Below are 144179 nucleotides of genomic sequence, written 5' to 3' on the forward strand. Positions count from 1 at the left end.
ATAGACAGCATGATAGGTTGCTAAGGATATTTATAATGTGAAAAGTGTTGATCAAATATTGATCTCACACGTGTTCGTTACATTTGCTATTTAATTGAGACTAGTTTTAGTGCTCACAAAAACTTTTTTATTGTGTTTATGTTTAAGCATAATATTTATATCGTGAGTATATGACTTAAACAATACAATTTTAAAACTGATTTGATCTTGTGTTTTCTTTTCTATGACCTCACAAAAACCAAAAGACATCACACATGTTTGTATTATCGTCTTGTAAATACATTCGAAAAATAAATGTTCCGAAATCATGAAAAATTACGTTATAATATATACCATTGATTTTGTCATTCATGAAGGTGGTTCTCACCTAAGTATAGTTCGACATAAAAATAAAACAAGTTTTAAGGACTAACCCGCTAATTACCAATCGTGTTTATTGGAATGACACTATCATCTGTTTATCTTTATTGCTTCAGGATATGTTTGATCACGTCCCTGGTGTTTTGTGTAAACTCATCGAACTTGCAAATCAATCGAATAATTAAATATTATTAATTGCTAAACATTTTATACACTCCTTATTTCATATAAACTATATCAACTTTCAATGTTAATTAAGTGGTATTTTTAAATAGAATTTCGTACATTTAAGGATTCGTGACATTTTAAAAAACTTTATTTATTTCAAATTTGTATGTCAATAGCTTGTGGAACTTAACAACAAATTGATTTATATAATACATACGTTAACTTTAGTTTTGTCGTTAAAAATAGAAGCATAAAAACACAAATAAAATGGAAATCATTCTTTGTGTTTAGTTCATTTTAAAAAAGACAATACAGAACTTAAATGTTTCAAATCTTTCCTTTACATATGTTAAACATAATGTATATTCATATCAGAAAAAAATCCTGCTTGAAGATATCAATGATTCTGCATTTAAACTCACATACAAATGCAAGAATATTAGTTAAATTCAAAGTTTGAATATCAATATTTGTTTGACAAGCGTTGAACATTTCCAACCCAAGTTTTGCATCCTTTATAAAAAATAATGTTTTGTTTGACTACTAAGAGCTTGTATAATGGTATTTTTTATTAATATGTTATACCAATATTTAAAACATTCGTTCATATATACTCACATATAACGGTTATTGGCCTAACTCTACATATATTGTAGTATTACATTTAATTATTTTTACATTTAACAATAATTTGCCAAAAATTGAATAAATGCGTTTGATATTTTGTTATTATTAAAACTCCAATATGTTCGAGGCATAACATAAAAAAGACTTAACAAACGAACAAAAACAACTGAAAAAACTAGTTACGGCTTCAGATCATAATGCTGACATTCGTAAAGTAAACTAAATATAGCCTTTAGGGTTTTTCAGAACAATTGTTCTTGGTTTAAAGTGAAAGTAACAGGGTCATTAATGGCAGTGTAACGATAATTTAACTTATGAACAATTTCGATGTTGTGACAATAATATTGATCGGATTTTTCGGTATTTGCGAAAAACATGATCTTTGTGTTCAAAGTGTTCACATTTAGCCCACACTAATTATAATAAAGGTAATGTTTATCTAAATGGTTCTGTACCGGTGATGGTGATTTACCATCATGGCCCTGCCATCTGAAAATAACAATAAAATTAGTATTATGGAATCTATATTTATTCCAGAAAGTGTATTTTCTTTTACACAAAATTCAAAATTGTCTCCAAAATGTGAGAAATGTAATCAATGACATTACCATCCTCTTTTGAGACCAATATCATTAATTTCGTATTCAGATAGAGTGTACAGACTTAACACATGATTTACAATTATTATGCATAATCTTGATTGTTCTAAATAATTTAATTTGCAAACCAGATTAGTCATGCTAAGCCATAATTCTCTACGACATATACGCCTTATATCAAAACATGTAAGCAGATTAACAAAAATAACATGCAAACGTGCGTTTTCATTTAAATAATGCAGCATTATGGACATCACTATATAAAAAGAATCACCACTTAAACATGTTTATCTAAATCTCAAAACCAAAAATATTATTACAGGCAGCAAAATCGACGAGTAAAATAGGAATAGTTTCAATAAAATATTAATGTGAAAAATCGCTGCCTATCGCTTTATTGTGTTGTTTTAAACGTTTCACTGAATACATAACTTCATCTGCCGTTATTGGTTGATCTAGTTCAATGTTAAATTTTCATCGTTAAAATTATTATAGGAACCGATTTCTTCAAGTTCAGCGTTACTCAAGCTTTCAAAAATAATCATGGATTGAATTATAAAATGTTATTGCCATTTTTTTTCTAATTTTAAATATTTCCAAAGTTCATGTGGCTTTTTACTTTTTACTTTTCAACGTTCCGTATTTTTTCGTTGGAATTTAATTTGTCTTTATTTTTATTTGTTGTTTATCATGTCGAAAAAACGACATTGAAATCAGGCTAACTAAAATTAAAACACTGTTTAGCGTGATGGTATTGATTTCAAGCAATTATACACTCCTTATCGAACCAATCAACCTGTTTTATCTGACAGTAAACATTGAACAATGCTTTTGAAAACAACGGGTCCATGAAGTTTTGGATTGTAGTTGTAAAACCTTTTACAGCAAAGTTTATTGACAATTAACTCGAACATTTTCTATTGATATTTAAATAAGTGTGAGTATCGTAACTCGGCTTCTAAATATTACAATAGAATGTAAATAGCATTGGGAATGATCGCTCTTCAAATACATTAAAAACGATATCGGGTTCGCACGAAAAAAGCGCCAATAGTTCAAATCGTTTTTACGCCGATAATGTGGAACCGCTTTACAATCTAACATCAATTAGGAAGGCATGCACAAATGATAGGTGAATTACATGCTCATTATACCGAAAACAATGAACATCGATTTATAACCATACAGCTTAAGCTAAATACCTACGTAACACCGGGTGAAAACCAATAACTCACACCTTTGCACCCGGGCTATCTATCGATTTGATCCCCACCAAAAAGGCACCTAAAAGGCACCTAACAAGATGGTCGCGAGTTTCTTACTTTATCGCTACTGACATCCGATCTACATAAAACGACACTCAAAGCGATGCTATTCATATGCAGCATGACTCTAAGGTAAAGCCGAATTTACCTGAAATTTACGCATTTGGAGTGTCTTTATTTCAATAGATGCTGATTAGCAATACAATAACAATCTTAAATACAAAGCAGCGGGATACGATGCAAAATGTATCATAAAACCCACATTAAAAAAAATGGTAATCATACTTTCTAACCAGTAGAGCGAGCAACGAGCGAAAGACCATCCACATGCCCGAAGATTATTTTCGCCGTATCGTTTTTTCTTTAAGCAAGGCAGTCAAAGAACTATGCACTTTAATCCAAATGAATAATAATAGCAATGTTTCATGTGCCGCAAAATATAATATAATTTTAATAAAATAGTCTCACTCAAAGTTGTATATTAAGCTTTATTGAAGAGCTTCGTACGTGAATATAATGATATCGAATTCAACAACGTGGAATTTAAATGTTATATATCAGTTTAAAGTGAAATAACATGAATAGTATAAAACACTTGTATTGGAAATGTTTAACTTCCCTCTACCGTGAAGAAGAACTGAATATAAAGAATCACCAGTTCAACGAACTAAAACGGGTAATACTATAACTACAATATAAAACGTTTTAAGTTTAAATTTGAAATGAAACTTAATGTATAGTTCTTCCTCGGGCTCTACTGTGATCAACGTCTGCACGTAAACATGCATTATTAAATACATCGGCGCAGGGCAATGGGAAATAGTTGAATGCAATTATGTATGTGACTTCAAATAACAGCATACAACATTTTTTTTTTTGATTTACCGAAAAGTCAACACTTCTGGAGTTTTATATCAATATGAACTACTTTAATTCAACAAAACATGAAATCAAATCATTATACTTTTAAATCGAACTATTCTACATAAATGTAGTTTGCATTTTTAAGAGTAATCTAATTTAAGATCCTAAAAATAATATGCTTACAACATAAAGATGGGATATGCTAAGGCCGACAAAGGGTATTAACTCATTAATGTTTATGTTTCTGTGGGACACTACCTTGAGCACAATTTAAATGGTAGGCATGCTATAGTAGGATAGATGCAAAAAAAATGTGTACATTGACATTTTACAAAAACGATTATGTCATTAGGTCAACATCTATCTGAAGAAATGTACATGTATATTTGTGATCAGTGTGGCTATCATTCATTCTAAACATCTTCTACATTTTCTAGACAAACAATGCGCATTTTTGTATAGTCATTGCCAATTGAAATGTCTACATTATAAAAATGTCATGTTTCGACGTGATTATGTTCTTGTTTTCATGTTATTAATGCTGTATGTTTGTTTATATTTAAACGTACGGCCTATAGTGACGGACATGTGGCAAAATCGTAAAATGTGAATGGCATACCGTCACTTGTATCATTGTGTGTTTAAAAAACAAGTGTGGAAAAACAAAAGCATTTAACCGCATTTACAAATGAAAAATAAGGCACAGCAATACAAGTATGTAATACAATGCCAAGAAAGGTTCGAAAGTATCAGAATGCATTAATTTGAATTGTATGTCAAAATAACAAGTACAGCGTTGTCACTACGCCGGTAAATTACAACATGCTCCAGGGAACCGAACACATGCAAATAAAGTACAAGTCTTGCTTCCATATGTGTTGGTATAGAGGATGTCTTTTAAAACAATATTTACCCTGCACTACACAAACATATAAAGGAAGATAGCAAACAAGAGTTAGAAGATGACTTAATCGTATTTCAATCGAATCGGGTTTTTTTCCAAACGAGAACATATCTTTACTATCCATGATTTTCTAAGTGAGTGCTCGCTTTGTTGTAAATGGTGTCTTGTGTTTTCAATTTCAGAGATTCCAACAATGAAATAAGGCCATGGAACATGATTATATATGCTGCGTTTGTTGCTATAGTCGGAGCAGCTATTGTAATTATTGCAGTACAGAACAGGTTTGCATTAGCGCCATGTGTCCACTTCTATTCACGCATTAAGTAGATGGGATAACCCAGATAAACGTTAATATCCAATAATCAGCTCGATCGTAATATATATTGCTCAGTGTTGAATATTACGACGAATGAATGCCATTTTTTTCTGATTATGACAGTAGATGTTACGTCAAATACACATATTTGTAGTACTTACATTAATATTTGTCATCCGGTTCAAGTCGTATTCAAAATTATATATCTGATTTAAATTATATATTTCAATATTTCTCTTAAACAATCTCGACTCAGTACATTGAAGAGATGTTTGTGATCACTACTTCTTATTAACTGCCATTTTAATATAATATAATATAAACCATTTTCCAATATGCATACAATGCAAACAAGAAGTTGATATTTGACGTAAGTTCATATATGGGTTGCTGCACGATTTATTATTTCATACTTAATTCATTTCTGTATTCAATTAAATATTAACTATTTTAAGTTAGCTAGCTTTTTGCGACCTTAAGTAAGAAAACGTGCTATTGACACATTTATTGACAGTTACTATAAACCAGCAACAAATGACATATATTAATCACAGTTTTGTAATACATAATAAGATTTTTTACCAACACCTGGTGATAAAGAGTATAAGCTTTTATTTACATGACGTAATATGCTATAAATTATGTCATTGTCCCCAAAACACATATTGCGATAGGTATGGTTAGGATTTTACGTTTCGTAATAAATGTATGCCAAAGCAACAATGTGTGGCATGCAAACAATGTGTTTTTGAAACCGTCAGTTTGTACACAGTACAAATTTAAGTTTTAACACTGTTTCTAGTTTACATTTTAATAAAGTGTTAAAAATAAAATTTATATGTTGGATATACAATTATACATACAAAAACATGTGATGTATCAATGGTACAAAATTATATATGAATGAGTAGTATCATATATATTATCTTCCTATTTATTGGTATAAAATCCCAATCGGAAATAACGTTCGACAAAGCACTTAAATGCATGGGCGAATATGTATAGTCAGTTAACATCCGTCCAAGCATAGCTTCTTTCGATCCTAATAAACATTGTCAATATAAAAATTAATATAATGTTTCAACAGTCACCGATAGACATAGTCATGAATCGTTAATTTTATTGTGCTTTAATTCCACAAATTGCATTCGGGTTTCTATAGGATCCATGGATAAAAATCTATGTGTTAAAATATCAGATGTGCCCTACGTTTGGCTTATATAATATTGTATAATCGCAGCTAAACCGATGAAAACAAAAGCGGATCTGCGCTTAAAAACTACAATGTTAGGTTACCGAACAATTGGAAATTTAGTTTCTTTATTGCTGGGAATTAGAGTCGAAGGTAAATAATGTTATTAAGAAGTTTAAGGTCACAAGAAATCCTGAATGTACATTAAGTTACGCATTTTCAATGTAATTCATCCGTATATTTCATATACTTTATTACCTTAATACTTAGATAAAAAAAACAATCAGACATTTTTTTTGAAGAAGTGTTATTTGTAATTCGAATAGAAGTGTTATACAATTGAAATGTTTGTATTATTTAAATGCAATTTTACGAGAAGAGCTTCAGGTTAAACCTGTCTATAAAGCATGCGTAACTGACCGTGTAACTTCGAGGTTGCGACTGAGTTTATTTCCTCATTCAGTCCGTTAGAATATTTAGGAAATAAGTCTGTATATTTCATAACTCGTGTACATTTTTACCTCGGATGATTTTTTGATATAAAACCATACAGTTTTAACAATCATCTGTTCTAAGCGTACTGAATGTTATAGGAAATAAACGTAGGCTCACGTGTTTGAACGTATTCTGTTAGACTAAAGCATATCCGAGAACTCGGTTACAACATTCAGCAGGGCAAAATAAAATAAGTAACAGCGTTTTGAAATGTCTGCCGTGTTAAAAGTATCATTGTAACTTGTTTTGACAGGTATTGTGTATCTGGGGTGTTATAAGGATAGCACAATAGAACGTGTCCTCTCGAGTACGCAGTCAGTCTCTGCCTCAAACACACCAGTGCAGTGTGCTCGTCGTTGCAGTGACTACAGATATGCTGGCGTGGAGGTAAGATTTGTTTTGTATATTCTTTTTGTAGCATTTGGTTCTGTCAACTTGTCGGGGATATTATTCTTGAACGTTTCATTTAAGTATTGCTAGCAATACTATAACATGTACGCGTAATGTGTATAAGTCCAATAATTGCAAAAGCTAATAGCTTTTTGCAACATTCTTTTTGGCCTGAGGTATTTTAAAATAGAATTTTCGACCGCTACGGATTAAACCTTGAATAGGAGGCTTATGCTTTATTAATTACAATATGATTTAGTAATAAGGATAAGGTTTTAAGCATTTTAATAACTTTCATGCAAGACCGTATTACAATTCAATGAGTTGAGATATGCGCATATATTTAAACGTGTGGCGATAGGATTGGTTAAAATAGCGGTTCATGTTTGTAATATTAACATTTAATGATGACTGACATGATATGCTTGATAATTACTGATATAATTTACTAATACATAGCATAACAAAAAATCTTTTAATTTGAAAAAAAATATATAATTACACAAAGTTTTATCCAACATATAATAGTGATAACATAACGTTTTGTCGTGCAACAATCCGTGTCATGTTAAGTTGTTATGTAGGTTTTGTAAAGCAACATGTCTATTTCTAGGTTATGAACGCACAGTTCAAACCAAATAGCCGGTGAACAAACTTATGACTTAGTTATTTCATTTCACACAGTCCGCTTTTGTATGTTTTCAAATAGCATAAATATGTACCTTAAATAACGTGTGCATTTAGTTTGTGACTGAATGCTTCTGTGGAAATACGCTCAACGCAATTGCAATGCCGGAATACAACTGTATGCTACATTGTCCTGGAGACAAATTAAAGAGATGTGGTGGTTATTCGATGATTAGCATCTATACCAATTGGGGTAAGTCTTATTAAGTATAACAATTAATACACGTGATACAAGTACATTAAGCGCGTGTGTACATTGTTATCAATGTATACCATTTTAAACGCAAAATATGGAAGACATAAGCTATATACGCTATAACTAGATACATGTTATATAACGTTCAATAGCAGAAACTTTAAAGATTTCGTGCATATGTCATGTCAAATACAATGTTTGACAATGCAGCGGGTCCTTGGTTGTTCTTTGTGAATGAATGTGGAACCATGTGCACAAATAGTCAACATCAACGTGCTCATGAAGACATAATCGAAATCCCCATAATCGAATATCTCAGTTCATAATCAATTATATATGTGTCATAAGTGTCATAAGTGTCCGCAGTCCGTTTTCTCTTCACAGCATGCGGACCACCTCCTACAATTGCAAACGGAAATGCAACGTTACGCAAGGGCGACAATGTAACATACGGTTCAATCGCTGATTTTTACTGTGGCTCGGGTTTGATCAGAAAAGCCACAATCACTTGCCTTTCAAACTCATCATGGGAACAAGCGACCTGCGAACCACCAGGTCAGACTCTAGACATTTGTGTAACGTTTATAGCCGACATAGTGTTGTACGCATGGAATGATATTTGAATGATGCATAGTCGCATTTGTATTTATGTATTAAATATCACACATTTAAGTCTGACTAAGGATTAAATTATGTCTAATAATTTGACAGTTGAGCGTTTGGCGAGTGGGCGAGTACATTAAATTGCTTCATTAATTTCATATTCCTTAATACATCGATGTAAATTTCCCAATCATTTATTCACTATTTAATACTTTGCTATTTTTTTATAATAAATGTAAAGAACGATTCTTTAAAAGCAGAACCTATATTACATCAATCGGGACACCTCGGACAATTCCGCCATATCGGCGATCGTCTCTCGGGTGTATTTGGTGGAAGGATATGTCTAATGCCTCTAGGCGGAAGATATTACACCGAAAATATAGTTCGGGTTACACACCATTAAATTTGCACTAAATTAACTGATAATATAGATATAGAAGACCAATGTTATTGTTAAACATAAGTCATTACATACAAAATATTTAAATGTTAATTAAATGTTTAGAAAGCCAATTAGTTGTTTCTTGAAGTATAAACAATACCATTATTCAAACTTAAAGAACCAGTATTTCTTATTATTGCATTAATTACCGGTACAACATTGCGGATGTTCTGCAGGGCGACAAACTTTGAGATTTAATCCATATGTTTAGGTTCTATACCATAAACAATCGTACAACACTGTACAGTGGTACAGGGAAAACTCTTCGGTGTAATATAAGAAATAGAAAACTCCACTTAGATCCCCCCCCAAAAAAAACAACATTATAGTGACAAGCCAGGCAGTCACAAACTGTATACAGACAAAAGCCATATGGCCCTCAGTGGGGTTTACTATTACCAGTATTGAGACACCTAAAGGGTTTCGCAGGATGGAAAAAGTGGAGAGCTTGATTGAATTTGAGAAACAATTCTTTCTGTGCATTTGATGATGGCAACCATACAGTACTTCTGGCAGATATTTTTTTATATTTTAGCCTTGGCAACTTAATTCCAGATGTTGTTATTCTGGCCAGACCGATACTCTTTAGCTGGGCAACCAAAAAACTAAATATGGTCAACTGTGCAGGCAACAATTGTAACTAGAAGTGGCGCGGCAGAGGCCGACGCGTATCCCCACGCCGCATGTTTGACCCAGTAAGCATTTAAATGAACCTGGTGGTGAATATAATGGATCAGCCCTGTTTTAGCCTTAAGTGTAAATTGGTTGTTCCAGTACTGTGGAGACACCAATAACACCTATAAACAAATTAAGAATACAGTTTTTATGCCCACAGTAGGGTGGCATATAGTTTTTGAATTGTCCGTCAGTCTGTCTGTCTGTACTTCCGTCTAAAAACTTTAACATTGCCCTAACTTTTGCAATATTGAAGATAGCAACTTGATATTTGGCATGCATGTGCATCTCATGTAGCTGCACATTTTAAGTGGTGAAAGGTCAAGGTCATCCTTCAAGGTCAAATATATGGCTTCAAAGCGGCGCAATAGGGGGTATTGTGTTTCTGACAAACACATCTCTTGTTTTTAAATTAAAAACCTAAGATTTTGTTGGAATTTAATAAGGCATCGTGTATACATTTTAAAACTCAATTTTCCACAATATGAAACAACTTTTTTAAAAGGCACCAATAAATGCTCCTCCATCCCCTATGCACGCTAAACCAAGAATCAGTTTTTTATAAGATTATCCTTCAAAATGGGCAAAAGTCAGGGGCAATAATGTCAAAATGCCCTTTAACAACTCTTGTGACATGCAGCTGTAGTCTATTTTCTCTGTATTTTTTTTGCAGCGAAACACATAATGTCATCATCATAGATGTATATCTCAGAATTCATTTTATACTATATAAATATGTGATGTGGTCTTATTTATACAAAAAAACCTGGATATTTATGAAAAAACACAATCTCCCTGTAAAGAGAGATGGCATTTGTTCACCATTAACATTTATATATTCAGTAAATTGTAAGCAACAAACATGAAAAATGTAGTCCCCCAGTCATCGAGTTTTTAAAGAGTTCAACTTTGCTTAAGTAATATAATGCATCAATGTTGATTCTAACAAAAAAAAGAGTAGTCATTTATGCCTAAACAGTTCTGCTTTCCAGAAGAAAGGACGTCAAACACAAGCTTTAAACCATTTTTAGTTTGAATTATTAAACAAGAGGGCCATGATGGCCCTGTATCGCTCCACTGCTGAAAAAAAGGCTGAAACAAATATTCTCGGCATGTGCAAATACTTAAATATAGGCCCTATTTAAGCACATTTACACTTTTGTGACCCCCTGGGCTGGGTCAAATTTAACCCCATGGACATAATTTGAGCAAACTTTGTAGAGGACTACTATATCTCACTACATACAAAATGTGGTAGCCCTAGGTCCTAGAGTTAAGGACAAGAATATTTTAAAAGTTTTCACAAAATAAGCAAGATATAAGCGTATATAATGTTCAATTTTGTGACCCGCGGGTCATGGTCAAATTTGACCCAAAGGGCATAATTTGAACAAACTTGGTAGAGGACTATAAGATGCTACTGCATACCAAATTTGGTAGCCATAGTCCGAATGGTTTTTGACAAGAAGATTTTTTAAGATTTCACAAAATAGGCGCTTTTTAAGCGTTTATTCAATTTTGTGACCCCCCGGGGCAGGGTCCAAGTTAACCCAGAGGCATTATTTGAACAAATTTGGTAGAGGTTTATTTTAGATGTCACTATATACCAAATTTGGTAGCCCTAAGCCCAATGGTTATGGACAAGAATTTTTGAAGTTTTCACAAAATAGGACTTATATAAGCATATGTTCAATTTTGTGACCCCGGGGCAGAGTCAAATTTGACCCCAGGGGCATAATTTGAAAAAAAATTGTAGAGGACTATAAGATGTCTCTACATACCAAATTTGATAGCCCTAGGCCCAATGATTATTGACGATAAGATTTTGAAAGTTTTCACAAAATAGGCCTTATATAAGCAAATTTTCAATTTTGAGACACCTGGGGCATGTCAAATTTGACCCCAGGGGCATAATTTGGACAAATTTGAAAGAGGTTCACCCCAGGAACATTCCTGAGAAACTTCATCAGAATTGGACCAGTAGTTTAGGAGAAGAAGATGTTTAAAGGAAAAGTTAACGCACGCACGCACGACGAACACAGGACCATGACATAAGCCCTGCTGGTTTTTGGCCAGTGGAGCTCAAAGATATTCGGCGTATATCCTGATTTTGTAATATAGTACAAAACACGTTTTTATTTGATTCTGTAGTAGAAACAAAGAAGAACCCTTTTCTTTTCAAAGTAAAAGTTTTATAATTATGATTAATTGCCAGGACATAATTATGGGCCTTTGTTTTTGACATCTGATATCTTGTGAAGCTAATAATGGTGCCCTAATACGAATGATACATGACATGAAGTAAAACAAAACAAAATTACTGGATAAGTGTGTGTGAGATAGAGAAAATTATCAAAAAACAATGAAAATTTTATTTGCGTATTAAATACAACACACTTTGACAACAAAAAGTATTGTTTGTATAATCAATATGAACATAATCTAAGTTGCTGTTAATATGGGATCCCCACCAGGATTTGAACCTGGATTTCCTCTCCATATAGAAAGGTGTGTTTGCTTAGACTATAAGGGTGTTCCAATTAACAGCAATAATATTGGTTATAATTATTTCTGTCAACTATATTAATTGTTTGATTAAGTCTTGACACAAAATGTGTAAATACACGTTTTAAGCTTTTTAAAAACAATTTATTCACCATCAATTATTTAAGGCAACTGTCAGATTGATAATGACATGTATCATAAGGGCTCGCCTTTAAAGCTGCTCTGGATCAGGAACTCATGTTTTTCCACCAGCACTGAACCTGAAATCAGAAAAAGATTATTTAAAACCACTTTTTTTGTTATAGAAACAATTATATGCCTTTTTTATTTCAATAGATTATTGATCCCCATAAAAATCTGGACACATAACCCAACAACTCGTTGAAAATGTGTTTGCTTATTCACATCTGTGAGTACATTGTGTTGGTACATGTGACAGTGAGGCGGTAAGAAACTGCAACAACTAAATCGAAACAAATATTCAAATAACTACAATGGTATGTTTCTTATGCTAGCAATTAAGTAGCAAAGTAATGAGAATAACTAAATATGACATTTTGGGCTGTACAAACTATAAAGATCTACATAATGTTCAATGAACTTTATATACAAACAGGGCCGAGTTGCAACATTTTACAAGATAAAACGTTTGATTACTTGTACGGTAAAAAATAACACTTTTTAATTGATGTAACATGCATCAAAATAATCCCAAATAGTTTAAACAAAAAACACAGAAATATTAATTGACTAGATAGTAGATTGACATGAACAGACAGTAAAATAGAGTTTTGGAATGGTCATGTTCATCAGATCATGTACAAAACAAAATTGGGACAATCATAGCTCTACACAGTTTCCAACTAGTATTTTCAATGTAAAAGAAACAGATTAAGAAAATAAGATGTACACAGAACATATGCTTGGAAAGTTCTGGGATTATTTCATCAAAATTTCTTCAAGAAAGTATAATGTGCTGAAAAGTTTAGCTTAATAAAAAAAAACACTTAACAATATATATATAATGTTACAGATATCCAGATATAAACATTGGGGACGATTGAACTTTACCGGTACGCAACACTTAACATCAAACAGCGTACCCTAACCCTAACCCTTAACACCTAACACATACTAACTAACGTAACACCTTATAATCCTTTTATCGTATATATTTCCTTAGTATCGGGGGCTACCTCCCCAATACCCCCGCTTTGTCGAAAGTGGTAAACAACTGCGTACCGGTAAAGTTCAATCTAGCCAAACATTGTTACTGAACTCAACAGAAAACACTTTAAAAGTTTCAATGACTTAACATATCGTTGTTGAAAACAAGGGGCGCTTGCTGCACTGGTAACAACACAATTATATAAGGCGATAATTTGCTCATAAAATGTCCATAATCAAGAATTAGGTAAACATTGTGGGCAGTCAATCGTTTGGCATATGGGTGTTTCAACTAAATTGCATCCGATAAACAAAATGGCAGCAAAAGCTATTGATTTAATGTACATTGAAAACCCGCAGAACTAGATATAATAAGCGCTTGGTGAAATCTACAATTAATTATGCTCACCATCTTGAAATAAAAAGTTCTTCAGCAAGCGTCGATTCTTTCTTGTGTCTGATGCGCAATACACAACTGATTGCTTATTATGCCACTTGAAGTGATTAATAGTAATAACACATTTAATTAATATATCAGCGAACTAAATCTTGCAATAGAATAACACTAGTATAAAGTATTACATTTTTTGACTTGATACATTGACATGTATAACTATGCTGTTTACAAATTTAGATAAGAGTGGGTCTCACTAAACACTGCAAAGACACACACAGTCTAGCAAAGGCTACAAAGACAAGTAAAGTCAGATCAAAACACAAATAAGTTAACCAGTGTATCCTTTATTCAATTAATTTAAGACTATTATGGGAATATATTTAGGAGGAACAAATATTTTAACATAAATAATTGTTTTTATTTGGTCTACAGTAGTTTTGATATAATTCCAGGCAAGTTATAACAAAGGCAATCCAAAGTTACAGTGGGTTTATTGACCTTATCGCGATGACGTCACAAAAGGGGCAGTCCCTTAGCGACGGTGAAAACAATGCCCTAGATACGGTCGATTTACTACGCTGATTGAGAACTGCCCCCCGGAGAACTGCCCCCTTATTTTAAAGGTGGCGCAGAGGTGCCCCGCCCCATCAAATCGGTAGGGGCGGAGAACTGCCCCCCTGTCAAAATTTAGTAGGCGGATATCTGCCCCCCCCCATCAAATCTGTAGGGGCGGGGAACTGCCCCCCCCCCCGGTGTCATATTAGTTATTAGTTACGTAGTGAAAACAATACTTACGGGTAATTTTACGTTATCGTCGTACACATTTTATCCGGTAACAATTTAATTTCAGTACAAGTATATTACCATTTATCGAACTGAATAACACAAATTGTCTAGAGGCATGTGATAATACTGTTTAAGGCCCTTGGTACGCATCTGCACCACTCACTATACATGAATGCCATGTAAAAGTCGTGTTTTAATAAGAGCGCGAAACATAGTCGAGATCCACACAGGAAACGCGTGCGTGTTAATACTGGCCATGTGTCGCAACTAAATATAGACGTGCAACTCAGTACTTATGGAGGAAAAGTTACATCGGAATTAATTTACATTATAAATATAGTATTGACCCATGGAAAAAAACGTAAATTTACATATAAAAAAGGTAAATTAATAGGCAAAGCAAAGGCAATAATTTAGCTAACTTGAAGAAAAAAGTGAAGTGAAGTCGAATTTATAATCAATTTATTTATGTTGTTTAGTTAATTCATGTGACATACAAAATAACATACATAAAAACACACATTACATGCATACATACAGTTACAATCATACATACATACATTCAGACATACATTAAAAATATATTCATGCTTACATAACCGTTCAAAACATACATTCATACATACATACATACATACATACATACATTCATACATACATACATTCATACATTCATACATATATACATTCACAGTTACAATCATACATACATCCAAACATATATGCATTCTTACATAAACAAGACATTCAAACATTACTTCAATCGCACAAGTCCGCCGACAACGTTCAAAAACTGACTCACACTTACGGCAACAGTTTGCATTTTGAGCAGATCATGTCGACATGCCAAACAAACAAAATCGGTAACAGTTGCTTTAATTAGCAGCTAATAAGGCAGGCAGAGAACTTGTTACCGTTAACGATAAGAACCGCGATCTTTTAATCTTTTAATTGGTAGACCGGACCGACCTTAATTGTTAAGAACTTGTTTGCTTTGAATAAAGCCGCATACGGATTTATTATTTTGAACCGCCCAAATCCGTTATTGGCGAAAACAAATAAATTATTGTTTTCAGCTTGCATAAGGATGGATTAAATTGCATGCTAATTGTTTGTTTTAATTACGGGGAAAATATCAAATAATTCAGCCGCGAAAACTTTATATTAGCAAAAAGTGATTTGTTTTTCTTTGTTCACATAGACGAAAATCACGTGATTATCAAGATGGCGACGTCCATGCCGAGGCAGGTATTTTTTTGCCGTTTTATAACTTTTATTACTTGTACAACTTTATATTACTTTTGAAATTTCACTCAATTTCCAGACATAATAGCAAGAAAGTTACTGGCGTTATTGTCATTATAATACTCGCTGTATATATCGCCGCGAAATTTCTTTAATTAGGGGGCACTTCTCCGGGTCATTAATTCTGACAGGGGGGCAGTTCTCCGCCCCTTATTAATCAGCAGGGGGGCAGTTCTCCGCCCTGTAAAAAAAACAGTGAGGGGGCAGTTCTCCGCCCGGTGAAAAATCTTTGGGGGGCAGTTCTCCGGGGGGGGAGCACCTCTGCTGATATTTCGTCAATTGCATTCCTATTGGGAAGTCGATAGGTAATTAAATGTCCTGTAATTGGTGTTTAAAATGTATTTTGACTATTATGAAGGGTTAGATTGCACTTCGAAAGCCCGATATGATCAGAAAATAAAACTAATTGGACTTAATGAATGTCCGTTCACATTGCAAGCTGGATGTTGGAAAAATGACCCGACCAAGTGGCCGATGATCGAGTACGGCGACATTCATGATTAACACTCTCACTGAGACATCGGGTAAATTCGTTTATTCTGTAATAATGGGAGTATCCTTGTAGATGTTGATGTAATGAGTATTGTCGTTCTTTTCAGGGTTCATTCATCTTCGAACATTATAATTATATTTCTACTATGTCAATTTATCATGCTAATGTGAAGCTGTAAAATACGTAGGGACATCTGGTACATGACTTACTGAATGCCTTAGTTGTGTTCATTGTAATGAGTACGAGTGACAAATATTAAAATTAACACACATATATCTGTATGAATATTTGTTTTTCAAACATTATTTACCCCCGTTGCTGTCAAACGTAATTTCCTTTTTATGATGTCGATCGTTTATTGTCGTAATATTAAATCTTAATACGGAATGACTTCTTTTTAATTAACTGATACACGCTAAATACGTTACTTGTTTTTTACGTAAATTTTATAATTATTAAATACTTTAATAAATTAATCGGGCTTGTATCTTTACGGTGTAAATTTCTGATAATCTAAATTGGACATGACTTTATATTTGACCATATGTCACATATCTAATTTAAGCAATTTTAAGTACATCGGCGTGAATTATTCATCCAAATGACTGCTTAATACTACCAGAAAGAGGAAACATGGTGGCATCTATCGTGTTAAATGACACTGTCTGGACCACCCAGTGTGGTTTATGACACCTTTTTGTCAGTTAAGTTTGGACAATATTTGATCAAAACGAGATAATCGGATTATGCAAAACAAAGGGGCAATTAAACACAAGAATGCAAAAGCTTACACGATTTTAAGACTGATGCAAACAATCAAATGAAAAATATTGCATTTAATTTAATTAAATGTTTATTTAAGGTGTCAACGTGTTTTATAAAGCAACTGTATATTCAATTATTTCGGCATAAAAAATTTGGCTTAAATGACTGCTCAGTATGACAAGAGATGACATAGAGGTATCATATATTGTGTTCAATGACCACATGTGGTTTATGCAGAGCCCCAAGTATAGGTCCCCAGCTGGCTTTATGACACCGTGTTTTCTTTGTCTGGACAGTATCCGATCATAACGAGATAATCGGTTTGTGATGAAGAAAGGGGCATTCAAATACCTAACATGCGGAAACAAAAAGTGTCGAAATTGGTGTGAATTAAATAAAAACGATAACATTTATCATGAGAATTTATTGAATACGTAACAAGGTAATAAGGTAACATATATAGAGGTTAAAATCAGCTAGTATATGTTGCATATATTTAAAATTTATTGGCTGTTTGTTTTCATCCTTATTTGTGTTCGTTCATTAAATTAAATTAATTATGAAATAATTTCTATTTCTAGGTATTTTTATTCTAAAAAATGGTCGCGAAGATGTGCCTTAACTTAAGAAAATTGCGAGCAGTGTTAAATATTTCAATGCAAATAAAATGGCGACAGCGCTTTTGTTTTCACCGTCGTCGAGGGGCATGTTACTCTAACTGACGCAAGTGCCCGGATGTTGCGATAAAGTCAATTGGACTTTGCAGCATGTGTTTGACTTTGTGTACCTTTGCTACACTTTGTGTGTGTGTTTTTGTAGTGTTTAGTGTGAGCGTTACGGCAAGTAAACGATAGCTTCTTTTAATTTTAGAGACATGTGATTAATGCTATAATGCTTCTTAACCTATGGAAAAACGTTTCGGTGTAATGTTTAGAGAATGTTTTTAATCATGTTTTTAATTTATTGTAATTAACATGTACATGTTCTTTACAATATATTCATATTTCTGCTAAAATGATATGCATCCATTGTTCACAGTGATTTTTGTATTATTAGCTACCGGTAATGTACAATTCAGATGTGATCATTTGGGACCTACTGGCGGGAATTTTTATGTGAATTTTACTGGTCATGATTAAAGGTAAACTAAGGTCAAAAGTGAGGTTAAACAGCTACGCTGAAAAAAAGAAAGGAAGTCTTCCTTAACTGAGCTCAATCTACTGATCCTTGGAGTATAAGTCAAGCGCTTAAACCAATGGGCCATCAGTGCTTCCATAGTCAGTGGTTTATTTTATACTTTATATAAGCATTCCTTGAAATATCACATAATCAAACAATAAAAAAAGAACTCTCCCAAATTATTTGTGTCATTAAATGCAATATTGATAAATGTAAACATTCGATCTAAAAAGCTCCAATAAAAAACAAGAATAAAATTAAATAAAATAAAATAAAAAAGTAACCCTCAACTTTGCTAGAACCATTGACCCCTGGAGTAAAAGTCTACCGCTTAGACCACTCGGCCTTCCATGCGTATACAATTAGTGATGTATTTTATACTTTATGTAAGCAATCCTTGTAGTGTCACAAATTATAACGAAAACAGTCAATTTAAAGGTGCCAGTTAAAAATCAAGAATAGAATTAAAATAAGGAAAAAAGTAGCCCTCATCAGGGCTAGAACCACTGACCCCTAGAGTCCTGGATTTAAAGTCTACCATTTAGACTACTCAAACATCCGTGCTTATTGAATGAAGGATGTATTTTATACTATATATAAGCAATCTTCATAGCTTCACAAAATATAAGGACAACAACAGATTTCTCCATATTATTCAATCGCTTTGCGTTGCAACGCTTTATAATTTTCAGGCTTTTAAATCGTCAAAAGATGCATATAATGGCTATTTTAGAGCATGGTAAATGTTCAGTATTACTGTTTCCTTGCAAATATTATAACTTACTAAAATCAAAATATGCGAATCTGAAACATTGTTTTTAAATTTTCTCAATTTACCAAAACGTGAAAAATTAAAATAAACTTAATGTCATAGTCCAAATAATTAGACGTAATCTACCGATGTATACATGTATCGACCTCATATTTATAGGATAGCTGAAATTATTCGCGTTCAGAATAAATCTGAGCCAAGAGTCTGCCAAAGCAGAAATCATCAAAAGACTCTAATGCGGCAATTTATATTGCCTACATGAAGTCATTATTGATAATTAATACTATAGGAGTACTCAATGTCAATACTGGAAACTTTACATTTAAATCAGTGTAATTTTGTTGTGGGAATTCACAGATTTACACTTAATATTATTTAAAGAATGTAATCTTGAAACAGACGAGCTACAAACAACACATTTTAATGTTTCTTCTTTACGTCAGGTTTGAAACCGTGGGGCCACCATCTTGTTTTCAAAAGTAGTTTCAAATCCAATATGACGGCCGCCTTCGTACATCAGAGAGACGGTGTGGTGTAGCCCACTGTCCGATGCGTTCAGATTGATATTACATATAATCATATACCACAATTACACAAAGTTTTCGGACACTCTTAGTTTTTTGTTAACCAAACTAATAAATGTTCGCGACTTTAAATTTTCGGACCACCATTGACCTTTTCGACATTATTTTAAGGGAGACAACTCTGAGTGGATTTAGTGAGGTCGGGGGGGTACTCGATAATCTACTGCAGTGCGTCTGCATACAGTTCTATGTTGAAGCAATTATAATTTCCCAATAATTTGCAGATATAACTTATATGGTATGATATTTTTTTGTATTTTTTTATAAGCTAAGTATCTTTGATATAATTGTCGTTCATGTTTATGCTTTATTTCGATTTTATTGTGTTTAAAATAGGTAAAAACGAAACATGCTAAAGCGGGTGGGGTATGGAAAAATATCTTATTTGTTAAGTTTGGGCAAATTAGAAGTTTGATGGCATTTTGTAAAATTCTTTTCTTTAAAAAGAACAATTATTTTAAAACAGATAACTTTGCTGTATTTAAATGTTATTGAATGGTTTATTGTTATAACTTCTAGAAACTTTTTTTCAGGAATATCACACTTCACAGTGTCAACAGAAACTGGGATACTGTACTGAGTATCTAATGCTGCATGAAGCTCAAGATTTCTTCACCTGGAATTTTATTAACTCTTGCAATAAATATTATACATCACCACAGTTACATAACTATGTTCTTTGAAAAAATAAAATAAAGATACTTCAGATGTGTGTCTACTTCATACCCTTACATTAAAAAATATCCTACACATTCAGAAATATAATAAAATGGATGGTGGTTTAAGTTGCTACACATCCAATGTTGTCATGCAATCATTTAACATAACATGTGATGTGTTGACATGACTATTAACACTGCTAAGAAAACATTTACTTTGAATTAAAATAAGTGTCCCTGGTCAAATGTCCATTGGCTTAATATCTATATGGGTGAAACGTTCACCTGCATCACAGTCATCCTTAATTGGTTGCGTGTTAAGCTATCCCAATTAACTACCAGTCATGGCAGATTTGTTCAAAAGAAGACAAGTATCAATGTTTGAAGAATTGTTATTGCTTTTACAGTCTTGACGCTAACCCCTAGCCCGACAGCCCGGGGCTAGTGATATGTATTAAATTTGGGCTATTAAAGTTTCCAGATTCATATAGTCGGGCTAGTGGGTATTTTAATCTGTTCTATTAACGCATAAAGATTCAGGCTGCAGTTAGTTGTTCAAAAATGCTAAAGTGAAGACTGCTTGTGTATGCTGGTTAGTCTGAGACATTCCAACAAGTAATAACTGTGACAGTTCAAATATTTGCTCATTAAAGTGTGTGTATGTGCAGGAGCTTGTGTGTGTGTTTGGTACAAACTCATCTCAAAAACTGATTCACAATTTAGTTTTTAACCTAATAGAAGTAAAACCGGACTGTAAAATGAATACTATCATTGTAAAGATTTTGTTGTTGGGATGAAATATTATAAATTGTAATCCCTATGATTAACACAGAAAACATTAACCGAACGCTTATTCCTGTTGGTGTAGCAGAGCCAAAAGACCTGGAAGTATAGATGGTTAAATGGTTAATGGATGATGTTCCTTATGATAGTACTAGTAGGTACCAGTTGGTTTGTCTTCTTGAATACATCTGATAGTATATTTAAAGTTTTTCATTAATAAAATGGGTTTAACTTAGTAATCCTGCTCAGTGGTTGAATCTTCAGGAAATGTTAACATAAGCACATAGTTACAATGTATTTGATACATGTATGCCGGTGACCCTCAACTGCAATTTTTGGTTACAGACAGGGTAGCCTAAAGTGTAATTATTTCTAAGAGATGAACCCGAGTTGAGGCTTAAACTTACCAACCCATGAGTGAGTCAGAGATCAGCACTCTACCGGTTTAACTAGCCGGGGCAAGCTTGGAATTGGGGACTTACTTTTGCTTAATTATGATCTTAAATAATATTATAGTTGTCAACAATAGATTTTTATGTATTTTAAAAGCACAACAAGTTGTGCTTGCACAAGAAGTAATAAAAATATATAGATTATTATACAGTTTACAAATTTAACAATAAAGTAGTCTTGTGTTTACTGAAATGTGCAAATACCAATTGGTTTTTATTTCTGAAAATTTAGAAAAATGAGCTAATATAATAAAAATGTTTATTTTTAATTAGTGGGTGGGTTTAAATTAACTTGCACTCAAAAATTATAATAGTCTGTGGTTGTTTTAATTTCTGACATTTCAGCGCACAGTACAGTAACATGAGTAAGGTATGATCTTGTTATTTTTGTCAGTACCGGTAGTTAATTACGGAGCCGTTAATTACAATGATACTGAACTATTAATGAGCAGATGGTCGTTGAACGTTATAATAAAAATAATGATTGTTTTTATTAGTAATAAATCGGCAATTTATCGCTTTTATTCTAGTTATAAAGTCAAAATATCGGATAAGTAAGGTGTCTACTGTAGAGCGAATACTGTCAGAACCCCCCCCCCCCCCCGAACCATTGATCTCGCGTTATCTCGGCAGTCTCGTTACGCGTGATTTAACAATGTCGAAATTGTGAATATTGCACCAAATAACAAATCTCTTGCAGAAGAATGCGATAATTAAGTCAACCATAATAATTGCGTTAGTTTTGGTAAATTGCCATGTGTACCGATTATAGTAAATGATTTCATCCGATAGCTTAAATTATGATCATTTGAGTGCTTTTTAATTCGCTTAACAATTAAAATATTAAATGTGAAATGCCTTGTTTAAAACGTGTGTGACAAAAAAGGCTACAAATGTCCAGTGCCATATTTGCCCAAAATAAAAAAAAAGTTTGAAGAACAAACAACTTTATCATAATAACCATAATTATTTTAAGTGTAATAATATTAAATCCATACTACAGTTAAGTATATGCTACCCATCAGGCAGGTTTCGTTAGACACAAGAATATCCTTAAATAATGCAATGGGTATAATAATAAGTGTCTCTTAAATTTCGGACACTGTAAGTTGGGCGTATGTTTATGTGTCAAATTTTCAGACACAAAATTCGTAACTTTATTTTTTCAAAAACGTATTGTAATTACGGTAACAGCTTTATTATGTGTATATATGTCAAATAAAACATGACTGATCGGCATGAAAGCTTTAATTTTATTGATGCTGTCCATATGGTAGTTATATTGCATACTTCTTAGCAAAACGATCCAAATAAAAAACCTAGTAATATAATATTGCCTTGCATATTCCTTAACATTGTGTTTTAATTTGCAATTAATCGATTAATCCTAACTTAAATGTAAATAACGTTTGCTAAATAATATTAACACATAGCATTTACTAAGTTTGTAAAGTACATGTGTTTCATTGACATGAATATTATATTATTATAAAGGTTTCGGTTCATATATGAATACAGTAATAAACAATCAATTGTTGTCACTATTAGATATGGCAAAAAGGCGAAACTGTGTTAACTAAAATGAACAAAACAGCCAGACACTTACTAACCTCTGACTTACCTTAACAATGTGTAGACTACATTCGCCAAGTTATAAAAGGAATCACCAGATAAATAATGTCTCTGAAATCGATATGCCGCTTTTCGATGTGCGTGTTCTACTCATCTGTAATAAATGATCTAATAAAAACATAGAAGCATGTTCGCTGAGAATAATAAAATAAAACGACATTAATTACAGTATACGTAGCCTGATGCAAACCTCATCCCAGCCAGTTAAATTTGAGATCAGTCTACTTGAAAACACCCAACGCATTTCTTATGTTTTATACTTGACATGTTTTGCATTTTGTTAACCCAGTTACGTCACTGCTTTTTTGTAGTTTGTACCTTTCTTTTTTCTTAGCAGGATGAATAGTTGTCATAAATTTGGGTTTGTGATAATTGTAATAATTAAGTTTAATATGCGTGTGCGTGTTGATAAAAGGGCTTAATATGGACAGACAATCAACTTATGTATAAGATGTTAGAGAAACATCTACCCCGACATATCCAATAACTTCCGTTATACTTACAGGAACTGAAACTGTTTCTACTGCGAGCACAGCAAGTGTAGTTACAACGAATTTGTCAATCCATGCAGGATCCACTATTGGTAATTATACTACTAAAATTCCTTCCTTCTCCTGATGGTACTACTCTAGGGAATACAAACTAACTAAGTATTCACCGGGACACTTCTATCCAAAACAGTTTACCAACTGCACATCTCGACGGCTGTACGACAATATATTCCACATAAATCCCTGTTCCAGTTAAAAGTGAAATGATAGCACGGCATATATTAAACATATACATTGTCCCAATATTGGTCTGATACTATAAGCTTGTACTGTTATCGGCAAAAAATACGCGCTGAAAACTTAACTGTGTTCATATTTATGAATGTGCGCGCATCATGCGTCTACCTGTAATGATGGCTATGACACATATTATCATTCATACATTTTCAGCCAATTTGCATGAATCCAATGCGATAACTAATGTATATTTATCGTAATGGTATTTTACAATATTCATGAAGATCAATATCAAGTTTGTATTTGCAAGTAATACAAGTTGCCAATCTGGGATTGACGTGTATGACAATACATTAGAAGCATCGCGTTTGATTAAGAGAGATATGCATGATTGAAAAATATAAATATTAGATACACATATCGACTTCACAGAAATGATTTTATATTAACATTTGTTTCAGCTATATATATAGGTATCGGTGTTGCAGTTGGATTAGTGTGCGCAATCGGAGCAGTGGTTGGCATTATTGTACTACGAATAAGGTATTGCGTTATATGTGTAATAAGTTAAGGTAATATCCATGTCAAATAGCTTAATCATACATTTTTTATGTCGCTTTATTAGAAATAATTTATAACTGTGCGACGCATGGTAATGGTATCACGACAAATATATCAATACAGATAAAGATTTTTGTTTCAACTTGTACTATGAATATTCAAAATACCGTTTCAAAAATCGTTTAATATCAATATAATTTTTGCTAGAACGTACATGTTCTCTTAATTTTGAAGATTATTTGTATTCATTTTACATTTTTTTTTTATACATGAACAATCAAACATTTTCGGACGAAACTATTTCAGAGGTACATTTGCGTGCAAAAATAGGAAGAATACTAATACAAATGACACTTCAACCGCCGGATCACTCACGTTAGCAATCATATCGCATGGCAATACCGGTGAAAATCATAAAGATTGCGTGCAATCATTTGATGGCAGTGTCGATCATTATACCACAGCTGTTGAACCAAATGAGAGCAACTGTGATACTGATCATTATTATTCAACCGAGGTCACTGAACAAACATATGAACGAATGAAAGATTGCAACGATGAGTATGACCACACAACGAATAACTTATCATCTGAATCCGATAGGAAGACACGGGACAATATCTACAATAAACTCAAGGCAGACCAGCACGGAGACTATGACCACTTTGCAAGACCCGAGCATAACCTGTCCCGCCCGGGCAACGACTACAATACAGCTTATTTGGCAAGCATGAATGACGGCATCGGAGACTATAATCATATTGTTAGTACAACCACTGAACGAGTAAATGGCAAAACATATCGTGAACAAGGGGGCTATGCTTTTTTGCATGGGATAAAGACAAAACTGCCACCATGCGACGATACGGATTTTGCTCACGCCAAAATTTAGACAGGAATATAGTAAGGTAATGATGGAATAGTTTTGTGTATGTAAATATTATGTGACTCAAACGCTGAAACATATATGTATAAAACGTATTGATCTTGCATTTTTTAAACGTTCAATACCTATTTAGCTATAGTTTTACCTTACTTGGCGTTGTGATACATACTTGCCCCGTGAAGAAAACACAACTCTTAACACTAACACCGTTGCAACGACATGCATGACAAACGTGCAATTGTTTAAAAGTTTATTTAAATATCGTTCTACCGAACAATAGAACAACTTTGAACGGGAACCACAGCTCGAACGTGCCATTAGCACACATCAAATTGTTTCGAAAGTATTCACTCGTCTGTATTTACGGTATCGCGCATATAATCTTTATTCGAAATATGTTAATTAAATAGATGTAAATTTACTCTTACGGAATCCTTGGTATATTAAAAATTATACCATTTAATTAAAACATTATATATGGTGTAACACCTGCAATAATTGAAACATGTTCATAGCATCGAACGAGTAGTGACGTGACGTTTATGCGTACGTTGTTTTATGTGTACTTTATGCATGATTTTATATACGTACATGTTGCTGTTATAACAAATAATTGTAAATGCTGATAGAGAAATATTATGTTTATAGCTCCTTCGGCCACACAATTGCTGACATTTTGTTCATTATATTAAGATTTGAGATGCTTGCTTACTGCATATTGCATTACACAGAAATCTCAAGTAACAGGAAACTTTATTTGGACATGTATCTATAATTTATTTTTAAACTTTTACAAATTAATGAAAGGTTACGTGCTTAAATGTGTACGTCGCAAATTTAATATAAACGGCCGATGGATAACAAATTGTCAAAATCAAATTTTCGAAAACTTAAATACATTTTTTCTTTAAGGTTTGCCTCTTTTAGATACTGTATGCGATAAATACTTATTTTTGAATAATAATCGATTATGTTTTCCAAAAAAAAATTTTTTATCACTATGAAATGTATGTACTATATATATTACAAAAACCATTTTTACTTTGCTGCTTATGGGGTAAAGGGTTAATCCTCAGCGATCAAATGGACCAATGAATATATAGTACTTACCATTATTCATACGTTTGCAATGATTCATTGGCAGTATATCCTTCTATGTACGCCCATGAATATTATGCATAGTACATAGACTTGGTTGGAAACCGTTAGTTGACCTATAAAATGTCGGTTATAAATGCGCCGTGCAACAATTTATTTACATTACATATTTTCCGTTGTTGGTTGACACATTTAGTAACTGTGGTTGAAACCTCATGGTTTGGTGAAATCTTTTCAATAGTACTATAGGGAAAAATGTTCAAACATTAGAGAATACTTATTTAACCTTTTACACTTTAACTTAAATTTAAAATATTGTTAATTATGCTTGTGTGTTTGACACGTTTAATAAAAAATCGAGACTTATACAATTTTAGATATATGCGGAAACAGATTCGAAGCTTCATATTGCAAATGATAGCTACCGAAAGTGTTTAATATTACGTTGAAGAACGTTATTGTTCGGAATCAATTTTACAACCCATGGCATTGCTAAAGTGCTGTCAGAATATGTGTGTTCATGTCCAAACTGTAATCGAATACTTTGAAACGTAGCTTGTCATAATATACCACATATTTATTGCGTATCCGATTTGTGTTTTAATCTGTAATTAATGTTTAAATAATTAATGCACACTATTTTATATCAAGTGTCTGTGATGTGAGTATGACATTATGATACGATAGCGTCATAGACAATTTGTTAACTTCTGTATGAACCATCAGTCATCTTAATGGTCGGTGCGACTAGTTCAAATGTTTGTCAGGATACAGTTGACATATTACTTAATCTGATAATCTAGCAAGACTACTAATTACTGAAGCCATTTATCTGCGTATCCGTGTTTCTGTTGTTTGTTTTGTCACGTATTCACTTAACGCGAGATAAAAAAAACAACACTTTGTACATGCCTACCTTAAACCAGCTCACTTAGTATGAACTGCTTTTCTCTTAAAGGTTTGACTATACACTTGTCAACACAGTGCTTTATAACGATACTACATTCTCCTTCAAGTGATTGAATAATCGCCCTTGCTACATTTCTAATTAAGAATAGCTGATGAGGTAAGGCCTAGTAACTCCTACTGTAGAGTCAGGCAATTATGTAATCAATTGGTCATGATTCTCAACAAAATGTATTTACCAAATCTATTTTCTTTTCAATAAAGATTGTTTATTATGTTTGTCGTTAGTTTTCACTAGGACTAATTTGTTTGCGGAATGTATCACTTGTCATACTCACATGCCCTCTTAGTGATATGAAGATGTATGTCCTGTTCCTGTAATTCAAGTTCAGATTTAGATATATTCAAATGAAGACGGATAAAGTAATGATAACTATATTCACCACAATCTCAAGAGGTAAGAACACAAAATTATATGAGTAATTGTTGTGGACTTTGTATTTTGTTATATATGTTCATCAGTATATTTTCAATCAAAAGTTATAAAAGTTAAAACATGCAATATGTAAGTGCACATAAATATGAAGATCAAACTGAATATATTTACCGTTTAACTTCAACTGTAAACGTCCCCAGTATATAAATACACGAAAGTTTGTTACGCCACATGCTTTTTTGTGCTTAACGCTTCTAAAGATTTAAACCAGATGAATGAGGAATGAAATTCGCGTAGATGCACGGTCATTTAAGCGAAGATTACCATTCGATCGGCAGTTTAACAATGTATTTGTCTCTAGAAAAAAATATGTTATGTTTCACACTATTGCATGTGTTTAAGCAGGACTTATTCAAATATGTTGTTAGAGTCTATTATTCAGCCACGGTAACTCACCGAATAATAGTTCGTCTTATGTTACATGTTTGTTTGGTAGTATGAATAAAAGCATTCCTAGATCATTTGTTATCTTACGATTAATGTAGCGATATGGATATTTGTTGACTCATCGAGCACTATTTGAACACCATTATTGAGTATCCACTCTTTACTCTATCACGGGGACTTTTAACATTTTTAAAAAATGCATTGTTTTACGTACAAGTATGTGTATATATTTGCGATATTAATGCTCTGTGCATACACATACACGTGTTTATTTCATTAGCAATAGTCAACATCACTGTTCGTGTCGCTACCTACAGGTACCTACACCAACATGCTGATTTATAAATACCTTTTTGCATCGGCTTTCTGGGGACAATTATTACTAGCTGCTTAACTTTGGATTCATCCAACAGCACTATTGCAAGGACTTACTGATATCATGGGTAAATTCGAAACAAACATATACTGTTTTGCTTTCATGATTTTCCAAACGTTTACTGATTGCACAAAACACATATATATACAATCTTGGTTTGACTTCGATCGTATTGTGCCAGAGATTAATGTGTAAGACAGCTTGCGCACACTGATAAAAGCTTTTGATTCAGTGACGTTTGATGGTGTTAACGAATTATTGCTACAACAACAGTTATTCGAGTCATGAAATTACATTGCCGATACTTGACAACGTGCACTTAAGTATATCCATAATTGTATCACTGATGTAATGGCACTGAACGACATGTTTATATAAGCCTTTCTTAACCTGCTTAAATTACTTACTGCGTTACATAGAAATAAACGAATTTAAGAAATTGTTAGAGACAATATTTAACAAGCTCATAATGTCAGAATGAAATAGAAAGTTCACAGTGATCATACTCTGAAAACAAAACACACACTGAACAGATACCTTTATAAATTGCAATAAACACTTAGTATTAAATTAGATATCTTAAAATGAGAACTAACGTAACGGTAATGTAGTGTCAATAAGGCACGAAATATCAGTATTAACACGGATATTCAATAGACATTATTATAACGTGTCCACGTGAAGAGGCGATTACCTTTTAACATTAACATAATTGTTGCCTACCTAAACAATCGCTATACCTTAATCACTAATTCTATAAGACATAAAAAAATAGGCCATAATAATTTTTGTTTCAATAGATATAGAGCGATGATGTACGCGTACATTTACATTTACGGAAATAAACGGAACATAACGTGCATGCACGTACGCTTAAGATTTTGACTTTTTCTTGTAGAAATGTAAATAAGAGTTCCTTCACAAATGTTGCCCAATTTTTTCTTCCAATATCGTCTAATGACTTCAGCATTCTGTAACAATTTACTGGATATCTATGGTTAGGCATTTGTAGTAACTGACACCAGTATTTTATGCATTTCAGATAATACACACAACAAAGTGATAATCGACCACATTCCCCTAAGACAATGCTGTTATTAACCGTCGAGCCGACGCCTAAACATATTTGCAAAATTAGATTTGCGATCTTTCAATTATATCACAGTACGTATTCATGACCCCATAGTTCAGCCCCAAATGTGAGTATGGGCATAACCATAGTGTCAAAATGTTTAAAATGTCACTATGTGTTAAATAACCAAAGGGAACTTAAAACTGTTTGATAGAGAAAAATGCTTTGCGTGCTTGTGCCACCAACTTGGATTTAGCAGCTGTCCACGATAGCTTTGGATTAAATAACATACCCATATATTTATAGACTGAAACAACTTTAACCTTTTGACCATTTAGAAACCACGCTTCATAATTGCGTAAAGGACCACCATTACGGAAGACTATGATTTCGGTTTTATTCAGGTTAATCTGCATACCAGTATCTTAACAAAATTTTGTAACAGCGTTTAAATGTTATTGAAGGTTATATGCTGTGTCCGCGCAATTAGCTACGTCATCGGCGTACATCAAACAATAAATATCTGGTATATCATTTGTTATGAATATTCCATGTCTACATTGTTCCCGTAGGTAGCTTACTAAATTATTAATACTAGTATATAATGAAAATATTATCGGTGAGCTTAAATCAACCTGCCTGGTATCGATGTTACAGCAGAATGGTTGCGTGATGATATTTCCAGACACTTTGATATGTGCGCGTAAATTTACGTACACCGATTGCTAGACAATTATGATCTTGCCGTTCATACCTGTGGCATATAAGCTGGTAAAAAAGCTTGAAATGAACCAATGAATCAAAGGCCTTTTTCAAGTCCACGTATAGTACGTAGAAACGACTACCAAGTTTCGACGTATACTTTTGAATCATGCTCTGGAGACAAAAAAGGTTATCTACAACCGAGTACCCAGATCTAAACCCGGCTTGTGACTCTTCTATGATGGTGTTTTTCTCTGCCCACTCATTTATACGGTCAGTTATTATACTTGAGAAATCTTTATACATGACATTAATCAGTGAAATTCCTCTGTAATTAGCCGGTTCTTCCATACTGCCCGATTTAAATATTGGAACTATAATACTTTCGCACCACGATTCCGGAAATATACCTGTATCCAAAAATTTGATTAAAAAGACTATTTAAGATCGGGATTATAATATGTTGTGTGTTTTTTTATAAAAGTCCGCTTCTTTCCCATCCTTACCATGTGATTTACCAGTTTTCAGCTTAGATATACTGATCCTTATTTCTTCATCTCTAATTGGTCTATTAAAAGGGCTATTTACATCATAATCGTCACTGTTATCAAAGCGGACATTATGGTTTGGAATCTGGTCATCACTGTAAAGTAAATATTGAAAATAATCTCGCCATTTTCCAGGTGAGACAGAATTGCTTTTCGTTTCCGGCTTTGTGTGTCCTCTTTACTAGTTTCCAGAACGTTTTTGGATTCTTGCTTGATTTTAGAAGTGAAAATCGTTTTTTACGTTAATACGTGCATAGTTTCGCCTTGCGCATGTTTTTGAAAGATGATCTAGCTACCTTATATTTTAAGAAATCGACGTTATTATTAGTCGAACGAAAGCGTCTAAGAAGAGAGTATTTCTTTCGTTTTGCTAACAAGCATTGCCTGTCCCACACAGGCTCTTGTTTTTTACGTAATGGGTTATTGTGCCTAAAAATCATATGTTCGGCAGACATCTTATAAACATGTATTATTTTTAAAGCTGCATCGTTGACATTTGTTTGGATAGTACTTGAAATATTTTCTTTCAAAGACGCGTACAATTTTCTATGAACGTTTCATGATCATATTTGCGCCAGATATAACGATCATAACTTATCGTGTCGGATAACTCGACTTGCTCCTCCTGCAATTTCTCGGTAGTTTGGAACTTTAACTGAGCGTACAAGGGGAAATGATCAGAGCATTCAAAATTTTGTACATTAAAGTGTGCGATACATTTAAACAATTCACTTGCTACGATATGATCGTCTACCACACTATGACCTCCATTGGCAACACATGTAAAATTACCAATACAATCATCTACAAATTTGCCATTTACAATATGCACATTATAAGTACAGCATAGATCAATCAAAGACAATCCATATCTATTAACTTTTCTATCTCTTTTTTGCCTAGGGAGGTCAAACAAATCTTCATCATAATCAACTTCGCAATTATATAAATATTTCAAACTATCTGATAAAATAAAATCATTTAAATCTTTCGTTCTTGCATTAAAATCACCGGCAAGGTATAGGTAACAATTTGGATAATGTTCTTTTATCAGTAATAAATTGCTTTCAAGTAACAAGATACCATTCTTTTCACATAACGTATTGTAAATTTTAGAGCCTTCCGGTGCTACGTACGCAAAGTACATGATTAAATCCTTCATATTATTATAGATACTTGATTTTATAAAAAGGACAATACAATCTTTAAAATCATTAAAAATCCGTTTAACAAAACCTGATGTTATCAAGTGGTCTCTTATAAAAACACTGACTCCTCCAATGTTGCGTATAGCATTGTAATGTCTTAAGCGTACATTATCAAAGTGTGTATATTGCTCGAGAAAATTATTGAATTCGGAGTTAAAATTACTCCATGTTTCAATTAATCATATTACATCAAATTTATTTAAATATTGTTTTACGTATACATTAATTCTAAACTTACCAAGTCCATTTACGTTCCAACTTAAAACGTTCAACAGTTCATAAACATCAGCACGTGTATTCGTTGGACCTCGACCACGCCCCCCTAGTCGACGATTTCGTCTGCCGACGTTTCGCTGTCTGCGCTGTCTTCGGCTAGCACTTGTATGTAAGAAACACTAGCTCGGCCTTCTCCGGTTTCCCGCCTACCAGGACGCATCGTACCCTCGCTTGAGATCGGCCTTGGACGTCTACGTGCTGTTCCAATTTCGATAATTGTCTGGTTGTTTTCATCGTATGCATATATCGTATTGTTTACGATCAGTTTGTCATAGTTCATAACCGCGTAGTTTCCCCTTGCTCTCTCGTCAACCAATCGCTTGCCGAGTTCACGCCTGTGTGACTTAACACGTTCAGTGAAATCCTCGTGGACTGAAAACTGTGTATTTTTAAGCCTTCGTCTGGCCATTGAGAGAACGGATTCTCTGTCCTAGTATTTACAAAATTTAACAATAATCGTTCACTGTTGAGCATCCCTAGATTTAAGCCTGTGTGCTCGTTCAATCTCCGCATTCGCATAGTCTGGTATATTAAGTTCGTCACTGATAAAAGATTGTACTTTCTGCTCAGTGTCGCTCCACTTTTCATCAAAAGTTCCATTAATACCATTAAACCTCAGGTTATTTCGTCGTGACTGTGATTCTAATTTATCCATTTTAGATTTCATTGATGATATTTCATTCCATAGCATTTTATTTTCCGATTTAAGTTGTTCATTTTCATGTTTTAGATTATTAAGGGTAGTGTTGACGTCGTCAATTTTTACATTTATAGAAGCCAAATATTGCCTGATCTCTGACCTCATGTCTTGTAAATATGCCAGAATGTTCGAATAGCCCGTAATGTCCGATGTCCTGTCTTGTCTACCTCTGGAGTTCGCTACGGGAAAGGGTGAAGCAACCGCCTGAGCAAATGATAGCTGTCTCTGTCTGGTTGCTGGTCGCTTTGGGGCCGCACCGGCTGCATTTTGCCTTGGTCCAGGATTGACCTCCACGTCACCACTGAGCACCACGAGGGCACATAACAACGCCAGCAGCCTCAAACTCACACTTACAGCCTTTGCATTAAGAACAAGACCATGCATAGTACTCCTTACTTTATGTGGCATTGAAAACACTCCGATTCGCCATCTGAATGTTGCAATATCAACGCCCATGTTGTGTTTTACAAATAATCCCGTGCACAATAAAAATACGCGACCGCCATTACAAGGGGCATAACCTTTTTCTACTGTCCATGGACTCCTTCCTTGAAAAAAGTTGGAGTCCAAAAGCAAAAAGTAGGAGTCCAAAAGGAAAAGTAGGAGTCCAAAAGGAAAAAGTAGGAGTCCAAAAGGAAAAAGTAGGAGTCCAGTTGTATTTTGCACACATCTTCAAATTTTCAGCAAAGTATACATAATTTTCTTATTGGTTTTATTATTTAAAACCCACATTACACTCGTCCTTACTTGAATGTCTAGTTTTAATCTGTGGTCATGATACAATTAACATTACACTTTTTTATCAAATGTCATTAACCCCAGGGATCATATTTCCCGCAACATCAATCGGTCTGGATATAAATGGGGGAAAATATCCGAAAATTTATTTCCGAAATCATGACAAATTACGTAAAAATATATACATGTACCATTGATTGTGCCATGCATGAAGGTGGTATAATTAATGTACAAGTAAAATTCCATTAGGCCTTTTTTTTTAAAACGGAACGAGTTTTCTCAACTGGTTTTATCATTTGCTATTTCATTGTTGTTTCGTGTGCTGTTTTATCAGACTTTTCCATCGTTGACAATATTATTAATCTGTGTAAGTCTATACCGATGTTTTAAATTGTCGACTCTATAATAGCTTACAAACATGCACTGAATCAAACAATTGTCTGTGCGTAGGTGGGCTACTGACAATAACACACCAAATAATTAAGAAATAATTCGTGTACATGATAGTTTGTTGTCAAATAACGCACGGCCGATAGTTTATAGGCGTAGGGATTTAATCACGAGAGCGAAACATTTGAAATCACGCATCTAATTTTCCGGTCGAGAGTTATTCAACAACAAAGTATGAAGTACACGAATTATTTTGATTCTAACACTGTTTTACTAAAGATTTTTATCATACCGCCGCATTGATATCTGGCTAATGTAACGTTGCCTGATATATTTTTTATATCATGGTCAACAGGAAGTTTATATCAGTATGTGTGGAGGATGTCATATTACTCGGAATCAACTGTAAAGTAAACATTTTTAGTTAAATCGAATCAGATTCAACAAAACAAACAATTTGATAGCAAGATGTAATATATTTTAAACACAAAATGCAACACAATATAAAGAAGTGAAACTCCAGCTGCTGGAGCAGTATTGAATTTTCATTAAAAACAATTAGTTGGTCCTTTATTTAAGGCAAGTGACCGATTGCCCAAACAGTACAAAACAGCACAATACAGCACAATACAAACCAACATAAACACAAAATATGAATAAAGCTGGGGTCACCGCCTTGGAACGGTCAATGCAAAGCATTGGGGGTTTAAACCTGGTTATAGAGCGCTCAACCTCACACTTGGCCCAGCAATATTCATAATACATTCAAGTGTAAATAAAATTTAACGTCATAGCATTGTAACTCAAATTAAACAATAATAAAAGGGAATTAAAACGCATTCAATTTGATTACTATTTAATTACTCAATTGCATTGAAGATACAAGAGTAACAGAATTACAACTTTTTGACGAACGATCAAATAAAACTATTAACAATTGTCAACTACATTCCTTCTTTATAGAAAAGATTTGAGAATGTAGAATCATAGAGTTAATATCTCAGATAATCATCGCGCAAATACAGGAAGAAGCAGCAATAATGGGTGTAAAAATTCCATATTACATAGCTTGGTTGTTTATGTGACTGCTAAACAAATTAAAAATAATTAAATCAAACAAGAAACGCCTATCAGAGAGAAAATATAAATAAAATGGAACGTTATAAACCCAATGACCTATGCATGTAGATTACAACTGGGAAAGTCGGTCGTATGACGTCACAAAAATCCATAATGACGTGAACAAATTCCAAGGGCAGTACTAAATAAAAATATTAATCGGGCTGTGCTACTAATAAAACAAGTTTACGTGATTTAATATTAAGAAGCAAATAAATACAAATGGTAATTCCATTAAAGCGACATTATTGGAATCAAACAGTATATAGGTGTTTTGACAACTGAAGACAGAAATGATTTGATGTACGATTTGAGTCCAAATGTAGTTTACATGCAGATTTGTTCATACGACACAATGACACAATTTTATTCAACAGTGACAAATGCCTATAATGTAGTATTCATGCAGATTTGTTCATACGACACAATGACACAATTTTATTCAACAGTGAAAAATGCCTATAATATCACTAATGATTCCAAATTTTAAGGGAAGAAAGATATAGTGAATCGAAAACCATCAAACACGTGTTTTTAAGTACATAAGCATCGTATCCTTTTGATAAAAACAAGTTAATTAAATTGAAAAGTTTAATATGAACATTTGGTTTAACATATTTTAATTTGCGGACACGCTTCAAAACATCTCCGTAAAATGATGGATGGGAGATTCCATTATTTAAATGCCATTTTAAAGAAACATTATATTTTGAAATTAAATCACCATACTTAGAGTAAAATCTAGCAAATTTATTTCTTAAGTTATGATACAAAAAGCCTTGTTTTAGCAATTTTTTAGTTAATATTAGATTACGATCATTAAAATCTTTAATACACGAACATGCTCTGGCATAACGTACCAACTGCGAAATGTAAATACCATAGGAAGGTCCTTTAGGGATGTTGCCATCTAGAAACGGAAAATTCACAATTTCAAAGTTAAAATCGTCCCGTTTGTCGTATAAACTAGTTTTGATCAAATTATTATTAATAGTTAAATGTAAGTCTAAATACGCAGCGTCTGTATTGGATATACACGATCTATTTAAGACTAGTTCTTTTGGGTAGATTTTGTGAATATATTGTTCAAATAATGGATTATCTAAATTAAGTATGTCATCAATGTACCTACTAGTAAGGTTAAAACAATTAATCAAATCTACTTGCTTAGTTTTAGATAATTCTAACATAAATTCGCTTTCATAACAATATAAAAAAAGGTCAGCTATAAGTGGCGCACAATTAGTACCCATAGGAACGCCAATAATTTGTTTAAATATTTTACCATTAAATTCAACAAACAAGTTATCCAAAAGAAAAGTAAGTGCTGCACAAAAGTCAAGACCAGTCCAAATGATGTAATTATCTAATATCTGATTAGTAAAAAAAGCTGTTTTAGTGTTTAAAGCTAGATACAAACATTTCTCTCTAGCAAAAGTTTTTTCAATCAAAGAAACAAGTTTGGATTTTATTAAAGCGTGAGGAAGCGTTGTATATAGTGTCGAAAAATCATAAGTACTTACCTGCGACACCTTATATTTTTTATTTTCAATTTTATCAATAACTTCTAAGGTGTTTTTTATTGACCAAAATAGGTTAATATTACTATTTTCATAAACTTTATTACAAAATTTAGCTATATGATATCTAATAGCACTCAATGCAGATGTAAGATACACTGATAATTGTTTGGTGGTACAAGACACTGAATTAGCGATAAAACGACTTTTATATGGCGTCTTATGTAATTTAGGTATCCAGTAAAGTGATGGCAATTTCTTGTCAGTAATATTGACTATTACATTTAACTTTATGCATTGGGCAATATGGTCGGTTATAATTTCATTAGGTAGCTTATTGTACTCACAATATGATGTAGTTTGTGAAAGTTCTTGTGAAATAGTTTGAACATAAAACACTCGTCATATTATGATAACATTATTAGCAGCCTTATCAGCAGGAACTAAGACGAATTTAGATTTTAAGTCTTCAAGCAATTTACAGAGATTTTGTTTATTAAATTTAGGTGAATGTGGTAGGGCCAAAGGATGTGTATCATAAAAACATATTTTATTCATGGCCATACTAAATATTTTTGTTTTCCAATCATTGAGTGCAAAAATTTCAGCATTTTCCTTCCTGCACCATTTAGTGCAATAATCATGTAAGGAAGTTACGATATTCTTAATGCAGTCATCAAAATCAACAGGAATAGGCAGTCTGTACTTAGGGCCTCTGCGTAGCAAATTTCTAAGGTTTTTATTTTGAATGAAATTAAGGTCCCCAGTAATAACATGTCCAACTGGACCATATATATATTTAGAACTAGTACAGTCACATAATGTAGGACAATTTCTTATTACATTTAAATCTGTGGAAATAGAATTATAATTAAAAACGATACTTCTTACAGGTTTACTATATTTGTAGCAAATAAGTGGTGATTCAGTATTGCGGAAATAAGGGGGAATCAACCGACGTACATTTTTATCATTGAATATTTTAGGAAGGTCAATTAAATCAAGACCTTTGTTACAAAACTCAATTTTGATACGATTTCTAGTTTTGTTAAGTACATTTTCAATAAAAGGTTTAAGATAGTAGTCAGTGAAAGATTCAATAATACAAGCACATTCATATAGAGGGTCAGATTGAAGTAAAATAAGTTTACATTCCTTATCAATATGCGCCAACGAAGAAACAGAAAGAGAGCAAAGTGCACTTAGTAATTTATGTTTACCCCCATTTTGTAATACTGTGTAGCAATCATTTAAAGAAAGCAGACGTTTAAATTTACGCCTTAAGTTACCATTTTTCCTAATGCCATGTGAACGTTTATTTCTTAGACGTTTACTAAACAGAGAAAATGAATTAATCGATTTATTTTTAGAAATTGTTCCAACATTTAGAATATTATCATTTAATCCAAGTGGGTAAGCTGATTGCAAACGTTTAATCCATTCAAATTCTGACATGCACCTTGCTTTTAATTGGCACTGACTTGAAGTACTATTATTAAAAATAAGTTGCTCCACAGGTTGAATTGAAATATTAGTTACGCTATGACCTGTTTTATTAAAGTGCTGATAAATGAAGTTATAAAATTTATTGTTATTTTTAATTTTAAAAAAATGTTCCCTAAAACGTGTTTTAAGTGATCTACCCGTCTGCCCAACGTATTGCGCACCACAACAGGGTACATTTCAAGTAATAACATAAACCACATGCATAGAATTTCATGAGACATCGGATTTAATATTAACTGAAAATTTGCGGTTATTAACCGATGAAAGAATAAAAGAGGACATATTTAAAAACTTGCAACATAAACACTTCCTGGAGTTGCACTTATTTATTGTAGGATACCGATTACACGGAGCTAAATTACGCTGCGAACTAGAACCCAGCCGCATTGTACCTCCAATGAAAGATGTTCGAAGTAAACTTAATTTGACTGTAGGTTTATAAAAAAGTAATTGTCTATAATTTAACGGCAAATGAATACTACGTGTAATCGGAATTCTCAATGGTAAAACACATTTTTACAAATATTAAGCGCGCGTGCTCATGACGTCATTATTAACACGTCAAACGACAAAAGTCATATTCTTTCCCGGTGAAACTGCAGCTTGTTAGCGAGTGTTTCATTATTTCTTTAAAATCGGGGACGTATAGGTCACGGCCGTTAATCACGCGCGCCACCTCTTTTTGAGATGCATTAATATATGAGCCAATGCAACTTCCGAGGTGGCGCTCAGGCCCGGATGTTTTGAAATTTAACGGATAATTTAACAGGGTGATTAGTATTAATATGTTTTTCAACACATTTCGCAATTTTTAAATTTTTAAAAAATCGCCCAATGTAGTGCGATTCAGCGATTAAAAATTCATCTAAAACTGTACAGAAACATACAATCACAACGCATTTGGAAACGTGAGAACCTTTATAAGTTGTGGCATGGTAGAATTTGTAAAAGCAAATCGATGTATTTTGCCTGTGTGACGAGCAAATTCCCTGCCAATTAAATCGCTCATTACATAAAACGATTGCTTTGAACCTGTGCAAGTTAATGCGTGCACAAAAACATCGGCTTCTAGCCGATCTAATAAATAAATTTGCATTTTTCAAAAAGAGATGGAGCCAATGCCAAGGAGGTGGCGCTCAGATTAGGAGGTGGCACCAATGCACATTTATAGCTACATGTATTTTAAAGTGAAATATTTTATGTTATGGTTTCTATTATGTTTACAGGACTCACATTATTTTTTGTCAGTTGACTACTTCAGCACATTTTAGTCCCGTGCGTTTATACTTAGAAAAAAGGTAGTTTGCTAATAATATATTGATGGATTTAACGTTCGTCTTTGTAAGATAACAACATTAAACACGTATTATACAAAATGTTAACGGAAAAAGACCGAGCTATCTTCATTTTGTGGAGTTGACAGTGGGAAAAACAACATCAATGAGCCCAATTAAGATTCGTTGATTTTGGCCTTTTAGTAAATTAAGCATTTGGATAAACGACCACAAATCATAGTTTCAAGAAGAAGTGTTATCTTATACTTATTTCGTGAATTATCATACAGTATACAAATATTGATTTCGATGAATTATTTTGATAATGATGAACATTAAGATATTGGTTAGATTATTTATTACACATTTTTGGTATACATCGTACACTATGTTTTATTCATGTTGGTGACTTCTTAATTGAGTTGATCACGTATATACCTGTATTTAGAAAAGTACATCTTATTTATTTTAGAATATTATATATAATATAACAAATAACGTTCTCTGTAAAAGCTTCGTCATTTGATAATGTCATTGCGATACGACTGTTAATTTATATTTCCTGCATTGGCGCCACCTCCTATCATTAGCGCCACCTCATTAGCAGTGGCTCCATCTCTTTTGGAAGTGCAAGATTATCCTCTACGTCAACAAGAAGCCAATACTTTGGTCATGTAGCATCTAGTGTATATTGTACGCAATCGTTTGATGCCGTTAGCGATTTAATTAGGTGGACATTTTCTCGTCACACAGGAAAAACTCATCGAAATGCTTTTTAAAACTCCACCATGCCACAACTTATAAAGGTTCTCACGTTTTTAAATGGGTTGAGAATGTACGTGTCTGTACATTTTGAGACGAATCAATCTTTGCTGAATCGCACTTCATTGCCCAATTTTTAAAATAATGCGAATTATGTTGGACAAAACATATACAATCTAATCACCCTGTAAAATTGTCCATGAAATTTCAAAACATTCGGGCCTGAGCGCCACCTCGGAAGTTGCATTGGCTCATTTATTTATGCATCGCAAAAAAGAGGTGGCGCGCGTGATTAACGGCCGTGAGGTATGATAAACAGAAAAACAGGTTACTGTCTGATCTTTTTGCAATATATCAGGCACTGCACGAATAAAATAACGGCTCGGCAAGCCTCGCCGTTATATTATTCTAAGCCTTGCCTGATATATTACAACAAGATCAGGCAGTAACCTGTTATTCTCAATATATATTATTTTTCTTGTGTACTATTTTATGTGAAGTTCCGCCCATAAAAATAACTTTCGGCTGTTCTGTCGATCAGATCCGCGACTTTCATTCATAATTATTTTATCGGATTATTACGCTGGTGGAAAATACATAGTGCCAGTTACGCGGTCTCGGTTGTTTTCAGACTGCACTTACGAGGTCATCATAAACGAGAGCGCCGATGGCGTTAAAAGCATAGGTGCAAGATACAGGGAAGTTGCTGCTTAAGTAAATAGACGCTACCCTATTCGTCTGCGTCAAGAATTTGACGTAAAAATTGTGGTAAGCGTTAGATGCAGACTTGCACAACAGATTTAGTTCTGAATACAGATTTCTGAATGCAGATTTTTATAGAAACTCCTCACAGCAGTTACTTCCCTTGCTTCGCCCGGTCAGTAACTTCTAGTATAAGGGAGACCACTGCGTAGGAGGTTGAGATTTATAGTGCAGATAGAATTGTTTTACGAACGAAATTAGTTTTAGGTTATAAGAAGATTTTTTGACATAAAACGGTCTTAGAAAAATTCACTAAAAACGGGGTCAGCAATATTCTTGGAAGAAAACTTAGAAAAATGTTTCCAAATAATTTTTTTTAGAATTACCATATACTATATTAAATAGAAATTTCGTCTGATTTTTGATCAGGTAAGGCTTCATAATGGTCAACCGTATCATGTGCATTTTCGAAATGTAGTATATACCTTAAGCATAGGTGCGTTGCGCCTATGCTAAAAACGGGGTCTGTATACAACCCCGCGTTCTAGGCACCTTTAATTACTATGAGGGGGTGTAGGGGAGGTAATGCAATCAAATGTCACAATAAGGTCTTAAATCGAAAACCACAATCACGTCTGAAATAGAAATTTTATATACGTCGCAATTAATAGCTCTATATATTTCCTTGTATTAGACGTTAAATAAATGACGTATTTATATATAATAATATATTAGGTACCCCTATATACCTTAATTCGTGCTTATATCGGATAAAAAAGGGTATGGAGATACATGTGTTTAAAGTGTGAACTCACATTATTTGCCCAATCATCATGGTGAAAATTATGGTTTTATATATATCTCAGATGTGTTCAAATGGTCCCGATCTGTAAAAAAAACATGGCCGCCAGGGGGGTGGGGCAGTTTTCCTTATGTGACTAGAGAGAAACCTTGTGATCGAACACTTTAGAAGTCACATATTTTGCCTAATAATCGTGAAACTTAGTCAAAACAATTGTTTTATCGATTTCTCGGACAAGTTGGAAAATGGCTCAGATCGGTGAAACACACTTTTTAGCTCACCTGATTGCTCAGGTGAGGTTATAGGATTGGTCTATGTCCGCCGTTCGTAAACACTCTAGCATTCATATTTCTTAAGCATTCTTTATCAAAGTTGCTGAAAGATCACCGACAAGCTTGATAATGAGCAAAATCAATTAATTAATGCCATAATTATTGCCCTTAGATTGTTCAAATTTTCATTATATTATACAAAATCCTTGTAAACACTCTAGAGGTCACAATTTTGTTTCAGATTTTATGAATCTTGGTTATAATATTTATTTTTGTAAGCAAATTTTGATGTTTGGTAATGGGGGTCAACTCAAAATAAAGGTAACCAGGTCAAATCTTACAAAAACAAAAACACTCCATACGCCAGTGTTTTGGTTCAATAATGATGAAACTTGACCATGATGTTTGTCTGGACAATATCTAGGTAAAGTTTGACATTTGGTAAAGATTGAATAAACCGACTTCTCTCAGGTGAGCGAACTAGGGCCTTCTTGGCCCTCTTGTTAACTATATATCATCATCCAATATTAAATACGTATATGTTTACTGTCATTCAAAATTAACGCATGCTAGTATGTATCGTTGTTATTTGTTGGTTTTCTGTGTCATTGTATTGCCAATAGTCTTTCTGATCCGTCGCATCAAACTTTGAATTGTTCATTGAAACAGTCTACCTGATATAACGTTGCAAACGTACGAGTGTTTATTGAAACGATCTCCAGCTTTCATCGTGCATGTGGTTTATGAAAAGTTTAAACAACGCTGTTGAAATATCGTTTGCAGCATCAATATCAAAGCATGAAAAGATTTTGTTGAAAATAATTATTACATTTACTTTCGCCAAGTCGCTGTACTTTTTTCTAGTTAAAACACTTTAAGGGGCCTTTTCACGATTTCGTAAATTGACATAATTAAAAAAAAGTTTCAGATTTGCAAATTTTCGTTGTAGTTATGATATTTTGGAGGAATCACGGTGTTACTAAGGTGACATCACCGACCCCCCCCCCCCCCCCCAAAAAAAAAAGACGGGAAAACAGAACTTGTGTTTTCCGCTTCAAAAAAATTAAATCGGGGGAAATACAAAAAAAGTCTGTTTTCACGTCTTTTTTCGGAGACGTGAAAACACAATCGCTATATTGTGCGCACGAGAATATCGGTCAATCACAGACGCGGATTATATGGAGGGAACAAGATACTATCTTGTTCCCTCAAATTAATCGGCTTATCAGAATCCTTGCATTAGATACTCCATTAAATTCACTGTTGTTTATAATTTCGTGAAAATGACAGATCGAGATGAACTCATATTTTAAGAATTGGAGCTGACTTTGAAATTTAGAAGTAGTGTTGTCCTTGGTAGAGTTGTCTTTGACCGCTGCTAAAACTTCTGTTACTAGGGACGTTTTCATTGGCTGATTATTTTGAGGGAACAAGATGGTATCTTGTTCCCTCAATATAATCCGCGTCTGTGATTGGCCGATTATCTTGTGCGCTTGTTCCCTCAATATAATCCGCGTCTGTGCTTGGCCGATTATCTTGTGCGCACAATACAGCGATTTTGTTTTCCCGTCTCCAAACAAAGACGGGAAAACAGACTTATTTTGTGTTTCCCCCGAGTTATTTATTTTTGGAGCGGAAACACAAGTTCTGTTTTCCCGTCTTTTTTTGAAGCGGAAAACACAAGTTATGTTTTCCCGTCTTTATTTTTTTGGAGCGGTGATGTCACCTTAGTTCCACCGTAGGTAACCGAAACAATGAACATTTACCATGCTGTAAAATATCCATTATATGCATCTTTTGACGATTTAAAAACCTGAAATTTATAAAGCGTTGCAACGCGAAACGATTGAATAATTTGGAGAGTTCTGTTGTTGTCGTTGTATTTTGTAATACTACAAGGATTGCTTATATAAAGTATTAAATACATTTCTCATTGTATGAGCATGGATGGCCGAGTGGTCTAAACGATCGACCTTTACTCCAGGGGTCAGTGCTTCGAGCCCTTTTGAGGGTTACTTTTTTCTCTTTCTTTAATTTTTTTTTGTATTTTAGCTGGAGCTTTTTAGATCCAATGTTTACATTTATCAGTATAAAGCATTTTATAACAAACTTCAATACATGCCAAAATCTGTGAAAAGGCCCCTTTAATACGACGAACATATCAAAGGGAAACGGTCTGCCATTTGTTCACTCTACTACGAAAAAACAAACACACAAACATATTCTATGCGATACAAAATTTACCCAGTATTCACTTTTTGGAGTTCTTTTATAAAAATCATCAACATACATGTTTGTGGTTTACAATTAACACGATATCATTATATCCAGCTTTCATTATCCATCAGAGTTGTAGTACCAGACACTGATCCAGTTTCTGGATACTAGTAGCTCTTTCACCTTGCGTGTCCGCACACTGGATCAGCAGGTGATTAAGTGCATCAATCAATCTTACGGAGGAATCCGGAGATAGCCGATGTATCACGGTTGTCACCTCGCGTGTCCGCACTCTGGATCAGCAGGCGATTTAGTGCATCAATCAATCTTATGGAGGATTCTGGACATAGTTATAAGCGTAGTGATTAGCAGTAACGTAACACCCTTAAGGGCAAGGTCAACAACAGAGGTGTTAACATGCGTGTCATTGATGATATTTACCTGCGAAATAACTACTTTTGAGCGAAATAACGAGAACAAGAAACTATAGTTCTCTGGTTAACTGTTTAACGAAAGATTGGTTCCTGTACATATATTCAAACATGGCGAGTAAAAATAGATTCTCAACATTTGTGTTGTAAGTACAGCAGACATAGAAATCGACCCAGGTTAAAACTTATATAAATAACAGTGATAAATATATAATACATAAATGATTAGTACATGTCTTTTTCTGAAGCAATATTTAGTGCAATAAGAAATGTTAAATGCTCTGTAGCAAATTGTATAAATACGGATATATTTTGCCAATCCAAAAGATAACTATTATTCGAATAAAGATAACCGAAGTCAAATACCTTTGCTACATCTTATCCAAAGCTTTTCCAAAACGCACACCTGTTCGGATAAATATTTTTTTTACAAACAGAAAAACGACATCCTTAAATTGAAAGTTATCCGCTGGATAAGAGTTATCCAGATTTATACATTTGTCAACAGATAGCTTTTGTACGAACATTTTTCAGTAAGCATTTGCCTCAAATTTGTCTGTCTGTCTGACTGTCTGTCTTTTAACAACGCATTGTAACGACTTTAGGCGTAGTGAGACTTTTTTTACAAGAACATTCATCCTTTGCCTATAATTAAATAATTTAGTTATTAACACTTCAGATTTATGTATAATTTCATTTGTACAAAATTATTGAAAAATGCATATCTACTTTTGCATAAAACTTTTATTTTTGTATGTAAAGTATCCGTTTAAAGGTAATATAACTATATATAGATAGAATAAACGTGTTGATATTAATTTAATTAGTACCGTCGAGATTCCTTTACATTTCCTTAACTGATTTATTCACTTGATTAAATTCAAAATAGTCAAAAGTTAAGATAAAAATTTGTAACGTGAAACAGGCATAGTGATTTTACAATCACTAATTACGGTAATATGACATAACGTGTAATATGAAAAGAAAGACCGACTTCATGTTGAGTTGTATTACACTTAGATCGATGTAGATAAAACATGTTTAATCAATAACCAATTAACGGATAAAATATTTTTAAAAACTAACTTACATTTGATGATATCTTTAAGTGTTATTTTATATTAATTGTATGTGCTTAAAAGTCAACCAACGACTGCTCAAAAGAAAAAATGTAAATATTGACCGCCGTCATTAATTGACCGTGGAGCAGGTTGATCACCTGACTAGAAATTCGGCGCCATTAGAATCAACAGGAGATCGGGAAAACAAAGGTCAGTTAACAAATTCCAGTTCCCATATGGGCCCATTATAAAACGGTCAAAGTTCAATGCAGTTTTCTGGCCTCTCCTTTATTTAAGATTGTGCAAGCCTGGTATCAATATAAATACAATTACATGTATGTCTTTTCCGAAAATTTCAATACAGCAGATATTTAATGAAAATTCTCAGAAAATGCACCCTCCTAAATGAAGAGACTCGCAAAAACGGTTTTGGCATTGTGTACACACCGGTCTTACTGACAATAACGTAGTGATGTCACCATCTATGTATAGAATGCGGTTTTGGCGGAGAAATTGCGTAACTACATGTATATTAAACGCGCCACAAATCTTTACCTCTCGACTTATTCTCCAATGGAATGAAATGTTACCTTGATAGATAATTGGTTCAACGCCCGGAGCACTGCTGATCTTTGTTCACAGGATCTTCTGTAAACAAACGCAACTCAACAGAGAGAATACTTGAAGGGATCGTTTTCTGGGACAATCTAGAAATCTGCTTGTTAAATAAAATCGAAAGACGTGTGTACTTAAGTCGGAAACAAGTTTACTTATTCGAAGATACGTGTGAGGAAATAAAAAGCGCGATTCTTTGAAGACCAAAATTAATTACGTACAACGGACATGATGAAAGTTTTATTTCTAGTGCTGGTTGGTAAGTGTCCTTTCATGTGTTTTATAATGATGAACGTGTGCGAATGATGCTTAAAATATCAGTTATATTTCCACACAATGTTACTTTGAACTAAAGTATGTTGTGCATCGGCGAACGATGCACTATTAGCGCAGTAAAAGCAAAACTTTAGTCAACGTAAGAAGAAATGTATAGAATAATTAAATTTTATCATTATATAAGGAAGAATTTTAACATTAATCAGTTACTATCTAAATGGTCATTGGCAGGTAGGCAGAGTCGCGTATGAGAATACTCCTATAAATATGAGGTCGATTTACATCGACTGTTATCGGTAGATTACGTCTAATTATTTGGACTAGTATGAGAACTGTTGTTCATAAAGTACTTATAGACTATAGAGAGCATTATAACATCAAACATAACAAGCGACAATTACCGGGGGTATGTCAGTTTTTCGATTGCGAAATGTAACTCAAAATTATGGCATAAGCTTTAAAGACCTACCGGTAACCAAATCACACGAAAATCGAGGATTTAGAGTGAACTCTTGTATCTGCGTCATTTTTAGATGGTCGCTATAGCGACCGTCTAAAGTGCTTAGTGTAAAATTCAGGTCGGTACGGCCTAGGTATGATTTACCCAATTCCCGCTTACTACGCGCAAGAAAGAGTTGTATAATTTATGCAAGAGGTTTGAGTTCTCCAATTATGTTTATTCACAAATGGAAACATTATATTAATATCGTATAAATGCAATAGTTTCGAATGGTGTTTTATAGAAAAGAATAAAAAACAATGATCGTATTGTACGTGTCGCGGAGGAGATTGTTTATGAATGATTAAAATAGTCCTCTTTCTGCTTCGTCTGCTTGACGTAGTATTTTCGCTCATCTCATTCATAACTCTGAGGCTGGCGATAAACAAAGGGGAGTCCGGGCGAGAATAACGCACTAGTATAAGGTTACGCTTGTTTATATTCACAGGTCTCAATTAATAATACGTTGACCACGAGTTCAACAATTATTACAGGGATACGATAGACAACATAAAAAATGTTTCATTATCGCTGAAACTGTTAAAAAACATTTAAATATAACAAGAATATTCTCTAAAAAATGTAGTCTTGCTGTTTTGAAATAAGGTTTGGAATTTTGGTTTCTAAATAACTTAATTCAAAACAAAAGTTTAATTATAGTGTTTTTTACTTGTAAGTCGCATATTTACCGCATTATAATGTGTGTTATAATAGGCAAACCATACATTAGTAAAATTCAATCTGCCTTCGCACATAGAAGGAATGGGTCAATAAGGTGCTGCGTTTCCTTTGCTTACTTCAGTTAGAGGTCAATTGTTTACGTACATGTAATAGCAATCACAAGGCTCCGGCTTCAAAGGAATTGCGGAGCGTTCTTACATAATAAAAGTCGTAGTCGCATGGTATTTGCGTTTTGCGTCCTATTTGGTCACGTGGTTCTTTTTCGCGGGTGTTATGGCATTCATGATATGAGGCTATTAATAGATACGCATGTCGATTAACAAAGGAAAGTTTACGAGTTATAACAACGCAATAGGTTACGCTCTCGCATACAACTCAATGACGTAGTACAGGTCGTAAATTGAGAGATTCGGGAAAAAGTTGACGCTTATTTATATTCTCAATTTATAAAACGTTGAACATAAGTTCAACAATAACTTCAGCGATACGATAGACAAAAAAAAGTTTCATAATCGCTAAACCCGAATATAACAAACAATTTATAATAATAATACGAATGCAATAGTAGAAGGTTAGTAGAAGGTTAAGCTTGTGTATATTTACAGTTCTCAATACATAGACAGTTGGATATGAGTTCATAAATTACTACAGGCATACTATAGGCAACCTCGAAAATGCTTTATTTAATACAATACAATGTATGGAAATAAAGCATTTGGTTTCTTGTATGCGTGATATTCTATTAGTATTAAACTATTTATTAAATTCAATTAAAAATGACTTTGTAAATGGAAATAATATTAAGAAAGTGGTGACATATTATAATGTTAAAGTCGTAAGACAAAATTAAACATCTTAACTGCGATAATTTCCATTTATTAACTTGACAGCTTACGCACAAAGTGGTGCTTGGGCAACAATCAATTACTGACACCCGCCTTCGATTGTCAATAAATAAACAAATCAGTTTTCTTTTAAAGTGCTCCCTTAATGGATATTTGATTAACAGTCTGAACAGGTGTTATAAACATGCCATTCAATGCGGACAGCTTATCTGTTAGAACATTGCCGCTAATCCGATGTTGTTGCGTAATGTTATTTTAACTATCAGATAAAGATCGTCGTGTATTCGCTGCACAGTAAAAATTATTTTATAAAATGTCGTTTTTTTAGGGTTATTATTATTATTTATTTATTAATAATGAAATGATAACTCAACTTGTTCTATTATGTACTTGATTTACTAATAAATCGATATACATTTACTTATTATAAAAAAGTTATTATATAATCCATCACTACCTGCGTGCTTGCGGAAAACTATACGGACCGCCAGACATGGAGTAATGTACGCTGTCGAACTCACCTACCTGCGTGCCTGCGGACAACTACTGAAATATCAAGACAAGACAAGACAAGACAAATATTTATTCAGACTTGCACAGTGTACATCGTCTAAACACTAGATATTTCACATACAATTATGTCACAGAGATAAACATAGTAATAATATAAACATAAGGAGCATCGTATACGTTTAGGAAAAATTACAGAGATAAACATAGTAGTAACAATAACATAATCAGCATCGTATACGGTTACGAAAAGGCAAGGTAATATATGGAGGATTGCTATATAAATTAATTAACAGCATTAGTAATATTATTTCTTAAAATCAGAGCTTCTTTTACAAATTTGGCTAACTTAATAAGTTCAAATTTATTCGTTGTATTCAGCAACTGGTGGAATTTGTAAACAGAAGGCCTATTGTAATAACATTTCTTTAAATAGTTTTTTCTAATATCAACGTATAATGGACATTTACAGACAAAATGGTACTCATCTTCAACATCTAATTCGTTACAACAAAGGCAAAAACGTTCATTTCGTGGTATATTTTGACCAGCATATCTTCCAGTTTGAATTCTCATTGGTAGGCTGGAAGATCGAAGCTTTGCGACATAGTGTCTTAGTGATTTAGGTAATAATCTAAATAATTTTCGTATACAAATGTTGACTTAAACACACGGTACATATCTAAAACAGAGCTATTTTCAATGGATCGAAACCACTCTTGTTTATAAGTATCAATGACAACAGTTTTAAACTGTGGTATAACTATTTTAACATCGACGGAGCTTGGATTATTAAACACGTATGAAAAACCGTAAGTGTCTAACAATAGTTTAACATTAGATACCCAATTAGAACGATCATTTTGACAATCATTTAATGCTTGTATATAAATCGATTTTAAAATTATGTTATCAGTTTCAATAAGTTTAAACCAATATTTAACCATTTTAACATATCTATGGATAAATAGTGGGTATCTTCCTAACTCGCCATACACTACAGCATTACATACAGTTTGCTTAACGTTTAACAATCTTTTACAAAACTTTAAGTGTATCCTCTCCAATTCCATGGATTTTGCTTTACCCCATATCTCACATGCGTAATTCAGTATGGATCCAACAAAGGCATCGAATAGCTGGAATTGTGTTTTTGGTTTTAAGTCAAACTCTTTACATTTGTTAAATAAAATATTCATAGCTTTAAGTGCTTTTACACATAGATATTCCTGATTTAAATTAAAATTTCCAGTGTAATTAAAAACAGTTCCCAAATAATTAAAATCATTTACTACTTCTATTTGCTGACCTTCAAATGTCCATGTTTCAGATGGCAATAATCTACCCCGTTTGCGAAACACCATTATTTTAGTTTTATCGGTATTAACCTTTAATCCCCAGCATTTACATTAATTTGAAACAAGATCCAAGTGTTTCTGCACTTCCGCGGGCGATTTACCAATTATAGCCATATCATCTGCGAAAAGTAACAAAATCAATACAATGTCATCAATACTTAGGCCGGAAGAGACGTCATTCTGTAAAAACAATTCTAAGTCTTCTACAAATAAGGAAAACAACAAAGGGGACATAACTTCACCTTGCCGTAATCCTACAGCGTAGTTAAAATAGTCTGAGTATGATGAACAATGCTTAACACATGATTTAACATTTTCATACATACTTTTTATTATTCTAAGCAATTTACCTTCTATGCCGGCCTTGTATATTTTCAGCCATAATGCATTACGGTAAACAGAATCAAAACATTTCATCATGTCAACGTATATTACATAAAGTCTTTTATTTTCATTTATATATTTTTGAACCAGGGACATGAGAATGTATATAGCGTCAATTGTTGAGCGCCCTTTTCTGAATCCGAATTGGGCGTCCGAAATTATATTAAAGTCACTACAAAAAGTTTCTAATCTATTGTTAACAACTGAGGTAAATAGCTTAGATAAACAACTTAGAAGAGTAATCCCTCTATAATTGTTCACATCAGATTTATCACCTTTTTTATGTAGAGGGATTATAATACCTTCCGTCCATTTCTCGGGGAAATGACCAGAGTTCAACACAGCATTAAACAAATCACATATATGCAACGCTAAAATATCAATACATTCAATCAAATATTCGTTTAAAATATAGTCACTTCCATATGCTTTGTTGCGTTTCAATCGTTTTACAGACAATTTAATCTCATCAACGGTAAATGGCTGATCTAGTTCGGGGAAACGTGAATTTGGCAAATTGAAATTATGAGTACTACAAAAATGTTCAGCCTCATCATTAACACAATCAAACAAACCATGACTAATATCAGAGAAAAAATGTTGAAAGTCTTCCAAAGGGATATTGTGATTTTTAGTTTGATTATTTGATTTAAAGTATTTCCAAAATTTTTTTGGTCTACGATTTTTTAAACGTTCTATCTCATTGGCCTTATTTCTCAAATAGCATTTTTTCTTTCTATTGATAATTTGTTTGTACTCCTTTTTACATTGCAACAATTGAAGTCTATTGTCTTCCGACTTATTACAGTTAAATTGTTTTAACAGGGAAACATAGTGACCGTGTGCAATTTTACATTCCACATCGAACCAATCAGCATGCCTTACAGCGCTACACTGTTCAAATTTTGATGTATTGGTTATTACATAATCTTTGCAAAATAAAGGATCAGCAACATTACGTATAACATCAGTGAATTTATTTAACGCACTATTTATAGAGTCACAGCTTGTACAATCTAAATCCTCTACAATTGTGTTAAACATAGGTAAGTTGCTAATAATACCCGATCTAAATTGGTTACGCAATGAATCGTTCCATTTAAACTTTGTTTCAGCGTATGACAATTGTTCAACCGTTTTATTGTTACAATACAATGTAAACGATAACGGTGTGTGGTCACTGAATTCATTAAAAAAGTGTACTACAAATTCTTTAATAAGTGCGAAATTTCGTTCATGGCAAACCAAATAATCAATTGTAGATAGACCGTTATGAAAAAAGTATGTAGACTGACTCGTATTACCTATTCTGCAATTGACAACACGATAATTAGAGGATTTACATAGATCAAGCAGTTTAATATCGAATGTGTTCATCGCTTTGTTTTAAAATGTTATTTTATGCCAAATAAATAAACAAATAGACTCTACGGACATTTCTTCGTGTTGTCATACGCTGTTATGTTTATGTACTTCATAAAATATATAAATAAAGAATGCTTTCATTGTCGTTTTAGGTAACTAAACTACTGAATTATCGTATGTGTTCATCGCGATGTTTTACACTATTATTCTACGTTATTTTATGCCAAATAAATAAACAAATAGACTCTACGGACTTTTCTTTGTGTTGCTTATACGCTGTTGTGTTTATGTACTTCATAAAATATATAAATAAAGAATGCTTTCATTGTCGTTTTAGGTAACTAAACTACTGAAATATCGTATGTGTTCATCACGTTGTTTTACACTGTTATTCTACGTAAGTAGTATGTCAAAAGAATAAATAGGTCAGAAAAATTATTTCTTTTTAGTTTTTTGTTACTACTCTAGAGTCTAGATTATAAGTTTAATCATTGACGTGATAAATAGCCTCTTATTAAAAATTATATAATGGTCACCAATTAAACTACTCAACAGCTAGTGTTCCGCTAGTATGGGGGCGAAACGACCAGGTGCGAAACGACCAGGGCGGAAACGTCTTGGGGGCGAAATAACTAGGGTGCGAAAAAACTTGGGCGCGAAACGTCTGTAAATCCCCGTGCGCTATGACACACACTTCATAAAGTTGAATGGCGTGTGTTCATTTCAAACTTGCGATTGATTTTCAAAAATGAATTGCGTGTTAAATTATGCAATAGCGAACATCTTCAGTGCCTTTAGCGCTTTGATTATTATCGGGAGTCAATAGTTTTCCTCTAAAGACGCAACCGTGCGGAAAAAGGAGTATTCTTTGAAGGGATTAAAGATTGTCAACTGTTAACATCTCGCTGTTAAATAAAGAAGCTGAGGAGAACTTATTTGTTAACGAGTCTTATGCCCTAAGATTACAAAACACTCAACACAAACAGCAACAAGTAGCCAACAACTTAGTATTATGCGTTATCACGCAGGGGTAAATGTATGCAAAATCACAGCCGTGTGGAACATGTTTCCCAAAAGTTCAAGCGTTTACCTCAAAGACTATAAACAATCTAGGTCTTTGTTTACGTTAAATCGCTCCTTAATTATGCATTCATCGAATTTGTGTGGACCGAATTTTTCGCAGAAGTTCACAGCGATATATCATTTAGACCCAACAGCTTTGTGGAAGACGTTCCATAGATCTGTATAGCTGTTTGTTAAAATTGTGTATGTGTTGATTTAGAAGTTTATGAAGTCCTTTGATCCGCGCCTAAGGCTGCATTGTGTTTGGACCAGCAGTGTGTCCCTAGCTACATAATCAACTTACTAGACCCACCGATGATATATCGATCAGCATTATTTACCGTATTGACAGATCTTTGGACTATGCGTTTGGGCGAATTTAGAATTATAGCTGCAATTTCCCGCTATTAAGTTGTTACTTAAAAATTTTCAAGTTTGGTGTGGTCTTGTCTATTGGAGGCAGCCCGAATACCCGGAGAACCCCCCCCCCCCCCCCCTCTGTCGGGTATGGTGACCACCAACCAAACACTCATGTGTCCGGGTACGTTGACTTAAACCGGGTCGCAGGTGAGAATCGCGTGTATGCTAGCATTCACTGCGCTGACCGGACACCCGCAATAGCATATATGAGTCGCGTTCTTAGAAAACTGGGCATAATGCATGTGCGTAAAGAGTTGTCCCAGATTAGCTAATCAGGGACGACACTTTTCGCCTTAATTGGATTTTTGCTAAGAAGAACGAAAAATGTCATAAAAACGGAAAGTGTCGTCCCTGATTAGCCTGTGCGGACTGCACAGGCAAATCTGGGATGACACTTTACGCACATGCATTATGCCCAGTTTTCTCAGAACAAGACTCATATTAGATTACCCCCTTCTTATGTTTTGTTTGAAGCAATAAAGCTAGAAAGTTCTCTATCCATATGGCTTCGATTGCAGATAAAAATCGGTCTTATCGCATATGGCCATCGTTGCTGGACATTTTGTTCTGGTCATCAAGCGTGCACAGAGTGCATGATAAGATAAAATATCCTCAGTCATGTCACACATTCCCTTACATTTCTGCATATGCTTAAGTAATTAAATGCACATGGTGTACAAATAACACCAGTTCGAAAATAACATAAGCGTCTAAGGCAAGAACAGTAAAACATCTGGGGATTCGTTGAACGGTGCATTTGAAAAAAAAGTGCAGAAACTGGAATTAGGCTGACGATTAATTGTTTATTTTTATTTTAGCAACGTATGAAACACGGGCACGAGATGTGCTTTCACTTAATGTTATTTCTGTAATACAGATACGTGTGGATGCGTTTAAGGACTGGTTCCATTAGAAACATACGAAAGCAGGTCGTCGGATGTGCGATTACAAAAAACTTGACTAAGGACAAGTATACAATACTTTTCTAACTGATTGGAAATTCGTGGGCATGGCGAAAATAATATTCATGGCGCTGTTTGGTAAGTTTCCTTTTATAAGTCGATTCGAGTGAGAGAAAATTTTAAAGCAGTGAATATCGTTGAATATAAAGAAACATTAACAGTGACATTTACTTATCTTGACAAATCAAAATGTCACAACATTTAACATATATAGCCACTCACTGAATAAAATTCGATCATACACAAAATATTACTTAGTATAAAGATTTATTTAATAAATATTTGGATTCTTACTTAAATAATTGGGTTGTATCAGTTTATTAATTATTGAATATATACATAGCCGTTTTTCACTTAATGTTATTATTGTAATACAGATACGTGTGGATGCGTTTAAGGACTGGTTCCATTAGAAACATACGAAAGAATTAAAGGTCGTCGGATGTACAATTACAAATTACTTGACTAAGAACACGTATACAATAATTTTCTAACTGATTTGAAATTCGCGAGCATGGCAAAAATAATCCTCCTGGCGCTGTTTGGTAAGTTCCCTTTTATAAATGGATTTGGGTGAGAGAAAAATCAGATAACTTTAAAGCAGTGAATATCGTCGAATATAAAGAAACATTAACAGTGCCATGCATTTACTTATCTTGACAAATGATAAATGCGCGTAGAATATTCACAGCATTAAACATATAATAGCCACTCGCTTAATAAGATTCGCTCATACACCAAATATTATAGGGTATTAAGATTTATGTAAAAAAATTATTTGGATTCTTACTTAAATAATTGGGTTTTATTATTATACAATAAAAGCTTCTCTTATTCAACGGGTGCGTAATCGAACTTCCTTTACGTGTTAATGAATATTCGTTGCCGTACAGATCCGAGCGATATTTTGAAAAACCTGTTCTATTTGTTTGACACGCTCAATATTGTGCATGTCATTATAGTTGCTATGCGCGTCTTTGTACAGCATGTTATTTCTTTTGTGTACTTTTTTAAAATAGTTTTTTTATTTGGATTTATCGTAAGGATTTATGTAGTTAATTGATTATTAGTAACAATGCTGTGGTGTTTCTGTGAGTCGTATCGCATTCATTGAATGTGAGACATCGTATTCGAATCGCCATTTGGGCATTCATATTTTGCCAAATAATCAACACACTTGTTGAGAATATTGAATGTTTGATTACCTATTCAGAATTTAGTTCCCCAATTTTATAAAGGCTCGAATGCGTTCATTTCAAAGAAGCTATATCTTCGAGATACATCTAAACTGTAGATTCTAAATATTAATCAGTTAAAGCAATACAAAAGCTGAATTGATAATACTAAGGCAACATGTAATTTAGTATAGTATTGAAATATGTGAGGATTACTGTCATATGTTTACCGGAAATATCGTATACCTAATGAAAACGTAATATATATTAAGTGAAAAAATGACGAACAAAATAATGAAAATCGTATTCAAATATATTTAATTTCTTTTTCTCCTTTTCTAAGATACATATAAGATACTATTTATAATGATATTTGTGGACCTCAGGAGCAATACATTTTTCGGACAGTTTATAAAGTCGGGCATTTGAATCAAAGGTTTTAATATCGAATATTCGAATATATGCGAGTAAAAACCTTATATAAGAATATCGGTTAAGTATTAGTCTCCGTCTTTATTTAGAACAATTTATACATAGCATTTATACAAACTTATATGTATGGTTGTGCACACCTTGTAATATCGTTTGTTTCCATATGCTATATACACTATTTCAGGTTTATCGCACGCGACCGTGTTCGATGATTTGTTAAGTGAATTCTGGGAATGGCGTCTCCGTGACAACCCCGAGTTCGCATCGAACGTCGGCGACAGTCGCTACACGGAACTCGTTGAAGATTACAGTCTGGAAGCGATCGACGCTCGAAAAGTTAGTTTTCATCTTTGCCTGAAATATTGATTTACACTCATTCAATCCAATTCCTTCTTTTTTATTACCATAAATTCTAAACGTATGCCAACAGTTTTCAATAATTGAATGTTTATATAGAGCGTCATTCGTTAAAAAAAATTCACGATGTATTAATTGATTCGTTGATTTATGTTTACATGATAAGAGTGTATTGATGCGAGTTATATATACGCCTAGATTGAGAACTGCGATATACAAATGAACCTAGTTGTGGAAAAGTGAGCTTAATGCATGTGCGTAAAGTGTCATACCGGATTTGCCTGTGTAGTCCGCACAGTTTAACCAGGGACGGCACTTTCCCCATAAACTGGATTTTCGCTAAGAAGAGACTTCCTTTAAACGAAAAATACCACACACGCGGAGAGTGTCGTCGCCTTTACCTTGTATGCATATGCATTAAGCCCAGTTTTCCCGAACGGAGCTCAAAGAAACAGTGATTAAAGCGAACATTACTTGAGAAAACTGGGCATAATGCATGTGCGTAAAGTGTCGTCCCAGATTAACATGTGGTTTCCGCACAGGCTAATAAGGGACGACACTTCCCGCTTGTATGACATTTTTCGATTAAAGCAAGTCTCTTCTTAGCAAAAACCCAATTCAGGCGGAAATTGTCGATCCTGATTAGCCTGTGCGGACTGCACAGGCTAATCTGGGACGACACTTTACGCACATGCATTATGCCCAGTTTTCTCAGAACGTGACTCAGTTATTCAAATATATTTCTTTCAGGACTGGCTGGAGAGGTTCCTAGCAAAGGTTAAGTCAAGCATCATACGAAAGGACCTCTCGAAGGCAGATCAAATCACTTACGATGTGCTTGATGATACGATACAGGCGTGGCTCGATGGATACGAGTGGAAAAAGTAAGGGGTTTGATATACTTCCATGTTTTAAAACATCTTTATACAAATTATCGTTACGATTCAATTTTGAGCTCACTACAAATACATGCATACCTCTAAAGTCTCATCGGTATTTCTATAATTATGTATGTCAGAAAAGTGATACACACAGCGTTCATCGCCCGTATGATAACTATGATTCTTCATACTTGGCAGGCGATATTGCATCATTTGTTTGTCGTACGATGTTTTCTTAGACGTAATCTCGCGTGTTTAAAACGGGGCTTTACTCATGTGCGTATAGTAACGTTCCATCAGTCCGCACGGGCTTAGTAAAAGAAGTCCCTTCTTGACGAAAATCCATTTCTGGCAGAAAGTGTCATCTCTGATTAGCCTATGCGGACTGCACAGAGTAATCGGGGACGACACTTTACGCACATGCATTAAACCCCATTTTCCCAGAGTGCGGTTCATCTCTGCGAGTACGAGGATCCGCGCATGCGCAGTATATTTGCGAATTGTTAGTTCTGCGAGTACGAGGATCCGCGGCATGCGCAGTATATTTGCGAATTGTTAGTTCCATCAATCGAACACTGTATTATGAACACTGCATATTTTACTAGTTATAATTGCAACGATTTCACAATGCTAATGGTATGTTGATAGCGAATTATCAGTGTTGAAAAGGTGATTAAAGCTGCTAAAAAGGAGAATAATTGCAAGCCGATGGTTTTGTTTTTTCTCTCATTATTTATGGATTCATGGTTTCACTTGAGATATTAGTTTCTTATAACGTTGTGTGCACATACAATTAACTTTAAAGTTAAATGATATATTTTGCACTCCTGTGTTGACCAAGCCATATGGGGCAGAAGAGGGGGGGGGGGGAGCTGGTGGCAAATAACGCTGGTGCAACAGCTTCTATGTTGTATTTGTCACTCCAGATTGGCAGCAAGGGTAGACCAAGCTGGGAGACAGCACCCGCACAATCGCTATACAGATTCCACTATGTTATTAGCATATGTTGCATGTATTGATAATATTATCACGAGAACAAATAATTCCAATTCCAGTTACGGTCCTATGAACCCCGTAAGCAGAATAGACGGATTTCACTATCAGTACGACAGGTTTGCAGGCCAGGTGAAGTTCCATGACGTCAGTTCGTTTAAGAACTTTGCAGCCAGAATTCGTGCGTTCGGCGACCAGGTACTCTTGGTGTTGTTTTTATGCCCCCGAAGGAGGGCATATAGTGATCGCACAGTCCGTCTGACGTTCCGCCAAACTTTTGCGTTTATATCTCGAAAACTGCTCATAACTTCTATGTTGCTTCAGATGTATCCTTCATATTTGGAAAGTATGTGTATATGGGCAAGGTATTTTTATACGCACACAAATTTTGACCCCTTTGACCATGTCCTTGAACTTAGGGTCCGCGTTTAGGTTTCGAAATCTGCGTTTTTCGGCAGCATATGTCTTCCGATGGAGACAGCTCTTGTTTTTATATTGGAACACCACGTATGGAAAGCCCATATTTATTTCAACACGATCTGATTAATCAAAAGTATTGGTTTTATTTATTTTAGAGAATAGCATGGTTACTTTGGAATAAGGGTAAGGTGAATGCCTTCTATTTCCGAGAACCTTTCGATGTATATGTGTTCCATATTTCATGAAGTAAGACAAATGAAGCTGAGATAATTAACAAAATGTGGATTTTATAAGTGCAATGTGTATAGATGTTTGGCGAAAAGTAACTAGCGACTTGGTATTTGAAGAATTGTATATTCACACCTTCTTTCGTGTTTATCATTTTTGTTGGCAACAGAGGTTTGTTATATATATTTATGTGATTGCAAACGAACGCTAAGTACAATAATAAATGACATTTTTCTTGATTTAGGGAAAAATGCAATATATAATCTGTAGCGAGTAAGTCAGTCTATCGCAAGTTTGGGTAAGAAAGTGATAATGTTATGTAGAAAAGCAACAGTGCGCACCACATTCCGCAAACCAAGAAAATTTTGTTTTAGTTCACTTAATCACAGTTCGAAAATTATTTTTCTTGTTTTAAATCATGAAAGCCAGGTTTTTGTGAAGTTTTTCTCATAAGTCTGTGGGGATACCTTGTGAATACTGCTTGCTCAGAACAGTGACGCTTCTCGGGGTCTTAGAACTGCTCCGCTTTGACTATACGGTGCAATGGTGTTTCTAAAACTCCAATATTATTTGGCTTATTGTAACAACGGCAATGTTTAAGTTAAGTGTTTTGAAAACAAACAAAAATCGCAATTCTTGAATTAAATTGACTTGTCCAAACAAGGCATTCTAATCTTTTATATGACAAATATTTTTTTGAGCTTTGTTCTGTGAAAACCAGGCTTAATGCATTTGCGTAAGGAATCGTCCCAGATTAGCGTGCGCAGTCTGCACAGGCTTATTATAACGACCTTTTCCGCATGTTGGGTATTTTTTTGAAGATGTCTCTTCTAAACAAAAATCCGGATAAGACAGAAAGTGTCGTCGCTGATCAGCCTGTGCGGACTGCACAGGCTAATCTGGGACAACACTTAACGCACATGCATTAAGTCCGGTTTTCCCTTAGCGATGCTCATTTATCAAATTGCCAAAATTTGCCAACACGGTTTTCGCAATAAAGAAACACAGCTGTATGTATTGTCTTCTTTTCAGATTGACCAGGTCATTGTTCGCATGAACGTCTCTATTCACAGCAAAACGACCCTCAATAACGTCAGCATTGTAAGTGCACTAAATTATATTTTAGCCTAGTGCTGGGGAAACAGTGTCAACCCATGTGCGTAAAAGGTCATACCAGATAAGCCTGTGCAGTCGACACGGGCAAATCAGTGACGACACTTTCCGCCTAAACTTAAATTTTCGTTAACAAGAAACACTTCCTTTGAATAAAAAAAAACAAACGCGGAAAGTGTCGTCCCTGTTTAGCCTGTGCGGCCTTCACAGTCTTATCTTAGAGACCACTTAACGCACGTGTCATAAGCCCTATTGTTTCAGAGCAGGGCTCAATTATTAGGGTTATATTAACGTTATTAACAAAGGCATTCTTTAACTCCATGTATTAATCTTAGCGTCATTACAATTTACACAAATTATATAAACAAACTGTTAATATATGGAACACGTTTAAATCCGAATTATGTTCGCATTACATTTGTTTTTTAAATGCCAGTAAGCAACACAAGTTATGTGAGCTGTTTTCTTGAAAAAAATCAAAGATTCGCCTAAGAAGTCCGCTCAGGCTAATCATGCATAACACTCTCATTCTTTATTTATTTGTTCATTTGAATGAAGTTTCTCATAATCGAAAATTAAGTCTATGTGGAAGTGTCGTCGAAGATCAGCCTGTGCGGGCTGAACGGGCTAATTTAAAAATAAATTAATGTTTACGCACGTGCATTAAGCCCAATTTTCCCACAACGAGTTTAATTGAGTCGTGTTCTGAGAAAACTGGGCATAATGCATGTACGTAAAGTGTCGTTCCAGATTAGCCTGTGCAGTCCGCACAGGCTTATCAGGGACGAAACTTTCCGCTCTAATGGTATTTTTCGTTTAAAGGAAGTATCTTTTTACCGAAAGTCTAGTTTAAGAGGAAAGTGTCGTCCCTGACTTGCCTGTGCTTGTTTACCTTTAGAGCGAAGTCCCAGCAGCTTTGGACAAGATTCTGCAATTCAAGACCAATGTTACAGCTTTCCCAATGTTCGAGCCGTTCCTCATCCGCCTAGATGCAAAGACAAGTAATACAACTGAGTAAGAACAGTATTTAACTATCTCACCGTCTTCTAGCTGCACAAACCGTTTTCCAGATGCAAAAACCATTATATTTAGGAACACATCTAGCATCACAAAGCATGTTTAGTCTTGTCTTGTCCCGATATTTTATCAACTCCTCTAAATTACGTGTATACAGGTTAAACGATGAGTGATCATTTTATCCACTTGATGTTATTTTCATCCACATTTTTGGCATAATCTGCGATCCTGTGGTAACTGTTACAGAAAGGCGCTTATTCGAGCCCTGGCCAAGACTAATATAGAATATCTGCTACAGAAAATTGAGAGGCTGAAACAATTTATCACTGAAGTAAGTTTAAATCAGTTTTGTAATTATTCAATTTCTTTTGATTAAATGCTGTATATCCGACATTGTTATCTCTGAAAGCTTATAAGAAAATATAATATACATGTACGTAGTATATCATTAACGTTTCCTTAATATGCATTTTTTTTTAAATTTAATGCAGTAGGTTTGGACCTTCTTTACAATACCAAATGTAGGTCAAATCTTGTACAAACGGCGTTGTGAAAGAGTATATGTAATATTTTGTTCGATTTTGTAAGCAAAACGGTCAATGCTAATAATCATTTTTTTGTAGCATACTAAATGTAGGGGACTTTAGAAGGACTTTTCCACATATTGTAGAAACAATAATTTCCAACTTTTTGTCAGGGATACTGAAAAAAGTTTGAAAGAACACCTAAAATCAGGGAGAGTTTTTCGTTTATGACCAATCATCAGTAAAAAGTAATAAAATTATTAAGCGTTGCAAACCCAAAATGATTTAAAATAAGTGGCTCTGTTGCTTTTGCTTTATATTTTGACAATACGTGTTAGTCTGTCTGTCTGTCTGTCTGTCTGTCTGTCTGTCTGTCTGTCTGTCTGTCTGTCTGTCTGTCTGTCTGTCTGTCTGTCTGTCTGTCTGTCTTCTGTCTGTCTGTCTGTCTGTCTGTCTGTCTGTCTGTCTGTCTGTCTGTCTGTCTGTCTGTCTGTCTGTCTGTCTGTCTGTCTGTCCTGTCTGTCTGTCTGTCTGTCTGTCTGTCTGTCTGTCTGTCTGTCTGTCTGTCTGTCTGTCTGTCTGTCTGTCTGTCTGTCTGTCTGTCTGTCTGTCTGTCTGGTCTGTCTGTCTGTCTGTCTGTCTGTCTGTCTGTCTGTCTGTCTGTCTGTCCTGTCTGTCTGTCTGTCTGTCTGTCTGTCTGTCTGTCTGTCTGTCTGTCTGTCTGTCTGTCTGTCTGTCTGTCTGTCTGTCTGTCTGTCTGTCTGTCTGTCTGTCTGTCTGTCTGTCTGTCTGTCTGTCTGTCTGTCTGTCTGTCTGTCTGTCTGTCCTGTCTGTCTGTCTGTCTGTCTGTCTGTCTGTCTTGTCTGTCTGTCTGTCTGTCTGTCTGTCTGTCTGTCTGTCTGTCTGTCCTGTCGGTCGGTCGGGTCGGTCGGTCGTCGGTCGGTCGGTCGGTCGGGTCGGTCGGTCGGTCGGTCGGTCGGTCGGGTCGGTCGGTCGGTCTGTCTGTCTGTCTGTCTGTCTGTCTGTCTGTCGGTCGGTCTGTCGGTCTGTCGGTCTGTCTGTCACAAACTTTAACCTTGGTTAAACTTTTGCAATAACTTTTGTAATATTGAAGATAGCAACTTGATATTTGGCATGCATGTGTATCTCATGGAGCTGCACATATTGATTGGTAATAGGTCAGGGAGCAGGTCATCCATCTAGGTCAAAGGTAAAAACAATTATCAAAGCGATGCATAAGGGGGCATTGTGTTTCTGATAAACACATCTCTTTCTTGAAGAGTTCATTTCCTCTTTGATTTAAAAAAAACAATTTATCAATCGCATTCTCACAATTTGTTGTTATTTTCTTTATCCTGTGTGTGTTGGCAACATATTGAAGCATATCCTTTTAATCCTAATTGAAAGGAAATTGTTTAGATGCGTTTACTATGGTAAGTGGCGTTTGTTGGGATTGCACAGACGAAACCCTGCTTTATTCAGGTCTGTGCACTCCTGCGATGTGCATTAGTCTTAGAAGTAATATTACGTATATGTATATTGCAATGTTCGGAAGAGGGCACATTCATCTTTAAAAAGAAATCACAATCGATTGAACATTTTGAAGAATGAAAGCAAGGAAAATGACTGAAAAGTTGACCGTTTGTTAATAAAATCTTATTTGGATAGGATTTACAGGACACTTAATTGTAGATGTGTCAACGTACACATGCACAGTTCATATAACCTAATTTAAATCACAATGCAGTCGGTGCTGTTTGATAAACGGGTCCATGTAGACAGAAAGTCGGCATTTTTCGGTAAAACAATTCGTATCGATGATGGCCTGGTGGTTTTTCATATTATATTCTCCCAACGTGTATTGCCAATGGTAACATAAGAAACCTGACATGAATGATTAGATAAAATCAGACGTCTTTAATCACTCATATACGTTGACTATGCGCGTTTCTTTCCCATGCTACTCCTCAGGACTATCTGCGCCATACGCGGACCAGCGATGGGGTCTGGGGTCTACCCCGGGGTTTGGAGTATTACAGGGCAAGCCTCAAGTGGCAGCTGTCCGAGGAACTGGATCCCGAGTACATCCACAAGACCGGCCTTGCGGAGGTCGAACGCATAATTGGAGAAATGGAAATGGTAAGCAAGTTTGCAGCGAACTTTAATGTTTAGTGTCATTTTGTCAAAGCTACAATTATGTTTACAACTCAAGCAATCACGTGGTTTAATTGTCAGATAAACCATTATTAGTCACTCATTTAGTTAAGTTTAAACTGAAAATTGTGTTTTCTTGATTACATCGGAAGCCTTAGGCTTACAAATACATCTTCATGGCCGTATCTTGGTAAGTAATTTTAGTGTTAGGAAAAATATCAAGGAAGTTTATAGAATCGAGCAAATAGACTGCACATGTTAATCTGGAACGACACTTTACGTACATGTATTATGCTCTCTCTTATTCTAATGAGTGTATGCTTTTATAATATACTTTGAAAATCATATCTGTTGTACTATAATCTTATTATTCATTTTTTATTGTTAATTTCATTTATTGTAGAGAATCGTCAATGTTACATCTAGTCGCCAATGCTTGTTGTCAGTGTTAGTCGTAAATGCTTGTGATCATTGTCGTCAATGTTAGTCGTCAATCCTTATCGTCATTATACATGAAGGAAATAAAAGCAGAAACAGAGACATATTCTTGATTACTTGCTTATTCCTACAGCGTCCTCTCAACACTCATACTAAAAAGCATGTTGATGCAGATTTTTTAAAAGAGAAGTTTGTTTAAGGTAAACAATATTGTTTTACTTTAATCGGTAGCATGTTTAAGTAAGCAAATAGACTACCAGCCGTTTATAGCTCAAACTTATGTTAGTAGGCCAAATAAAGTACACGCACCATAAACATATCCAGACAATTGTTTTAAATTAAAATGCATTTCTTTTAAAAGACGTTTGTTGTTTATGAGTTATATGACCATGTGCTATTCATGCTTTTCCTTGATGATGCAGATCATGAGGAGAGACGGGTTCAACGGATCCCTACATGAATACTTCGCGGTGTTGAGGCAAAACCAGTCCAATTTCGAGTCTGATCCGGTAAGTATCTGTTTAAGACTCTTTAAGTCATTTCGGTCAAATTTCATAAATATCAAAATATCACATAATTATTTGTTTGTGTTGCTCTTACTTTGCTTCTTCTGTGTAACTCTTGGCATTTGTATTTGTTTCCTGGAAAATTCACCCCCCCCCCCAAAAAAAAAATAAATAAACGTATCTTAGTATAATGATATAGTTTAATATTACATTTTACTCACAGTTTACAAAAGTTTTATTTTTATGAACTAAAATGTGTCTATATATCGCTAGAAATTCTGAAAACAAAATAATCCGCAGTGTCCTCATTGTTTAAAAGAGGACGATGTGTACAGGCATGTACACATTCGACACGTGAGAATGCCAACGTATCCAATAGCTACCATGATGTTAAGGGAAACTCAAAATCCTTCGTAGATTCTCCATGTAATAGTATACATACTATTGGTGTTTTCAGGACAAAGCGTTACAGGCGTTCATGCTATTGGTGTTTTCAGGACAAAGCTTAACAGGCGTCCATGCTATTGGTGTTTTCAGGGCAAAGCGTTACAGGCGTTGTATACTTGGTATTGGTGTTTTCAGGACAAAGCGTTACAGGCGTTCAAGGATATGCACAGAGAACGAATTTTGCCAGTGCTCGACCAGTTTTTTGAGGATATACCTGACGTCCCATTAGAGTGCGCTTGCATTTGTATATTTCTCTCTCAATTATATTTGTTTCGTGTTTACACGTTGTCAGTTATGAGTATGATAAGCACTAAAAACTAAAAATGTATTTAAGCTTTCTCCGAAGACATTTACCAAAAAATGACTTTTGATTTTACTGTGACAAAGCTATGTTTATATCCCATTTCTATTTTGATTTACGACGAATTTGTACACAACACGTCATTGTTTGATTTGTAAATATTAAATACCATAAAAATAATTGTTGACTAATATGTATTTAATTGACTTAAGACACTTATGTATGAAAGAACTTACACCAACTTGTATGTAGTGATGCTGGAAATTAAAGGGACCTTTTCACAGAATTTGGCATGTATTGAAGTTTGTCATTTAATGCATTATATTGATAAATGTAAACATTGAATCTAAAAAGCTCCAGTATAAAAACAAGAATAAAATTAAAGAAAGAAAAAAAGTAACCCTCAACTGTGCTCGATCCTTTTACCCCTGGTGTAAAAGTCTATCGCTTAGACCACTCGGGCATCCGTGCTTATACAATTCATGATGTATTTTATACTTTATATAAGCAATCCGATTCACGATGCTGACTATACTAATATTATTGATCTAATGAAATCTAACGTTGCAGAATAAAAAGAATGACCAATAATGGGCCTCTCGGAATCTACAAGAATGCAGCCCCTGATGGCTCCAGACCAGGCGTGTTCTATGCCAACGTTGACTATGGTCCAGTGTAAGTTGTTAATCAGGTATTCGCGAAGCTCCAACGAACACTCATTGCGTGTGTTAATTTGAGAAATATTTGAATCATCTGATTCTCGATCTGGGAAAACTGGGCTAAATGCACGTTCGTAAAGCTCTGTTCCAAATTAGCCTGCGCTGTTCGCACAGGCTTATCGGTGACGGCACTTTCCGCCTAGACTTTTTTTTTCGTTTAGAAGAGACTTCATTTAAACGAAGAAATACATTACAGCGGTAAGTATCGTCCCTGATTAGTTTGTACGGACGGCACAGTTTTATTTAGGACGATACTGCATTAAGCAAGTTATCTCAAATAATCAATGAGGAGACATAAACACGTTATTATGAATAGTTTGTTTAACAATAAGTTCGACCGATTGGTAAGTTGTAAAAAAAATCAAAATGTTAATCCAGACAAGCGCCGACAATGGCGGCCTGTAACACGTTTCGTTAATTGAATATTTAGCGCATATTGAATGCGCACGTGAAATGCAGAGTTTTATATGCGTATACTTCCTATACAATCTAGCTTTATATCGGCGAACCCATAATAAAAGAAATTATTATACCGGAATACAAATCGTGTAACCCATCGCAAGTTTGGAATTGATATGAGTCGCTTTCTGAGAACACTGGGCTTAATGCATGTGCGTAAAGTGTCGTCCCAGATTAGCCTGTGCAATCCGCACAGGCTAATCAGGGACGACACTTTCCGCCTTAATTGGATTTTTGCTAAGAAGATACCTCATTGAAACGAAAAATGTCATAAAAGCGGAAAGTGTCGTTCCTGTCCGCACAGGCTAATCAGGGACGACACTTTACGCACATGCATTATGCCTATTTTTCTCAGAACACGACTCTTGTAATAACCTGCAATTATTTAAGTTACCGTACGCATACTACGGCGAAATTCTCCACTGCGTTGGCATTTGCACATAGACAATGATTAAACATGAGATATGTCACTCATTTATTGAACTCGAAATATTTTTAACATAGATGAGATGACCTTTTATTATAAATGCATGCACGTATGACTCGCCTAAAATTGTAGCGGCGATTTCAACATGGATAATATAATGTCCTGAAGTGTAGTTTACCACACGTATATTGCGTCCCCAATTTCAGCGCCAAGTACACCATGGCCTCGCTTCTGGTGCATGAGACGGACCCCGGTCATCACCTGCAGGACGCCTACGCCCTCACCAATCCAGCCATCCCCATGTTCAGGAGAGCCGTCGACTACTCCAAGTACTTCGCCGCCCCCATGCACTTCCCGTTCTATACAGCTTACTGTGAGGTAATTTTCATAGAAGTACAAAGAGAATAATAGGTTGGTGACGTGGATGGAGAATGGTTATCTGGCAAGTCGGAGGAATTCGGCTCACCCGACAAGATCCTCTGACGAGCCAGATAACCATTCTCCATCTACGTCACCAACCTATTATTCTATTTATCCTGTCACATTTACAAAATTCGTTGAAATGTTTCTAAAATATCTAGTTTTCGGGTATTTTGTGTCTAAATATGTAATTTGGTAAACATCACGCGCGAAAAAACATTGTGACGTCACGTCAGGCAAAGCGCTTAGGCTAGCTTCCATCTTGTTAAAACACGCAGAAATCGAGTTACTCGTAATTAATTCAATACACAAAGGCGCAATTATGCTTTTTATATAATAATGTTTTTTTACATGCATTTGGTATTTTATTAATAGAAAAAAGTATATTTTATTAATAGAAAATAGTAAATGCATGCGCATGCGCGGATAGCAACTGACGGATATTCGAGGTCACGTGGTCATCTAGCCTAATATCTTTTGGTATATTAGGTTACCTGGTTATCAGACTGATTTAAAGGCATGTGACATGATAATTGTAGTTAAACAACTTGTTGTGCGCCGGATTGGCAATAGTTGATGAAAGGGGATTATTGTCTTGCAGTTATATAAGTAGAATTCATTTTGATTTAAGATTGTTGCAATGCGCCTCATATATGGGCGTATTAAATGTGTGCACATGCCTATACATCAAACAAAGATACAGTGTCAAACGAGCACATGCGTACGTGTTTTCGTGTATTATTCTTATTTTTAAGTTTATAAACAGTTACTGTTTTCACTTTATTGAGATTGGTGTTGGTTTGTAGGGATGGGGCCTGTATTCGGAAGAACTGGGGGACGAATTAGGAGTGTATCAGAATGACTACGACAGGTAAATATAACGCGTTATGTTTAACATGTCCCTTATTTTCGCCATTCATTTGACGACGTCAAATTAGAAATGCCTTTGCTTTCGTCGAATCATTTCGGAAAAATGCAGTTCATGATTGTCTATGCACTGAAATGTAGGACCCATATAAATATAATATTAAAGGCTCAATGACAGCTTTTTTTCCGCTCGAAATGTCGTGTGTTTCTCTTGTTGACTCTTGTATAATGATTACAATTAATAATATATACGTACTTAAAACAAGATGAAACACAATCATGTGTAGATTTTAACTCGTCTATATGAATTTCGCTGTGTTTATTTCATATTTGAAAAGTAGCAATTTACTAGTTGATTTTTCAAAAGGATTTCAAAAGGGACTTTTAACTTATGTTGTTTTTCAGACTTGGAAAGTTTAATCAGCAGATTTTCCGCGCAGCTAGATTAGTAGTGGACACGGGACTGCACGCACTACAGTGAGTTATATTATAATAAGCCGTGCTCTGTATAATGGGATTTAATGAATGTGCGTATAGTGTCGTCTCAGATTAGCCTGTACAGTCCGCACAGGCTAATCAGGGGCATCACTTTCCACTTTTATATTTTTCGTTTCAATAAAGTCTCAGATTAGAACAAATGAAGTGTTTTGCGGAAAATGTCGTTCCTGAATAGCCTGTGCGGACTGCACAGGCTAATCTGCACAGGCTAATCTGATACGACACTTTCTGCACATGCATTTAATGAATCTGCGTTAAGTGTCGTCTCAGATTCGCCTGTACAGTCCGCACAGGCTCATCAGGGATGACACTTTCCGCTTTTATGATATTTCCTGTTTAAACAAAGTTATTTCTTAGCAAAAATCTAGTTTAGGTGGAAAGTGTCATCTCTGATTAGCCTGTGCGGACTGCACAGGCTAATCTGGGATGACAATTTACGCACATAAGTCCGCTAAGTTCTCCCAGAACGATGCTCAAATATGACAAGCTTGTTTTATATCAGATGGAGCCGCGCTGACGCCATAGGCTACATGCTGGACAACACCGCCTTAGCCAGGGCAAGCATTGAGCGGGAGATTGACCGGTACATCACGTGGCCTGGCCAGGCAACGGCCTACACGATTGGAAACTTGAAAGTTATCGAGCTGAGGCGTAGGGCAACCATTAGAACATGTAAGTGTAAACCGGCTGATAGAGTTTGTAGTTTTAGAGTTTCTTAAAGTGACAGTTTATATTTTTTTCATCATAATTACTTTGGTAAACATGTATTGTTACTTTCAACGTGTCGTGTCAAAAATATAACAATCACACGGGTTGTCTGTTTCTGTGCATTATCAGTTATACCTTTCGTAATTTATCATTTTGTTAAGGTTGGAGGTATGTTGTTGATTACTATTTGTTACTGAAAATTCCATGGTATCTTTTATTAATAACTATAAGTGCATAGCGCGATATATTCATTGAGTCGCGCTATATGAAAACCGGACTAAATGCATATGCGTGAAGTGTCAACCCAGATTAGCCTGTGCGGTCCGCGTAGACTAATTTTATTCAGAAAAATGTTTTCATAGAAAGGCGCCCTGTGCGGTATGCAATTCCTAATCTGGGACAACACTTTACGTACTTGCATTAAGCCCGGTTTTCCCAGAGCGCCGCTCAATTACAATTATAATGATTCATCGCAGGTGGGTTCTTTGACGTCAAGAAGTTTCACAGTGTATTATTGAAGAACGGCGCTCTGCCTATGAGCGTCTTGGATACGCTTGTAGACGACTGGGTGGCGGAAGTCCGCCAAAAGCACGGAATTTCCGGTTCCGATTGTCCGTCCACAGTTTCATCGGCCGCAACAACAACAGCCGCTGCAACATTAACTTTACACTACTTCATGTTATTATTTTACTTTGTTACAAACACGTGATGAAAACCTTAATGATGTTTTTAACATTTTTCATAATATCAGAGTTCTTTAAAACTTAAAATTGGCTCAATAACAGAACAACGAAATGTCGACCCTACAATCGCCCTAGATTCAAGAAATAAGAAAATTAAACATCAGCGAGGATAACCTAAAGGACGTTCACACATTTAGAAAGTTATTATAGTTTTGGGTTATTTTCATCTGAAGTGGATAATATTATTTCAAACGCGAATCGATTGAACTACATGTATTTCCATTTGATTACTTTTGTATAGTTTTGTTATTACACTTCGATAACTTATTAAACGGTAACTTGAAATGCGAGACATAAAGTAACAGCCCGTATGGTCGATATGATTAGGAGAAAACCAAATACGAAGAACCCCTATTAAAAACCCGGTCGACCTAGGTTTTGTTGTCTAATAATGTTTTCCGTTTTTATACTTTATCTTTTTTATAAATACGTGGCGTTTAATGACGTACTTAAAATCAATAAAAATCCTTGAACATGTCCCTTTAAAAGTATCAGGTGATTCCCACTGCTTAGTGTTAAGTGTTATTTAAGTGAAGCACAACTACTATCAACATTAAGTAGCACCATACCACATTCGTATAAAAAATATTAACATTTATCACTGCATCTCAGTATGTCATGTACTATTTTAGATGTACATTGATTTTTTATTTTACGGTATACCATCTGGTAATAATAAAATATATGACACGTGTTTAAATTTAATACAACGTTATTGCATTTAGTACTATTTGATTATGTGTAGCACGTGTCAATGGTGTTCAAATATTATTACCTCCTTCTTTGTAAAAAAAAACCACACGATTTATTAATGGTTTGTGTTGTAAATATGCGTTTTGATACCAATTAAAACAATTTGTAGCATGACTTTGTTGTCCTACAAAAAGAAAAACCTACCAACACTGTTTGGAAAAGTCACATGGCCAATACTGCCATTCATGTTATTGTCGAGCCCGCTTGTTGTTAGGTCGATAGAAATGTCACAATGGTCTAGCGAACGTGACGCGTACGCCCGAGCTTGTCCGGATTATACCTGCGTCAATTACGTTGCTATTTAAACTAACATGCCTCAAATGTTCGCCATGTAGATACGACTAGACGTGTGAAAGATCCAGATCACTGGCTCATAGATCAATGTCAGTTTAAAGTTCGCCGTGGCGTAATGGATAAGGTGTCCGCCTAGCGATCGGGTGGGCACGGGTTCGATCCCCACTCGGGGAGCGCTCTCTATAACTACACCAAAGATACCACGTACTGGCTATAAGCCCAGGAAAAAGACTCGAGAGCGTTTCTATAAGCCTGAGGCTTTCGATGCAATCGAGCTTAAATAAATAGTATACTTGACCAGTATTCGGATAACCGGATAATCGTTACCATCCCTAGTTTAAACTTGGTCAGCTCGCACCGGCTTATCCAGAACGACACTCTCCGAATTCTAGCATTGTTGGCATTTTTTGTTTTAAGGAGGTTTCTTTTAACGAAAAATCATATGAAGTGTAGAAGGATATTCTGTTACTGCTTTTCACGCGCATGTATTAAGCCCGGTGCACACAGATCGCGGCTCAAGTTATGGCTAACCATATGGATAAATTCCTCCAATGTTTGGTCTTGTATTACGAACAGCATTTTAATAAGATCATTCATATCATTGACCAAAAACCCTCTTTAAACCATGAATATAATGGGAAATTCACCAGTGCGGCCGTGATTTGAGATGTTTCATTGCATGATATTTTGCCCTTCTATGTAATGGTTGCCAAGTTATATTGGCATGGCGCGTGCCTTCAGGTCTGGTTGTATCTCGACTCAATTATGTATTATTCGTAATAAGACATTTCGGCTATCGTAACCGGGCACTCGTCCAGGTTAGTTTTATATTCTGAAAGAATAATCTGTAAATATGTGTTATGTTGATAATTACTGCCAAATGTACAATCATGTGTTATCAGTTTAACCCATTTATGCCTAGTGGACTCTCCCATCCTTCTAAATTGGATCATTATATTTCCAAAATTAGGGATGTCTAGTATATTTATTTCTATATTTAGAATATTTTTACAGAAATTCTTGTAAGCAAACAGCGCAGACCCTGATGAGACGCCGCATGATGCGGCGTCTCATCTGGGTCTACGCTGTTTGCCAAGGCCTTTTTTCTAGACGCTAGGCATAAACGGGTTAAATGAATTACTGATTGTCGTAGAATGATCACAACCATTTCATTAATTGTTGGAATGTTCATTTTGCTGTATTTGTAGAAGTGCATCCAAAACCTATACGCCCAAATAGCCCTCAATTAAAACATTACACAACTTATTACCATAACAGTAAACTTCATACTATATGCTTCAACCTTGCATTTGAAATTATATTATTGAGACATCTACTCAAGACGTTCAAGAATCATTCAAAACAGAATATTATGTTCCGAATATGCTTTATTTTACATTTCTAAACGAATATAATGACACTGAAGTGGTTATATCAATAACACATTATAATTTGAATATTTTAATGTACAAAGTGCACAACTTTTTCATATGGAGTAAGAAGCGTCCAATCCTTTCTGTAAATACTTAAGCATGAATAAATATGAGAATAGAAACTTTTGTAAAAGTATGCATTATTCGGATGAGAAACTTTTGATGCACCCTGTTTACGGTCTACCCCCAATTTAACGTTATCAAACCGTTTCGATGAATAGAACTTGCCAACATTGGTTGTTCTGCACATTCGCTTACACTGTTTACATAGAGTGAATTTATTTAATTTATTCGTTTAATTAATAATTCCATTCGTTGTTACATGGCTAGATATTTGATATATGAAGCTGAAATTTAACAATGCTGTAATGTTTAGCATTGCATGTAATACATTTTATAGGAATTAAAATTAAGAACGTTTTTAAAAATTGTTAATTTTTTTAGATGATAAAAGTATTTTAAAACTGCACAAACCTGAAACAGTAAGATAATCTGCGTATTATCAAATATTAAATAGTGTGCTTTATCTCCGTTAAATTCTTAGTATAAATTGTGAAAATGTGCATACTTTTCTTTTGCATGGATAAGACCTGAAACCAATACATACCTAATACATCGAATATAAAGCGGTTAATGCAGTTTTGTATTCGGGGTCTTATATGTTCGACACTCCATGGTTGATTACACTTCGTTTACGATTTTCAGCTGTTTCTGCTTTAAACAACCCGAAGTCGGGCGATTTACCAGTTACTTGTATTTTGTTTAAAAACAATATGGACCGTGTGTGAAAAGGGGGTTAAATGCATGTGCGTAAAGTGTCGTCCCAGATTAGCCTTTGCAGTCCGAACAGGCTTATCAGGCTTTCACATAGCACGGTCCATACAGGGCCGTCGTGTGCCGTCGGCCGGTCAGGCTAAAGCCCGACCACTTTTTGACAAAAAAAGAGAGAGAAAAGAAAAATGAGCTAGGAGATGAATTGCTTAATCTCCTTTTAATTGCCTCTGGATCAGACATATTTTTCATGCTTCCTTATTTACAAAGAAAGCCTATTTTCAATACAAAACTGCGAAAGACATCGTGAGGAAAACGACAACAATCGCTATGTTGCAATAATAAAAATACACAAAAATGCTATATGCCATTCGTTTACATATTGAAGGCTTTCAATCAGTTCTTCGATGATGTGAACCAAAAGGCAGAGCAATCTGGATGTCGTTGAACCATCGATGCCAAGAAAACGAAATGTACCAAACGGTTTTAGTTGAGAGATGCCAAACTGTTTTTTCCCAAGATGCCGTGGCTGACCACTACAGACACACCTACTTTGAAGCCTTTGATCTGGTTATACATTGAGTCCAGGACAGGTTTGATCAGTCAGGTCTAAAATTACTCAGAAATGTAGGAGGCCTTATTGTTTAGGCTGCATCGTATAGCTACGAGCATTACAGTGAAGAGTTTCTCTGTTTGACTGAATTTTATTCAGATGACGTGAACAATGACAAGCTGAAAGTTCAATTGGAAACCTTGAAAACACACTCTCATAAACAACACAAAAATGACCATATCCGACTGTCACACCTACTTGACAATATGCACAAGCTGCCACCTTCATTGCGGTTGATTTATTCAGATGTTGCGGCACTTATACGACTCTAACTGACAATGTCAGCTACAAATGACACAAGCGAGAGAACGTTCTCTGCGCTTCGGGGAATATAGACATATCTGAGAAGCACAATATCCCAAACTGGACTCAACAGCCTTATGACTTTGCACGTTCATAAGCAAATAACGGACGCTCTTGACTTAACTAAAATTGCAGAGGAGTTCGTTGCTCGAGTAGAAAGGCACAGCTGTGTATTTGGAAAAATTTAAAGGTGTTACAACACTGCAACTTATCAAATTAACAACTGGAGTGGAAAGAAATGGATTCCTTCAAACTATTTTTCCTAGTTTATCGCATTTGCAAATAATATGAAGCCTGGTGCGGTGCCGTGTAACTTAGTATTATCGCGCGTTTTGGCCCCAAAAACTCCCAGATGTCACGATTAATCGTTTATGTTTCATAAAAAAAATTCCGGCCGGTGGGCATGCCCCGGACCCCCCTAGTAGCCTCCGGCACTTAGAGCCTGGCCACTTTGAAAAGTCCGACGACGGCCCTGCCATATGTAATACATTGTAACTCAACTAAGGATAGGCACATATTAAAATACCAAATATAAATATGCCCCCTTCTTGTTTGAACAACTCTGATGTCTGCAAGAGCTGATGAGGTTACGAAAGATTTCTCACATAAAACAGTTTCATTTATTTAATTTGGAAAAAAGCTATTTCCCCGCGCTTTTAGCAATATCCTGTACTCTTTGTTAGTCTTGATAATTTCCTGATTTACGATTACCAACTACTCAAGGTAAGTAACTGTCTATAGCTGACTGCATAACTTACAATACGCTACCTTGTAACAAGTACCTAAAGAAAGACGATTGACGCCTTTGTGATATCCAGGGATTTGATTGAATTTAAGAAACACGTGCTATAATTTACCTCTTAAATCAGAACTAACAACTTTATATCCCTCGAAATGTTATCAAGTGAGACATATTTTTTTGTGTTTAAGGTAACATGAAGTGTCATAAAAACACCGAAGTATTTCGTTTGATTTTGTTTTGATTAATTAATTTTCGTTTAATCAATACTGAATTGTCATTTCATCTTTCTAAAAAATATTGCGAGACATTAAACAATATTTACTGAATGAGCGTTCATGAAATATGACGGTTTAAGTTTGACATAACTACCCTGAAAGTTACGAATTAAAATATAAATGAGCCGTGCTCTGTGAAAAGGGGGTCGAATGCATGTGTGTAAAGTGCCATCCAAGATAAGCCTGTGCAGTCCGCACAGGCTAATCAGGGACGACACTTTCCGCCTAAACTGGATTCTCGCTAAAAAGGGACTTTCTTTAAACAGAAAAAGCGGAAAGTGTCGTCCCTGATTAGCCTGTGCGGACTGCACAGGCTAATCTGGGACTTTTTATGCACATGCATTAAACCCCACTTTCACAAAACCGCAAATACACACACGCATAAAGGCAGTTCGTTCTGTATGAAAAGTATATTTTACGTGAATGTATCCACTAAATAATTGCATAGTGATATTCGATATAAGGATTGAGGATGCATAATGTTTTCTTTCTGTGATTCGTATGTCTGTCAATTCAAACATTTGGCTGTCAATTTATGCGTTTCTCCATATTATTATGTATAATTCCTAATACAGTTATCAACAGGAAATGCTAGTGTATAAGAGGCTGGTATGTTTATTTGATTTGTATGTCTTGTTTCATGTTCATGCTATAAACATAACAATTTTATCATGCATAAAACCGAATCATCTATAGAATATTCGCAATAATGTATTGTGTTGTCAAAAACTGATATATAGAGTAATACTTAAAACATAAAAATATCAAATAAACAAACATAAATACTTACGGAGTTTTCGTTAATAATGAATAGTGATAACAAGGCACTGACCGAAACTTGTTTAGTATTTAAATAATAAAGATAAGCGAAAAGTTGCTTTACGATTTTTTTAACATTAATATTTACAAGAAAATGTATTAATACAATAGTCTAAGATAATGTAAGGTATAATTACGCAGTAAAAATAGGTATGTGAAGTTGGCTGTTAGATGTAAGCTGTTCATCAGATGTTTAAAATAGAAATGCACAGCTGTGCATTGGGTGTTCATCAGATGTTTAAAATAAAAATGCATAGCTGTGCATTGGGTGTTCGTCAGATGCTTAAAATAGAAATGCACAGCTGTGCTCTGGGTGTTCATCAGATGTTAAAAATAGAAATGCATAACTGTGAATTCGGTGTTCGTCATATGTTTAAAGTAGAAATGCATAGCTGTGCATTGGGTGCTCGTCTGATTCTTAAAATAGAAATCCATAGCACTGGGAGTTCATCAGATGTTTTAAATGGAAATGCATAGCTGTGCATTTGGTGTTCGTCAGATGTTTTAAAAATAGAAATGTTCTGGCAGGTGTTACAATGTTCACCGAAAGACATTTGTGTGCTCTGGTTTTTCTCGATGGACAATGTATTTGGTATGACGGTTTGGTGGGGCACTTGAAATTACCACCTCCTGATTATGCAATGAATTACTTCCCGACACATGCTTTATATTATAGAGAGTGAGTTGAATATTTGTGTGATTATAACAGGTATTTGGAAGGAACAATCGATGTTTGAGGAGGAAAATATCACACTGCATTTTGTCTGAAATATGCCAATCATATGTTAGTTGACAGACTTTGCAATTTTAGCTCACCTGAACACAGTGTGTTGTGCACATTTGGAGCTGCTGTGCAATTTTGTGCGTCATTTATCGTTAATATTGTCTCACCTTCTAGCATTTAATGAGTGTTTTTTGTTGTATTTTTTTAGCTTTGAAGACTTAATTATAGTCTTTGAACATGCGGAAAGCTGATCAATAGTTGTTCATTGTAATGGGAAAACCTAGTCAATACTAAATGCATATTCCTATTATGTTATATATAGTTAGTGAACTAAGTCATGGTTATAACCAAGTGGCAAAAGCGTTTGTATTTTAACATCACGCGGAAGCGTGGACATCTGTTCAGTGTAAATTGTAAACATGTCCAAAACGTTATACTAATGTTTGTACTTTGGTTGCAATTTCGGCAACAACACCTAAAAACATTTGGTTTTGTACTTCAAAAACTCACCTTATAGTAAGGTACAACTGCTTCTGTATGTTGAAGCAACCAATCGATGCTGCAATGAATACAATGTAGGTATATATATATACTTCTGATTTCTTAAAAATATTATGATAATCGTTTGTCAAGAAACATGTTTGTGTCAGAACATGTACTTTAAACCTGACGCACATCTGTACAAAGTTATTTAAAAACCAAATGTTTAGTTTTGCTGTTGTATGTGTTAAGTAATTATTTTTAATTCAATTATGAAGGTTGAGATTAATATTTATTTTAGCTTTAGATGTGGATTTTCTATCAATGGCTGTGTTTATTTCATTTAAATCACCACCTATTACTTTGATGCCCTGAGAGTTTTGTTCAAGTATTTCTGAAATATTTTTTAGAAATGTATTTCGTAGTGTTTTATTATTATTTGGCGCAAATACATTCAGCAATGAATATGCATTGTTTTTTATTTCAATATTCATACAGTTGTATCTGCCATTATTAGTGTGTGAATAGTTAATGACATCGAAATTCAATGGCTTTTTATTCAAAATAGACACTCCTTTTCTGTTACTGTTCCCAAAGGAGTTAAAATATATAAGCCAATTTGAAAAAATCTTCATTGAGTAAAGCATTTATATAATCAGAAAAATTGGTCTCTGGCAATAAAATGATATGTGTTTTTTATTTAATAAATACTGATTTACCCTGGCTCGCTTTAACGGGTCCCTTCAACATAGAGCATTAAGGGAAACAATATGTAAAACCTCTTACATACTTAAAATTACAATCTGAAAAACAGAAATTAGATCACGAATGTGTTGTTTTGGTTTTCAACAAAAAGTATTTTACCAAGCGCGATCTAGCTACGCATTTCTATTTAAAACATCAAAAGAACACCCAATGCATAGCTATGCATTTCTATTTAAAACATCTGACGAACACCCAATCCATAGCTATGCATTTCTATTTTAAACATCTGACGAACACCCAATGCACAGCTATGCATTTCTATTTTAAACATCTGACGAACACCCAATGCACAGCTGTGCATTTCTATTTTGAACATCTGACGAACACCAAATGCACAGCTACGCATTTCTATTTTAAACATCTGATGAACACCCAATGCACAGCTGTGTATTTCTATTTTAAACATATGACGAACACCCAATGCACAGCTATGCATTTCTATTTTAAACATCGGATAAACACCCAATGCACAGCTGTGCATTTCTATTTTAAGCATCTGACGAACACCGAATGCACATATATGCATTTCTATTTTAAACATCTGACGAATACCCAAATGCACAGCTGTACATTTCTATTATAAACATCTGACGAACACATAATGGGCAGCTATGCATTTCTATTTTAAACATCTGATGAACACCCAACACACAGCTGTGCATTTCTATTTTAAACATCTGACGTACACCCAATGTACAGCTATGCATTTTTATTTTAAACATCTGATGAACACCCAATGCACAGCTGTGCATTTCTATTTTAAACATGTGATGAACAGCTAACATCTAACAGCCAACTTCACATATCTCAGTAAAAGCCTGTCTTTCAGCGCCTTTTAATGAAAATAGTTCTAAAAAAAAGAGTCCACACAGCGTTTCATGTCGCACTTTATTATTGCACCGAAGCGAAACAGTTCTTTGCTTACTACTGCCGTGACATTCTAATTACTCTGCCAAAAACTTGCTTTCAGGCATGCGCGTGGGGTGTCGTCCACGTTAGCCTTTGAAGTCACAGGCTAACCAGGGACAATACTTTCATTTATTTGCTGTAATGACGTCTCTTCTTAACGAAATTCAAGTTCGGTTGAAAAGTGTCGTCCCTGATTAGCCAATATGCAGATTGCACATGCTTATGTGGGACGACACTTTACGCACATGCATTAGGCCCAGTTTTAACAGAGAGAAGCTTAGATACTGTCTTTGCTATGGTCCCATTAAGGAAACGGCGCAAACAAAAGAGTAGAAATGGCGTGTATCGCCACAAGAATTACTTTCACCGAAGCGTTATTCCTCTTCTGCGAACCATTGTTAGTATGGCTAGAGGCAGTGATGTTATGGTTCAAAGAACTATCGGGGTGGTTGCCTAGCAACACAACACTTTTCACGCGACGTATCCAGTCGTCCACAATGTCTTCCATCACGCGGAGAGGCATGGCGCCATTTTTCAATACCAAGCTGTGGAATTCTTTGATATTGAAGCGTTGTCCTGAATAAACGAATGAATGTTGACGTTCAATTTAGCCCATTCCCAATGCCTTTCAAGGAAACAGTTTATAGTAATAACGAAGACACGTGATTTGGATTATCTATGTCATTCCAAATGAATGTTTCGGTGACGTTCCCGAGTCTGATCTTACTCTAAAAACGCTCTGAAAATCTTCCCTAAAGACAGCAATAACTCGTGTTATAGAAGAACAGGATTTGCTAGCTTTTCCTTTATAAGCAACAAGCTTTCGCTAAAGACAGCTTAAATATGACAGTTTGAACGAAAATTAGACCACTATATTAGAAAGTTGCGAGAAAAAAATATGTACGAAAAGCATACTTTAAGGTTGCATAACGTACCAATTAGTTGCATGGCCTTAGCTTTGAGCTCGTGGATCTTCAGTTTGCCGAAGGTGTATGCGCACACGTGACCAGGCCACGTGACGGAGCGCACCACCTCGTACTCCACATCGTCACGTGGCATAACTGTCGCGTTGAGCATGTAGTCAACGGCCTTGTCGAATGTCCAACTGCGGCAACAAATGGAAATGAACTATTGGCAAGGGTAGAACTTACCCACGACAGAGTTGATAGAACACAATTATGTACAAAGTATTCCATTGTTTGACTTAAGGTAGCGCACCTCTAATGGGCACATATCCAAATATAATTTAATTAATTAATTTCCTAATCAGCATCACTTCACTGAACTACATGCAAATTTGTAGGTAGGCTTTCCATGCTTTTAAAAAAAATATACCGATTTTTTCAAACCCACCCTCACGCTCGGCTTTTGTCCAGTTTATTTTCACCCCTGGGGTATATAAAAGTTCCATAATTCATTCAGATTTCCAAATATTGGCATGCAGTTGGTGTGTACAGATGCAGTAAAGGTTTACAGTTTAAACAAGATGAAATAAGTAAGATGAAATGAAATAAGTATTCTTTTACAGACATTTATTTTTTACAATTTTTTATCTGTGGAAAGAGCCATGAAATGTAAGTGAGTTCAGCCAAGTAAAAATTGGGTTGGTTAAAAACAAAGTGTCATAAAATTCAAAATAGTATCATTTAAGTTATATTTTAAAATATTTTTTTTACAGAAACACTATATACAGCAAAAATACCAAGAAATAGAATACCGTTTACTTTTTTAAATAAAAATAAAAATGCAACATGCATCATTCTTATTTTCAGCAGTAAATTACCCAATTTAGCCATAACGTTGTTTTAATTTTAAAAATTGTAGGATGTTCTTACAATTTTTAACATATTTGACAATAAACATAGCTTATATGCTATATTTAATCAAATTACGTTAGAAAAGAAATAAAACGCGTCGCAAAAAGTATGCGATGTCGGCAGGATTCGAACCTGCGCGGCAAGATCCCAAAAGATTTCTATGCCATCGCCTTAACCACTCGGCCACGACAACTTCACATCGGTGCAACCTTAAATTAGATATGCATAAGTTAACAGGTAAAAAGGCTCGTCTATCTTTGAAGAAATCGCGAAATCGTATTTTTCAGGTGATAATTGGATCAGAGTCAATATTTATAGTGAAAATAATGTTTTCTAAATGAATTATATAAACACATATCAAAATTCGAAGTTTGAAAAAAATAAAATGCATCTCTCGGAAATAACCGATCATTTAAGATCGGCAATGATCGTAAAATAAATCGCGGGAAATCATAAGAGGTGCGCTACCTTAAACAGCAAAACTGGTCTCAAGCGAGATATACAGGTTGCTAGACGCATGGATTGACGTGCATATTAGTATGCCTAGCGGTAATACGAATACCGTGTTCTTAAAGGAGCCTTTTCACAGATGTGTGCATGTTTTGAAGTTTGACATTAAATGCTTATATTGATAAATGTTAACATTGGATCTAAAAAGCTCCAGTAAAAAATAATAAATACAATTAAAAATAGAAAAAACAATAAACCTCAACAGGGATCGAACCACTGACCCCTAGAGTCCTGGAGTAAAAGTCTACCCACTAAGACCACTCGGCCATCCGTGATCATAACATGTAGGAAGTATTTTATACTTTATATAAGCAATCATCGTAGTTTCGCAAAATATAACGACAACAACAGAACTATCCAATTTATTCAATCGTTTTGCGTTGCAACGCTTAATAATTTTCAGGTTTTTAAATCGTCAAAAGAAGCATATAATGGCCATTTTAGAGCATGATACATGTTCAGTATAACTATTTCCTCACAAATATCATAACTAAAACGAAAATTTGCGAATCTAAAACAACTTTTTTTTATATTGTCAATTAACCAAAACGTGAAATGGCCCCTTAAAGTAAGTGCAAAGCAGTAGGCAAGATTTTCAATGTGTAGCCGAACGAAAACTCCGAAGCATATAAAAAATCGAAATGTTCAACAACAAAACTGCGTGTGATAATTCTATATGATGCGGCAATATGTTAATCTTTTATTCTTTAAAAATAATATTTACTAAGTTTGCAATTGTTTTTGGGGGTATGATTATCAAACGACGACTTCGGAACTGCCGAATAATTTATCAAACTATCTGTAGTCATTGGGGCCTTGCTCTGTGAAAATTTGGTTTAATGCATGTGCGGAAAGTGTCGGCCCAGATTAGCCTGTGCAGTCCGCACAGGCTAATAAGGGACGACATTTACCGCTTTTATGGTATTTGTAGTTGCAAGGAAGTCAATCCTTACCGAAAATCAAGTTTAGGCGGAAAGTGTCGTCCCTGATTAGCCTGTGCGGACTGCACAGGCTAATCTGGGACGACACTTTACGTTAATGCATAAAACCCCTTTTTCACAGAGCACGGTACACATTGTATTCATTTTCAGATACTTGTATTATTATTCTTCGAATAACGGCGCATACGTGAAATCGACAACGGTACAAATCAATATCCTTAAATCATATTGTAAATAAGAGTCGCGTTCTGAGAAACCTGGGCTTAATGCATGTGCGTAAAGTGTCGTCTCAGATAAGCCTGTGCAGTCCGCACAGGCTTATCAGGGACGACACTTTCCGCTTTTATGGTATATTTAATTTCAAGGAAGTCCCTCATTACCGTATATCAAGTTTAGGCGGAAAGTGTCTTCCCTGATTAGCCTGTGCGGACTGTACAGGTTAATCTGGGGTGACACTTTACGCACATGCGTTAAGCCCAGTTTTCTCAGAACAAATCAATTAAGATTTTAATAACAACTTAGCCTTGCTCTGGGAAAACCGGGCTTATTAGGTGTACGTAGTGTCGCCCCAAATTAGACTGTGTAGTCCGCACAGGCTAATCTGGGATAACACTTTCCGTTTTTGTGGAATTTTTCGTTTACAGGAAGTTTCTTTTTAGAGATAATCCAGCAAATCCGGATATCGTCGTCCCAGATAAGCATATGCGGAGTGCACAGGCTAATATAGGACGACAATTAATGCACATGCATTAATTCCCATTTTCCTGGATTGTGGCTCAAATATGCTCGTCACTGACCCTTTGGCGTGAATACCAGTGTCCACCACGAGGCGAGCCGCTCGAAGCTGCTCCATACCGAGTTTTCCCAATCTGTAACAAAATGAATATTTACACATGTACTAGCATATCTGTGGCAGACGTTAGGGAAGGTTGTATGCTGAATATAATAATTATCCTACAGCTAAATGATTTTATAGAACAAATACGACTCATAAAGAAAAGATAAGGTTTTCTCCACAGTTATTTTCAAATCAGGTTTCTTCCACACTTATTTTTAGAACATTACGTAGGGGCTAGTTTGTTTTGGCCTTTCACCCCTAATTGCGTCATTTAGGTCATTGGGTACGCAGTCGTTTAACGAGTTTACGAGTGTTTGTGTGTGTGTGTGTGTTTACGATGGATTACTATAATATTATGAATGTGAAAAACACAGTGTTTGGATATAAAACTGGAATGAAACTGGTGAGACTGCGTTTTCGATTTAATTAAAATGTCGAATGTACTCGAATGACGCGATGTTTTGTTGGACAAGTGATGGATTAAATTTAAGAAAAGTGTCAGTGAATTGTTCTTTACATTTTCGAAGGAAATCGATGTCGATTTAAAATGGTAATTTCATGATGGTTTAGTCGTTCCTTTGTCAGTCGATCAAAGAATGTCTATCCACAAAGAATTGCCTGCTTACATCCAGTGCTTTAAAATGGAAAAGACGGATGGCGATGAAGAAATTTGTCTATAATTTTAACTCGTCATGGAAGCAAATTAAACATTACGAAAATAAACATGGACGTGGTTATTATACAACTTCGGTGAGTAGAACAATACTTTTATGTAAGTAAGTATACAGTGTTTAAAAAGCAGAGTTGTTTAAAGAGTAAAATAAACAATATCGGCGGGAGTAAATGCTGAATCATGCTTCACGTAGCCACGGTATGTGTCTACACATTTTGTAAATTTCAAAATGGCGGGAGCCATGTTTGTTTGTTGTTTTTTTTACAGTGGTGAAACAAGAATTGTAGTTTGAACACAACCGTCTGTGTTCTACTTGAGTGTGTTACATTTGGAACGCTGATTAAATTTGAATCGAGGCGTATAGCGATATTTTGTCTCGTAACTTTTCTTTTGCGTGGAATTCTTAAGGACTATTTCGATTATCGTTAACAGGAAAGATCACGATAAATATTACTACGCAATGTTAGATTCAGTTAATTTAATGTGTTTTTGCTTTTATTTTAGGAATAAATTAAATAAAACAATATTGTAGGATAAATAGAATAATATGTTAGTGTGATTGTGTACTTAAATTTATATCACTCGTGTCAGAAAGGCTTACAAGGCTCGGCAAGCCTCGACATGTAAACCTTTCTTCACTCGTGGGATAAATTTAAGAACACAATCACACTAACATAGTATTCTCTATTTATAGAGGCGACTAATCTGAGCCGTGTTCTGGGAATACGGGGCTTCATGTAGATGCGTCATCCCAGTTCGCACATGCGCATCAGGGCATACATGTTACGCATATAACGAATGTTCATTTAGAAGGGACTTCCTTTAAACGAAAAGTTCCATATAATTGGAAAGTGGCATCCCTAGTTTGCTTGTGCGGACTGCGCATGCTAATCTGGGGTGACATTTAACGCACGTGCATTAAGCCCACTTTTCTCAGAAAGTTACCCATTTAACTGGTGATTACCTTTCTATGTATGTTTCGTAGATCCCAAGAACTTCTCCGAGGTCTTCGGAATAAAGTCCCCATCCCTGAAAAAACAACATTTTAGACGCATTCGAAGAAAATGGGGTTTAAAACATGAACGCAAAGTGTCGTCCCAGATTAGTCTATGGAGTCCGCACAGGCTATAGAGAGACGACACTTTCCGCTTAAAATGGATGTTCGTTAAGAAGAGAAAACATAACGACAAATACAATCAATGCGGAAAGTGTCGTCCCTGATTAGCCGGTAACGCACGTGCATTAAGCCCCGTTTTTCAAGAGCGCATCTCATTTTAAATTGCTACATAACGATGTAGATTATCATACTTGCTGGCATAATCGGATAATCCATTATCATTATTATTCGAAAGACATAAACAAATAAAATGCAAATATTAATTCGAAAAAAAACAGCAAAAAAGTCTTCCCCCAATATAATGACAATATTCTGCAGAAAAACACCGACTGTTACTAAAAATAACAAAACTACGCGAAGACGGACGTTGTAAATTATAAAATGTACGAGCCGCTATACGCTATCATTATAGTACGAAATACAGTTACAAATCATATGTAAATGTTAATTCCAAGAGACAGCAATCAAAAATGATTCAACCACATAATGTCAATATTCGGCGGACACAAACTGACTGTAATAAAGCATTAACCATAATCAGCTCATACAGACCTCAGAATAAGCGGTATAGAACGGGAAGTGCATGGGGGCGGCGAAGTACTTGGAGAAGTCGACGGCTCTCCTGAACATAGGGATGGTTGGATTGGTAAGGGCGTAGGCGTCCTGCAGGTGATGTCCGGGGTCCGCCTCATGCATAATCAGCGAAGGAAGAAAGAACTTGCCGCTGCAATTGATGGCGCAACAAACTAGAATTTAGGTCACCATATCCACGGAGTAATCGGCGCTGCAATTTGGGACGCGCTTTACTTTTGGTTTATGATAATTCAGGTCATCATATTCATAGCGAACTGTGTGCTGCAATTGCGGACGCACGGAACCATGATTGAGTACAACTAAGGTTATTATTTGAATGGCAAATTTGGCGCTTCAATTGAGGGCGCGATAAAAGAGTAGTTAACTATAATTGATGTCATCATATGCACGGTGAACTTGGCACTGAAATGGAGGACGCGATAAACATGTGTTCAACTAGGATGCATATCTTGCCTACATTTATTAAAATTTGCAGCAGCAATTGCAACGCTACGTATGTGTGATTAATTATGTATAATTATGAGTAATTATTCGACGCTATATACATTTGATTGACTAGATAGCAAACGGTATTTTGCTCATTCTATTCACATATTGTGAAAATGTGCATTTTGAAATAAACGAAACGACACGAAACGAGATCATTGTATTCGTGGTGAACATGACGCCGCAATGGGGCGTCGATATACGTGTAGGTCATTCAATGTAGTATATCCGGGCGGAAACAAATAAGCGACTGCAGGCAATGGTGCACATGTGAACTGTGGTCCGCAAGGGTGACGCAACATACTTATGGTCAACGCATGTAATTATGCCAAAGGTCAAAACGGTGTTGCAGTGAAATCGGTAGACGCATTGCTTTCAGACAGTTATACAAATATCACACATATGGTTACAATTGCAGTCAGTAATATGTATTATATTTGTAATCATACTCCATATATCGTTAACAATGCTATTACTTTACCTTTATACTCGTTGCAATCACATTAATAAACCTTTAATACGACACCGCAAACACACACAATGGAATCACATTTAACCCATTTATGCCTAGCGTCTAGAAAAAAAGGTCTTGGCAAACAGCGTAGACCCAGATGAGACGCCGCATGATGCGGCGTCTCATCAGGGTCTGCGCTGTTTGCTTAAAGGAATTTCTGTAAGAAATATTCTTAATATAGAAATAAATTTACAATACATCCCTAATTTTGGAAATAAATTGATCCAATATGGAAGGATGGGAGAGTCCACTAGGCATAAATGGGTTAAAAGAAAACATGAAATGCCTCAGCCAGACCATTGACTTTTGCATGTGCAGCCATGGTCAATGGTCAATAGACACACTCACACTGGTCCCGGGACACTGATGTAAAATATCCCTTTTCTGGACCCGTCGAGAGCAGCATTCTTGTAAGCGGCCATGAAGTATTTGAAGTACAGGCCTTTAAATCTGTAATTATATGGTATACGGTATGAACACAAACATATAAACGAAATAATGATGTTGTTGTTGCTTTTCCCTTTTTTGGTATGAAAACATTTAAAGATTAAAAGCCTATCAATTGAGAAAAACAGAAAATGACAATGTGTCGCGTATTACAATGTGTCGCGTATAAACCTTTGCCATAAGTAAAACAGGCACAGGGATACTCATATTGGTATACAAAAGTGAATACCTTACACACTTAGCAACTTCATCACAAAATTAAAAACAACAAACAACAGCAACAACAACAACAATAATAGTAGTAGTAGTACTACTACTACTACTACTACTTCTACTACTACTACAACTACTACTACTACTACTACCTCTACTACTACTACTACTACTACTACTACTACTACTACTACTACTACTACTACTACTACTACTACCACTACTACTACTACTACTACTACTACTACTACTACTACTACTACTACTACTACTTCTACTACTACTACTACTTCTATTACTACTACTACTACTACTACTACTACTACTACTACTACTACTACTACTACTATTACTAAGAATAATTATAATAATAATAATAATAATAATAATAATAATAATAATAATAATAATAATAATTATTATTATTATTGTTATTATAATAATAATTATTATTATTATTATTATTATTATTATTATATAATGATAATATACTACTTCTACTACTACTAATAATAATAAAAATAATAATAATAATAATAATAATAATAATAATAATATAATAATAATAATAATAATAATAATAATAATAATAATAATAATAATAATAATAATAATAATAATAACAATATTGAACGTCTTCTTAAAATGGCCTACTCTAAATGTTGGACTGGAATATCTGCAAACACTTCAGTCAGTTTCGGTACAATCCTCTGTGAATGTATGTCCCTACACATGTTTAGCACATTTACCTGAAGTTCCAGATAAACAACACATATATTCGTGTGACATGAGGTAAGCATATGGTAAACAAATAAATATGCCTGTTAACTATCATTTAAACTTATTGCAAATTCAAATATTTAGACGAATTAAGTTTTTCCTACACGTTTATATACTTGGTGTTTCTTTAAATCAAATGCTTACTTGTGTCATTTTATGTGATTTCTTTTGCCATGTTTATGCATTTTGTAATTTATAAATGCGCATTACTACTTCTTTGTTTAACCTAATCTACACGTGTTTAATAAAAACTACACGTCCAATGGAAAACACTACAAAATGTAAATAACGTATTGGTATTGAGACCCTATATATTGAGCTTAAGTATTTTACATTATGCCATAACCATGTAATACAAATTAAAGGCCACGTTTATAAACGTTGTACGTACGCCACCCCATCTTTGTCACTTACTGAGTTGTTTTCTACATTTGCTTCATCGGCCATCAGTGTGTCAAAATATTCTCGATTACTGGCATGGAAACCGTTGCTTAATTTTATCTGTAATGGTTAAAGCTGAATAATTATGTTTGAAAATATAGGATGAGACTGGAGTTCATTTAATACCATACACTGAAACATGGTCCCTCATTAAAAATACGAAGTCCTTATCAATTTTTTAATATAACAATGGATTAAAATATTTTATAAAGTAACATTATTATCAATTATTTGATATGGCTATTAGGGCATGGAGGACCTATGTCTTTTTTTTTAAATCATGAGAAAAAGTCGGGGTAAATGTATTGTTACGGTTATTGTATTAAACGAGTTCACCATTTTTCCGCTAGCTTATTAATGCATTAAGCCATGTTTTCCTAGAACGGGCCTCCGTGCAAACTGACCTCATGTATTTCTCTACTGATTCGCTCCACTTCCCTTAGCCCCGTCTGATGCAACTGCTCGGCCGGAACGTCCATGGACAGGTGCCACCTGAGCAGCGCCTGGTAGTACTCCCGACCTCTGGGTAGACCATGCACCCCTAGTGTTGTACGCGTGTGAGGTATGTATGTCTAGAATGAAATGAGTCGCGGTCTGAGAAAACGGGACATAATGCATGTGCGTAAAGTGTCGTCCGCACAGGCTAATCAGGCACTTTCCGCCTAAATTGGATTTTTGCTAAGAAGAGACTTCATTTAAACGAAAAATGTCATAAAAAGGGAAAGTGTCGTCCCTGATTAGCCCGTGTGGATTACACAGGCTAATATGGGACGACACTTTACGCACATGCATTATGCCCAGTTTTCTAAGAACACGACTCAAATAGTACGCGCTCTGGGGATACCGGACTTAATGCGTGTGCTTAACGTGTCATCTCAGATTAGGCTGGTGCAGTCCGCATAAGTTTATCAGGGACGACACTTTCTGCGTTTAATAGTACATGTTTTTTTAGTTTAAAGGAAGTATATTATAACCGAAAATCCAGTTTAGGCGGAAAGTGTCGTCCCTGATCAGCCTGTGCGGATTGCATAGGCTTATCTTGTAGGTCACTCCACGCACATGCATTAAAGCTTCGTTTTTCCATAGCGAGGCTCAAATATTTTATTTTTTGTGCATCTTCTTAACATGCATAAATCATATCTGATAAATAATTATTAAAGGTGAAATTCTTGATTGGAATTTATAAGCTCTATATTTATACTTCCAATGTGAGTTTTGTATGAAGTCAATTGTGTTTGTTTAAAAGCATATGAAGGAAGATATCCTTCCAAACCGAATTTCTACAGAATCAATACGATTATATCACTAGTATTTTATATGGGCTATCCAAATGCTCGTCGGGTAATGCGCAGCCGTTATTCTAATAAAAATGTTAACAGTATTAAGCATACTTATAAAACAGCAAAATAGTAAGGGCCCCTCGTCCATCTAAAATGATTGCATATACTGTTACACTTTTGTATACGTGTACATATTCATTGAATATATTCAGTACATGTGCTCGCGGGACTAACCTTCACCGTGTAGTCTTTCAGAGCTTTAAGGTTCTTCAAAACGAAATATATATTGTCTGTGGCAGTTTCCCGAATAGATTGTTTTCTGAAAGGTGAATGCGATATGCATTGATCACGTCTTCAGCATAGAGATATTGTAAACGGAGGGATTTTTGAATTATTAAAATTGACGTTATCCACAGTGTACCGTGATAAGGTCTTACACAAAGTATTATTTCTGTAAATAAAAAATATAAATAAAACAATACAAAGCTAATGCATTTCACAATGACACGATGTGAAAGCTTCGATATTTTTGTATTCGAATCTACATTTTTATTTTATTTTGCAGTAACAAGTAATACATTATCTGCCAAACTATGAGCGTTTCTGAGTATTTAATGGTAATCTGTACAAGGATGTTTTACATGGTTTCATTGTTTGTGACGTTGTTGAAGGGTTCTCCAAATTGACTATAAAACATGGACTCTGTCACATTGTCAGCGTCGCCTATTAGACTGTCCAATCTAGCCGGGACACAGTCCTGTATTGAAAACGTTTAATACAAAATGAATTTTAACCCATTCATGCCTAGTGAACTCTCCCATCCTTCTAAATTGGATCAATTTATTTCCAAAATTAGGGATGTCTAGTATATTTATTTTTATATTTAGAATATTTCTTACAGAAATTCCTTTAAGCAAACAGTGCAGACCCTGATGATACGCCGCATCATGAAGCGTCTCAGCTGGGTCAACGCTGTTTGCCAAGGCCTTTGTTCTAGACGCTAGGCATACATGGGTTAAGTGATATGTATGCAGTTCATTTCTAAAACGTTCTTAAATCACATTTTGTGAGCAATATAATGGAACAAACAATGGTTGTATAGTTATCCGTTCAATTTAAATTACAAAATAAAGGCAGTTATTATAAATGTTTAAATGTCTAAAACTGAGTTCAAACAGAATAGTGTGCACTGTTGGATGTCACATATGATATCTTCCTTACGTATTGTCGTGTTAATCGTTTTAAGACATGAAAGACATGATACCATAAACTGCGGTATAAAATGCTTTCAAAATACATTAACTTTGTGAAACAAAACAAAAACTGACAAAAGGAAACCATTAATTAAGCATCGCATGTGTGTAACATGTAGTACCGGATTAACATGTGAAGTTCGCACAGGCTAATCCGGGAGGACACTTTCTTACTTGTCTTCAAATTATAGCTCGTGCAGACTGAACAGTTAATCTGGGATGACACTTAACGCACATTCAATTATCCCGATTCTCCCAACGCGAGTCTTAATATGAGTCGTGATCTGTGAAAACTGGGCATAATGCATGAGATTAAAGTGTCGTCTCAGATTAGCCTGTGCATTCCGCACAGGCTAATCAGGGACGACACTTTCCGCCTAAATTGGATTTTTGCTAAGAAGAGACTTCATTTAAAGAAAAATGTCATATAAGCGGAAAGTGTCGTCCCTGATTAGCCTGTGCGGACTTCACAGGCTAATCTTGGATGACACTTTACGCATATGCATTAAGCCCCGTTTTCTCAGAACGCGTTTCATATTAAGAAAGAATTTGAAATATCCTGCTTACCACCGATAGACGGTGACTTGTCGTATTCTCTGCGACCGATCTTTTCATACGCGTTATTATTTGCTCAATCTGAAACACGAACTGCAGGTATATGACTGAATGCGTGCTGAATTAACCCATTTGTGCCTAGTGGACTCTCCCATACTTCTAAATTGGATCAATTTATTTCTAAAATTAGTGATGTCTTGTATATTTATTTCTATATTTAGAATATTTCTTACAGAAATTCCTTTAAGCAAACAGCGCAGACCCTGAGGAGACGCCGCATCATGCGGCGTCTCATCTGGGTCTACGCTGTTTGCCAAGGCCTTTTTTTCTAGACGCTATGCATAAATCGAATGATTGCTCGAAGACGTAAAACAATTATTAAAGCTAATATTGCATCGTATTAAATAAAGGAATCGCAATTTCTTTTAGGAACAGCAAGCCATTCAAAATGTTCACCAAAGCTTCGACATCTTTGTTAGAATCTAAATTTTGTTTGTCTCATTTTGTCCTTGGCGCTACACTGGTCAATATCAATCTGTAAATAGCAGAATTCAAAAACACACTGATTCATTTACCAAAAAAAAAACTGTATGTATTGAGTAGCCAACATAAGTAGCCAACATACAAACATGTAAATTTTGTTTCAAACATGGGTAAAATAGTATAATTTGGAGACGTTTCCAACCTGTTGACCGTAGGCGCGTATCCATGTGGCCAACTTCTGGAACTCTTCTGGAGTTTTCAATTTTCTTTGAGGGAGCGTTGGAGCCATCATGCCAAAACATGACACAGGGTTCATTGGTCCATAACTTCAGATCGGGAGAAAAGGCAGTATTTTTTATGAGTCAGAATGTAATAACTCAAACATTTTCTTAATGAATTTCATTACAATTGCATTTTAAACGATTGTTTGAAACTTGCTTAATTATAAATATTTTTTTCATAAAAAATCACATTATCATTTAATCAGTCATGGATCTGAACCAACTATTTGTGATAAAGTGAATGAGTGAAATATGTATAACATACGTAAAATCCGTGTATTACAACGGTTAATCTCAACATTATAAAGGTTATGTTTTTCAATAAAAATATTATTTTGAATGCATTTAAACATATGAGCATCGCTCTGGGAAACACATGACACGTGCGCACAGGCTAATCATGTGCGCACAGGCTAATCAGGGACGACACTTTCTGCTTATATGGTATTTTTCTATTAACCCTTTACCACTTAGATACGTATTTCCAAGCATATGTAGTCTCTCGGAAAAAATATACGTGTATTTAATTAAAGACCTTTCTTACTAGATTCAAGTTTCAACGGCTTCATTTCCAACCTTAGATACTGATGAGCAGCAAACAGCATAAACCTGAACAGACTGTGAATTACTATGTTTTATGCTGTTTGCACATAGCCATTTTCACTTTGATTCTGAGTGGAAAGGGTTAAAGGAAGTATCTTCTAAACCAAAATCCAGTCTTAATGGAAAGTGTTGTCCCTTATTAGCCTGAGCGGACTGCCCCGTGTCCCCGATTAGCCTGTGCGCACTGCCCCGTTTTCCAAGAGCGCTGCTCATAAATTCTTACAATCGCCATTCGTAGCCGTCCAACCATGTCTGTACGGTGTCCACTAGCACGTCATACGTGATTCTGTCTTCCGTTGAGAGACTGGAGCGCTTCACACACCTCTGCAGGTCAGCCAAGAACCCATCTAGCCAACCCTTCAAGAGTAGACACGAGTTTGTATGCAGGATCAATATGCATTCTTTGTATATTTGGGAATAACATGCGAACCAATATTTAGTGTTTTTTGTTTGTTTTGCGTTTGCAAAAATGACCCATTCTTTATGCTAACAAAACCTAGGATTTCGTTTAGAAGAGACTGCCTTTAAACGACGATTTCAATAAAAGCGTAAAGGGTCGTCCTCGATTGGCCTGAGCGAACTGCAATGGGACGACACTTGAGGCACATACATTAAACCGTATTTTCTAAGAGCGAATCTCAGAAATTAATATCGATCTAGTGTAAATACTGAATTTTCAGATTTCATTTTACAAGTCCTCGAACACCGAAAAGAGGGAATAATAGTTACGACATAAAGGAAAAACAGGGATTTCAGAAACACTTTTCGAGCGTCTATAGAGTCCAAGCTGTAGTTCTCCACGAGCTCTGTGTAGCGAGTGTCCCCAAAGTTCAGATTAGCAAACTCGGGGTTGTCTTCCAGACGCCAATCCCAGAATTCATCAGTGAAGTTCTGGAAGGTTTTCGCCCTTACTGCCACTGAAAATTAAAAGCGGTTTTGACGGTATTCAAACGTTTGATCCCGTGTAGAATTCGGATATTCAAACGTGAAAATTACAATCGATATCATGATCAAGGTTACGGGAACAGAAAAGAAAATTTATGAAGCCCCCCCCCCCCCCTCAAAGAACAAGCATTAGACGCGAGTTTATAACGTTAAGGAAGACTTTCGCCGTGGTCGCTTCAGGAGAAGAAGAAAAAGTGTCTCATATTTAAATATAATTCCGACTTCCGATTATGTGTGGAATTATGATTCTGCGAACACGAATTTGTAAGTAGAAATAGAAATAGTCGGCCAACACCTAAAAACACATTTTCTACAGAGATGTCTTTAAAACATTACTACAAGCTTTTTCTGTAGAACCCGTTGTTATATATCACGACCTTTCAGATGCGAGTGATACATTTTAAGTATTACGGATACAATACACCATTGCAGAGATAACAAAGTATTTTGGGTGCAACAATTTATTGCGAATACAGCGAAGTATTGTGGAAACAACAAAGTATTGTGGGTGCAACAAAGTATTGCGAATACATGTACAGCGAAGTATTGCAGATACAACAAGACATTCAGGATACAACAAAGTATTGTGGATACAACAAAGTATTGCGGATACAACACAGCATTTATGAAAAAACACCGATTTTTTATTATTTTTATTATTATTCTCATTAAGTGCAGGACTCCTCTGGGGCATCGACGCACTTTGGGATACAACACAGTTTTGTGGATACAACACATGTACAGTTTTTAATCGACCACACAGCGAATGTGTCTTATATATTAAATATGTTAATATTATACTGATGAGTAACGTGTCAATTTAAACTAATTTGAATGAAAAAAATACATGCGCATTATACAAAGATCCGGATTAAGGTGATACATTACTATTATGGAGACTTAAAAATAACACATTACGTGTTATAAAGATATGTGAGTAACCCTTTGCGTCTCTGTAAGGACACTAACAATGTTGCAAACACAATTAAATTAAATAGGTTATGATATTTAGAAACCACGAATAAAAAGTAGGGATACAACAGGTCACACAAATACATTCACCGGTTAATCTTTAACTGTAACCGGTTAACTGAAAAACTTAAAAAGTATCACAGGATGTAGGATACCTAACAATAGCGAATTGCTTGAACATGTATTTTCTATAGAAGAGAAGGTACATTTTTAATTTAAGATCGCTTGCGTTGATTTCATAAGTGGGCATATCATTTTCTTAATAAAAATGAATGTTAACATTTATTTTCATAGTTGTGTACATTTATATAAGATTTATTTTTTTGCGCGTAAAACCATATGATTAAAAAAAATATAAGAACTACACAATGTTTATTTTTGACGTGTCATTATTTTTAGGGTGGGGCCGCTTATGTTACGTTCGCGTCTTGTCGCTCACAACAATTTTGTGTTTCATTGTTCATTCCGTTTTAATTTTCTAACCTCAAAGTTACCTAATATATAGAGTGTTGTTTTTTTCTATTTTGATCGACGTTATGAGGGTCAAGTTTAAATAATCAGTATATTCATTCAAAAGCGATTTTTCTAATTATTATGATCTCAAATACGACTAGTTACTTGTGTTTTTAAACGTACCGTACCGCGCAACTAAGAAGCAAATACATATATACTAAATTTAATAATCTAATGTTTTCATAACGTTATTGTTGTTTTGCATTTCAATAATTTTAATAATTCGCTTTCTTAATTGAAACGTACCTCAGGCGGTTGTCATGACATCGTTGATACGTCAATTTATACTAATAATATTACATTTCGATTAAACAAAAACATATTGTGTGCCCTTTATATTCGAAAAAATAAAACTAGTCAACTAATTTGTGAACTGTCCTCTTTGTATACAAAATATCGCCATTCATTTCATTGACTTGACGGTTTGACCCTATTAAGAACTTGATCAAATCTCGAGTGGGCCTTCGATCGCATCCGTTTGATTTGTTCCGCACTTCAATTCACCGAACTGCAAGGTTTGAGAGGGGAATGTGTTGCAAGAAACATACACAGTATATCTTACAAATGCCTGTTTGAACTGAATTGCAAGTTGTGCGTTAGAAAAGTGTGTTTAACCAATTTATGCCTCGCGTCTAGAAAAAGGGCCTTGGTATACTGCGTAGACCCCGATGAGACGCCGCATATGCGGCGTCTTATCAAGGTCTGCGCCGTTTGCTTAAAGGAATTGCTGTAAGAAATATTCTAAGTATAGAAATAAATATACTAGACATCCATAATTTTGAAAATAAATTGATCCAATTGAGAAGGATGGGAGAGTCCACTAGGCATAAATGGGCTAAACTAATGTATGTGTGTGTATTTCGAAGTTTATGAGTTTTTTCCGAGGCAGTATGATGTGTGGACCGTCACTGGACCCGGAGTGTGCCCCGGCACTCCTACCTAATTAACTTACTTGACTCACGAAAGTTGGGACGAATTTTTTACTGAAAGCTTCAATTGCTAGCTAGTTCGTTTTTACTGAAAATTCTGTCAAATTTGGTGCTGTCTTCTGTTGTGGGGAAGCCGGAGTACCCGGTTGAAACCCCACGTATTCTTTATGGCGGTCGGAAACGAGAATACCACATCGAGGTCATGGTCGTTTCACTCCGTCCCGAGAGCTATTATTATTCGCGCTAGTTTGTCTCAAAACTAATTGCCAGTCAGGTTTCAGTTTTGGCGTTTTTATAGCCCCGACACTTGACAAAATATGAAGAAAGGTTCGTTAAAAAAAAAACACACAAAGTTCAAGGTTAGTGTCGGCCGGACGTTTACGGAAGAGTTTTTGAAACTCTATATCAACTTACACAGGCAGTTATTGGAAAATTTCAGTATATGCAAAATATTTAACCGGGTCCAATAAATAATTTTATATTAAGATGGTATTTTAATACTTTGGGAACAATACGAAGCTGTCCGGTAGGACTTTACTATTGAAAATTACGAAACCATGTTATATACATTCTGTTTCTTTCTAAATAAAGCCGAGTTCTACAAAATAAAACAGCCGTGATTTCTGTATATGAATTCGCTGTGAAAAATGTACAATTAATGTTACCGTTATTGTGTTATATATGTACATTTTCGGTTGCAATGTAAACATGTAATAAACTACGTTTAAAAAACAAAATGTTAAAACATCATTCGAGAAATGAAGAAGTCGAGCAAATAAAAACTTACCAAATAGACATGCCCAAAATATCCCCCTATAGATTATCCATATGTTCATTGTTTATACAAATGCTTACAATTAAGTTTTTTATTAACAAGTAAACAACTTGTTTATGGCTTAAGTATTCTCCGATTATATCAAGAAGTGGGCGTATTTAAGATACTCGACGTTGTTACAAGAGGATTGTTGAGAAAATCATCAACACAGTCAAGTCGACGCTATTAATATTAAAAGCATGCACAAAAGAACGCCCATGCCTTGGGATATAATGCAACTATACAAAAAGGGCAATTGTACAAGATTCGAAACAGACTAAACGACACGAAGGTGAACAGAAAGTGATAACGTTGTTCAGCGACTCTAGGAAGAGACTTTCCGCTTTTGTTAAAATTTTGTTTAAAGGAAATTCTATTCTAAACGAAATTTTAGTTCATGCGGAAGTCTCGTCCCCGATTAGTATGCGGACTGCACATTCGTATCTGGGATCAAACTATATGCGCATAGTTTGTCTCAAAACTAATTGCCAGTCAGGTTTCAGTTTTGGCGTTTTCATAGCCCCGACACTTGACAAAATATGAAGAAAGGTTCGTTAAAAAAAACACACAAAGTTCCGATTAGTATGCGGACTGCACATTCGTATCTGGGATCAAACTATATGCGCATGTATGCATTTAGCCCCGTTTACCAAGAGTGGGGCTCAAATTAATGTGAGAGTTAATTGTATGATGCCATAGCTCAACGAACTTTCACATAAATTACGTAAACAATTATTTATATTGTTGTACCCAGGCATATGCTCGTTGCGCAGCACCGCCGTTTTGATGCACCTTTTTGCAAAACTATGTGTCACACCATGTCTGTGCTTCTTGAACATTATAACCGTTATAGATTTATAAGACCTTTTCGAGACGTGCTGTGTCACAACGCATACTATACCACCACTTTAAAGGGGCCTTTCCACGCTTTGGTAAATTGACAAAATTGAAAAATATTGTCTCAGATTCACATTTTTTTCTTGAAGTTATGATACATGTATTTGTTAAGCAACAGTAATACTGAACATTTAACATGCTCTAAAATATCCATTATGTGCATCTTTGGACGATTTAAAAACCTGAAATTATAAAGCGTTGCAACGCGAAACGATTGAATACAGTAATTTGGAGAATTCTGTTGTTGTCGTTGTATTTTTTGTTACTACGAGGATTGCATATAAAATACATTGCAAATGGTAAAAGAGCGGATGGTCTAGTGGATAGAGCATTAGACTTTTGTTCCATGGCTCCAGGGGTCAGTGGTTCGAGCCTCGTTGAGGGTTTTAAAAATTCTTTAATTGTATTCTTGTTTTTTTACTGGAGATTTTTATACCCACTGTTTACATTTATCAATATTAAGCATTTAATGACAAACTTCAAAACATGCCAAAATCTGTGAAAAGGCTCCTTTAAATTTGGCAAAGCAGATTTATTAGTGAAACTGATACTGATCATTTAAGTAAAGTCATCGATACTAATGTCAAACTTAAATCTATTATTTATTTATAGATACATTCAGGCTTGCGTCGATCATATGACTTTCTAGAATGTTCACTGGAAGAGTATTGACAAAGACCATTTTTGTCCGGACGGTATTCTGGCAGTTTTCTCAAACATATGAAGTCTCCATCGCGTGACATAGATGCATTTCCAGAAATATAAGTTTACCAGATCAAGAAACATCTTTATGATGTTTTCCTCGTAATTTTGACTCGTACTATTATGTCACAACCATTAAAATGTTTCATGGTTCATGTTTTCTCGTGCAATGTTGTACGATTCATTACTTTTATTGGGTCATTCTTATATTTGCCCTTCAAATCAAATGCTCTTATGTATTTATACCAGCATTTCCCGTCCAATTAACTTACTTGACTCGCAATACTTTGGACGAACTTATAAATAAATCTGATTTTCCAGCTATTTATTTCTTACTGAATGATTATCAATGCCGATGTCTTCTTGAGCTGCGGGGGGGGGGGGGGGGGGGGGGCGAGCACCCTGAGAAAACTGCATTTGTCCAGGCTGCCGACCACTAACAAAACTCACATACGCCGGAGTAAAATAGAACAAGGGTCGCCGAGTTTAGAAGCGCGTGTACCAACCAATGCGGACGGACTACGAAGTATCGACTATAAATGTTTCAGTGAAAATTCACGTTTGTATAGGCCTCTGGAAGGATTAACTTAAGATTAACTTAAGACTAATGAACGTGTGGAATAACCTGATCGATTGATCAATTGATATATCCCTCTATCCACCCCTCCGTCCGTCCATCACTCCCACCCGTCCTCCCTGCCCCCATGCATCCATCCGTCAATCAATCAATTAATCCACGTGCTTTGCGGTGGTTCGGAAGTACTCATAGACAATCGATTTGCTTGTGAACACAAAACGAGTCCAGGGTGAATAATCAACGGGGGTTTCAGGGGTTTACACATGGGTTGGACAGAATTTTATCACAACGTTAATTTAAAGAACTATTTTTGCAAATATCTCAAGTAATTGAAATACATTTGAAAAATCTATAGTGCATAAAAGACAGTTTTTTCTTGCAGTTTGTGCCGATATCTTAAGGTATAAGAATAAATCATTGAATACGTCTGAAATTGGTGACAAAGTTCACGTTGCGTGAAACATAACCGTGTTCAATGAATGCAGTAAAAATGGAATTCTGATGTATTTCACATTGGCAAAAGCAGCATAAAAATCTGTCTTTTTTGCATTAGTTGAAATTCTTTTTTTAAAATAGTTTTTTAAAAGTTATTTGAAATAAAGCGCCACTTACAGGTGAGTTTAAATCCATTTAAGTTCAAAGGTGGAACCCCGAAAAGTCACGTGATCCTTCACCCTGAGTCTGCTTCTGGTGGTTTACGATCAGCAAGATACGAGACCTGTTCGCTTGAAAGGAATTACACATTATGATTTTTCCATTTCGCATTTAAATCAATTGTATGATACATATAATTAAAGTGGCCTTTACACGTTTTGGAAAATTGACAAAATAAAAAAAAATGCTTCAGATTCGCAAATTTTCGTTGTAGTTATGATATTTATGAGGAAACAGTAATACCGAACATTTACCATGCTCTAAAATATCCATAATACGCATCTTTTGACGATTTAAAAACATAAAAATTATCAAGCGTTGCCATTCGAAACGATTGAATCATTATACCCCCACAAACGAGTTTAGGGGGGGGGGGGGTATATAGGAGTGAGCTTGTCTGTCTGTCGGTCGGTCTGTCCGTATTAAGTGTCCGCTCTCTAATTCAAGTTGTTTTCATCCGAACTTCACCAAACTTGGTCAGATGTTGTTTCTAGATGATGCGGTACGGTATGGAGTTGTTTACCCTCGGGACTTCGGTTAGAAAACCATTGCCCGAGCACACTGCTTAACATAAAAACTCTGCGTTAGAAAGCCGAAAACGGCCAAAATATGGTCAGCCCGATTATACTGGGCTGTACCATTTATAATATAAGATACTTTGCAGTGTGGATGCGGTGCTTTGATAATAATCTAGTAATCTAAAAATAGCTTTACTTTATTATTCAAAAGGCGTTAAATACGCAATACACATTAATTGGACAACGCCGTGCCTAACGCTGTTGAAAAGCGGATTTTTATTTGGCTGACAGCATTTTAAAAACATGGCTAGATGATGTCCAGGTAAAGTTCGAATATGGGTCATGCCGGGTCAAAAACTAGGTCACGGGGTCACGTAGTGCGTTTTATACATTGAACATGTTGGCGGATCTTCACCACTCTTGGTCAGAAGTTGTATCTAGATGATGTGAAGGTCGAGATTGAACATGGGCTATACCGGGTCAAAAACTAGGTCACGGGGTCACTTAGTGCGTTTTAAACATTTACTATGGTGTCCGCTGTTTTTTGTGAAGACAACATGCAAAATATTCTGTGTCAATGCGGCATGTGGGGGTATTCGTCACGACTGTTACAAAGCTCTAGTTTGGAGAGTTCTGTTGTTGTCGTGATATTTTGTGATACTAAGAGGATTGCTTATATAAAGTATAAACTACATCACTCATGGTAAATGTATGAGCACTAATGACCGAGTGGTCTAAGCGTTAAAATTTTACTCCAGGGCTCCAGTGGTTCGAGCCCCGTTGGGGGTTACATTTTAATGTCTTTAATTTTATTGTTGAATTTTGCTGGAGCTTTTTAGATCCAATGTTTACATTTATCAATAATCATTTGGTTGAAACACTATTTATTTAGTTCTTGAATATTCATATAAGCAATACAATACAAAAATACATATATTATATTTGAACAATATGCTAGGCAAGTAGAATTGCGCAGTATTGCTTAACATAAAGGCTGTAAAATACAATTGGACAGAATTGAGAAGGAAGCTCGAGGCTTCAATAGGCCTACATGAAAATATCTGTGAAAAGGCCCCTTTAAAGGAATTACAGATTACAATTTTGCACTTCGCATTTAAATCAACTGCATGATACGTATAATTAATATATCATATTACATGTTTTCTCTTTCGCAATTCTAGGGACATTTTTTTATTGAGGTGCCCAATTATTAACATGTTCGACGTCTTTCTTTGCAAATCAATAAACTTTCCGGCTCCTTCACTATGCCTTGTTATAATCCCGAGTCTCTTAAGGTAGCGCACCTCTAATGATTTCCCGCGATTTATTTTACTGTTTACTTATGGATATCTAACTTAAGGTTGCCCTGATGTGAAGGTGTCGTGGCCGAGTGGTTAAGGCGATGGACTAGAAACCTTTTGGGATCTTCCATCGCAGGTTCGAATCCCGCCGACATCGCATACTTTTTGCGACGCGTTTTATTTATTTTCTAACGTAATTTGATCTAATATAGCATATAAGCTATGTTTATTGTTAAATATGTTGAAAATTGTTAGAACATCCTTCAATTTTTAAAATTAAAACAACGTTATGTCTAAATTGGGTAAATTACTGCTGAAAATACGAATGATGCATGTTGCATTTTTATTTTTATTTCAAAAAGTAAACGGTAAATCTGTCTTTTTCTTGGTATTTTTGCTGTATATAGTGTTTCTATAAAAAAATAAGTTTAAACTATAACTTTAATGATAGTATTTTGATTTTTATGACACTTTGTTTTTAACCGACCCAATTTTTACTTGTCTGAAATCACTTACATTTCATGGCGCTATTCCATAGATAAAAAATTGTAAAAAATAAATGTCGGTAAAAGAATACTTATTTCATCTTGTTTAAACTCTAAACACCTTTACTGCATCTGTACACTCCAACTGCGTGCCCATATTTGGAAATCTGAATGAATTAGGGAACTTTTATATACCCCAGGGGTGAAAATAAACTGGACAAAAGCCGAGCGTGTGGGTGGTTTTGAAAAAGTCGGTATATTTTTTTAAAAAGCATGGAAAGCCTACCTACAAATTTGCATGTTGTTCAGTGAAATGATGCTGATAAGGAAATTAATTAATTAAATTATATTTGGATATGTGCCCATTAGGGGTGCGCTACCTTAATGTCTAAAACGAAAAGTCGACGAAAGGTGAATATATTCGTGATTGAGAAATCAATTCAAGGTGATAAACTGCTTTCCACCAATGTGGGCTCACCACAGTGGAGTATGCCCTACTTTAGGCTAGCACGGGGTGAATGCATGTGTAATGAATGTAAACAAACTGCGCTTGTTTATTTTAGATCAGTGGTCGTTGTGAGAAGCTCGCATGAGGAAAGAAAATGTATTCCTTAACTAAAATTGTTCCGCGATTCAATCGTCTGGTGGTAAGAGGTTTGTATTCAGACGTACAGGCTTCCAAACAGATACCCGAACTGCCGGCATATTTGTTCGGACAAACCAACATTTCGGACAAAGGTGTTTCTACAGTCATGGAACAAGATCTAGTAAGTGTGGAAGGATTTCAAGGCGAAATAAGGGACCTTTCCGTACCCGAGGCTCGCCATGTATTGTCTCAAGCGACTGAATATGAGATTCAAGGACCAAGTGTGCAAATTGCACCGGAACAAGTTCAATTAAACTACAGTATTCCCAGTGAAAAAGAACATCAACCAACAGTGAAAGCTCATTCTGATGTATTCGAAGGCCTTGGGAGCCATGTGAGTCTACATGGACACATGCAGAGCAATGTACCATACCCACATGTACCGAGTGATGTGTCTAGTGGCTACGGAAGCTTCCAAAACATGCCTGGTGGCACGGCCAGACTTCTTGATAAATATGTATCAGCAGGGGCTCAAGCCTGTCACCCTTCCAGGCAATTCTCAACATCTTCCAAGAACTCAGTGAGTCAGCAGGGTTCACAGGAAAAACCATTTGAAGCCACTGAAATCCTTCAGGATGTCTCCCCACAGGGCATACAGGGGGATAACTGTGTCAGCTTCAAGCTGTGGATGGAGAACTGCCAGCGTTACCACCTTCCAAACTGTGACGAGCAGCTGGCATCTCTCAAATCAGGACGGAAGTCTCTGGCACAAGTCTTTAAGGAGCAACAGGACATCATAAGACTGGTTGCAGAGGACTATAAACGCAAACAAGAATCACAGTTTAAAATGGCTGCTGAGACAAATGCCCAGGGACAGCAGGACTATTTTGGTTACGCTTTCTCGTTTTCTGCACATGATCCTTGCCCACAAGGTTTTCAAGGGGATGACTGTGCCACGTACAAAGCCTGGGCCCATAACTGCAAGGCATTTGGTTTCGGGGACTGCGCACAAAAAGATAAAGATATTCAGTCTGGTCGACGTACTTTGCAGGAGGTTTTTGATGAGCAGGAAGAATTGATCAAGAAAATTGTTGCCAATTACACTACGAGCCAGGCTTTTAGTGATGCCACATCTGGAACCACAGGCCAGGTTGGTAAAAATGCTGAAATAAAGTCATCCTCGAGGGATTCAGATAAAACTAATGACGCAGTTGATACACATAGCATTCCCCCCAATAATAATCCTAATTCCGAAAGTCCAAATGAAAGGCCATTGAGTAATAAAGACAAGCTTAAGCGCGCTGTGAAGGAATATGGGGCCACAGTTGTGGTTTTCCATATTGGTATTTCCCTTATGTCCTTGGGAGGATTCTATATGGCAGTATCAAGGTATGTGCTTGATGTTGAATATTTAAATGCTTAAATACTTAAATCTGTATCTGTGATATGCTTTATGTTCAACTATTTGAGGATGTACGATTAACAGTAAAACTTCACTGTCCACAGCAGTTTGTTACAAGTTGCCATAACATTCATACAGATGATCAAAAAACAACATTTAGTTATTAAAATGCCAGAATATCGCTTCTTCAAGGTATATATTTTCAATACTGGCGGTAAATAATTATATGAGTTTATTAAACAACGTGTATAAATAATATTTAATATTGCACGAGAATCGTGTGTAGTTTGTTCTTGAGTCATGATTTTGATATGTGGAACAAAAGTTTGTTCTTGAGTCATGATTTTGATATGTGGAACAAAATTCAAACAATTAAAATCAATCTTACATGAAATATGGATGCCAGACAGCAGAAAACATTGAGTGTTTATTTATAACTTTTTGGGTTACATTGAGGAACAACAAACAGAACATGCTAATAAGTTTGTATGAACACGAAAGTTGTCCGCTATAAATTTTGGATTTCTTTATATGAGAACCAGTACATGGACAAAATTTCTTATACAAATTTCGTATTAGTTGATGGACGACTTCATAATCATAAAAATGACAATAAATAGCTCATTAAGAAGCTTTACAATTAACCAGCCTATTTTCAAGAAAAATATTCACTCTTTTTGCAAACCTATCTGGCTTGAGATCATCATAATTATTAATGTCGATAAGCTATGTACAGCGAGTCAAATTCTATGACACAGTTTGCTGTCAGCGTATGCTACTCCGTTCCCATTATATAAACTTCACAATCACTGTTTAAATGCATGATATAAGAACTGCAGAGTGCTGACACATCGGTTTCACGTCGTTGTGTTTACAACGTTCCGCTCTAGTTCATGCGCACTGTTTACGATGGCGCACAGTGACGCGTGGATTAAACATCTCATGAACAGTTTATCGAATATCGCTTGACTTCACAGCGAATGAACTCTAAACTGTAAACATAGATTTGAAAGTTAAGTTTCATCAAAACGATTGACATAAACTAGGCGTCTTCATAAAGTAATGAGAGATAAAAATAAATCTAGTTCATGACTGTTCATAAATCAAATTAACTAATCAGAGCTCTCAAAATAATCATTGATAACTGGTTAACAATATGCTGAACATACTTGAAACTCGAGCATCGCGGTTTTCTGTGTATGCCAATGGTATTTATCGGACTTTACTCCAGCTTGAACCGTGCACGAAAAGTGCCGAGGTCTCTCACTATCCCCCGTGACCCAACTAACAAGTCTTCTTGGACAGATGACCACTAAACATAGTATAGATAATGTAAATGTATTATTTACTCTCTATTTCAGCGGGCTTGATGTGGTCGGCATATTGACGCGGTTAGGGGTCAGCGAGTCCATCTTACAGTCGCGTATAGCGGCCGGTTCGACGACGTTCGTGGTGGCGTACGCCGTTCACAAGGTGTTCGCGCCCGTTCGTATCGCCACCACGCTCACCTGCACGCCGTTCATCGTGCGATACCTGCGCCGTGTCGGAGTACTCAAGCCGCCTAAATCTTCCAATTGAAATACAATTTTATTAAACAGTGTTTAAATTACCAGTAAATAATCAAACTCTTGGCAAGTGGCCCTCAGGGAGCTGAACGTTTGTACTCGTAAAAGCTCAAAGCATTCAAGAAAAACTATAAACATTTTTAATCGCATGGTTGAACTCATTTACTTTATGAAAACCAATATTATATATTAAGTAAAGTAGCATAAAAGGCAATTATCAGCGATATTCATTATAACTTGCGTTTTCAGTATTTTTTTTCACATCCGTGGCATATTTCATGTCATTTACGACGAACTATTGCTGATTAAAAACTTAAATTGTTATAGTACAAAATTAATGCTGTAAGTTTTGTCCTAAGAATATTGTTTAGATAGGATACACACATGTTTTGTGAAAACGTGTATTCAGTATTTCTAAAACTAAGTGCTATGAAGTTATTTATAAATATAATGCTCATTATTTGTTCAGGATCGTATAACTCAGTAATGAAATGATTGTCACAATGTTTTTTTACAATTTTTAATGTTTATCATGTCAGCATTAATACACGAAGAACATTGGGATTGCTTTGCTTCAGAATGAATTATTGAATGGGCTTCATTTTGTCTATGTTGTTATTGAAATATGATTGGTGTTTGTGTTGAAAACCCATATTTTTGTAATGTGTAACTGTGTTCATGTGCTTAAATATTTGATTTTGATTCTTCATAGCTATTTACACCATATGTTGTAAGGTAAAAGTCAACTTCATTACATGTAACGTTAATGATGATATTTTTGGGGGAATAAGATTTTTGAATGTGCTGTTGTTAAGTAATTCTGCTTTGAATGTGCTGTTGATAAGTACTATTGATTTGAATGTGCTGTTGTTAAGTACTATTGATTTGAATGTGCTGTTGTTAAGTACTATTGAATTTTGAATGTGCTGTTGTTAAGTACTACATATTTGAATGTGCTGTTGATAAGTACTATTGATTTGAATGTGCTGTTGATAAGTAATATTGAATTGAATGCGCTGTTGTTACGTTCCTTTATAGTTGTGCTTGTGTTAAATACAGATGATTTATTATCTGATTTGTCAGTCCTGTTTTATTCGCCTAAACAAGTTAGGATGTGTCCACATATATCGCTAGTAGTTTATGTGCGCTCCACTAAGTAGTATCATTACGTTGCAGTGGTGTAGTGAATATGGTGTCCACCTAGCGATCGGGAGGTCACGGGCTCCATCCCCACTGTGAGAGCTTTCTTTTGATTTTCCCCATAGACAAAAAGTACTTGTTCTAGTCCCAGGAACACGCTGGGTATGCGGATACTTTGATAACAGATGGCACTTCGATACCAGATAACAACAAAAGCCATGCGAGATGTAAGTTCATCAGGTTTTTTTTAAAAGTTATATCATAAAGATTAGTTTTTTAGACAAGGCGCATGGTCGAGTTTATTAATGGTGTATCCTTTTCTATTGCAAATAAAAAAAAACGAAGAATGGTAGATTTTTCCCCCAAAAATAGTAAATTCGGTCGGAAAACAGCATAAACTGGATGACCAGTTTACATACAAACAAAATAAAACTACTTAGAATTATTGCAAGAAATTGTTTGATATTCCAGCATGTAGAGTAATCACCGTGCTTCAAATACTGAAATTTTGGTAGTATTCGTTTAAATATCAACGAAGATAGAGCATGTTTTATTAGGTGGTATTCATGAAGTTGCGGATACTTTGATTCCCGATATAGGGCACTTCGGATAACAGAGACTTTCAACAAACTGGGCGCTCTGATAACCGAGTTTTATCTTCTACCTGAAATGCATTTATGTATATTATTGCTATTCTTACATTGTAACATTAATGGACATATTAATCTTTTATTTCGATAAGTTGGCACGTTCTTGATTTATTTCCAAGTATTTTTATTTTGTTGAAATACGTACTGATCATCGAATTCATGACGATTATCTATGAAATTTTATCCCTTTTTTTATAATCCACTGTTGTTTTTTTCACGACTTTCTTGCTCTGCAATACGAAGTTCTATACCATTAATCGACCAAACGACCAAACAATTATACGTGTCTGAAAACCAAATGAACAGAACATACATGCAAAAAAAGCTGAAGAACTCAACTCTCGCGCGTGGCTTTTGTTATTATCTGTTATCGAAGTGCCATCTTTTATCAATGTATCCGCATACCCGGCGTGAGGAAACTGACTCGAGAGCTTTTCAAATAAACCTTAGACTTTCTATGCATAGAGCTAAAATAAAAAGGCTTTAACTAAAATTAATAGTATCCATTTGCGAGGGGATTCTATCCACCGGCATACACTTATGTGTATGTCAGTATGTTTGTATGTCAGTATGTGTGTATGTCAGTATGTGTGTATGTCAGTATGTGTGTATGTCAGTATGTGTGTATGTCAGTATGTGAGTCTGTTCGTCCGTCCGAAAAAAAACTTTAACGTTGGCCATAACTTGCATTATTGAAGATAGCAACTTAACATTTGGCATGCATGTGTACATCATGGAGCTGAACATTTTGAGTGGTGAAAGGTAAAGGTCAAGGTCAACCTTCATGGTCAAATGTCAAATATATGGCGTCTGTCCGTCCGAAAACTTTAACATTGGCCATAACTTATTCAACATTGAAGATAGCAACTTGATATTTGGCACGCTTGTGTATCTCATGAAGCTGCACATTTTGAGTGGTGGAAGTTCAAGGTCAAGGTTATCCTTCAAGGTCAACAAAAAAGCGGCGCAATAGGGGGCATTGTGTTTCTGACGAACACATCTCTTGTTAATAATGGTTATTTAGACAACTGACTGATGGGGTTGTTTACCCTCGGGACTTTGGTTAAAAACCATTGCCCGAGCACACTGCACACTGAATCTGGGTCACGTGCTTCCGTAAACTAGGTCACCAGGTCAAGTATTATAAAAACCTTGTACAACTCTAGAGGAAAAATTTATTTATTATTGATTAAATTTGGTCAAAATGTTTATCTTTTACAATATTTAGGCCAAGTTTGAATCTGGGTATCTCGCGTCTGGAAACTGCGTCACCAGGTCTAATTAAAAAAAGTTACCACACAGGGGCCACATTTTTTCAATCAGTCTTGATGACACTCTGTCAGAATATTTAGCTTCACAATATCAAGAATGGTCAAAAACTAGATAACATATCCAAGCCTTTGAAAATTCTTGTTCGTAAGCGCTTAAGGGCAAATATGGCCTGTTCATAAAGAAATTCAACTGTTACATATTCACAAAAAAACGTACAAAAAAGACCGTGTTTAAAGAACAATTAAATTTACTTCGTGATTAAAGCAATGGATACATTGCCTTACTTTAATAATAGGATGGAATCGTTATTTTAAATGCGTTACAATTCAATTACACTACTGAAACATATACTTCCTAACATATTTTAATGAAACAGTTATGTTAAATAGAAACCTACCACGGCATATGAAGCAAAATTGCATGAATTGATGACATCTCAGTCTGGTATGGTTTAAAATAAAGCATGAACGAAGCATAAAACTTGTGCAGTTATGGTGTATCACTTATTGTAGGTTTGAATGTATTGACACATAACGCTCGATACTTACTTTCCGCTTTTATGATATTTTTCGGTTACAGGAAGTCCCATCTTACCGAAAATATTGTTTAGCCGGAAAGTGACACTTTACTCAAAGGCATTATGCACAGTTTTCTTGCATTGGGCAAGGCTTGCGATCAGTTTATTGACAACACACATCCACGAATATTACATATTCGTATCATATAGCAATCAAGTACAATCGTAGTACAACCTTAACAGGACAATTTTCGATCTATAAATTATTTTTGTATAACCGAAATTATTTTTAAAAAATCCCAATTCCCCCCCCCCCCAATTTTTTTCTTTAAAGAAAGTAATGTCTTATGACTTATGATTATTAGATTATTAATGTTCCAACTCGTCCAGATGATGTGTATCATACCAACAAGCACTGTTGTGGTTGAGCAAGGATTCAGCATCATGAACCTGCTGTGCTCTCCATTACGTAGCACATTCACATGCACAAACCAAACTTACTCATCTGATGCTTACCTGCATTGATGGTCTAGACCTGAATGACAAAACATTGGAGGAGCTGTGTGATGCTTTCAAAAACAGAAAGCAAAGAGAAATTATGCTGTTACTTGTGTGACTAACCAGTGTTTGTTTTTGTCATAAATATCTGCTATAAGTTTTTGACTGTACAGTTCTTATCTCAGAGTGTAACTGTAACTGAAAAACATCAAAGCGCTGAAGACACTGTAGGTGTTCGCTGTTGTAAAATGTCGTCCTTGATTAGCTTGTGCGCATTGCACAGGCACTGTATGTTGAGACACGAACGACAACTCTGCTAGGAGAATGGCATTTGTCGTCTGCTGCAACAAGCAGTGGTTGTCTTTCCATACCGCATCTAAGGCTTCTAAGCACATACTTATTTGCAAAATATGGTCTGTAACATTAGCGTGAGCTAACGCTCACACTAAAAACTGCAGTACTTGAATAAACGTTGAACATGCCCGATATTGCATGTGTTTATATAAAGAAGACAAAATAACAAATAAAAACAAATTTATTTGTTAAACCACTGACTTATTTAAGCATGATATATTCACAATGTTTTCCCAAAACGAGCCGTTTCATCGAAGCAAAAACTCCCAAAATGGACAATTTTGTCGATACAAAATTCCCAATTTGGTCAGACTCCCCGGGGGGTAATTTCCCAAATGTTAGGGTAGGGGTGTCCCGCTGTGACTTACGAAATATGACCCATTTGTATACCGGAACTCTGATATAGTAGACCCATTTTGATACACGATTTTTGAAAAAGGATACCCATTTGTATACGATACCATTGAGAAAGTTTGATAAACTGGACCCATTTAAATACTAGAAGTTGATAAAGTGGACGCATTTCATACTAGAATTTTAATCTCTTTCATATCAATACAGTATACTTATTGAATTTGCTATTATATCTTTCCCGCTACTGAATTTTACGTTTTGATACCCATTTATATACAAAAATGACATTTATCATACCCTTTTTGATACTGATACTTTCAAATCTAAATGCATTTATATGCAAGCAAATTTCTGATTTCAATACCCATATCTATACTTAGATGCTCAAAACCATACCCATATCTATAATTTTAGTCGAAAAACACACCCCATAAAATCGGCACACCTTTATATACCCGTATATAGGAAGTTACCCCCACGGGTCAGACTCCTTTTCCCAAAATAGGGAGAAAAACCCCTGTATTTAAATTGCAATCCGATCGGGATTCAATATTTACAAAGACCTATATAGATTACATGTAATCTATAGGCCTTTGATATTTATAATAATTGCGCATCGAATGTCTGAAAAATAAAGTATAGCATTCAACATTGAACGCAAACTGCGCACAAGGCGTTTGTTTAACCACAGTTCAATGGCCTTCAGGCAAAAAGTCAATGTTGTGCTTCACTCACACCAAATGCTGACTTGTCGCATAAACAGCAGTCGTTGTGATTACAAGTGTGTTTTATCAAGTCTCGCTCTGATAATTCGCGAGAGTCACATACAGGGCGTTGAATGGTACAACGCTACGCGGAGTGCACATCATAAACACGTGCGAATCAATCGCTTGCACCGCGTGGAAAAAAACTTAATGGTTAACTCCCTTCGCAGCACTGCGCGATTATGCTCACAAAATGGATGAAAAAATACAGACGAAAGAAGCCCATCAAGGTAGACGCTTCATGGATCAAATTAACTTTAGAATCCTTTAAAAGAAGCACTCGATATAAGAAACGAGATTTAGTTAACAATTTGTTAAACCTATCTGAGATATAGGTTTGATTGTTTTTACATACATATTGGACTTTACTCTAGGTAGGCGAGGTTATAAATCCGTATCGTTTATTCAGTGGTTAATTGTTTGAAAAATGTCGATACATTATGTCATTTATTTTAGCGGGCTTGATGTGGTCGGTCTATAGACGCGGTTAGGGGTTAGTGAGTCCATCTTGCAGTCCCGTATCGTGAGAATCGTCCAATTTAATTCATATATCTAGACTTTCACAAACACAACTTTTACTGATTTTTTTTTAAATTTATTTTGTTGAACTCAAACGTAAATTACTGCCCTTATGCCATAAGATAAGTGTGAAGATAGGACATGTGATCTTTTTTTAGATAAAAACATATGTGTTTAGTTTTTTTTTCTAAAAAAATATTATGTTCAAATATTATTATTATTTTTGGCGCGGTCTCCCACGATTTTTCTAAACATTTTCTTTGGTATCCTTTTCTTTGTGTTCCTCAACAATTTGTCATGTGTATAATACAAGTCGGTATACGTGTAAAATATGCATATTTGGAATATTTGGTTTCTTATCAATGCTTAGAATTATTGTATGTGAATCACTAGAATGACATAATTTTTTTTTTAAATTGATCAGTTATTATGTTGTATTGTTAGTATTGTTATAATGTACTTCATTATTTGCAACATCAAAACTCCTTCTTGAAAACCTTGTTTGATATATTTATTATGTTATTCAACTGTTTAACTTCGTGGTACTTGGACGTACCATTTTTTGTTTGATTGCTAGGTTTTTATGTACATATACCTTTCGCGTTCTATAGCTGAACATACTTCGCAACGCCTTCTTTCTTTTCTTGGCATCCCCAACGTCTATAACTGGCGTCTTTATACATGAAATAGTAAGCATAGTTTATCTTAGTAAGCATTGTATTCCGTTTGAGGCATATACAAAGTAATATATATCCACGTGTTAAAATAAACGGGTAAGTGTTTCACTGTGTAAATAACACCCTCAAATGCCTTATATTTCGCGCATCAAATGTTAGCGTTAAGTATGTGAGAGAAAATGTAATAACAAAAGAAATATAACAATACATAAAAAAGGATATCTCTTGGTCCTTTAAAAGAAAACGTTCTCAAAAACATAAACACCAATGCAGAATTCATTCACGAAAGTTTTTTAGTGTAAAACCTTTTAACATAGGAAAGAGCGGTTTGTCATTTGGAAGTCAAGTTCCAAAATGTGCTTAAAAGAAAGTCAGTCCCAGAAATGTGGTTAAACCATTATTTGACAATAAATGAGTTATCATAAATGAAACGGCGGTGGGAAAATGAAGTAATCGTGATTTTAATTAAATTTTACGTTACACGTGCTTCAAGTCTGTGTATTATAAGAGAACACGATATTTGTACATCCACTTTCTGGAACGTTACGTAAGAAGACAACAGATTTGTGGACGTTTTTTTTAAAAATAACTTTTTTATCTCGACGTCTACAATCTTGAAACAGAAAGCAAGGGAAGCGCAAACACTGTAGAGCCGAAAAGGCGTACTCATGTTAAATTAAAGGGATCTTTTCACGCTTTGGTAAATTGACAAAATTGAAAAAAGTTGTTTCAGATTCGCAAATTTTCGTTTTAGTTATGATATTTGTGAGGAAACAGTAATACTGAACATTTACCATGGTCTAATATAGCCATTATATGCATCTTTTGACGATTTTAAAACCTAAAAATTATAAAGCGTTGCAACGCGAAACGATTGAATAATTTGGAGAGTTCTGTTTTTGTCGTTAAATTTTGTGAAACTACGAAGATTGCTTATATAAGGTATAAAATACGTTTAGAATGTGTACACGGCGGAATAGCTCAGTAGGTTAAAGCGTTTTTACTCCAAGACTCTGGCAGGACTCCAGGGGTCACTGGTTCGAAACCTGGTCCGGGCAATGTTCTTTTCCTTTTTTTAATTTTATTCTTGATTTTTTACTGGAGCTTTTAAGGATCCAATGTTTACATTTATCGATATAAAGCATTTAATGAATAAGTTAAAAAATGCCAAAATCTGTGAAAAGGCCCCTTTAATATAAATATAAAGTGGGTTACCGGGTGAATATATCCGCTTCTCCTTCGTGTTGGCAAACACGAAAACGATACAATCTTGGAAGTCAGTTTAAACTTGCCTCACTTAAACCCAATACATGAATAAGCTCCAGTATACGCATACCCCCATCCCCTGTTTCTTGGTTAAAAACATCACATAAAATATACATTTATTAGTGTATGTTATTTATCGAATAGTCAAATCAATTCAATAGATCAAATACTTGCATGCTGCTAATGGACATACGTGTATTTACATGCGTTGCAAATATTGTACAAATTGTAATTTGTTTTGATATTCAGGCGAAAGCACGCATATTCATAAGTGTCTTTGTAGCATTACAGACGAGAAAATAGCATGATAAGTCTTCATCAACCGGAAAACCGATTTGACTTTAGACCTATCTTGTCATACACCGAATTGTCTTCTCCTATTAACCAAACCATCAACATCCGGAAATTTTATAGGGACACGTCGATTTCAGTTTTACCTTAAAACACTTGATATTTTAAGAGAACTAGTCACTGAATATTAAAAAAGTTGTGTGTTAACACTAAGACGTTAAGCTTGGTTGCCCAAACATAAAGATTTAAAATGTCTAACGATATAGGCGAATGGTACCGTGGAATTCCACAGATCACAAAATACTGGTTTACAGGCTCCATCATCGTACCTATGGCAGCGCGATTTGGTCTTATAAATCCTGCAAATCTTATTTTAATATTCCATAGTGTCGTTTTCAAATTCCAGGTATGTAAACGTCTTTGATTTTGTTATGTAAATTTGCCCAATTAATGGTTAAGAAGATTGTGTTGAATGGCATTAGGATTATCATTCATTGAAACTATGATAGCTGATATAATCACTGTCCCACTATTTTACTGCTTGTCAATGACCTGTTGCAGTAGGAAAAATGCCACATTATCTTGTGAATACCCGCAAGTTCTTACAATTCTACAAGGACTCCAAATATGATGGGGTTGTCCTAGATCTGGTATTAGACTCTGTGCAATTATGATTTAATCAGGGGAAAGGGGCAACAACTATTGGAAATGAACAAGCAAAGAATTCATAGTTTACTTTTTTTATTGCATTAATTGCAGGTTCATACTAACGAGTATCGGTACATCACATGCTCATCTTTGAACTCGTTGGTCAAAGTACAACCTTGTAGTAACTTTCGGTCAAATAAATTAAGCATTTAGAATTATTTAAAATGCAGTGCAAACATATATAACAGTAATTTATACTACACGGCATGGTATTTAACATGTGCATGCTCTTACCGGTATTCGTTGATACAATTGACGCTATTTTCGGACACTTCAATTTTCAACTCTAAGTTTTCGGACACCTGTATTTTGTGAATATTTTCCGTATTTAAGTTTTTGGACACGAAAACAAATAATTATTTTTAGGTGTCCAAAAACATAGAGTAATTACGGTACTTAAGATTGTCCAGATTTTTGTGTACAATCTTTACAAAACTTACGAGTCATATTGTTTCTATTTTTAGTTTTGGAGACCTGTCACTGCAGTGTTGCTCATGCGGGTTGGCTTCCCATATCTCATCAACCTATACTTCCTGTATTCATATTCCACCAGACTTGAAACAGGTAATGTATACAAATGCCATGGTGATGTTATTGATATGAGCATGAATATTTAGCAGTGGAGGTACTGACAACATTTAACCTAAAGTTTTAAGATTAACTGATTCGCTGATGTTTATTTAAACTTTACCACTTCTTTTCATGCCCCCCCAGATGCTGGATTGGCATCCGTGCTCTTTTATTTGTTTGTAGGTTTGTTTGATAGTCCTTCCCTCCAGATAAGGTATAACCCAAATTTTTTAGTTTTGTTGATGTTATAAAATCAATAATGCTTCATACAAAGCTTTGCTTCTTTAATTGATGTGACGATGTCTTTGAACACTATCAAGACATGTACATCAACTTACCTACTTTTGACGTTGACCTTGACTACATGTACTATTTTAGGACTTATTTAGATAGTCGGAAATCTTGGACTTATTCAGATGGTCGGAATTCTTGGACTTATTCAGATGGTCGGAATCTTGGACTTATAATTCAGATGGTTGGAATTCTTGGACTTATTCAGATGTTCGCAATTCTTTGACTTATTCAGATGGTTGTAATTCTTTTACTATTCAGATGGTCAGAATTCTTGGACTTATTCAGATGGTCTGAATTCTTTGACTTATTCAGATGGTCGTAATTCTTTGATTTATTCAGATGGTCGTAATTCTTTGACTTTTTCAGATGTTCTGATTTCTTGGACTTATTCAGATGGTCAGAATTCTTGGACTTATTCAGATGGTCAGAATTCTTAAATTTATTCAGATGGTCAGAATTCTTTGACTAATTCAGATGGTCGGAATTCTTATGCTTATTCAGGTGGGCCGAAATGATGGGTTTTGTCTATTTCACTTTGCTAGAAAGCTTTGAATCTTATATTGATGATGTCTATGGTTTTTATTAACACACCAATATCATCTGACATCAGTCTACCATGTTATGGACATAGATTTGGACTTACAATTATTCAGAAGGTCAAAATTCTTAGTTAACCAACAATTTTTTGTCCCACATTAATACAGCTTGCTAAAAAGCTGTGATAGATCTACTTGAATGGCTGATGTCTTTGATCACTATCAACACACCAACATCTCCTGACTACATTTTGCCCTTGAATCGACAAATGCAGTTGGCTGGAATTATTTTTTAAACCAACTTGAATCAATAGTGGTTGCTTATAGCTTTGATACTTGCAAGGATGTTCTCTATTTTCCAATTATGTGTGTGTCTGCATGTCCGTCCGAAAAATCTTGATCCTAAAATAACTCGAAAATAAGTATGAACACTCTGAACACACCAGCATCTCCCGACCTCATTTTCACCTTGACATTGACCTACTTGTGGACTTTAGTTATCCAAATAGCCCAATGAAACCTATTGATAAGTCTTCCACCGGATGCATATGCAAATGCAACATCTTTTTATTTGTATGCCCCCGGATCGAAAGTTTGGTCGTTAAAGTTTGGTCACTTTTTTAATATTAAAGATGGCAACTTGATATTTGGCATGCATGTGTATCTTATGGAGCTGCATGTTTTGAGTGGTAAAAAGTCAAGGTCATCCTTCAAGGTCAAAGGTCAAATTTATAGCTTCAAAGCGGCGCAATAGGGGGCATTGTGTTTCTGACAAACACATCTTTTGTTGTTATTTCAATCTGCATTTTGTTTTCCATATTAAGAAAACTGTGATTTAATGTAAATAAATATTCTCTATGCTTAAAATTATAAAAGATATTTAAAGTGTTAAACAATCTTTGTAGGCACATTATACATTTGAGTTATTTTTCAGGTATATTTGATGGGAAACCAGCTGAATACTTGTTTATGTTGCTGTTCAACTGGATCTGCCTTGTCGTATCCTTTCAATATTTCTTAAGTTCAATTATCTTTTAACCTTTATGTATTATATGCCTAAGAAATTGGGATTAATTCTCGAAGAAGATAAGTAACAATATTCATTAAAAGTCTAGTAGTTTATTATTACGTTTTATTCTCGTAAACAGATGTCCAAATATTTCTTTCTTAACAATTTGATTAGATAATTGGATTTGTCGGAGACTTTCCAGTAAGTAAATTTGTATTATTAAGATATAGTTTGCACTGTGATTGTATTTTAATGTATACATACAATGTTAATTGCAAAAATGTGTATGTCCCTAATCCAGGCATATACCCATTGGCCTGTCTGTTATTCCTAGCCTTACACGAATAAATCTTTCTTTAAAGCCTTGATATTTGCATAGATGTTATCTATGAACAATCACAAAATACACATCACCTCAATTGACCTTAACTTTTAACTACCTTTGGACTTAGACATTTTAAAAAAGTCTACATTCTTGGTTTAACGAAATTGACGCATTTCCTCTTATATCAATACCATTTGCATCAAAGTATTCATACTTGAGCGGATGTTATCTATACTTGAGCGGATGTTATCTATGTACACATGTTATCTATGAGCATTACAAGCTTACTGAAATAACCAGACTAATTTCTCATAATGTTTGCTACGTTGCAGACACTGATGATTCCCATGATACTCAGTGCCCTGTATGTCTGGTGTCAGCTGAACAAGGACACTGTTGTCACATTCTGGTTTGGAACACAGTTCAAGGTATAGATGTTGTTAGTGCATAGTTAACCAGGTTTTCCGAAGGAAAAAACTGGTTATTAGATTTGCGAATGTCGGCGGGCGGGCGAAACAAGCTTGTCCGGGTTATAACTTTGTCGTTCATTGTGATATTTTAAAATCATTGGGCACATTTGTTCACCATAATTAGACGGTGTGTTGCGCGAAAGAATTACATTGATATCTCCAAGGTCAAGGTCACACTTTGAGTTCAAAGGTCAAAAATGGCCATAAATGAGCTTGTCCAAGCCATAACTTTGTCATTCATTGTGAGATTTTAAAATCATTTGGCACATTTGTTCACCATCATGGGACGGTGTGTTGCACGAAAGAATCACTTCAATATCTCCAAGGTCAAGGTCGCCACAATTCAAAATAGATTTATTTTGAGACACAGGGGGTTAATTTTGTTTGTTCAGTTCAAAAGTTCAGTTTGAGTTGTCTCCCATTACCAGACTTTTTTCACAATGAAAACCTGGTTTTGTGACAATTTTGTCCCTTGTTTGTTGTTGCAATCTTTTTATCACTATTCCATAATTCAAGTTATACAAGAAATGACTTGTTTCCTTTGAACATAAAGACATTTGGCAAAAAGCAAAGAGTAGGGTTATATTTGGTTTTCAGTTCACAGAACATTTAAGGCCTGCTAAATTACGCTTTCCAACTTGGCTGCTGGTGATAAACAATTAAATGTATGTTGTCTTTTTACTTTATTTATGGCGAGTACATCGGAATGTGTGAAAAATCGCGACTTTGTTCTATTCGTTCTTGCTAATAACACCGTAATTGAAATGAAGTGAGGTGTGAAATAGTTTAGATATGCACAAAATTCGATAAATAAAGGTGTTTTACAGGTTTTTAAAATCGCTGCACTTGATCTTTAAGGAATAAAATTGTTTAAGCTCAGTGTCTGCCAAATAGACAGAATCTCATGACAAGCCCTGTTATATAAATTTTGTATTTTTGTTAATAATAATAATTGTTGATTATTGATTATAATTATCCCCAGCCAAAGTTGGAGGGATATAGTTTAGGCAATTGTCAGTCCATCTGTCTGTCACAAACTTTTCAGGGCTGTATCTCAGAAACAATATAAGATTTCAATATGAAACTTGATGGGTGCAGAGATATTAATGATGAGAATTGGCATTTACAAGACCCATAACCCTACACTTTCTTAAATAAGAATTATTATACTTTGTTGGTTTAGTATGATGTAACTTGTCAGGGCTTTATCCAAGATACTTTACTACAAGATTTCAATATGAACCTTCATTGGTGTATAGAAATTGATTAGCAGTAGTGCCATGCACAGAAACCATAACACTACATTAAAAAAAAAGAGCAATTGTGGTTTCAACTATCCTCTTGTTGGTCTGTCAAAAAAAGGGTTATATTTCCCTTTTTGTGTTATGTGCATACTTTTTTCTGGTCTGTGCTATATTTCAGATACTTAACAAGATTTCAACATGAAACTTGGGTATTTCAATGCAGTGAACTAGAATTCATAAGGGCAATAATCCAACACTTTGTTATTTTACAAATTCAATGTTTATTTATTTATAAATAGAGGTTATCTGTATTTTATTGTCTGCTGCAAACACATCGCAGATACAAATAAGTGAGAAAAGGCATTGTCCTTCAAATCACCATTTCTTTAAGTTCTGCACCCATCAATGAGCACAATTCATTTGGCAGGGAATATCAAAATAATTAATTTGCGTTTTTCTTATAAAGTTTTATTTATTTGTCAAAAGCACAAAATGTTATCTCAAAATATTATAATATTAAGTTATGTAAACACACGGTTTCATTCACAAAAAAAGTTTGTGTGAAAGATGTAAATGATGTATACATTGTTCACAATTCCTATTTTCAGGCGATGTATTTGCCCTGGGTTTTGCTTGCCTTCAACATGGTCATTGCAGGAGGGTACGTGATATCAACTCATAATCAATTATATTTAAACATATTGTTCAAATAATTAAACAAGGATGTCCAAACCATAGTACCTTTCACATTATAAAAACACAATTTCTTCATACAATAGTTACCATTACTTTTCATACTGCAAACAAGTTGTACAAAAAAGTGAGCCTCGATCTGAAAAAACCAGCAAGGCTTAATGTGCATACAGAGTTGTCCCTGTATGCACAGGCTAATCAGGGACGACACTTTTCACGTGTATGGCATTTTATGTTTAAAGGAAGTCTGTTCTTTGCACAAATACAGTTAAGGCAGAAAGTTTGGACCCTGATTAGCCTGTGTGGTCAGCTTTACGCGCATGCCTTAAGGCAGGTTTTCCCCAAACACTTCCCAAGTAATTACATCAGTTGAAATGTCTTTTCTACAGGGGTGTGGATGAGCTGCTGGGTATCATTGTTGGACACCTCTACTTCTTCCTCATGTTCAAATACCCCCAGGACTTTGGAGGTGTTCGTCTCTTGAGTGTACCGTCCATATTGTAAGACAATGTTTTTTTACTGTGTTTAATTATATATAAGCCCCACTCTGATAACTATGGCTAAATGCATGAAGTGTCATCCAAGATATGCCTGTTCTGTTGGCACAGGCTTATCAGGGACAACACTTTTCGCTGTAATGATATTTTTCGTTTAATGAAAGTAGCTTCTAAGCAAAAAAAGTTAAGGCCAAAATTGATGTCCTGGAAGAGCCTATTCGAACTGCTCAGGCTATTCTGGGAGGCAATTTACACACATGCATTTAGATCAGTTTTCACAGAACAAGGCTCATATTTTAACTTCAATACAGGTATTTTTAGTTTCTGAGTTTCACAAGCGAAGTCTAAACTACATGTACATGTATCTATATCCTTCGATAACTCAAAAAGTGCTTTAGGAATTTTGATGAAGCCGGTGGTGTGGGTAGAAGGCCATACATGTATAAGTTAAATCTAAAGTGTGGATCATGTGATAGATATATAATGACTTAATTTAATGAAACTTATTTGTGCCTCAGTTTTGTCCATCCTTAAAATCAGGGTCTAAATTTTGTAGTTAGGTTGATGAATCTGAATGTGAGCATAGAAGGTCATATGCAGAGAAGGCACATGTTTATCTTCTTTTATTTTATCAATTGTTGTTGCTATGGTTACAGACATCAATGAAACTGTGACAAAGCTTGCTTATGAAGTTGTTTGTGTTTAAAAGTATCCACATAGTTGCTGATTATTGTACTGTTTCATTTGTGTCATTCCATACATTTTATCTTTGATTGAAACCTTTACAAAAATATACATCGATAACGACATCAAAAGTCACATAACCCGACCAATATATGTACTATACATTTATAGTATAAATATGAGTCAGGTAGTGTGAATACCTGATGCTGAAACATGTAGAATTAAAAGCAGCTTCTGATCATAAATTGTTAGATTACATGTACAGTAGATTGTAATCACAATGAAAATACCTAAAAGCAAGCAGTCATCTAATGAATAATGTCAATGCCTCAAATTTCTGGCCCACAGATACCGGTATTTCCCCAACAGAAGGGGCGGAGTTGCTGGGTTTGGCCAGGCCCCGGCGAGCAGGCGTCGCCCTGATGATGATAACAACCAGGGCGGTGGCGGTCACAACTGGGGCAGAGGGGGCAATGTTCTGGGTGGAAACTAGACTGTGATGCAAGGAATAGTTGTTAGAGAATCTGATGACTGATGGTGTTTCAATGGCAGTTACTTACAATTTTAGATTTGTATTTGATGGAATTTTAGAGTTACCATTGGATATCTATGAACGTGTTCAACAGTGTTTGTTGAAAAATGTGCACGATTAAAAAACAATATTTAGTTTTATCTCTTTTAATACAACTTTGTGAATTCTTATCAATTGGAAGTGCATAATTGTCTGTTCCATGAATTTGCAATGCCGCGTTGTAAGGTATGACATCAGGATGAAGTAGAGAAATATAATACTCTATTCAGGCTCACATTAATCCACACATACAGGAGAACATAGCTGACAAAGTGGGCAGGGCCATTAGTCACTTCTTACGAAGCCTCAGTCCAATATGTACTTTTTTGTGTGTTTAGTTTCACAACTTAATTAGCTTGGCTGTTTTCGGAAAAAAAAACTAGATTGTCATAGCCAGCTTGTCGTGTCGTGTCGTCCGCCGTCGCGTCGTGCTAAAACCTTGACATTTTGCTCAAAAATCAAAGTGCTTCCACCTATAACTTTGAAACTTCATATGTAGATGCATCTTGATGAGTTCTACACGCCACACCAATTTTGGGGTCACTAGGTCAAAGGTCAAGGTCAGTGTGATCTTCATAAAAAAAAAATTCTGACAAACTTATTTATTCAAAACTGCACCTGCAGCCAAGCGTGTGCACCCGTTATGCGGTGCTCTTGTTAATATGCACATGGGCTTTAAACAAGTTTAATAGCTCAGTGCATAAACCATCTTGTATATATGTTTAAAAGTATTGGAAATGCTCTTTAAGGCTTGTGTTAGTAAACATTTGTCACATTTTATTGTTTGCATTATTGTTTTATTTTTTTATCCATATGGCTACATTTACAATGCTCTAAATGTGAATAATATATTTTGGATATATGTGGAAGCCTTTACTTGGTTTTACCATTAGGCATTAATTGATCAAGATGACATACAAAACAGCATCTGCATAGTTCAAAGCATTTTATAACTAATATTTATATCATTTATACTTGTGAAGTGTATAATGATGCTTTATTTAATTATAAGTGTTATATTATTGACTAGAATGTCCTTACAGTTGTATATTGAGTCATTTGGCAACTGTTGGCTATAATTATAAATGCATTATTATTAAATTATTTATCTTTTGATGGACTGAGTTCTGTTGTGCTTATAAGATAGAGGTTTTTTATTTAGATTCATTGAGGTTTTTAGGATGAAATTTACTTTGCTGGGTAACATTGCCAAAAAGGTTAAACAACAGGAAAAAGGTTACACATCAAATAGATGTTGTTTTTGAAATTAGGTGGGTATATTTTGCACATTCTTTGTTACATGTTACAGCAGCACATTGTGTTGACCATAAATTGGGTCTTCGTGTATGAATTTTCAAATATTTGATAGAAGTAGATATAGGATTATATCTGGATATAACAATGAACATAAATGACAGTTTATCGCTGGCTGTTTGATTCCGTTTGATTTGTATAATTTTGTCCCACTGTTTATTTTTATGAAAGCGAGATATCGACTTTCTGTCCAGACGCTGTGCCCAATTTAATGGTTGCAGTCTTATTTGTAAAATGTTATCCATATAGTTTAAAGATTGTTCGTGTAAACTGCTCTTAATCGAGTAAATGTGCATTACACAAGGAGAAAAAGCCAACACCTAGGTAATCAAAAGATATGATAGGATTAAATTGTACAGGCTAAGGAAGCACTAGCATTTTTTGTTTTATGAAGAGTGATTTGTGTTCGGTATACTTATAAATATTCCAAGCAGTTTTTTGTTTACGTTGATTAAAAAACAATTACTTATTTATTTCAATTCATACACAATCCTGATATGTTTCTCTGTAAAAAAACAAACATATTTTATATAAATACAGATTGATAATGTGTGAAATAATGGTAATCGACAATGAAAATTGGACCCTTTTTGTTAAATCCAGTCGCACTTAAAGTAACGTAACTATATCATAAACAGGTTATCCATTGAACAATCCAAAACGATTCTTTTCCCCATCTGGTCAATATGTTATGCAGAAAGGAGAGTTGGAGTATGGCAGCGTGAAGTAAGCAGCCATAATTATATGGACTCCTTTGCGGGCAAGTTAGTAGGTAAGTGTTGAGAGCTGTTTTGAAACTGAGTCCGTAGTTAAGGCGCCAGTTTTAACCACACCGCAACGTTGCGGCGAAGCCTTTTTAGCCACCCTTGGACATTAATCAATTCCAGATCTAACGTTCTTTAACGCACACAAATTATGGTTACAATCGTCGGAGATCTTAGTAAGCACAGACGTTTTTCAACAAACTCCTCTTTGAATTCAACGAGATGGTTTGACAATTTACCATAACTGTAGTCCATAATCTGCAATGTACATAGTTAAGGAATATATATATATAGTATATACATGTATAGCTAATTGGCTCAAATACAAATGTTAGACTATTAGTTGTTAAACAATGAAGAGTACTTGGTGATGTTTATGCTTTCAAAAGGGGGTAGTGTGGTTCTTCAAAAGCCTTAAAACATTCGGTAAGGTCTTCAAAAACACGACAAAGGCTGTACATGCCTGTTCATCATACGTTATTCGATTGTCGATTCGGAAATTACGCACCTCGGAGAGATAGATTCCCACCTTAAAACACATACTATAACCCGTGTTTTAGAAGGATCTTTTGGTCTTGTACCTCTTATGTACTTATATATACCTTTAACCCATCCCCAGTCGAGTACCCTTATATTCATTACAAAATAGGCATTAACTTTCACTAAAACTCATAAACTTACCCGCAACCATAGCCACATATCATCAGTACATACTTTCAAGAAGCTCATAGACTTATTCGTCGCTATTACATAATGTATTTTTTTCTTCATAATGTCAGAATGATGGACCAAGCCTGTATTTGCAAGGACTCGACACTATCTTCATAATCTACAGGGGAATGCTCCAAACTATACTCATTATTCTTGTTAATTACTTGAGGACAAGTATATACATGTATATGCATTGATAATATTAACGATAATTGTTTAAGATACACAACCAATTCAATTGTCTGTATATTAAGATCTCTTGATTTGAATTGCATGTAATTTGATGGCAGTTGAAATGCAATTTCAATAAATTAAATAACAATTACCCATTAATTAATGTTTATATTTGAATTATATCAAATAAAAACACACTAAATTATTTCTTCATTTAAGTATTGTCCGAAATTGTCAAATGTAGAGCAGCAATATAAAAGCCTTTTTAGACGGTTCAAAACAATGTTGGGACAAAGTCTGTAAATTCACTAAGTGTTGCAACGCTTTCGAATACCCTGCATCTGATTTCAAAGCGATTTCTTGCATTACATAAACATTTTTGGTACACACAATTAGTTAATCGACTTTTAAATTATCATAGAGCAGCAATATAAAAGCTAAATCCTTTTTAGACGGTTCAAAACAATGTTGAGACAAACTCTGTAAATTCACTAAGTGTTGCAACGCTTTCGAATAACCTGCATCTAGTTTAAAAGCGATTTCTTGCATTACATAAACATTTCTGATACACATAATTAGTTAATCGACTTTTAAATTATCATACCTGTAGGCAATATTGGATTTAACGGTGATGCTTATGTATAACTAGATCTATCGTATTGTTGTCTAGAACGCCAGTGAGATCATTCGCAAATCGTGGTGTACGAGTGAAAGTTGGAATATGTCATTCAAACGTGGAGGGAAGGACTGTAGACGAAGTCGATTAATTATTTCATGACCCGATAATTCTTTTTAAAGCTCGGATATCAGTTGGACACAGCAAAATAATCATGTTTGTAAGTCAGAAAGCGGTGAGAAAAATATAAATCATTAACCGCTATTTTGTTCCGCTTTATTGGAGAATTTCCGCTATTGGCGACTCGACTGTATTCTTATGTAACCGATAAGTTTGCATGGCTAACATAACTAACATAACTTAAACTCATCATTTACTTATCAGCAAAAAGATACAGCTTTTAAGAGTTTTGTTTTTGTAACAGTTCATCTAAAATGTTTTGATGCGGTAAATGCATCTTCGATTTAGCCACACTATTGCATTGGTCCAAATATTCTTTGATCGGGAAATTGTCGACGTGTTCTCGAATGTACGAGTCGCAACCACGGGGATCGTGACCTTCTAAACCGGAAATGCCCTTCCAGAATGTCTTTTGCGAATCCGGAAGAGGATGGGACTTGTTCAACCGGATTTCTTCCAACAACCAGCGTTTGAGCTCATCCGGAAACAGTTCGGTAAAGTCCTCCTCTACCTTGTGGAAGTGGCGATGTATATGCAGCTTGGCGGCCGTACGCGCGTGAATTACGCCCCGGACGGCGACCCAGAACGTCTGAAAGAGAATTCCGTGGTTGACGACAATGCACGCTCCCAGGCGCTCCGGGTAGTGATTTGAGACAATGTGCTCCACCGCTAACGCTAGCCTCGGGTTACATGACGTTATCTTCATACCTGCAGGAGAAATAATTGGGAAATATATGTGATCCGACGACTAGTTTCAGTTAATACAGAACATATGGTATGCTGATTGTAAGTTAACAACAGGTTTTTTTCCTCGGCGAAGCTGTGGAAGCTAATCTCTGACCGAGATTTCTTTCAAACTTTTATAAATCGCGATTTCAAATTAAAAGCCCATAATTTAGGCGAACTTTCTGAATTTAAGGACGCAAATAGTTCGATGGTTTAGATTGACTTGTTAGCAGATGGTCGTATTTTGAACAATGTTATCAAATAAATTTACTCTAAAAACTATACTATTTTGGATAGTTTTAAATAGTTTTAGCAATAATGAACACGATTAAATATTTTTCCTGACTTCTTAACCTCTCAAAGAAAAGGCTAACTCGCCACAACATACCCCCACGTGCTTTTAAATTGAAAAGGTTGTTGAACGTTATTACGGTAAGACACGTTGTTTTGCTAAATCATCGATGGAACGCGTTTAAAACGCTTTATTATTATTCAATTTCGAACGAATATTATAAATAAACGAAAATATTTTTTTATCTCAGATGTTAGCGGTAGTCACGAGTGTTAATTTGCTTTCTTAAATGTATTGTAAACATTCTTTTTAAAATACAATATATTATAGTTATGTCTACATTATTGTTTGTTTATTATTATTAATTAAAAACATACAAGCGTAGATCGACAAACAAACTAACAGCATCGTCTAAATGCTGTGACGTCGGCAACGTTTATATGCAGACACTAAATTATATTTACAATTTAATGTATATTTACAAAAACGGCATATATTAAAAAGTATGTGAGATATTGGCACACTCTTTCAGATTCGATCATAATAAATTGAAATAATATTTTTTTAAAGTAAAAATGGAATTTTTGGTCATTCAACCATCTTTGCAAACAGCAACGCCCATATTTTTCCAAACAGGTCCCTTTATAATAAACACATAAGCCTCGTTCTGGGAAAAGTGGGCTTAATGCATGTGCGTAAAATGTCATCTCAGGCTAGCATGTGCAGTGTAATATCGTTAAAGTATGTCACCATCTTTAAATAGCCTCGCTACCTTTAAAGTCAATGACCCAGACGAAGCTGTAAGTGCCATGCTTGGAGGCCCGCACGGCGTTTTCGAGCAGGTATACGAGGTGCTGAATCGCGCTGTCGACCGGCTGGTGTTGAGTGCAGCACTGTGCGAAACACGAGTAAATCACGGACCGACCAGACTTGTCAAAGCCCACTTGGCGCTGAAATATACATGTATATGAGCCTCGCTCTGGGAAAACAGGACTTAATGCATGTGCGTAAAGCGTTGTCCCAGATTATCAGGGAATCATTTTCCGCGTTAATGGAATTTTTCGTGAAAGGAAGTCTCCTCAAAGAGGAAATCCTGTTTAGACGGAAAGTTTCGTCCCTGATTAGCCTGTGTCGACTGCACAGGCTAATTTAGACGACACTTTACGCATGTGCATTTAACCCCGTTTTCCCAGAGCAAGTCACGTATACAATTGTTATTACCGGTATGCGTTTTATTATTATACAACTGTGATAACCAAACATATATCTGCCACAGCATACAATATTACCATAGTGAAGTGGTCTTGTCAATACTCAATGCTGAATTCTGTATTTGCAGAATTTTTTAAGGAGATTTCATACATTGTTATGCAATTATTACTTCATGTATGTGTTTTATACACGTTAAAACTATATATGCATGTATGTGATGCGGAAGTTATATTTACATTTTTGTATATGAAACGATTAGACTCGCAACTTTTTATTTGCTAAACGGCACCCAACCAATATTAGTTCTTTATTAAAAGCTCTATTCATGCATAGTTCGATAACAAGAAAATCGCCTAAGCAAACTTCCAAACTGTTGCGGTATGGTAACTTTTTTACTATATCCATTCCAAATGTTGTTTACCGGTACCTTTTTTCAACTTTGTACAACAGGTGTGTTGTGAAATCGTTCCCCATAGAGCAATGTATTATTTATTTTCTTTGAACGTATATCTAAACTTTGACAACGTTTTCCTCGGTTACCATTGCATGACCGCCGGGTGTTTTCTGGCAGAACGCGCAGACGACATGTTGTGGTTTGGTTTCCCGCCTCCACTGAAGAGTATCCTTTAATTGCTTCTCAGCAGCAGACACGTCCCAGTCACGTGCTATCAAGTAGCGGCGTAATCTGCAACCGGACATAAGAAAACGTTGTAATGCATGTGGTCAGTAAGTTAATGAATTTGTTTTTAAACTACATTTTGAAATAAAAAAGAGTAAGCAAACAAAGCTTTTACAAAAAGTCACCCAAGTTTTGTCCTTGAATATTCGGTACTTTCTGAGTTAAGGCAGGGTCCAGTCTTATAATGTTTACTGACATAGTTAATTCAATTTGTGCGGTCAGACAGACAGCGTGGCGGATGAAACGGGAAAGCATTGACAGACAGACATATGGGAAGCCCATGGCTGAATTATACAAAGTATAATGACAATGTCGTTCATAGTAATATATTATAAAATTGCGTTATGTATTTTAATTTCTACCCGACCTTTGATCTCTGGTGAAACAAAAAAGTGTCATGTATAATCAGAGCTTTGCTTTTGATGAGTATACAACGTTTCATCCAAGTATCGTCAGTACCTTTTTAGAAATCGCAAAAACCTTTTTTGCGGACGAACTGACAGAAATACGGACGCACATGTATACAAACGTAACGAATGGAGGGAAAACCTAAAGTCCGCTTCGGTTAAACCAGTTCAGGACTCGTTTAATGTAATTGTTAATCGTTATACAATTACATCGTTAATACCTCGTATGGGCTATATAAACATATTGTAGATAAAATCAAGCACGTAAAAGTTTTGAGATAAGATTGAAAGGCGAATCTCACGTTTGTTCGGACAGGAAGTCCGGGTCATCATGATCGTGTTCGTAGCCCTCGATGCGACCCCAGAGTTCCTTTATCTTCGAAGCGTCTTCACCATCCGACATACTAACTGCGCTGTCAGCTGTAGGAAACGGTATCGTGTTATAGTAAGTAAATCTCAGTGAAATTACAAGGGCAATACATCTTTATATATTAGTAATACAACTTTTATATAATTTTCAAATCACTTAAGCAGGAGAATATGACTCCATATGTTTCAAAATACATATAAATTATTTACACACAGATGCCAATAAGAGGAAATGCATAATACAAAGAGAAACATATTCATTTTCTTCATATTTACTGAAGTAATGTCCTTTAATGTTCATGTGGGAATCAAAACTACATCGGTAATATATAAATTGGAGGCCAGTGACTCAAAATATCGTTCGATTGCACACTTTTCTGTAACAATTGTTAACACCTTTCTTAAGTAAATATGGACTGAACTACAATGAAGTATATCATCTGTATAATATGGATGTATAACTTTAATTCACGTCTTCGTCAATGTATCGATTAATGAAACTGTGTTGAAATAAATAAATATATATATATATATATATATATATATATATATATATATATATATATATATATATATATATATATATATATATATATATATATATATATATATATATATATATATATATATATATATATATATAGCAAAATAACAACAAATCCAACGGTGCCGTCTGTTGTGAAAACAACGCATGTCATGAAGATGAAATGGTCCTATATGATATTTTATAAATATGCACATTGGAATATCATCGTTCAGTTTTAAAAACAACATATATCGATACATTTGAAAACCATATTATCAGATCTTTAAGCTTTATGTTGATATATAGCTAAGCGACATCTGGGACCACTATTCCAATGATGACACTTGTTAATTTACAGTGGAGCCGAGCATTGATAGTAAATGTGATACGACAAGACGAAAGTGTGCAAAACAAAATGTGTTTATTTGCTTTATGATACAAATTGGTATTTGAAAGAAATTGTATATGTTAACAAATATTATCTACGTCTGCAGTAAAAGATATTTAATTATAAAAAAATGTTGTAACGCATCTTCCTGCATGTAAAATATTAGGTAAGAGAAGTAGTGATGATAATTCGTAATCCTGACACAAAGAAATTGCACTGCCTGGGCTGGCAGTTTTGATAACGTATAGGGGCGATCTCCGGTAATGTTAGATACAGCTTAATATATATGATCATGACATTTCGTCCATGTAACAGTCATAATATGGATTTCAAAGCAGAATGTCTTTTTCAAACATTTTTGTTTACTTTTTGGCTAACTCACGTGTTTATGATCCGTTTCAAATACAAATGAAATAATACCCTCAGAAACAATGACTTTCTTCACTTGTTAAGTTTCACAATGTGCAAGAAATTCAGTTTTTAATGTTTGGATTACAAACGCTATATATATTTCTAGTAATAGATGCAGCAGCTACAGCAGCAATAGCAGAAGCAGCAGCAGCAACAACAAAAGCAGTTCGACTACGACAGCAATGTCGAACAAACACCCACGTAGCGTGCGATGACGCTATTTCTATGTTCATGGTAAAAAAATGCAATGGCAGCAGAGGCACTGGTGTATAAATTTTCATCATATCCAAAATCACGAGTGCACATCTTTCAAAAGAACACGGTACATGTAGACTTACTTTTTATGCATAAATATATACCAACATTGTATTGTATAACAACCTGCTTGTATCCATACACATAGAACTATAAGCACTATCTATGACGCTTGATAAGTAAGATAACTTATATCACAATGTATAGATATACATTATTGAAGTACTCGATTTTGAAGAAACGAGTTACGTTGAAACTCCGTATGTACTACATCACGAACTTTTGTCACACCACTTAATGTTCAATGTTTATCGATACAGTGTAAATACCGTTTATCTTCCGAAGTCTTAAATACAATACCCATTTCAGTTGTATACCCTTTAATCTGTCTAAAGTGCTATATATCAGGTAGAAATATCAGCTGTATGTATTATCCGATTGCACACACAATAAGTTTAATCTGCAAAATGTTTTGAAAAACATAAGTGGTTTCGTATAGACAACACTAGCCCAGTTAAACTACCAGTGGCAGTTTCGCTTGAATAATTAAAGTTTATATGGCTTGTGAATTTGAAAGGATTTAATTTTTACATGGGTCAGATTGGTTTAAAGCCCCACAATCTAGGACAGTACGGATTAATGCTATTGGTCGTATGTTTATATTCGAACTTGTGAACAATTTCGATGTTAACGTCAAACTAGTTTTCACTTGTTTATTAATGAACGTTTCCAATCCATGTCAAACTTATGACTTTATAAACATGTACAAAGTACGAGTACTTACTTCTTTCCATCTTTATATTCGATAAAATTAAGCACTCACACAAAAATATCTCCCTTTAAACTGTTCTTAATCGCTCACTCTAATATTTTTATTCCAGAAAATATTTTATACTCGACTATTTTTAGTAAATGTTCCTCTGTAATAGCTTGTATAAAACTAAAATATATTGCGTATGTTAATGCAGTCTTATGAATTAATTGGGTAGTTGCCAAATAAAGTACATCGAACTGAAGGCAAACTGTGATTAAACAACCACTGATTTCAGGTATAAAAAAGCAAATACTATAATATGAACTTCCACGCGTTTTACATACCACTACGCCTCTAAAGCACTTCGAAAGATATGTTTACGAAAAGCATCACACTGCTTAAAAGCGACAATATTATTTGAGTTACGTCATACTATGCATATTCTGCAATTACCGATACGATATTGTTTGCCGTTCTACTGCAAAATTCTGATATAGTGAATGGTAATTCAACGCCCAGTCTGTCTGGCCGTTTTCCTGCTATAAATCGAGTAACACGCGTCATAACAACAGCGTCTTTGGTCTGCTTGTGTAACTTGGAGATTAATTATTCGCATTTGCCGTCAGGGTAATAACTTGGGATTAACACAACGGAAAATTTAGACAGTTTTCCTGTCGTATGTTCACAAACGATAGTGATTTTCCTGCAGATATTAAGTTGGCTGTCATTGGACATAAACATTACAGGGCTACTATACAATGTTACAAATTATTACACATATGAGTCTCTTCGTTTACACAATACTTAAAATGTAGAATAAACAGAGGAAATTATTTATTTGCTTCATATATACTGAATTAATGCCCTATAGTGTTCATGTGTGAATCAAAGCTTCATCGGCAATATATAAATTTCAGGCTCCTGACTCAATAGAACGTTCGATTGCACAATCTTCTGTAACAATGGTTAACACTTTTCCCAAGTAAATATGGACTTAACTACATTGTAGTATATACCTATATACTATATATATACCGGGTGCATGCATTAACTTAATATTTTCTTCGTCAATTTATCAATTAATGAAACTTGTGAAGAAATAAACACATTCCAAATGTCATACTTTTTTACCGATCCGCATTTCTAGCGCTGCCGGACTAGTGAACTAATTTAATGACGTCAGCATAGAAATATAAATGCAATATAAAGACAATATAGTTCGTGCTTGTCATATTTCCAATAGTAGTGCTGATGGACTTTTATTAAGCAGAAGGTACACGTTTGCATCTATTTGATATAGTAAGTGCTAAATTGTGTGTTTTAAAACTGAAATATGGTTTCCCTGTTTAAGGCAAAATAACCACAAAGCCAACTGTGCCGTCTGTTGTGATAACAGCATATAACAACAGATAACAACCTTATCATAAGGTATTTCAGTTTTATATTATTTATCAGATGAGTGACATCAAGGACCTCTATTCCAATCATGACACTTGTGAGTTTTGCAATGAAGCTGGGGATGGGTTGTCCAATCTTATCCAACCAGACAGAACAAGTTTTTGCTTAATGATACATATTGTTGTTTATACGATCAGCATCAGCATCAGCAACATCATCACCATCACCACCACCACCACCCACCACCACAACCACCATCATCATCATCATCATCATCAACATCATCATCATCATCATCATCATCATCATCATCATCATCATCATCATCATCATCATCATTATCATCATCATCATCATCATCATCATCACATCATCATCATCATCATCATCATCATCATCATCATCATCATCATCATCATCATCATCATCATCATCATCATCATCATCATCATCATCATCATCATCATTATCATCATCATCATCATCATCATCATCATCATCATCATCATCATCATCATCATCATCATCATCATCATCATCATCATCAGCCGAATAAGAACAAAACAATAAGCAGCAAAAGACACGTAGGAGCAGCATCAGTAAGAGCTCATGCGACTTGTCGAATAAGCAAAATGAAGAACACGATAAAGCCTTTACTATGATCTGTGTGATGGCAGTAGTGTTTTTATAATCATCATAGTTTCTTGCATTCGTGTACATCTATCACAATAATATGAAAAATGTAGACTTACATTCTAGGCATGGCTATATACCAACACGGTAGTATATATCAACTTGCTTGTATACATACACTTATAAATTTGAGCATTATCTATGACGTTTGATTAATAAGATCCATTATTACACAGTATATAAATAAAAATGGTGTAGTACTTGTATTTAAGAAACGTTTTACGCTCAAACAAGCGAATGATCCACATCATGAACTTTTAAAATTTCACACCAATGAATGTTAAATGTTTATCACTAAAGTAAACACCGTATATCTTCAGAAGTCATATACGCTATTCTCATTTCGCATGTATAAACTGCAATCGGTCTTAAGTGATTGATATCGGGTAGAAAAACAATGGTCATGTAGTATACGATTGCACACGCAATAAGATTAATCTAAACCTTTTTTGGGAAAACGTAATGTGTCTTGTAGGTATAGAAAACACTAGACAAGTTACAGTGCCGATGGTGGTTATACTTGAATACTTTATGTCGATTTGGTTTGCGGTTTTGAAACGATTTTAAATGTGTCAGCTTGGTGTGTAGCCCCACAATATATGACACCCCGGATTAATTCTACTGGTCGTAGTTATATATATAAACTTGTAAACAACTTTCGTCCTTAAGACGTTCAAGCCAAACAAGTTTTAACTAATTAATTCATGAACGTTTCCAGCTTATTGCAAACACTTATGACTTTACATTAACATGAACAAAGCACATCTACCTACTTCTTTTTATCTTAGATTCGCTTTTATTCAGCGCTAGCTAAAACATATCCCACACTAAACTGTTCTTGATCGCTCACTCCAATATTTTTTTAACCAAAATATACCATCTTATAATTGACTGTTATAAACTATTCATACTTTAATATATCCAAATATAATGCGGATGTTTATGAAATCTTACGAATTTATCGGTTATGTACCTAACAAAATACATTGAACTGTAAGCGAACTGTGATAAGCAACCACTAATCTCAAGTATTAAAACAATATTATATCAACTTACACATGTTTTATGTCTCTTAAGTCATTGAAACGATTGTTTACACAAAGCAATAGCACATTCATATTCCTTCCTCCACTGGGACTTACAGCACCCTTTTGTCCCATGTCACACTGCAATCGTGATACATCGGCTATCTCGGATTCCTCCGTAAGATAGGCCTCGTGGCTAACGGTCGCCATATTGCCTTGTATTACTACTTTACTACCCAAAAGGTTGTCAGTCTATTGTTATGAGGCTGTATACGATGCGCGTTGAACTAGCGCCAAACTTTTTACCGAAACTTTGATATTTAGAGCACTATTAACGTTCATTTGTGTTGCATTTTGACCTATTATCCAAGTGATTTACTTATCCAATTATTATTTAATCACCCTATCATCCAATTTTTAAGATGAAATTACGGTGTTTACAAAACCAACCAAACCGAAAGTGAAACTGGATGCATTACGTTTCGCGATGTAAACATTAAATATTTGTTCAGTTTGAGGAAGCGAATCGATAATAGACGTTGGAATATGTATGCAATACAGACTATCATTGCCGATTGTAGTACTGGCTAAAAAAATACCTTTTATGACAGGTCATGTATAGAACGTTAATCAAATAGTGACCATAAATCACTACAAATGTCTGCGTTGTTCATTAATATAATTAATGCACGTTTCTGATCTAATTGCCTGTATCTAGTTGTAATTACCACGATATTGATAAAAATAAACGCCTTTGTCATAAATTAACATAACATGTTTTATTTTTATCATTTAGGGAATAATAATTGTATCATTGTCATCATTAAATATTCTGAAAATAATCTAAATTATCATGATTACTTTAAAGTAGAATTTTTAAATTTTACTCATTATTTTTAAAGGGGCCTTTTCACAGATTTTGGCATTTTTTTAACTTATTCATTAAATGCTTTATATTGATAAATGTAAACATTGGATCGTAAAAGCTCCAGTAAAAAATCAAGAAAAAAATAAAAAAAAGGAAAAGAACATTGCCCGGAGCAGGTTTCGAACCAGTGACCCCTGGAGTCCTGCCAGAGTCCTGAAGTAAAAACGCTTTAGCCTACTGAGCTATTCCGCCGAGTTCACATTCTTAACGTATTTTATACCTTATATAAGCAATCTTCGTAGTTTCACAAAATTTAACGACAAAAACAGAACTCTCCAAATTATTCAATCGTTTCGCGTTGCAACGCTTTATAATTTTTATACGCCCGTCTATGACGGGACGTATTATGGTATACCCTGCGTCCGTCTGTCCGTCTGTTAATGTCGTACGCTACGTCAAATATCCTTTGACAGATTTTCTTCAAATTTTAACACAATCTTAATATTGATAAACCCTGATCCCCTTTCGTTTTTGACGGAATTCTGAATTGTCGTTCCAGAGTTATGGGACTTTGTTCGTCAAAATTTCGTGATTTCATTGAATGTCCTACTGTAGCTCAAATATCCTTCGATGGATTTTTTTCAAATTTCAACACAATCTTAATATTGATAAACCCTGATTCCCTTTCGTTTTTGACGGAATTCTGAATTGTTGTTCCAGAGTTATGGGACTTTGTTCGTCAAAATTTCGTGATTTCATTGAATGTCCTACTGTAGCTCAAATATCCTTCGATGGATTTTTTTCAAATTTCAACACAATCTTAATATTGATAAACCCTGATCCCCTTTCGTTTTTGACGGAATTCTGAATTGTCGTTCCAGAGTTATGGGACTTTGTTCGTCAAAATTTCGTTATTTCATTGAATGTCCTACCGTAGCTCAAATATCCTTCGATGGATTTTTTCAAATTTCAACACAATCTTAATATTGATAAACCCTGATCCCCTTTCGTTTTTGACGGAATTCTGAATTGTTGTTCCACAGTTATGGGACTTTGTTGAATGTCAAGGAGACGGCGCTCCATGCTCATGTACTTATAAAATAAACCATGTATTCAAATACAAATAAACTGAAGTAAAAAAATGATTCAAAGGGTTATTTATTACCTTACTACTTCATTGGCGAACGACGGGCGTATCATGCGCTCATGGCGCAGCTCTTTATTAGGTTTTAAAATCGTCAAAAGATGCATATAATGGCTATATTAGAGCATGGTTAATGTTCAGTATTACTGTTTCCTCACAAATATTATAACTAAAACGAAAACTTACGAATCTGAAACAACTTTTTTCAATTTTGTCAATTTACCAAAGCGTGAAAAGATCCCTTTAATGAATTTCCACATTTGCTTGATTCAAAATAAAATGTATTAATAAGGGTTTCAGTTGTTAGTTTTAACCCATTTTTAGTTCGATTGAATTTAAATTACTAACTGCGTACATGTATGTGAAATGCTCTTGAGTTCGTTTCCTGGGCCTAGAACCAGTACTTGGGTGTCTCTTGGAGATTTCTTAAGAATGCTCCCACACTGGGGATCAAACCAGTGACCTCCAGATCATTAGGTGGACACCACATCCATTACACATCAGCGACCTTTAATTAGTAATTTACTTTAGTATTGCAGCATTATATAATATAATGTTGCTACATATTTTTGGAAAATGATTAATGTGCAGTAGATCTACTAAATAAATCTAAATGCATACAATTTTAATTGTGTATATTTTGTGATTATTAGTTACAAATTCCCTTTTTACAGGTATACTGGATTATAAAAGACTGATAAACATAAAATTGACAACTCATCTCCCCAGCGATACTAAGTGTGGCTCAGTCTCAGTACAAAAAGCACTTTTCCCTGGCATGTGTATTTATAGTAATTGCATATTTTATAAATCTGACAGCATTTATAAACTGTGTTCATGCAAGCATAAACGCGGTTTCATTTTTTTAGTATTTAAACAAGAGGGCCATGATGGCTCTGTATCGCTCCACTGCTGAAAAAAAAGGCTGAAACTAATTTCTCTGCATGTGCAAATACTTAAATATAGGCCCTAATTAAGCACATGTACACTTTTGTGACCTTCTGGGCTGGGTCAAATTTAACCCCAGGGGCATAATTTGAGCAAACTTTGTAGAGGACTACTATATCTCACTACATACAAAATGTGGTAGCCCTAGGTCCTAGAGTTAAGGACAAGAATATTTTTAAAGTTTTCACAAAATAAGCAAGATATAAGCGTATATAATGTTCAATTTTGTGACATGCGGGTCAGGATCAAATTTGACCCAAAGGGCATAATTTGAACAAACTTAATAGAGGAAAATAAGATGTTACTGCATACCAAATTTGGTAGCCATAGTCCAAATGGTTTTCGACAAGAAGATTTTTAAAGATTTCACAAAATAGGCGCTTTAAAAGCGTTTATTCAATTTTGTGACCCCCCGGGGCAGGGTCAAAGTTGACCCCAGAGGCATTATTTGAACAAATTTGGTAGAGGTTTATTAGATGTCACTACATACCAAATTTGGTAGCCCTAGGCCCAATGGTTATGGACAACAAGATTTTTAAAGTTTTCACAAAATAGGCCCCATATAAGCGTATGTTCAGTTTTGTGACCCCGGGCAGGGTCAAATTTGACCCAAGGGGCATAATTTGAACAAACTTGGTAGAGAACTATAACATGTCACTACATACCAAATTTGGTAGCCCTATGCCTTATGGTTAAGGACAAGAAGAGTTTTAAATTTTCACAAAATAGGCACTATATAAGCATATAATTGATTTTGTGGCCCCCGGGGCAGGGTCAAATTATACCCCAGGGGTATAATTTGAACAAATTTGGAAGAGTACTATTAGATGTCTCTACATACCAAATTTGATAGCCCTAGGCCCAATGGTTATGGACGGGAGATTTTGAAAGTTTTCACAAAATAGGCCTTATATAAGCAAATTTTCAATTTTGTGACCCCTGGGGCAAAGTCAAATGTGACCCCAGGGGCAACATTTGAACAAATTTGAAAGAGGTTCACCCCAGGAACATTCCTAAGAAATTTCATCAGAATTGGACCAGTAGTTTAGGAGAAGATGTTTAAAGGAAAAGTTAATGCACAGATGCACGATGGACACAGGACCTTTGGCCAGTGGAGCTAAAAATCAAATTAAACATTTAGTTTTGATGTAAAATCAGTTTTTATATGCAAGTGTCTATTTCACTTATAAATTAAAACAGCATATTATACATTATTGAAAAGATTATTCCAAGCTTGATGTCATATTTCAACTTTGCATAGTGTAGTTAATTGAACATTGTATTGAACTGTATGGGCAGCTATATTTTTTAATTTATGTATGTTGTATTATACAAAATGCATTATTTCTACCACAAGTAGACCCTATAAGGCCTACTGCTACTAAATAGGCACTGATATGAATTTGACACTGTTTTTGATGCTCATACAAACTTTAATTATTACTTTACTTTAGTATATTAAATATTTGCAAGTATTTGTTCAACATTTTTTGCAAAGAGTGTCTTAATTCATTTGAAAATATACTTAAAACAAACTAAAAATGCATTTTAACATACCTTTTTCTTGGTAAAGTGTATTTGGGATGATAAAAAATACACTTGAAGAGTATTAATGCTGGAAATATGCAGAAAAAAATACATTTGTTTCTGTTAGAAGTGTGTCTGGTCTGCATTTTTAAGTGTATTAAATGCACATCAAATGCAGATAAATACAATGCCAATACTGTTACATGTATTGTAATGGACATAAAATGCACTTGTTCTTGTAATTAAATGCTTTAGTGAATTGAAATAACCTTTTTATAACGTTTTAACAATTAATAATACCTTTTTATATAAATTTTCTTTTGAAATGTGACACTTAATTGATTTTTGCACCACTAGTAAGAGATATAATTTGTGCTCATAATGCTTTATCATTACACTATATAATATCATTTGTTGTATGAAAATTACCCGTAAAATTCATGTGAAAGCTCAAGAGATCAATAGCAGCGTGCTATACCCTGCTCCTTTTTACATGACTTGATGGTATTTAGTCCCCAATTCTACATGGCCAAGGGCAAATTAATGTGCAGATTTGACAAATAAGTCATAACTGGGATCCAATAGGCAGACTTTCATATTACTTGTATTTAATTTAAATCATGATCTGAATTGCTCTTTGGCAAATCTTCGTTGGTCACAGTATTCAACTGAATTTTGTTTACGTTGTAGTGATTATATTTTCAATATTTATCAGACAACATCTTTCTTCAAAAGTTTAACATGATTGCTTGGTTAATTTAGAAACAAGATCAATGCATCATAACATAAAATGAAAAAAAAGTAAAAATGGCAGCCAAAAGGCACTAGATTATCTGCCTTAAATCTGAGACGTTATGTTGATGTATTGGAATTTCTCATAAATAAGGTGTTCCATATTTGTATAGTTGTATAGTCGCATGCATGAGTGTTGTCAATGTCACAATACCAATTAAAGCCTATAATTTGTTGAAAAGTTAACATGCAATAAGTTTACTGTAATTAAGTGACAAATAGTTTTACTGATTTGGTTGGATGCATATATGCAGATATATCATGGTTTGTGCAGAGGACAGTAGCAAAAACAAGAGCTGTCTCCGAAGGATGACATAAGCCCCTGATAAACGCTTTGATAAAAGTTATGAGCATTTTTCAAAACCTAAACGCCGACCCTAAGTTCAATGTCAAAGGCGTCAAAATTTGTGTATGTATGGGAAGGCCTTGTCCATATACACATGCATACCAAATATGAATGTTACATCTGAAGCGACATAGAAGTTATGAGCATTTTTTCGAAACCTAAATGCAAAGTGTGACAGATAGACAGACGGACAGTGCGATCACTATATGCCCTCCTTTGGGAGCATAAAAATGTGTATCACATTGTTTTGGTAAATTAGTAATGTAGTTAAAAGAACAGAATCATCAATTATAAAGTTATTGATTATAAAGTGTTGCTGGCATATTTGATGTATTCATCTAGCTATAAGAAGGTCCCTGTTTTATCCCCACTGGCACTGAGCGAGGGTTCTCAAAATCTTTAAACAATATGAATAAGTACATATAGGCAGGGATAAAAATTAGTGGTTGCCCATGAGCCCGGGGCAACTAGATTTTGACCCGGGCAACTCAACTTCAAATGTTGATAGTCCGGCTGGGCGACTAGCTTTTTTAAAGCGTTAAATTAGATATTTTAAAACCAAAGATCAATTATCTCTTTAATAATATTCATGTATTAAGGTCTAGGAAATGATTCAACCAGACACATAATAAGACAAAATGCATTAAACATGTGTCCCATAAGCAATGTTGTTGTTTAATTATCTATTATTTAATTGTAAGAAAGTATTAGATAAACCTGACACGACATGTACATGATTCTGGGCTCGTTAAACGTTAGCTGGGCAACCAAAATGCTAAAGATGGTTGCCCGTTCGGGCAACCAAGTGTAAAAACTTAGTTTCAATCCCTGATAGGGTCGAGAAAGCCTTGTTGATATGGGGGCTAAACACCTGAAATCAAAGCGACCCAGGTTAAAGGCCGAGGCCAAATAAATAAACCAGAGGCCGCATGAGCCTGCTATACTCTGAACAAGTATTGTTTCTTCTCAGAAAACTGGCTTAAGTGTCTTACTTAGCTTTAGACTTTGAGTTTCAGTGCAATCTATCTAAAATAAATTGGTTAAATTAAATAATAATTTGTAAAAAATATACATTCTGCACATATTCAATTATTTACTTTACCTGTGACTGTGTGCATGAATCATTTCAGTCTTCAAGTTGATGGTTAGTGAACTATGTCAAAAGCACCATAGCTATGAAACACTTGTATTTTGAATATTGCAATGTTCCACAGAAATGATGCTGATGATAATTCTACACGATCATGACATGAAAAATGATGAATTATTATATATATTTCTAAATTCCATTTCCACCAACAATTCGGTTATTCCACTACCAGTTCACGTGCTTCGTACTCAGTTGAAAATAACACTATTCCACTCAACAACCGTGACACATGTACTCAATTTTTCAACTTTTCGCAATTAAAATTGTCTTCTACTGTTATTGTTGTTGTTGTACTTTTGAAAGTAGTTCGAAAGATGGCGACTATTAACCCAGAGATTGATTTATGAAATAAATCGTCTGCTGATCCAGAGTGGTCACACTGCTGAAACGCTACATTATAACATCGGTTACGACAGATCTTGTATCAATCGTGATACATCGGCTATCTCGGATTCCTCCGTAAGATAGGCCTCGTGGCTAACGGTCGCCATATTGCCTTGTATTACTACTTTACTACCCAAAAGGTTGTCAGTCTATTGTTATGAGGCTGTATACATGCGCGTTGAACTAGCGCCAAACTTTTAACGAAACTTTGATATTAAGAGCACTATTAACGTTCATTTGTGTTGCATTTTGACCTATTATCCAAGTGATTTACTTTTCCATTATTATTTAATCACCCTATCTTCCAATTTTTAAGATGAAAGTACGGTGTTTACAAAACCAACCAAACCGAAAGTGAAACTGGATGCATTACGTTTCGCGATGTAAACATTAAATATTTGTTCAGTTTGAGGAAGCGAATCGATAATAGACGTTGGGATATGTATGCAATACAGACTATCATTGCCGATTGTAGTACTGGCTAAAAATACCTTTTATGACAGGTCATGTATAGAACGTTAATCAAATAGTGACCATAAATCACTACAAATGTCTGGGTTGTTCATTAACCCATTTATGCCCAGTGGACTCTCCCATCCTTCTAAATTGGATCAATTTATTTCCAAAAGTAGGGCTGTCTGGTATATTTATTTCTATATTTAGAATATTTCTTACAGAAATTTCTTTAAGCAAACAGCGCAGACCCAGATGAGACGCCGCATTATGCGGCGTCTCATCTGGGTCTACGCTGTTTGCAATGTCCTTTTTTTCAGGACACTAGGCATGAATGGGTTAATATAATTAATGCACGTTTCTGATCTAATTGCCTGTATCTAGTTGTAATTACCATGATATTGATAAAATTAAAACGTTTTTTTTTCATAAATTAACATTACATGTTTTATTTTTATCATTTAGGGAATATATAATTGTATCATTATCATCATTAAATATTCTGAAAATGATCTAAATTATCATGATTACTTTAAAGTAGAATTTTTAAATTTTACTCATTATTTTTAATGAATTTGCACATTTGCTTGATTCAAAATAAAATGTATTAATAAGGGTTTCAGTTGTTAGTTTTAACCCATGTTTAGTTCGATTAAATTTAAAGTACTAACTACGTACATGTATGTGAAATGCTCTTGAGTTCGTTTCCTGGGCCTAGAACCAGTACTTGGGTGTCTCTTGGAGATTTCTTAAGAATGCTCCCACACTGGGGATCAAACCAGTGACCTCCAGATCATTAGGTGGACACCACATCCATTACACATCAGCGACCTTTAATTAGTAAATTACTTTAGTATTGCAGCATTATATAATGTTATGTTGCTACATATTTTTGGAAAATGATTAATGTGCAGTACTAAATAAATCTAAATGCAGACAATTTTAATTGTGTATATTGTGTGATTATTAGTTACAAATTCCCTTTTTACAGGTATACTGGATTATGAAAGACTGATAAACATAAAATTGACAACTCATCTCCCCAACGATACTTTGTGTGGCTCATTCTCAGAACAAACCCATAGTCAGTGAGAAAACTACAGTGTAAAAAGACCACTTGATTGTGACAATTATGGCTGACAAAGCAAATGTTATCATTTAAAATAAAGAAAACTTCCAGTTCAATATACATTTTATACCAATTATGACATTGGCCAACACAGAAAATAATTATAAGGTTGATTTTCCCAAAATTGACTGTTACAATTGGATACTGTTTTAAGCTTCACTCTACTTTGTCTGAAAATAAAAGTCCTAAATGATGTAATAGAAACATACATATTTAATTTTTAGTTTTACAAGGATATATATATACATACATATATTATAATATCTT

At 34.9% G+C, this 144179-nt stretch overlaps 6 protein-coding genes and 1 long non-coding RNA gene across 12 annotated transcripts; 5 read left to right on the top strand and 2 right to left on the bottom strand.

Moving 5' to 3' along the window:
• Nucleotides 1–19829: 19829 nt before the first annotated feature.
• Nucleotides 19830–20447, top strand: LOC127842530 (uncharacterized). The gene is made up of 2 exons (XR_008031690.1): nucleotides 19830–19977; nucleotides 20273–20447. It is a non-coding gene; the product is annotated as an uncharacterized LOC127842530 (long non-coding RNA).
• A 2880-nt stretch (nucleotides 20448–23327) lies between these two features.
• Nucleotides 23328–26000, top strand: LOC127840485 (uncharacterized). The gene is made up of 4 exons (XM_052368904.1): nucleotides 23328–23361; nucleotides 23717–23848; nucleotides 24455–24536; nucleotides 24861–26000. The coding sequence occupies exons 1-4, from the start codon at nucleotides 23328–23330 to the stop codon at nucleotides 25444–25446; spliced, it is 834 nt and encodes a 277-aa protein (XP_052224864.1). The 3' UTR covers nucleotides 25447–26000.
• Nucleotides 26001–46557: 20557 nt separating this feature from the next.
• On the top strand, nucleotides 46558–71670 carry LOC127842723 (uncharacterized). Of its 2 annotated transcripts, none has more exons than XM_052372401.1 (16): nucleotides 46558–46877; nucleotides 56772–56923; nucleotides 57695–57828; nucleotides 58881–59016; nucleotides 60499–60567; nucleotides 61478–61593; nucleotides 61843–61927; nucleotides 64092–64259; nucleotides 65135–65221; nucleotides 65801–65895; nucleotides 66537–66641; nucleotides 67778–67949; nucleotides 68798–68862; nucleotides 69264–69335; nucleotides 69859–70028; nucleotides 70541–71670. In XM_052372401.1, exons 1-16 carry the CDS (start codon nucleotides 46847–46849, stop codon nucleotides 70771–70773), a joined length of 1890 nt encoding a protein of 629 aa, XP_052228361.1. In that variant the 5' UTR covers nucleotides 46558–46846; the 3' UTR covers nucleotides 70774–71670. The 2 variants fall into 2 exon arrangements, with proteins under 2 accessions (XP_052228361.1, XP_052228360.1); XM_052372400.1 differs by lacking the exon at nucleotides 46558–46877 and adding an exon at nucleotides 54628–55058 and having other exon boundaries at nucleotides 70541–71669.
• Nucleotides 71671–76590: 4920 nt separating this feature from the next.
• LOC127842940 (uncharacterized) lies at nucleotides 76591–97797 on the bottom strand. The gene is made up of 16 exons (XM_052372740.1): nucleotides 97661–97797; nucleotides 94277–94431; nucleotides 93738–93871; nucleotides 92833–92956; nucleotides 92160–92228; nucleotides 90981–91096; nucleotides 90574–90658; nucleotides 89464–89631; nucleotides 89033–89119; nucleotides 88493–88587; nucleotides 87527–87628; nucleotides 86137–86308; nucleotides 85432–85496; nucleotides 83754–83825; nucleotides 80624–80793; nucleotides 76591–80264 (listed from the first exon to the last, which is right to left on the bottom strand). The coding sequence occupies exons 1-16, from the start codon at nucleotides 97707–97709 to the stop codon at nucleotides 79993–79995; spliced, it is 1935 nt and encodes a 644-aa protein (XP_052228700.1). The 5' UTR covers nucleotides 97710–97797; the 3' UTR covers nucleotides 76591–79992.
• Nucleotides 97798–103310: 5513 nt separating this feature from the next.
• On the top strand, nucleotides 103311–107444 carry LOC127840931 (uncharacterized). 2 transcript variants are annotated; one of them, XM_052369395.1, is made up of 2 exons: nucleotides 103311–104796; nucleotides 106171–107444. In XM_052369395.1, the coding sequence occupies exons 1-2, from the start codon at nucleotides 103424–103426 to the stop codon at nucleotides 106385–106387; spliced, it is 1590 nt and encodes a 529-aa protein (XP_052225355.1). In that variant the 5' UTR covers nucleotides 103311–103423; the 3' UTR covers nucleotides 106388–107444. The 2 variants fall into 2 exon arrangements, with proteins under 2 accessions (XP_052225355.1, XP_052225356.1); XM_052369396.1 differs by having other exon boundaries at nucleotides 103311–104557; nucleotides 106171–106319.
• Nucleotides 107445–114760: 7316 nt separating this feature from the next.
• Nucleotides 114761–123393, top strand: LOC127840935 (derlin-1-like). Its single transcript, XM_052369403.1, has 8 exons — nucleotides 114761–115082; nucleotides 115849–115948; nucleotides 117719–117783; nucleotides 117968–117994; nucleotides 118451–118546; nucleotides 120441–120493; nucleotides 120915–121025; nucleotides 122055–123393. The coding sequence occupies exons 1-8, from the start codon at nucleotides 114927–114929 to the stop codon at nucleotides 122197–122199; spliced, it is 753 nt and encodes a 250-aa protein (XP_052225363.1). The 5' UTR covers nucleotides 114761–114926; the 3' UTR covers nucleotides 122200–123393.
• A 649-nt stretch (nucleotides 123394–124042) lies between these two features.
• LOC127840934 (phosphatidylinositol transfer protein 3-like) lies at nucleotides 124043–134341 on the bottom strand. 4 transcript variants are annotated; one of them, XM_052369398.1, is made up of 6 exons: nucleotides 131385–131601; nucleotides 129655–129772; nucleotides 128807–128951; nucleotides 127827–128004; nucleotides 126252–126744; nucleotides 124043–124613 (listed from the first exon to the last, which is right to left on the bottom strand). In XM_052369398.1, exons 2-5 carry the CDS (start codon nucleotides 129753–129755, stop codon nucleotides 126257–126259), a joined length of 912 nt encoding a protein of 303 aa, XP_052225358.1. In that variant the 5' UTR covers nucleotides 129756–129772; nucleotides 131385–131601; the 3' UTR covers nucleotides 124043–124613; nucleotides 126252–126256. The 4 variants fall into 4 exon arrangements, with proteins under 4 accessions (XP_052225358.1, XP_052225360.1, XP_052225359.1 ...); XM_052369400.1 differs by lacking the exons at nucleotides 124043–124613; nucleotides 131385–131601 and adding an exon at nucleotides 134206–134341 and having other exon boundaries at nucleotides 126116–126744; XM_052369399.1 differs by lacking the exon at nucleotides 124043–124613 and having other exon boundaries at nucleotides 126116–126744; nucleotides 131428–131601.
• Nucleotides 134342–144179: the final 9838 nt, after the last annotated feature.

The sequence above is a fragment of the Dreissena polymorpha genome, chromosome 8 (genome assembly GCF_020536995.1).
Source record: "Dreissena polymorpha isolate Duluth1 chromosome 8, UMN_Dpol_1.0, whole genome shotgun sequence".
Lineage (NCBI taxonomy): Eukaryota > Metazoa > Mollusca > Bivalvia > Myida > Dreissenidae > Dreissena > Dreissena polymorpha.

What these genes read in the sequence shown, in the direction of transcription:
- LOC127840485 (XM_052368904.1), top strand. Translation starts at nt 23,328, where the DNA reads ATGCCGCTTTTCGATGTGCGTGTTCTACTCATCT. An exon ending in TGTGCGTGTTCTACTCATCT is followed by an intron (nt 23,362 to 23,716) that starts GTAATAAATGAT and finishes CTTATGTATAAG; the next exon opens with ATGTTAGAGAAACATCTACC. An exon ending in CCATGCAGGATCCACTATTG is followed by an intron (nt 23,849 to 24,454) that starts GTAATTATACTA and finishes CATTTGTTTCAG; the next exon opens with CTATATATATAGGTATCGGT.
- LOC127842723 (XM_052372401.1), top strand. Translation starts at nt 46,847, where the DNA reads ATGATGAAAGTTTTATTTCTAGTGCTGGTTG. An exon ending in CCCTCAATAACGTCAGCATT is followed by an intron (nt 60,568 to 61,477) that starts GTAAGTGCACTA and finishes GTTTACCTTTAG; the next exon opens with AGCGAAGTCCCAGCAGCTTT. An exon ending in AACGTTGACTATGGTCCAGT is followed by an intron (nt 66,642 to 67,777) that starts GTAAGTTGTTAA and finishes CCCCAATTTCAG; the next exon opens with CGCCAAGTACACCATGGCCT.
- LOC127842940 (XM_052372740.1), bottom strand. Translation starts at nt 97,709, where the DNA reads ATGAACATATGGATAATCTATAGGGGGATATTTTGGGCATGTCTATTT. An exon ending in TCAGTAGAGAAATACATGAG is followed by an intron (nt 89,120 to 89,463) that starts GTCAGTTTGCAC and finishes TAACCATTACAG; the next exon opens with ATAAAATTAAGCAACGGTTT. An exon ending in ACTGGTATTCACGCCAAAGG is followed by an intron (nt 80,794 to 83,753) that starts GTCAGTGACGAG and finishes TTGTTGCCGCAG; the next exon opens with TTGGACATTCGACAAGGCCG.
- LOC127840931 (XM_052369395.1), top strand. Translation starts at nt 103,424, where the DNA reads ATGTATTCCTTAACTAAAATTGTTCCGCGATTCAATCGTCTGGTGGTA. An exon ending in TTCTATATGGCAGTATCAAG is followed by an intron (nt 104,797 to 106,170) that starts GTATGTGCTTGA and finishes TCTCTATTTCAG; the next exon opens with CGGGCTTGATGTGGTCGGCA.
- LOC127840935 (XM_052369403.1), top strand. Translation starts at nt 114,927, where the DNA reads ATGTCTAACGATATAGGCGAATGGTACCGTGGAATTCCACAGATCACA. An exon ending in TCAACTGGATCTGCCTTGTC is followed by an intron (nt 117,784 to 117,967) that starts GTATCCTTTCAA and finishes CAATTTGATTAG; the next exon opens with ATAATTGGATTTGTCGGAGA. An exon ending in GATTTGTCGGAGACTTTCCA is followed by an intron (nt 117,995 to 118,450) that starts GTAAGTAAATTT and finishes GCTACGTTGCAG; the next exon opens with ACACTGATGATTCCCATGAT.
- LOC127840934 (XM_052369398.1), bottom strand. Translation starts at nt 129,755, where the DNA reads ATGTCGGATGGTGAAGACGCTTCGAAGATAAAGGAACTCTGGGGTCGC. An exon ending in GACTTCCTGTCCGAACAAAC is followed by an intron (nt 128,952 to 129,654) that starts GTGAGATTCGCC and finishes GTCCGGTTGCAG; the next exon opens with ATTACGCCGCTACTTGATAG. An exon ending in CACCCGGCGGTCATGCAATG is followed by an intron (nt 128,005 to 128,806) that starts GTAACCGAGGAA and finishes TGTATATTTCAG; the next exon opens with CGCCAAGTGGGCTTTGACAA.